This window comes from Jatropha curcas, chromosome 10 (assembly GCF_041381405.1).
Source record: "Jatropha curcas cultivar XTBG-Jc1 chromosome 10, XTBG_Jcur_1.0, whole genome shotgun sequence".
NCBI classification, from domain to species: Eukaryota; Viridiplantae; Streptophyta; class Magnoliopsida; order Malpighiales; family Euphorbiaceae; genus Jatropha; species Jatropha curcas.
Genome location: NC_143160.1, coordinates 11,350,984 through 11,475,976, shown reverse-complemented (window position 1 = coordinate 11,475,976; position 124,993 = coordinate 11,350,984). Strand labels below are relative to the sequence as shown.

Genomic DNA, 124,993 nt, shown 5'->3' with positions numbered 1-124,993 from the left:
ATACCTCTCTAGGGAATTCATTACTTATTTATCAGAACAAGGAATTACTTCACAGTTGTCTGCACTTGGTATGCCACAACAGAATGGTGTAGCAGAAAGAAGAAATAGGACGCTTATGGAAATGGTTAGATCAATGATGAGTTATTCAGATTTGCCCATTTCGTTTTGGGGGTATGCCATAGAAACGGCAGCATATATTCTGAATTTGGTTCCATCTAAGTCAGTACCTAAAACTCCTACAGAACTGTGGACTGGGCGAAAGCCAAGTCTAAGACATGTTCGGATGTGGGGTTGTCCAGCCCATGTGCTGAAAGGGAAAGCAGATAAGTTGGAATCAAAAACAGACTTATGCTTCTTTATTGGATATCCTAGAGGAACGAAAGGTGGTTTATTTTATAGTTCTCAAGATAAAACGGTCATTGTTAGCACCAATGCACATTATCTTGAGGAAGACTATATTAAAAACCATATTCCCAAAAGTCGATTAGCCTTGTATGAATTGAGAGGAGAAAATATACCAACTAGAACCTTTCCATTAGAACAACAACCTAAACCATCAATGGTTGGAGCTGACATTCCATTGCCTAGTTGTAGTGGAAGAAATGTTAGTCGACCAGTAAATCAACATCAGCCTGAATATTCAATACCTAACATTTCACTACCACCTGAAAGTAGTGGGAGTTATGTAGAAACTGAAGTGGCAGCTGTTGATCCAAATATACAGGAGCACAATGTTGGGGCTTCTAACATTTCATTGCCTCCTGGTGATGACAGACATGTTGAAGTTCCAGAACATGATCAAGATGTAGTCCCACCAGTCATGGACTTGCCGGCTTTACAGACACAGCAAAATGAAGGTGTGATTGCAGAAACTGTAGTACTTCGTCGTAGTGGGAGAATTAGACGACCACCGGTTCGATATACACTTTTGGGAGAAGCTTTTGATAGAATCCCTGAAGAAGTGACTATTGAACTTGTCTGTTACGATGAAGCACTACAAGATAAAGATGTTGATAAGTGGCTTGTAGCTATGAAATCTGAGATGGAGTCCATGTACTCTAATCAAGTTTGGGAACTTGTAGAACCACCTGAAGGGGTTAAACCCATCGGATGCAAGTGGATCTATAAGAAAAAGAGGGGTATAGACGGTAAAGTGCAAACTTATAAGGCAAGGCTTGTTGCGAAAGGGTTTACTCAGACAGAAGGGATCGATTATGAGGAAACTTTTTCGCCGGTAGCCATGCTAAAGTCTATTAGAACTCTTCTATTCATTGCAGCTCATTATGATTATGAGATTTGGCAAATGGATGTCAAGACAGCTTTCCTAAATGGAAGTCTTGATGAATGCATCTATATGAAGCAACCAGAAGGTTTCATAAACAATGGACAAGAAAATTTGCTTTGCAAATTGAATAGGTCCATTTATGGGCTTAAACAAGCATCTAGGTCATGGAATACTTGTTTTGACCAGGCGATTAAAAGTTTTGGCTTTGATCAGTGTCATGATGAGTCTTGTGTGTATAAGAAATGGAATGGTAGTAAGGTTGTTTTTCTGGTACTATATGTGGATGATATTCTGCTTATAGGGAATTGTGTAGGTATGTTGAATTCTGTCAAAGATTGGCTATCCCAACGTTTTGATATGAAGGATTTGGGAGAGGCTGCTCATATTCTTGGGATTAAGCTTATGCGAGATCGCAAGAAAAGGATGATTGGCTTATCTCAAGCACTTTATATTGATACCATTCTTGCTCGTTTCAGCATGCAGGATTCCAAGAAGGGTTTTCTTCCCTTCAGACATGGAATCACTCTATTTAAGGACCAATGTCCTAAGACACCTGAGGAGATAGAGAACATGAAGGCAGTTCCATATGCTTCTGCAGTTGGAAGCCTTATGTATGCAATGTTGTGTACCAGACCTGATATCTGTTTTGTTGTTGGCATGGTTAGCAGATTTCAATCTAATCCTGGGCGAGAACACTGGACTGCAGTCAAGCATATAATCAAGTACTTGAAAAGGACTAGGGATTATATGTTAGTTTATCAATCTGACGATCTTGTACCCATTGGGTATACAGATTCGGATTTTCAGACTGATAAGGACTCTCGGAAGTCAACCTCTGGTAATGTTTTTGTCTTAGGAGGTGGAGCCATAAGTTGGAGGAGTATTAAGCAAACTTGTGTTGCTGACTCCACCATGGAAGCTGAATATGTGGCAGCTTCTGAAGCTGCAAAGGAAGCTGTATGGCTTAGGAACTTCCTTATGGATCTAGGCGTAGTTTCTTCAGTGCAATTGCCTATTACACTTTATTGTGATAATAGTGGGGCAGTTGCAAACTCGAAGGAGCCACGGAGCCATAAAAGGGCAAAACACATTGAGAGGAAGTATCATTTGATACGAGACATAGTTCAAAGGGGAGATGTGGTAGTGACAAAGATTGCATCGGAAAACAACCTGGCAGATCCTTTTACAAAAAGCTTACCAGCAAAGACTTTTGACAGTCATGTAGAAGGAATGGGAGTTAAAATTATAGATGTATGGTTATAAGTCTAAGTGGGAGATTGATAGAGATATACTATTAACCATGCATATGTAATAGTATAGCTATGAATGATTTTCTATTGACAATTATTTCTTTGTATTTAATTGGAAATTTGCATTAAATAAATGTTATTAGCATATGAACAATAATTGTGATTAGTACATTTTGTATGTATTTAATTGGACCAAGTAGAGAATGGATGTTTAGTACTGACTGTTAAACATATTCTCTAGGACATTAGAAATAATGATTATTGTTCTTAATCTTGATTTATTTTAATATGAGCAAACATTGATTGTCTTGTGCTTTGATTCATTAAAGGGTGAGTTTCATTATTGGAATAATATTCTCGGTGAATTGGGCAAAGATATTTTGTGTTTGTGAAATATTAATTAATAATAGAATCCATGTCTCGGTTTAGAGATTGATGATGCACTTTAAGTAAGCTTATAAGGTTTCATAGTGTAAACCCTGCAGGTGGATATTGAATCCGACACATGAAATAAGTTGAGCGACAATCTTAAAGTTATATTGTGATTTAAATAAATTGTCAGTAAGTTATTTAAATGACAGCATCTGTAATCTTAACGTGGGGAACATTATTTTATTATGTTGTGGAATTGTAAAATAAATAAGGAGTTCAGTCATGAGTTTTTAGTGGAATAATTCATGATTAATTATAATAAGAATATGTTGGTCTACATAGGTTCTTATTATAATTAGTAGCCTGATTTATTTTATTCCTGCGGTCCCTGTAGTGCCCTAATTATTTGGAAAGTTAAGGGTGTATTAAATAATAGATAAATTATTTAGTTTTAAAATAATTGATATTATTTTAATTAAATAATTTTTTATTTAATTTATTTTATATTAAAAAATATCTTCCTATCGAAGAGAGTTTTTTTTTTTTAATATAAAATTAGAAAACCCTAAGAATAAAGAGACGGACGTTATTCTATTCTCTACCACTCAGAGAGTTCCAAAAGAGAGATAGTTAGGGATTACTGCAGAAGATCGTGGGTGACTCCAAGATCTCTGGAAAGAAGACCGGTGAGCGATTCTGCGCTTCAAGAGGTCAGTTTATTGATTTGTTCGATAATGTTTTTAGTTTGCCTCATATGGTTTCGTTAAGGGTTGTTTCTGCTTTATACCCGCTCCCATCACTTAGAACTCTCTATCAATTTGAACTAGCAAAATTAACCACCAAGCAATCATGCTTTTGATTTATTCTTATACCTAAGAACTAACTCAAAAGAACTTAAAGAGAAAATCTCAGTATATCCCCCTTAAACCCAATTTGAATCAGATGTTCAAAAATATAAGAAATAGGAATTGAATTTGAATAGCAATTGAACAAATCAATTACAATCTAAACAACACCTTATGCATAAAGATAAAAGAAGACATAAACCTCACTTTCATTAATCTGAAATCATCCAAAATTCAATCTCCCAAAACAAAGAAAGCTAATCCCTTTATATAGAGTAGGGGTGTACAAAGTAAGTAAATAAAAATTAAAACAATAATTAAAGCCATAAAGTAGATAGCTCTTCAACTTCCATAACTCTCTTGACTCTTCATCTTCTACCTTCTTGTCTCTTCAAATTCTAGTGATCCAAAATAAGCTCAAATGGGTTGTCCAACCCAAACATATGGACCCAAAATGAGTTTTGAGCTAAAATCCCAAAAACTTCAAAATTGCCAAAACGCACCTAATGATGTCATTACTCCATAAAACTTCCCATGTATAAATATAGGCCCAAAATGAACTCTAAATCAGCTCAAATGCATTTTAAATAATTTAAGAAGTATTTTAGTCCACATTTTAATTAAAAGCCCGAACAGTCTATAAATTTCCATATTTGGACATTTTCTTGTTTTGACTCGTTTTGCCTCCATAACCTGTATTGTATCACATACATATTTATTTATTATAAATATAATCTATTTTGACACCCCTAATTGAAAATATATTTATAGACATTGAATTTTAAAAATCTCTGTTCAATGCACTACTTTCAGATCCTCTTACATCCTCTTTCTTCTTTTCTTTTCTGAGTTCACAATTTAATATACAGCCAATCACTATGGTGTAATAAATGCGCATATTATTTATGTGGTAATCTAGTTTTTGTGAATGATTTATTATGTACTTGAATTTACAAATTTTGGTGATCTTACATACTTTTCCATGTTAACAATAATGATTTTTTGAACAACAAAGAAAAATAAGATTTTATTAGTGAAATTTAAGAGAAAGATCGGAAAAAAATCCACAACGCCAGGAATTACACCCATACCATCAGGTTTTCCCCCTCACACCCATTGAACCTAAATCTAGAGTGCAGATAAAAAAATAAATAAATAAATAAATAAAATCTCCATCTTACAAGAACCATAAGAAAACATTACAAAAAGCAGAACAGCCAAAAGCATATGGCCTAGGTTAAAGATTCAACCTCAATCTACTTTTCATGAGAGAGGAAAAGAGATTGACAAAATGCAGCAGAAATTCTATATTAACAATAATAGTTTTTAGTGTTCTTATTTTTTATATGATTAAGTCAATTATAACTGAATAATTTGGATTGATATTCTATACTTCTCTTTATATAGAGAGTTGTAATTGGAATCCTTATTAGATATCTATTTGAATACTATTTTGGAGTGATTAGCAATCCATTGCAAATTAATGGAGAATTAAGAATGAAATCTTCTAATCATATCCAGACTCTATGCAAAAATAATCTTTGATCCATATTAATAATATAATAAAGGTGTTAAAAACAAATCACCAGATTATGTGTGGGCTTAAACTATAAAAATACATTAAATTATCGGATTTGTTTTCAGAATCACTTCAAATTGACTTTTGTATCATGGACACCCTAATTTTAAAATTTAAATATATTAGCACACAAGATCAATATTAGAGTTAAGGTTATGAATAAAAAATTAATATAATGGGACCCATGTCAGAACCTTGGGTTAACTAAATTTAAGGGCTAGAAAATAGTAATCCTTTCTTAAAAAAAAAAAAAAAATCCCTCATTAATTAGCTTTTAGATGGATGGTACCATACCTATGATGGTGTAAATAAGAGAGAGAAATGATATTCGTGTAGAAATTATTTGTAAAAAAACTATTAGCTCTGTTTGAGATCAATGGTTGAAAACATTGGATTATATAACGAAAAAGAAAAAAAAATAAAAATAAAATAAAACCTTCCTTTGAAAAGAGAATGAAAATAAAAACTATTAAAGGAAAAAAAATATTGATCAAACCAATCAAATTTTATTATAAAAATAAAAATTTAATATCCATTGATGGTAAGAGCAAACTATTATTGTACAAAATACATATTCTACATGCACCTATTTTATTGTACAAAATTGAAAGTTCAAAATTTATCATTTATCCTTAAATAGAATTTAATGGATCCAACGTATTAATTTATGAAGTAATGAATACAATAAACTTGTTATTATAAAATTATACTCTATTCCTTATGTAAATTTTATTTTAGAAAATTTTTAAAATATTAAGAAATTGAATTAACTAAATTTAACTGAACAATAAAACATAAAGTCATCACTAGATTAATATAATTGCTTTTGGAATAAATATAGCAGTAGAAGAAATATAAATGGTCAAACATCGATTTTCACGAAACAACCTCAACTTTCTACTTCCCCATTTAATTTCATTTCAAGAAACCTATTCTCTCCCCTATAAATAAGGTACAGACATTCTTAAACAAAATCACATCCAAATCACAAAAGCTATAACCTTTACCATAAAATATGATTTCTTCAAAATTGTTGCCATTTCTTTTTGCTGTGTTTCTCTTCTCATTTTCTTGGGTAACAAACTTCAGCTCATACCCATGAAGATTTTCTTGAATGCCTAGAGCTACAATCTGAAGACTCCAGCTCTATCTCCAAAGTAATTTATACTCCAATAAACTCTTCTTATTTATCAGTCTTACAGCTGAGCATAAACAACGAAAGATTCAACACAAGCACCACACCGAAACCTCAAGTGATCGTCACCCCCATTGAACCTTTCCCATATTCTGTTGGGATATCCTCCCAAGTCCCACATCGAATAAAGAGGAGAAGTGAAACCAAAATATAATGGTTCAAATCCAACCCATTAGTATGAGGCCTTTTGGGAGGTGCCCAAAAACAAATCCGTGAGGGTTTGACCCAAAGCGGACAATATCATACTAATTCAGGGGTTGGATGGTACGCGCAGTCCTATCAAGTGGTATCAGAGCCCAGGTTTGGAGCGGGCAGACTGCGCAGTATGAGAAAGTCTCGGTGTGACGGTGTAACAATAGGACCAAGACCGGAAAAAGATCTGCAAGTGGTGCCTTGTGTCGAAAGTCTTCTCGACAAGGGGAGGTCACGATTTGTGTGGTCCTTGGTTGGAGGGGAGGTTTGTTGGGATATCCTCCCAAGTCCCACATCGGATAAAGAGGAGAAGTGAAACCAAAATATAATGGTTCAAACCCAACCCATTAGTATGAGGCCTTTTGGGAGGTGCCCAAAAATAAATCCGTGAGGGCTTGACCCAAAGCGGACAATATCATACTAATTCAGGGGTTGGATGGTACGCGCAGTCCTATCATATTCAAGCTACCATTATGTGTTCTAAAAAACATGACATCCAAATTAGAATCAGAAGCGGTGGCCATGATTATGAAGGTCTTTCCTACGTTTCTCCAATCCCATTTGTCATTCTTGATCTAATTAACCTTCAATCTGTTAGAATACCAGACTGCACAAAAGAAAAACTAGCAGAAATTTTGAGAACTACGCACCAGAATAGAGGAAGAAGTTTGCTTCTCTTATTATTCTCATAATAAAACCTCTAAAATACACAGCAATATATATATAAGAATCAACAGTAATCTGTTACAACAGATTTGTTCCATATCTGCACTAACAGCAATTACTCCTATGAAATAGGCACTAACTATTGACCAAGCAATAATAAGAAAAAATAAATAAAACAAATTTAAAACAAGTTTAACTACTACAATCACCCCCTTAAACTTGTTTAACACCAATTCTATCTCTCAGCTCATTGAACCTCTGCCGTGCTAACGGCTTTGTCAACAAATCAGCAACCTGTACTTCAGTCTTTACATATTCAAGCTGTATATCTCCATGTTGAACACAATCACGAATAAAATGAAATCTTGTGTCAATGTGCTTGCTCCTATCGTGAAAAACCGGATTATTGGCTAGTGATATAGCTGATTTGTTGTCAACCTTCAACACTGGTTTGACTTTATCATCACCTCTCAATTCTGCAATTATCTTTGTGAGCCATATCCCTTGACAAGCTCCACCTGTTGCTGCTATGTACTCGGCTTCACAAGAAGACAACGCAACAATTCTCTGCTTGTGTGAGATCCATGTGATTGGACTTTCTCCAAAGAAAAAAATAATCCCTGAAGTACTCTTCCTGTCATCCGTATCTCCTGCAAGGTCACTATCACTAAAGCCTACAAGTTCTTCTTTTTCTTGATTCTTTTTGTAGACAATTCCCATTCCAATAATGCCTCTCACGTACCTCAGTATCTGTTTCACAACATTCATATGTGTCACCGTTGGTGTGTCCATGTATCGGCTGACAACACCAACGGAGTATGCAAGATCAGGACGTGTGTTTACCAAGTACCTCAAGCTGCCAATAATTCTTCTGTATTCAGTGGCATCAACAAATGGTTCACCATCTTGTTTTTTTAGCTTACATTTCGGCTCCATTGGAACACGGCTGCTGTTGCAATTTAGCATCCCTGTTTTTTCAAGAATCTTGCTCGCGTAACCTGCTTGACAAAGAGATATACAATCTGGAGTTTGTTTTACCTCAATCCCAAGATAATAACTCAGCAGCCCCAAGTCACTCATCTCGAACATCCTCATCATCTCTTGTTTAAAACTTTCAATATGTTTTCCATTTGAGCCGGTGAGAATTAAGTCGTCGACATAAACTCCCACAACAGTAACGTCATCTTCTTCCTTTTTCATATAAAGAGCATGCTCAAAAGGACACCTATGAAAACCAAATGACTTTAAGCTATGATCTAACTTGGTGTTCCAGGCCCTAGGTGCCTGTTTTAAGCCGTATACTGCCTTGTGTAACCGCAGCACTTTTTGTGGATTTGTTTTGTCGACAAAACCATCTGGCTGACTCACATACACCTCTTCTTCTAACTCTCCGTTTAAGAACGCAGTCTTCACATCCAGGTGGTGAACTTTCCACTGTTTTTGAGCTGCATAAGCAAGAATAGTTCTAACTGTTTCTATTCTTGCTACAGGAGCAAAAACTTCCTTATAATCAACACCATATTTCTGCACATAGCCCTTCGCCACCAAACGAGCTTTGTGTTTAATAATCTTGCCGTTTGGATCCTTCTTCAATTTGAAGACCCATTTGAGTCCCACTGCTCTTTGATTCTTCGGCAAATCAGAGAGTTCCCAGGTTCCATTCTTTTGAATTGAATCAATTTCAGACTCCATCGCACGTCTCCAGTTTTTGTCACCAACTGCTTCTTCGAATCGTGTTGGTTCCTCCATTGATAAGAAACACAACCCGACTTCTTCATCTACTTCTCTAGTCTCATTGTAAATTTCTTGCAATGATCGAAATTTTCGTGGTGGAGTTGAACTCGAATCTGAACCTGTACCTGTAGTGTTCGAAGAAGATGACTGAATTAGAGGGTAATTAATTTCTGAATTTGGTATACCTGAAGAAGAGGATGGCGTAGATGGAGTGCGAAACGCATCCACTGCTTCGGGTATACCAGCACCCCCAAATTCTTTTACTTGTACTATAAATGTTTCAGTACAATCAGATTCCTCTTTTTGTTTGTTGTTCTGCCATGGCCAGCTTGCTCCTTCTTCGAAAACTACATCTCTGCTGATAAGAACTTTCCCCTTTCTAGGATCAAACACCCTGTACGCCTTTGAACCTTCTTCGTAACCTAGCAATATTCCCTTTAAGCTCCTGTCTTCAAGCTTCGTTTGATGAGATGACATGACCTTGATATGAACAAGGCATCCAAATACACGCAGATGTTGTATATTTGGTATCTTATCATACCAAGCTTGGTAGGGTGTCATTCCTTCAACACTCTTGGTTGGGCACCTGTTTAATAAAAACACAGAGGTTCTTACCGCCTCACCCCACAAATTTGCTGGCACATTTTTGCTTTTCATAATGCTTCGTGTCATCTCCATAACAGTTTGATTTCTCCTTTCTACGACTCCGTTCTGCTGTGGGGAATATGGCGCTGTCAATTGCCTTTTGATCCCTTCTTCATCACAAAATTTTTTGAATTCAGTTGAGAGAAACTCTCCCCCTCGATCTGTTCTGAAACACTTTAGTTTCTTTTCTGTTTCAATTTCAGCTGTCTTCTTAAATTTCTTAAATGCTTCGAAAGCCTCATATTTGCCTTTCAACAAGAAAACCCACATGTATCGTGAATAATCGTCAACTAGAAGCAAAAAGAATTTGTTACCTCCTGGAGTTGTTGGCATAATTGGGCCGCAGAGATCTCCATACACCAATTCAAGTTTTTCTTTTGCTCTATACATCGTAGCATGTGAAAAGGCTTTCCGATGTTGTTTCCCCACAGTACAACCATCACAGATTTGATTTGGGAGCGAGATGTTTGGTAAACCTTTTACCATTTTTTCTTTGGACAGCTTCTTCAATGCCTGGAAATTTAAGTGACCATATCTCGCGTGCCATAGCCAACTCGACTCAGTTATGCTTGTCATCAAGCATACTTTTTCGGCAATCTGTAGATCTGCAATAAACAATCTGTTTTGTTGTCTTCTAACCTTGATTATGAGTCTATTTGAGTTATCATAGACCCTCAAGGCTCCACATTCAATGATTATTCGACCTCCACTTTCATCAATTTGGCCAAGGCTAATAATATTGCTCTTTAATTTTGGTATATAATATACATTGGTTAGGGTCAGATGTTCACCATTTTTGCATTGAAACATAACTGACCCAAACCCTTGTATATCAATTACAGAACCATCACCAAACTTAACCTTGCCATAAATAGAATCATCAATTTCAACAAAACAATGTTTATCACCTGTCATATGATTGGTAGCTCCTGTGTCAAGGTACCAACCTGCTCCTTTAATGAGATACCCATTCGTGGCAGCAATATATGCTTCTCCTTGAACCCCATTCAATTCGACAGCTTCAATCATCATCAAGGAGGGCTCTTCAAAATAAATCTGACCATAACTCTGACCATTCAGCTCACAAGTTTCAATCATCAACAGGGACTGTTCTTCCTCATCTTTTTCGGTCAGATTTGCTTGCTCTTCTCTCTCCTTTGACAAGCATTCAGAAGCGAAATGTCCCATTTTGCCGCAACTGTAACACCTAATTTTACTTTTATCTATCTTCTTTTGTGGTTTCGACTCATCATCACCACTTCTTCTTGAATCATTGTTACTCCTTCCTCTGCCACGGCCGCGTCCTCGACCTCGACCTCTGCCTCCTCTTCCACCATTATCATTTTGAGCTTTCTTGGAAGAACTTCCCTCCTCTCTGGCCTTCCATTCAGCTCTAGTAAGAAGAACTGTTTCAGCCGAATTGCCTCCACAACCAAGCAACCGTTCTTCATGAGCTTTTAGTGATCCAATTACCTCCTCTACCGATTTGGTTTTCAGATCACTAAATTCCTCTATAGCGGAGACTATCTGCAGAAATTTTGAGGAAGTAGAGCGTAACAGCTTCTTAATCACCTTCTCATCTTCAACTATGTTACCAAGACTCCTTAATTTGTTGACAATGATGGTGAGTTTTCCAGAGAATTCATCTATTGTCTCTGAATTACTCATCCCCAATGCCTCGAACTCTCTCCATAAGGTTTGAGTTCTGACCTCCTTCACCCTTTCTGCGCCTTGGTTCATAGTTTTGAGCATATTCCATGCCTCCTTAGCTGTCTTCTTGGCCCCTAGTTGAAGCAAGGTATCCTCACCTATACCTTGGTAGATGGCCGCCAATGCCATCTTGTCCTTTCGATTATCAACTGGACCTTCAGACTCGATCGGCTCCCAGACACCTTGAGCCATCATAAATACTTCCATTTTAATAGCCCATGCTGCATAGTTGCTCTTTGTCAACATGGGATATTTTAGCATAACCGATCCTTCTTTCTCATGAATTGGTACACCATCTCCTATGGAAGCGTTGCTGGAGACATCCTCTCTTTCTTTTAGCTCTCTCTCAATCTCAGGATGAGACATGTTTCAGGCCTTGATCTTTTGGCTCTGATACCAAGTGTTAGAATACCAGACTGCACAAAAGAAAAACTAGCAGAAATTTTGAGAACTACGCACCAGAATAGAGGAAGAAGTTTGCTTCTCTTATTATTCTCATAATAAAACCTCTAAAATACACAGCAATATATATATAAGAATCAACAGTAATCTGTTACAACAGATTTGTTCCATATCTGCACTAACAGCAATTACTCCTATGAAATAGGCACTAACTATTGACCAAGCAATAATAAGAAAAAATAAATAAAACAAATTTAAAACAAGTTTAACTACTACACAATCAATCACCATTGATGCAACCAACAAAATTGCATGGGTTCAAGTTGGCGCAACAATAGGCAAACTTTATTATAGTATTGCAGAGCAAAGTCAAAATCTTGCTTTTCCGGCCGGTGTTTGCCCTACTGTAGGGATTGGCGGCCACTTTAGTGGAGGAGGATACGGCACGTTACTGAGAAAATATGGGCTCGCGGCAGATAATATTATTGATGCCCAACTTATTGATGTTAATGGAAGAATTCTTGATAGAGCTTCAATGGGTGAAGATCTTTTTTGGGCTATTCGCGGTGGCGGTGGAAATACTTTTGGAGTGGTTGTTGCTTGGAAAATAAATTTAGTTGAAGTTCCTTCAATTGTAACTGTATTTACAGTAGAAAGAACTCTGGAACAAAACGCGACTGAGATTGTTCATCAATGGCAATATGTTGCTCATAAGTTTAATGAAGATTTATTCATTAGGGTTATCATTGAAAGAGTTAATTCAAGTGGAAATACTACAACAATAAGAGCTGCATTTATGTCTTTGTTTCTTGGAAGAGTTGACAGGCTGCTTCCATTAATGCAAGAAAGTTTTCCTGAACTAGGGTTAACTAAAGAAGACTGTACTGAAATGAGTTGGATCGAATCTGTTCTTTATTTTGCCCGATTCTCAAACTCATCTTTAGAGATTTTGCTTGAAAGAACTCAACAGAACGTAAGATATTTGAAAGCAAAATCTGATTATGTTCAACAACCAATGCCTGAAGTTGCTCTAGAATGAATATGGAAAAGGCTTTTCGAAGTGGAAGTGGGTTCAGGCCAATTGATGTTCAATCTTTATGGAGGTAGAGTGAGTGAAATATCAGAATCTAGCATTCCGTTTCCACATAGAGCAGGGAATTTATATAAAATTTATCATGCAGTGTATTGGAATGATGAAGGAATTGAAGAATCAATAAAGCATATAAGTTGGATAAGAAGGCTTTATAGTTTCTTGGCTCCGTATGTTTCTAAAAATCCAAGATCAGCTTATATTAATTATAGGGATCTTGATATTGGAATTAACAGTATTGGAAATACAAGTTATAAGCAAGCAAGTATCTGGGGAATTAAGTATTTCAAGATTAATTTTGATAGATTGGTTCATGTCAAGACTCAAGTTGATCCTGCTAATTTCTTCAGAAATGAACAAAGCATCCCTCCTCTACTCTTGGTGATGTTAGAGATTTATTAAGTTCTATGATAAGCTAAGGATGTTTGTCTTTGATTTGAAATCTCCATACATTTATGTTCATGTCATAATTTTTTAATTGTGTGGGATATGGTTAGGTTTCAGTTTCATGCATACTGTATAAAATTTGATGGTCAAAATAAAAATAAATATAAATAAGTGCTTCTACAATATGTAGTTCAATAGTTTTTACAATAAAAGTTTGCTTTGTGAGCATCAATTACAGTCAGTTCATTAAAAAAAAAAAATTACAGTCTGGAATAATGTTACCATAATCTGAATTATCATCATGATTTTCATGTAGAGCATTATAAAGCATCAGAGCATCAACTTCAACCTGAAAAGAACCTTGTACATAATTATGTAAGCTAAAAGCTTCAGCCATTTTTGGTGAATGCAAACCTGCAAATGTCCCAAACTAATAGGCATTATTTTATATATTAATCTCATTGTTTGGAACAAATGAATTCCACAAACTTTTGTGAAATTCATTTAGAAATCCATATTCATAGAAATCCATATCATTCTATGCACTATTTGAGTGTTTGAATGCAGCTGGTCCAGCGTACAAGTTAACTATGTTCTTGATTTCAAGTTAAATATATAACTACCAACTTGTTCTTCATTACAAGTTAACTACTACTATAAGATATTAGAAACTTCATACTATAGTTAATCCACTTTACTATAGTTAATTAATTCTAAAAAAATGTACAATCCAGGATTAACTTTTATTTTAGAATTAATTTTTTCAGAAAAAATATAACATATTCATTAGTGTAAGTATATTAACTGATACAGAACCCCAAGATCAACATGGAATTTAGAACTCTCCATCAATTTGAACAAGCAAAATTAATCACCAAGCAATCATGATTTTGATTTGTTCTTATACCTAAGAACTCAACTCAAAAGGACTTAAAAGAGAAAATCTCAGTATATCCCCTTTAAACACAATTTGAATTAGATGTTCAAAAACATAAAAAATAGGAATTGAATTTGAATAGCAATTGAACAAATCAATTACAATTCAAACAACACCTTATGCATAAAGATAAAAGAAGGCATAAACCTCACTTTTATTAATCCGAAATCATCCAAAATTCAATCTCCCAAAACAAAGAAAGCTAAGTCCTTTATATAGAGTAGGGGTGTACAAAGTAAGTAAATAAAAATTAAAATGATAATTAAAGCTATAAAGTGGATAGCTTTTCAACATCCATAACTCTTTATTTTCTATCTTCTTGTCTCTTCAAATTTTAGTGATCCAAAATAAATCCAAATGGGCTGTCCAATCCAAATATATGGGCCCAAAATGAGTTTTGAGCTAAAAACCCAAACACTTCAAAGTTGCCAGACGGGCCTAATATTGATGTCACTATGCTATAAAACTTCTCATCTATAAATAAAGGGCCAAAATAAACTCTAAACTAGCTCAAATGCATTTTAAATAATTTAGGAAGTATTTTAACCGATATTTTAATTAAAAGCCCAAACAGTCTATAAAATTTCATATCCGGACATTTTCTTATTTTGACTCGTTTTACTTCCATAACCTGTATTGTATCATATATATATTTATTTATTATAAATATAATTTATTTTGACACCTCTAACTGAATATCTATTCATAGGCATTGCATTTTAAAAATCTATGTTCAATGTACTACTTTCAGATCCTCTTCTATCCTTTTTCTTCTTTTCTTTTCTGGGTTCACAATTTAATATACAGTCAATCACTATAGAGTAATAAATGCGCATACTATTTATCTAGTACTTTAAATTTTGTAAATGATTTATTATGTACTTAAACTTACAAATTTTGGTAATATTATATACTTTTCCATATTAACAATAATGTTTTTTTGAACAGCAAAGAAAAATAAGATTTTATTAATGAAATTTAAGAGAAAAGATAGGTTTTCCCCCTTCCACCCATTAAACCTAAATTTGGAGTGTAGAAAAAAAAAAAAAAAAACTTCCATCTTACAAGAACCATAAGAAAACATGACAAAAAGCAGAAAAGCCAAAAGCATATGGCCTAGGTTAAAAATTCAACCTCAATCTACTTTTCATGAGAGAGGAAAAGAGATTGACAAAATGCAGCAGAAATTCTACATTAACAATAATAGTTTTTAGTGTTCTTATCTTTTATATGGTTAAGTCAATTATAACTGAATAATTTGGATTGATATTGTATACCTCTCTTTATATAGAGAGTTGTAATTGGAATCCTTATTAGATACCTATTTGAATACTATTTTGGAGTGATTGGCAATCCACTGCAAATTAATGGAGAGTTAGGAATGAAATCTTCTAATCGTATCCATACTCTATGCAAAATTAATCTTTGATCCATATTAATAATATAATAAAGGTGTTAAATACCAATCTCAGATTATGTGTGGGCTTAAACTATAAAAATATATTAAATTATCATGTTTGTTTCAGAATCACTTCAAATTGGCTTTTGTACTATAGACACCCTCATTTTGAAATTTAAATATTTTAGCAAACCAGATCAATATTAGAGTTAAGGTTATGAATAAAAAATTAATATAATGGGACCCATGTCAGAACCTTAGGTTAACTAAATTTAAGGTCCAGAAAATAGTAATCCTTTCTTAAAAAAAAAAAATCCCTCATTAATTAGCTTTTAGATGGATGGTACCATACCAATGATATTATTGTAGAAATTATTTGTACAAAAACTATTAGCTCTGGTTGAGATCAATGGTTGAAAATTTTGGATTATATAACGAAAAAGAAAAAAAGCAAATAACCTATGTTTGGATTAAAAAAAAAAAAAGAAAACAAATATGATATTAACATAATCAAGATTTTTTTTTTTTCATGTAAAGATGGCAAGGAATTGAAGATCTGTTTAAATTGGCGTTTCTTTGTTCTTTTTATTTTGAAGTTTCCAAGTTGGCAAAGATAAGAAAAAAAGTTTCCAAGTTGAAATTGTTTTGGGATAAGATTAATGACCTGTTCAATCAAATGAGTTAAAAATATGTTATTTTACTAAAAGAATTAGACAAAATAATAATACAGAGTAATAATTGTTTAAAATGAGAATCAACTATTGGCTATGAAATAATAAAAAGAATTGGTTTATTCTCTACAAGTAATTGAAAATGGAGTTCAACACTCAAACCTTCCTTTGAAAAGAGAATGAAAATAAAAAATATTAAAGGAAAAAAAAAATAACATTGATCAAACCAATCAAATTTTATTATAAAAATAAAAATTTAATATCCATTGATGGTCACAGCAAACTTTTATTGTACAAAATACATATTTTACATGCACTTATTTTATTTTTTTTCTTTTGACCATCAAATTTTATTACACTATACATGAAACTGAAATCTAAAACCACACAATTAAAGAATTACAAAATAAATACAAAAGATAAATGAATGGATATTTCCAATACATAGAAGACAAACATCATTATTATATTGTTCAATCAATCTCTATGATCACCAAGAGGAGAGAGATGGGATGCTTTGTTCATTTCTGAAGAAATTAGCAGGATCAACTTGAGTCTTGACATGAACCAATCTATCAAAATTAATCTTGAAATACTTAATTCCCCAGATACTTGCTTGCTTATAACTTGTATTTCCAATACTGTTAATTCCAATATCAAGATCCCTATAATTAATATAAGCTGATCTTGGATTTTTAGAAACATATGGAGCCAAGAAACTATAAAGCCTTCTTATCCAACTTATATGCCTTTTTGATTCTTCAATTCCTTCATCATCCCAATACACTAAATGTTGAATTTTATATAAATTTCCTGCTCTGTGTGGAAATGGAATGCTAGATTCTGATATTTCACTCATTCTACCTCCATAAGGACTGAAAATCAATTGGCCTGAACCCACTTCCACTTCAAAAAGCCTTTCCCATATTCCCTTTAAAGCAACTTCCGGCATTGGTTGTTGAACATAATCAGATTTTGCTTTGAAATATCTTACGTTCGGTTGAGTCCTTTCAAGCAAAATCTCTAATGATGAGTTTGAAAATCCAGCGAAATAAAGAACAGATTCGATCCAACTCATTTCAATACAGTCTTCTTTAACTAGCCCTAGTTCAGGAAAACTTTCTTGCATTAATGGAAGTAGCCTGTCAACTCCGCCAAGAAACAAAGAATTAAATGCGGCTCTTATCGTTGTGGTATTTCTACTGGAATTAACTCTTTCGATGATAACCCTAATGAATAAATCTTCACTGAACTTATCAGCAACATATTGCCATTGATGAACAATCTCAGTCGCGTTTTGTTCTAGAGTTTTTTCTACTGTAAATACAGTGACAGTAGAAGGAACTTCAACTAAGTTTATTTTCCAAGCAACAACCACTCCGAAAGTATTTCCACCGCCACCGCGAATAGCCCAAAAAAGATCTTCACCCATTGAAGCTCTATCAAGAATCCTTCCATTAACATCAACAAGTTGAGCATCAATAATATTATCTGCGGCGAGCCCATATTTTCTTAGTAACAAGCCATATCCTCCTCCACTAAAGTGGCCGCCAATCCCTACAGTAGGGCAAACACCGGCCGGAAAAGCAAGATTTTGACTTTGCTGTGCAATACTATAATAAAGTTTGCCTATTGTTGCACCAGCTTGAACCCATGCAGTTTTGTTGGTTGCATCAACGGTGATTGATTGAAGGTTAATTAGATCAAGAATGACAAATGGGATTGGAGAAACGTAGGAAAGACCTTCATAATCATGGCCACCGCTTCTGATTCTAATTTGCATGTCATGTTTTTTAGAACACGTAATGGTAGCTTGAATATGGGAAAGGTTCAATGGGGTGACGATCACTTGAGGTTTCGGGGTGGTGCTTGTGTTGAATCTTTCGTTGTTTATGGTTAACTGTAGAACTGATAAATAAGAAGAGTTTATTGGAGTGTAAATTACTTTAGAAATAGAGTTAGAGTCTTGAGATTGTAGCTCTAGGCATTCAAGAAAATCTTCATGGGTATGAGCTGAAGTGGTAATTACCCAAGAAGATGAGAAGAGAAAAAAAGAAAAAAGAAGCGGCAACAATTTTGAAGAAATCATATTTTGTGGCATAGGCTATTGCTTTTTTGTTTTGGATGTGGTTCTGTTTTAGAGGGTTTCCACCATATTTATAGGGGAGAGAATATAACTTTTCTTGTTTTGCAAAATTGAAAATTTGAATTAGGATTGCAAAAATTTCTTGCTTCTTGAAGAGAGGACAATGTCAAGCCCATCTAGATTGAGTTTCTCGAGATGAAATTAGATGGGTACGTAGAAAGTTCAATTTCAAGAAATAAAAAACAAACTTGCATGCAAACAACTTGATGAAAATTGATGTTTGACTATTCATATTTATTCTTCTTCTACGTACTGCATTAATTAATTTGCAATTATAATATGCCAATAGTTATTATTATCTCACGGGAAAAGATTTATCTACACCCTATGTATATATCTACCTATATATCAAACCAATTATAAACAATGTTTTGGTTCAAATGAGAATATTTATAACGACTAAGAAAGAAAAAAAAAAACGACAAAATAGTGTTATAAAAAAAACCATCATTTTTTTGTTTATACTATAGGTGTCTCCAGCCTATTGGCCTAAGCGATGTATTAGTCCTATAAGAAAGAAACACTTTTAGCAGAAATTTTCTTTATTTACAATGATCGATGACTCGGCCTCTTGCTTAAGGAACTTCAGTCATTTCCACTTTTATCAATTTTCATTGATCCAAAAATAATTACGTGAATATAATGATAACTGTTATATTTTAATTTTGGAATAAATGGAAATTAATTTAATTTATCAATATTTAAAAAAATAAAAAAAAAATTACATCCGCCATTGCATGTAGATTTATGATAAGAAAAGTCGTTGTATTAGTTAGTGCATGCATATAATTTTAAAACAAGTTCCATCATCAAGGAAATATGACCATGTCTTAGCATGTCAATTTCATTACCTCACCTTACTTACACGGCAAAATTACGGCACTTTAAACATTATGGAAAATCTATTATGTCCTTAAAATTAGAAATTCGATTAAGAGAAAAATTTGCCTAAATTCAGTCCATGTCTGCACCCATGGACCAAACCAATGAAATTCAGTATTTTTTTTTTGAAACAATGATATTTTTTACCATACACTTGAAAAAAAATGATAAAATCGAAATATTTTTTAGAAAATCCTGAAATTCATTTATTTAATTCATGAGTGGGGCTATGAACCGGGTCTAAACAAGTTTTTTCCATTTGGTAACATTATATACATCTGCATACTCACAATGACATTTTTTTTTTTTTTGAATTTTGTTATTTTTATATGTAAAATATTAATTTTCATGTGTGATTACACAACTTTTAAAACAATCTTTTTCAATTTTTTTAATTATTTAATAAGTGTTTAATTTATGTAATTTTACAAATAGAGTGTTAAATAGACTAATTTTACAAGCTGAAATATTTAATAGATGGCAGTTTTATAAATTGAAATATTCGATTGGTCAAAATCAAAATTTAATAGATAGCAGTTTTACAATATGATCCATCTAAAGTTTTTAATTATCCACCAATTCTGGTAAGATAATCATTATTCTTTGGCTTTTAGTCAATAATAATAATAATAAAAAAACATAAAAACATAAATAAAAACTTTTCTCATGACATAATCTATTTGATTTTCGAAGAAATTTAAAAAAAAAAAAAAGAATCATATTTATTGACTTTTTATTTTGAAAATAAATCTGATTTTATCAATTTAAGTTTAAATTTTTTTTATGAAAATGACTTTTTTCCATTTTGAATCATGTGTATTGACTTTTTATTTTGAAAATAAATCTTGTTTTATCAATTTAAGTTTAAATTTTTTTATGAAAATGACTTTTTCCATTTGAATCATATTTATTGACTTTTTATTTTTAAAATAAATCTGATTTTATCAATTTAAGTTTAAATTTTTTTTATGAAAATGACTTGACATTTGATAATGGAAAAAGTCATTTTCAAAAAAAAAAAAAAGAAAGATAATGGAAAAAGTCACATTGAATTGCTTATTAATTGCAATTGATTTCCAATTCAACATATCCTAGTGGTTTGGCAATCTGCGATATTATCATATGATGTCATAATAAATATTATTCAATTGTTAAAGTCAATTTCAACTCAATTCCTGTGTTTTAAATTTAAATTTGATGAAATGAATTGTTTTTTTAAATAAAAACAAGAAAAAATTATTTTCAGAGTCCCTAGTTTTTACAAAGTACATTGGTTCATCTTCGTTGTTTGAACAAATTATTTCACAGTTCATAACATTTGCATCTGTCTAGCTTTTTAGTCCTTCCGTAGAAAAAGTGACTTTTTCCATTAATTTTACCTGAAATACCAAAATACCCTTATTACGTGGGACGCATCTTCATCTATCTCCATCCTCAATACATCTTTCTCCTCTTGCAAACCTTCCGTAGAAAAAGTGACTTTTTCCATTAATTTTACCTGAAATACCAAAATACCCTTATTACGTGGGACCCATCTTCATCTATCTCCATCCTCAATGCATCCATCAAATCTAAGCAAAAAATTTGAATCCCTTTCAACCCACCATAGTTTTATTTTTTTATAAATTCAAATATTTCTTAGTCCAGCATTGAAAAAGTAAACTTATTTTTTTAATAAATTTAATATAATCCAAAATTATCCATTATTTGAATTTAATTATTATATATATATATACTAGCTGCGGCATGCATATACTATGCACAATAAATATCTTTATCTGTAATCTTAGAGATATTGTGATAATATTTTAAAATATATAATTTAATTAAGAAAAAAGTTTATAATTTAAATTATTTTTAATTTCATATTTATCAATTTTGTTGAAAATTATTAAATTAAAGAACATCTATTTCAAATACAAAACATTACACTAATTATATAAAAATTAATGTCTATAGTAAAATTGAAAGAAAAATAAATATATATTAAAAATAATTGATATTAATTTATTTTTGAATTAATAAGTTTTCTTAGGTGATATTAAAAATAATAAAATAAATAAAATAAAATGGACTATAGAAATTTAATCATAGACGTGTATATATATTATTCTTAATGATAATTTCATATAAACTGCTTTTTGTTATGATTTATTAAACTTTTCCTAATTTGATATAGTAATAGAAATTAAAAGAGAAAAAATATATCAATGTTGAAAAGAAATTGTATAAGAATTATTGAAATACGAAAAGAAAAATTGATCTCACTAAACCTCAAAGAGCTCTATCTATTTATAGTCTAGGAATAAGAAATTAATGGCAATTAAATATATTATTATTAAAACTAATAAAGACAACTATATGTTACAATTTTAAACAAATAAATATGAAAACCTTTGAATATTCATCATTAATAAAACTATTAATAAATATTTTCACTATTAACCTTCTCTATCATTCTTTTAAATATAAAATTTTCATTCATTATAAAAAAATGATAATTATGATCGATTATAATGATATTCAATATCAATATTATAATAACATTAATTTAAAAGATAAGTTATAATACATATTAATATGATCATCAACGTCAAAATTATGATAATTTTTAATTAAAAAATGGATAATAATATAATAATAATTTTAATTATTTAATACATATTAATATGATAATTGAATGAATTAAAACAAATATTATGTAATTTTAATTGAAAAAGATAGGTTACAATATTCTAATAATTATAATTATTTACTAATATGTATTAATTATGATAATTAATATCAATATTTATATAACATTATAACTAATAATTAAAATATGTGTAGTATCAAAATTTAAGAGTTCTATATGGCATTATAGTCCTATGTGTTATCGCAAAAAATCTTATGTAGAAAAAGTAAGAAAAGAGTATTCATTTAAGAAATGTCACGAGTCAACTTCTTAGGGAAAATGCATGCTATATATATATATATATATATATATATATGTGCGTGTGTGTGAAACTAATGTACGAAGTATAGGTATTGTACATGTTATTTTGTGTATGTTCATCCATACTCACTTATTTTTTTTAGAATTGAAATAGTAGTATAGCTTGCAAAAACTCATATTATAGTTATTCCATAAAAATATCAGCTAATAATCTTAAAATGATTATTATGTTTTAATAATTTAATAAGTGCATCTCCAATGCAACTATGGATTGTGGCTGATTTGTCTTAATAAATAGAAGTTGTGGATAATGATGTGGCTGCATATGTATTTGTATACGTTAGATTTTAAAAATGACTCTACAATGCATCCTCATTATATTAAAATTTTCTGATGATGTGTATTTTATTTTTCAAAATTATATGTAATTAAAATTAGACTTATAACTAAATACAGTAAACTAAAAATATTATTCTCTGCCTTCTTGGTTTATTACTAGATTGCCAGGCCATGGTTGCGTATACCAATTGCTAGGACTTTTCTTTTACACTCTATTTGGTATTTTGCACTTCCAGTGATGGTATTTGTTAGATAGACTTGAGCATGAAGAAGAAATCAACTTCAGCGTGAAAAGAAATTTGAATGCAAATAAAAGAAGAGTAAGAGAAAAATAAAAAACATAAAAAGAAGAATAAAAAGTTAACTCACGCTATCCCAAACTAAATAGACAAGAGCATTAGAAAATATTTTTATTTTTAACTTTTCAGACGTGACAAATAAATTAAAACAATCCATGATTGCATTGGAAATGCTTTTAACATGCACCCGCGGCAGTACGTGCACGTCCTGAGTCCCACTAGTCAAATTTTTAGTCCTTTTCCCCTATTTTTGCAATCTTTTTCACCATTTACACTTAAATAAGGGCTCTCTACCTTATTATTTCACACACATATTTCTTGCTTGAGTTGTTATAATTGTCTCTCTCTTTTCTCTTTTTGCAATATTTGTGTTCTAAATAAGCAAGGTTGAAGTTCCCTCGAAGTTATCTTCCCACTAAATCACTTGCTACTTTTTCTTCCTGATTCTTTCTCCTTGAATTAGACATTATAACTTGTGATATTTTCAATTTAAGCTATATATAGGTAATTCATATTAGACTATGCCACATTAATCATAAGATTATATATGGTACATTGACATCTCTAGCTCAATTTTCATAAATATGATAATGCAAATTTAATTTCCAGAAATTTCACTTGACGTAGTTGTCAAAATCTTTACACTTTACTATTCAGGAAGTAAATAATAATTAACCCATTTATAACTGAGTTTGAATCAATTGATATAAATTAAACTTTTCTACCTAAAGAGAAAAAAAACTGATAACCAATGGACCAAGTAGGGAAAATTGATAAAAGTAATGAATATGAATTATAAAAAGTTGATGACCATTTAATTTAACTTAGAAAGAAAAATTAAAAAATTGCTTATCTTGAAAAGTTTAATCACCATCCTGATCACACATGCTAATCATTGATTTTTAAGAACAATGTGAAGAACTAGTAAGCTATAAAAGTTAAGCCAAATCAATCTTTAATTTATTACTTGTACATATATGTAAACCAATCTGTAACATTGAAACTCTCCATATTAAGCAAAAGATTCATAAAAAGAAAAACAAAGCAGAGGATCATTATATATCCCCTGCATAAAAAAAGAATGAATTTTTCCACTTTCCACCCTAAAAAGAATGTCATAACCAAAGGGTTAACAATAAAATTTATATATAAAGATTAATATTTCAGAAGGAAGCACTTTTCTTGGTCTTGTAGCGATATAGAACTCTCTTCTTCTTGCCTGAATTATTTTCAACAGTGAGAACAATCTTTCCAAGTTCAGTGTTCTTGAAAGTGTTTCTAACCGGTTCTTCAGTTGAACTCATTTTCTTGTTCTTTTGAATTATAATGGTGTATGACCCTTCATCATTTGGTACAAATTCTTCCTTGTAATTCACTTCCCACCCCAAAACAGTCAAGTCCCATAGTAATGTAGCTCCAACCTGTCATCAAATAGCAATTAAGTCTGTCATTAAACAGAAATAAAGTTTCTTAATTAATTAGAAAATGTGCTCTAAACAGGAAAGGAAATCAAAACAAATTTGTTTTTTCTTTTGTCTTTATTTTAGTACCTCTCCTGCAGTGATCTCAATAGTTGCAGTTGATCCTGATTTGATGATGAGCTCAGAAACTTCACCATCTTCCTTGGAGAATTCAAAATCACTTTCTCTCTTGAAACCACCATATTGAACAGGGATTTCCTCTGCTGGAATGTACCTTTTAAAATTACCAGGTTTTTATCAGCAATCTTGCCACATATCTTCAACAATATTCAAAATAAAATAACAAAAGATAACAACTTACTTGAGTAAGGTCTCAGTGACCTTAGCAGGACGAGCAACAACGAACTTGCTCTTGCTTCTTTGGGTTAAGAAACGTGATAACAGAGAATTTAAAGCATAATACCAAAATGGAACATTTATAAATATCTGCAATTTATATCACAAATAAACAAGTCAGACTATTGTGGAAACAGAATGAATAAATAGAATTCGAAGCAAGAACAAGCAACATATTTACGGAACTTACATTTCTTGCAACAAATTCAGGATAATTGTCTTGCAAAAGCCCAACAGCTTGGTTCATGGCAACTCTAAGCTCTTTCTTTGAAGGAGAAGGAGAATTCTTCAGATCACTAATTTGAAGCAAAGAAGTAACACCACCAGGCTTCAAATCAAGTTTTCCAATTCCCTTTTCCATCAGCTGAAATCTCCATCTCAAGAACTGCTTTCTGTTCTCATCAGTTCCAAGTGCTTTTTTGTAAAGCTCTTCATTTCCAAATACTCCATATATGTTGTAACAAACAGGGTGACCTTCTCTATCAATGCCATTCATGTAAAAGGCCGAGCTTAGATCTACCTGTAAATCTTCTTCCAAGATTGAATCAATCTTGGATTCTTTCCTCCATTGAAGGGTTTTCTTTAGCATTTCAAAGGCATCATTGACTTTGAACTCTCTAGCTCTCAAGAACTTCAAGAGAATAACATCTATGCCTTCTGCTCCTTTGCTAGGCAAAAGAGGAATTCCCCAAAGAGCAATATCTTGGTCAATTTCATTTCCTTCTACTTTCTTCTCTTCTTCGCAATCTTTCTCTTGTTTTTCCTTCTCTTCATCTCCTTCTTTCTTCACTTCTTCATTCTTTTCCCCTTCTTCTCCTTCTTTCGCTTCGCTTTCTTTCTCTTTCTTCTTTATCTCCTCTTTCTTGAAAATATTATTTCCAAGAATAGCTTCTTCGAGCTTTGATTTGAGCTCATTCAAGGCTTTTTTCTCACAATCTTTAAGATCGGATAAGAAATTGCTCTCTTCTTTATAAGAAGAACTCTTTTGAACTGTTTTAGGCTTAGGCCCATCATCACTAACAACTTGTTTCACTTCATTATCCACTTGAACATCTTTCTTGCTTTCTTCTACAATCTTTTTAGGCTCTTCTTCAGGAATAACAACCTGAGCCATTTGGGTTTCCTCTACTTTAGCCTCAACAGTCATGGTTACACCAAACTGAAACAACAAACAATTAACAAAAAAAATGTCAGGGGACAATATAAGAAGATTGTGTCAAAGAATATTAATAACAAAATTTAAATAAAAAAGTTTTAGAATAAGCAAGAAGAAGCAACAATGAAAGGAAATGAAACAGACCTCAAATCTTGGATTTCTCGGTTAGTCTTTTCTGGCTCCAAGCCTCCAAGATCTTCTTTCTGGTTTGGTTTTAGCTGTGTAGTTGGCACTGGTTCTTGGAGAGTTATGGCTAAGAGGGGAAGTTTTGTAACGGTTATATATTTTTTAGGAATTCAAAAAACAAGGGGCCCACAAACGGTCACCTACCTGGTGCCAGCCACCGCATGCTGTAGCCGTTGGGGGATTCCTTTTTCCCAAGGGTCTTGCTAGCCTGGAGGCCAGCAATACTTTGGGTGGGAGAATCCTTTGGGACCCACAGTTTTTGTCTGGCAACAAAACGTTGATCTGGTATCATCAACGGCATCGACTTAGACAAATGTCATATGCTAAGGGATTGCTTTGACTAGAACATATGAGTGGCATCCCTTCTAAACGAAATTAACGAAAATATAATTTTTTTTATTAAAATAAATGATTTATTACCACACTAAAAAAAAATAAAAATATTAATAATTTTTAAAAATTTATAATTTTATTAGTTTGGTGTATGGGTCGACTGTAGACCCATCTCAAACTAATTTTATTTATGAAAATATATTTGTTTGTATTTTTTGAGAATTATTTCTCCAGTTTTTGTGACGTCTTTTTTAAAATATATATATAATTCATTAATTATAATATCAAACATTAGAAATAACAAATACTTTTATGGATCATTTATGGAATTTCACTGTCAGAAACTAATAAAGTACATTGATACTTTAACAAATCAAAAGATTATATATATTTTTTTTGAATAATAAAATTAAAAATAAAAGAAAGACAATATTATATGTTTCTACTTGAAGATGATCTTAACAAAAGATGTAAATTTTCATAGTAACAACTAATTCTTTAATTGATTTAGACGATAAAATAATAACTCCTCTAAATCTTGTATTCCTAAATTGATTTTTTAAAAACTTACAACATATGACCTATACAGATAAATTTCATCATTATGCATCGGAACAAATTGCACTATCAGATTTCATAGATGGAGGTCCACATTTACAAATCAAGATATAAAGGCTCAAATCAAATAGAATCAAATATTAAACTTTTATTTAGTAATAAACCCCCCACAAAAAAATGAACCAAACTCTCTATGGAAGTAAAACAATAAAAACCAAAAACAAATCTATAATAGAAAAACAGATCTGAGTTTAATAAAAGTGAAGAGATTAAAAAAAAAAAAAGAGTGGTGTTGTTTTTTTTTTTTTTGAATTTTCTTATGTTATTTTTTTAATTTATTGGAGAGTTTTATAGGCCGAAATAACAATGCAATCTACATAATAAGGATAATCCTCTCCTTGGCTCACCAAATTGATAAAAACACATGTGATCGAAGGGACTCGACCTCGAGACTTCTCACTTCTAACATAAGTGAAAATATCAATCAAACCGCCACCTGTTAGCAATTTTTTGGTGTTATTAATTAGTCTTTTTTTTTTTTTTTAAGGATATATTACATAGTCTTTCAACTGCTATATAATTGTTAAAATCTAGTGTGATATATAAAGACTAACTCATACTATCACAAACCCAAGAACTCATAATATGAATTGAATTGTACTAAAAAAAAAAAATTTGAATTGAATTTGAAATTTTATTTATGATAATATAATTAATCCAGCCATTAAATTATTAGCATAATGATCTTTTGCAATCTCTGTTCATTATTCAGTTAGAAAATGTCAGTTAAAAACCGATGCTCTGACATATTCTTCTGTTTAATATGCTAATAATAATAGTTGTGCATGAAAATTTCGTTGGAAGCATATATTTCCTCAATTTTCCAAGTGTCTTAAAATAATAATTTTTTGATAACAAGAAAAACGCATCTATTTATATAAAATTTAGTATGTCTAATGCTTTGGACTAACTGATGGCATATATTCATTAACATCACAACAAGAATTGGAAATTTTTCCACTGGTATCTAAAAGCCCACTCTATTCTGACTATATCCGGTTCCGATTCGAATACTTCAGAGCTTATATAGAGGGCGACTCTGTCAACATGGCATTTTTCATACAAGGCTCGAACTAGAGATTTTTAATTAAAAGAGAAGAAGTCTCATCCACTCTATGCCAACCACCGTTAGTTTCAAACTACACACACATATATATATATATATATATATAAGTGATTATCAAAGACTACCTGTTTTGATTGGCATTTGACAGCAAATACTACCCACCAACTACAAAAACATGGAAATCTCACATGATAGATTTTGATTCATCAAGCATTTACAAAGACATGCTGTCCAAGCCAAGGCAATATATATAATATATATAAAGAAATATTATTTATTTTTCTTCTTTTTATTTTGGGTGAATTATTATTTAGTTATTGTGTTATGGCATATTACACCAACTAGAACCTCTAATTTTTTAAAAATTAATTAATGATCCTTGCAATTATAACCATCTAATTATATAGTTCTTTTGTTATAATTTATTAAGACTTTGTTTGAAAAAAGAGGGGAAGAAAAATAGTGGAGGAGAGAAATGCAGAAAATATTGAAGTATTAAATATTTTCCTTCTTTAGTTATTTTTTTACAAATGTGTTTGGATGAAAGAGAAAAAAAAATGAAAGAAAGAAAATAGATTATATTTGGTATTAAATAATGCAATTTTCAACTCATTCATTATTTTCTCTCTAATTTAGAGAGATTCCAATTTTATTGCCCAGAAAAAAAAATTGTGCAAATTTTTATTTATGATATTTTTCTCATTCTTTTTTTTTTTTTTTTTGAGGGGATATTTTTCTCACTTTTTCCAAACAAAAGAAAGTCATTTCACTTTATAATTCCTTAACAAATTTCTTTTCTAAAAAAAAAAAAAAAAGAAAAATCTAATAATGTCTAAATGAAGAAGTCTTATTTTTTTTTTTTTTTTATAACCAAATTCAAAAATTGTAGAAAAAATTTGCCTAGACGGGTCCATCCTTCACTTTATAATTTTACTGGTTGGTACATAAGTGGAGCTATAGACCCGGTCTAAGTAAGTTTTTCTCAAAAATTATATCCATTTACATTCTCTTTACATATTTTCTTTTCTTAAAAAAAAAATCCAAAAAAGCCTTAATTTTTTTAACCAAATCAAAACCTCATTTCCCTTTATATTTTCCAAACAAATTAAAAAAATCATTTTCCTTTATATTTTCCTCGCATATTTTTCTTCCTTCAAATAAGGCCTTAGTTTTCTCATAATCAACTCAAAAATAAAAAAAATAAAGCCTTAATTTTCTTCAAATAAAGCCTTGGTTTTCTCATAATCAACTCAAGCAGGAAAGGTTGCTGTGATGTGCTTGCTAGGGGTGTACATGAGCCAAAAGCACGTTCGCTGTCTGTTTGAGTTCGGCTCAAAAAAATTTAAAAGAACTCTGCTCGAATCAAGTTCAAACTCAAATTTAATGATGTTCAATTCGAAAGTTCGTCAAACCTTATTGAGTTTTTATATATACATATATATCATATTTATTTTAAACTTCTTTAAATATCGAACTTCAAGTCGAGTTTAAATTTAAAATTTTTTTAATTAAAACTCCAAATTGAGCTTGAATTGAACTCGAACTTTCATCGAGCCAAATTCAAATCTAAAATATCTAATTTCATCGAATTTCGAGACGAGCTAAATTTTTTTTACAGCGCAGAAATAAGTTCCAACTCAGCTCGGCCGGATTAGGGCGCTAGAGCTTGCCCTTAACTGTTCTGTTCTATGTGTAGGAATAATTAAGGACCTTTTAGACTGTTTCTGCGCATGTCTGTGTCTTTTGACCTTTTCCGGCCAGCAAATTATTCCTGAATTTGCGGGGGGGTCTGCCACACTGCCACATGGCAGTTATTTATTGGTCCACACCACATGGCTCTGTCTATCTAGGGGCACACCACACCTATAGGTTGTCACAATTGCGTATGGCTGGACAGCTTTGTGAGGTGGGATTTGATTCGGTTCAACTTTAAACTTTTTAGTTTGGTTTTGATTTATAGAAAAAAAATTTTCAATTTAATATGATTCTTAAAATCCTAAAAAATAATAAAATTTAAAAATTAGACCGAACTAAATTAATTTAATTTAATTTAATTATAATTATAATTTTGATTTGGTTACTTTTTTAAAAAAATTTAATTCATTCAATTTGAATGTACAGATCGAATTTAATTTAAACCGAACCGATATAATGCATACCTTGACAGCTGTATCTCTGAAACTATAAAAATGTTTCCCATTATTGATTAATTGTGGTCAACTCCACAGCTAAGAAGACCTATATTCTTTTCCATTTTTTAGCGACAATTTGTATCGTTGTACCATTTTATTAATTTTTTTTATACCTTAAATTTAAATTTTCATTTTAGTATAAGATATTCTCAAATTAATTTAATTTATAACATGGTTATTTGTTTTCTAAAAAGCTAAATTTACAAGGCAACTTATTTCAATAAATAAAAAAATACAATAATAAAATAATAACCACATATCATCTCTATTCCATAATACTTATCACGTTTTAAATTTCACATTTGAAATTTTATATCCCTTAAAAAAATTATTAAATTTGTCTAAAATATAATAAATTATTGAATAAATTAACCATGTTACCTTCAATTTAATATTAATTCTCTAAGAAAACCATTAAATTGAAATAATAATTATAGCATGTATAAAAGGTAAACATGAAAAAAAATATTTATTAGATTTTAAAATTACAAATACAATAAATATTTTGAAACAAATTATTTTCTGAAATGTAACTAAATATTATGAAACGAAGCTCGTAACTAATGTTAATCGAAAAAGCAAAAATACATATCTTTAAATGTAAAATTTGCAATTTTCCGTGATATAATTATAAATTAAATGTCCAAACTTTGAATTTTCTATCTAAATAGAAAAATGCCCCCAATCAAATATTTCAACCCCAAAATAATTTGCTATGCTCTTTTTTTTTTTTTTTTTTTTTTTTTTCGGGCTTATGTAGCCCGCCGCAATTGCCACTAGGATGAATGGAACAACGTTATACAAAAAGATTTGCTGACTAGGCACGACATAGGCTGCTTGTCACGTGATAAACAAGTGATCTCCAAGCATGAAATAACTGAATTGCCCACTTACGATTTTTGGTGCCCCAATTTCTTTTCTTTTCTTTTTTTTTTTTTTTTGCTCTAATTCATGAAAACCAGAAATCCCTCTTGCTTCATCTCAGCCTTCTATTGCCACACCAACCCCTATCTCTTGTGGCAGGGTGGCAGCAGGAGACTGAAATGGAGATTTTTAGCAAAGGAAAATGATTTGGGACAACAAAAATAATAAGTGGACGACTTAGTCATTTCATGTCTCGAGATCATGAGTGAAGCCTAAGTGGCGCCTAGTCAGAAGATATTTAAAGATGAATCAAAATCTTGTCTTCAAAGATTTGATTTACAGAAATAAAGCACTAGCTTGCAAAAATTAGATTACTGGGTTACCTACCATAATTAAACAACAATTTTGATGGTATAGTGATCACCTTAATATAGGACAGTTCTAGGAAAAAAATTTACAGAAAAAAAAAAATGAAAAAGAAAAGAGAGATTTCAGCAATATATCATCTTAATCTATACCTCCTACTGGAATATACAAGTGCTTTTCAACAAGATGATACAGTTGGCCATCTTCTTCCCAGATCATTAATCGATATCCATGAATTCGCCGGTCACCCTGTCAAAGGCCATGTTGCCGGATTGATCAAAATTTTGATCCATAACCTTGATATGATGCAATTGAATCTCAATTCTCAAGAAACTCAAATAAGTTGTCTTGTATTTGACACAAAGCATCCCAATAATTTCGAACCCAAGAAATTTTCTTGCAGATGTTCAAATTCAGATATTGAAAACATAACATAGTGTTTTCATACCTATTATATGACAAGACAGCTTCGCCTATGGTTCCAACAACCTTGTTTCGCACCTTCCGCACACATACCTGCATATTACAAAAATTAGAAATTCACTTATATCTAGTAATTACAAAATTAAATTTTAATGATGAAGAGAAAAATGAGTCAGAAACACATCCTTGCACAAACAGACAAATACTCTCTCTCTCTCTCTCTCTCTCTCTCTCTCTCTCTCTCTGCATAAAACACTGCACATGTGTGCTGATAAATAATGAATAATTTCATAGCACAAATGGACATGCACATGTAACCGACCTGAACTTGATCTAGAGGTCCAGCATGTGGATCCCTGTTACGATGAATAACAATCCCATTGTCACATTTGTTTATGAAGTGGGCACTGCCACTTATATCATACAGATTTGGAGGAGCCCCGACCCAATGGTGTAACTGTTAGAAAATTACACAGGTCAGAAAAGTGGCTGCAGTTCAGAAATAATTAAATAAAAGCAAGCCTCATGGTAACTAACCTGTCTGGGATGTGCAACAAACCAAATATGGCAAGAGTGATGTTGAGCAAATCGTTTGACCAGTGTAAGCATCTGACTTACATACTCTGTTTCAGTCCTGTCACAACAAAATTGCATGTTTCAAGGACAAACTGTAAAATCTATAACCTCCAACACGAGGACTAATTATCACAAGAAAAAAACTCATATAATTATTTTAGTTTTCTTTTGACATTTCGGATGAGCTTATTCCTTCAGTTTATTTTCACCAAGATCTATTTTCTATAATGAGTAACTATCATTTACAGAAACTCCTAGTCATAGGCATTTACACATTTTGGAAACGTTCCGTCGTATCCTTTTCCATGTATAAAAGACAGTTTCACCGTGTAAAATTATATTTATTATCGTTCCCCCGTACTGTTTCCGCATTTCCACATTTCTTCGTTTCCATTTCCGTGCAACATAGATGAGTAGAAAATACAAGAATGAATGAATTGTGGTGATTGAGATTAGCCTTGTATTATCATACAATTAGAGGGTTGTGCAGTGCAGAACAGAAAATTTTCATATCCATGTACCCATAGGAGAGGGGTGCATTAGTTTCTAAGAGTTGAAAGATTGGGGAAAAAAAAAAATATAGGTAGCCTATGTGGTGAAATGCCCAAATATGGATTAAAGTTGCCAACAAATACACTGTGACATACAACTATTTCTTCAAGAAAAAGAGCCTAACCTAAGCCAGGAACACTTGCAAGAAATAAGTAAAGATAAATAATACATGAAGAAACACTTCCAAAATTTCTTCAGAGATACGAGGGACATTCATAGTCACCAGAATTCAGTACATACCTGGACCTGAGCCAACTGAATAAATCAAATCCTTAATTGTAATTACTTTGAAATTTATATTAATGGGAACTGAAAGACTCTAACATGCAAGAAGCTTACAACTTGACCAGATTGTCTAATGCAAGAATGTTAAATAAATGCATCAACAATAACCAGAACTTTAAAGCTCTATAGATCAGATAAGGAGCAGTAACATTTTCAGCTTAAAAGTTGGACAAATCCAGCATTCTAAAGCTATGAAAAAATAATACTACCAACCATTCTACCATTAGCAGTAAGTTTAATTACTTAAAAATTATATTAATGGGAACTTAAAGCCTCTAAAATGAAAGAAGCTTACAAATTGATCAGGATGTTAAGTAAATGCATCAACAATAACCAGAACTTAAAAGATCCGTGGACCAAAAAAATGGTGGTGACATTTTCAGCTTAGTCTTTGCACCAATCTGACATTCTAAAGCTATGACCAATAATAATACTAGCTATTCTACAATTAGCAGCAATTGTCAAAAAGATAAAGGATATCATAACCACTTAGAAATTCAAATAATGCAGTAGTTTCAATGCAACAATGGTAAACATACGTATATAAAGTGGAAAGGTGGAAAATTGTGAAGAACTTAGGAACGAAGATGAAACAAGCGTCAAAACCTCACATGCTAATAGGACGCTGATGGTCAAGCTCATTGTAGGGATCAATTACAAGTCCATGCACTCCATGCCTCAGAACTGCTGCTTTTGCAAGATCAAGAACCCAATTTATGCTTGGAAGTTTGTCATCTTCACATCTATTATATGGTCATACGAAAAGCATATAGATAATGACATCACCTTAAGGAACAATATCATGGAATAAATCAGAAAGACAACAGTTCGATCAAACCTGAGCATATCAAAATCGTCATATCATTTTTCAAGTATTAATCAAAAAATTTTAAAAAATAAATAGTTGAAAATAGCACATCAAACTGCTAACTCATCAAAAGACATTGTGATTTGAGAGCTCCAAGAATCATATATATTCCTTCTTCTTTCAACACTTTAACGATAAGCATTACATGACAAACTAGTAAGACCCTCAGATTTAGCATTATGGGGCCTCCCCTGTATCCTCCCCATGTCCAGCGCCCCCCCGCCCCCCCACCCCCCCTTCCGAACAGCTGCGGGGGTACAGTCCAACCTTCTCAACTTTTCAAAATTTTCTCATCACATCAAGGTTTGGAAAATATTATCCTCGGGCACAATGCAACATTTCGGTCTAAAATAAGTCACTTCAGTCATTTGTATTTTGTCATTTAGTGAGGTTATTTCCTATATAGAATTGGTTAATATATATTTTGGGATTCACAATCCTAATTAATAGGACACAGAATAGTCTTCACAAAATACCTATAAACCCTAGACATTAATATTTCCTCTCTTCTTTGTTCTTCAATTTTTTGATCTTTAAAGGTTGCCTGCCACATCAATCCAAGAATCAGTTTGAAGCTACCACCAAAAATTCTCTACTTTTCTCACTAGCCAGACCTTATTCAATGTCTTAACCTGAACTCCCTTCTTTGTCTAATCTGAATAAAAAACTCACAATTACTTAAGATTTTGCCCCCGAGAAAAGCTTCGGTAGTCTGATCCTCAATTAGTATTACATCAAATACTTAAATTTGCAGCTTTATGCCTATTTCGGTAACGTACAAAACAGAATAAATTACTAATAACATAGACCATTCATCTGTATTCTCACCATGCGTGAAGTTTCATCTCCATTGACCATCTACTTCGGTACAGAGGAGAAGACCTTGCAATATATCGATACTAGATATCGGAGAACACAAAGTACAATAAAAAGCTGCACCACCTCTCTCAGCAAATAAATCCATAAACAAAGCACTAATTATCATATAAAGGTAACCGTATGAAATACTATTCCGAGTTTTATGGTCAATTATTCCATTTTGTTGAGAATCTAGGCCCTAGGAGCAATTAATCAAATCAAATTCAATTATTTATTTAATATTGGGCTTATAATGAGTTGGGCTTACCTTTAACACAAAATGGCCTTAAGCCATTTTGGTTGGTTCACCCTTCACATTATATACCCTTTTAGTTAGTTGTATTTATCCGATGTGGGATTACTCACATACTCCAACGCATTCCATTAAAGTAATAATAGGCAAAAAAGTTTTTCTTCTCTATAAACCAATGACCAAAACTCTTGATTATACCATCCAAATAGATGTGTAAATCTATAAGCTAAGACCACCAGAATCACATCAGTTTACTGTCCTAATCAGCATTCGCAAAATAAAGCTGAAGACCTTCAGTACATTGAATACTCAAGGATAGGCTCGATATGCTAATCTATGAACATTAACAATCATACCAAGATCCAAGCAGTAAAAACGAGGTACTAGCATTGACCAAAATAAACCACAATGCAGGTTATAACTGCGTGCAAAACTAAAATAACCAAGCAGACAGGATTAACAATGATAGACAGAAAACTCTAAAATATAACTCACCTTATGAGGTAAAATGTATCATTCAACCACTGCTTCCCTTCCTCGAAATCCTCAACAGTCATTCGTTCAGCAGTCCCTCCATATCTATGTTGAAGATAAACAAATAAATAAATAAATAAAGCATGGAAAAAAGGAGTAGAAATATAAAACTCACAGTTTCCAGTCTAGCCTTATGTTTCACCACCTAAATTTCTTTAGGAATGAATGAGAGCAGGATGAATGGACTTCAAATAAAAGGCCCTACTCTTCCTTCTCCTTCATTTTCCTCATGTTCACATTGTTAAATTAAAGTGCCAAGAATTCTACAGAATGAACTGATTAGCTCATGTTTACAGCCATTTCATGGCTTAACACTTGACTTGGACACTTAGTAATCCAAGCCAAATGTAAGCAGTGGGCCACCTCATGCTTAATGGCTGAGGGATTTTTTTTTTTTTTTTTTTTTTTTTTCAATAACCAAACTGGGACAGGTCGAGTTGGTGATCATGGGTGCCCACCAAGGTTACCAACAGACACAAAAAACAAAATAGTAGTAGAGTTTAAAAAAAAAAAAAAAAAGCTGTAATAGTAGTAGAAATAACAACTGAAAAAACAGAAGCTAAGGAAAAATAGAAAACATTTTCAACCACTGATTTGATCCATTATGAAGGGATTATATTTCTCCACTTGATGATAGATTTCGTTGTCCATCTACAATAAAGAAATATACCCATTACCAAAACAACCAAACAGAAATATTATGAGAAAACCAACTCATAATTTCCAATGTTATGGACATGCATTATGGTCAAGGTTGGCATGATACTGAGGACTTTCCATCCAGATGGTGTGGTGTGTTTTAGAACAATCAAAAAAAAAAAAACAAAAAAAAAACACTTAACAAAATAAGTCTGTAAGATTATTTGAGTTAGTCATAAAGGAACTGCATTTTTGAGTGAGCAACGAAATACATCTTACCCTAAGTACAAAAAGGTCACTAAGAAACAAGGTTAATATAACAAAGAGTAAACTGAAGGAATTCACCCAACTCACTGTGCATCAAAAAAGGGTTTCTTTATGTGCTTCTCCAAAAGTTTTCTAGCGTGCTCCCGAACCTATATAGAAAAGAGAAATGACAAGAGTAAGATGAATTTCAGTCACAAAACATCATGCATAAACATAGTGTACTGAGGCTTGAAAAGGTCCATTAACTAATATCTACAAAAAACAAACAAGGACACACAACAAAAACTGACATGATCATAATTAGTAATTTAAAACTGCAACTTAACTAGAAATCTACAGAAACATGTTGCTTGAAATTGATCAATCATATAATTGAGTATTTACAATTATTTCTCATGCTACTGTTTTGTTGGAAAGCAAATAAATTGTAAATATGGACAACTTGGAAATGCTACTTTAGTTTCATCAAAAGTTAATATGATTAATCCAGTTTAATAACATTTAATTTAGCAAGATCACCAGGGATTACACTTCAAAGAATTTTCAAATAATAACAGCAGATGCAGCATATTGTACATGCATATATGAAGACAGCAAGTGAAAACTTTTATCAAATGCCACACAATTGAAAACACAAATTGACGAGGAACTAGCTTACTTTGTTCTCCATGGAGCAAAGTGCAAATTTCCAGCCTTCACTTCTGTTAAGATTGCATAAGAGTGCATCAATCCACTCACTCTTACCAGAATTGGGAACCCCAGATACTATGGTCAACTCTCCTGGCACAACCTGGTAAGAATATGAAACTTAAATTCTAATCACTTTATGCTTCTAAGGTGATTTCAGATGAGTGGTCGATACATCTTAACCTGATTTGCTAATATTAATTCAGAACGGAACTTAAGGACAAACACTACTCACAAAGAAAATAACAAACAATGCTACAAATACAAATTCGATTTTTTCCCCAAGTACTGATTGCATGGAATATGACCTTCATAATTCCACATTTATAAACTTTTGAAGAAGACATGAAGGCGTCATCTTTTAATTATTTTCTCCGTTTTTAACATTTAATTTAAAGGGCAGCCTAGTGTATGAAGCTTCCACCATGCACGGTTTCAGGGAAGGGTCAGACCACTTTAAGTCTAACATACATAGCCTTACCTTACATTTTCCACAAGAGGCTATTTCCACGACTCAAACCCATGACCTCCAGGTGACAGGGCAAAAAATCTACCATTGCATCAAGGTTCCCCTTCTCTTTTAGCATTGAATTTGAGATAGGTAATTATTGTTCCCAGGTTTCAACATGAAATTATGTGGTAGAAACTATGCCTTCAGATATCATAATTCAGAATACAATGATATTTCAATCCCTAGAACATGGATTAAAATTTTTTTGGTGTTTCAAACCACTGTCCAGTCATTTTATAACGGTTCTAGCGACCACAGAATGACAATAACCAAAGTAGCAAAAATGAATTCACAGCACAAAGTTCATATAAATTTCGGTCACAGACAGAACCAAACGAATTCACAGAAGTTCACATTAAGTTTGGTCGCAAACTGCTTTTCTTTGTCATCAATCTGTTTTTTTTTTTTTTTTTTTTTTTTTTTTTTTTTTTTTTTCCATTAATGGCTTTTCTTCACATATTTCAGCCAAAAAAATCTATCACATCCATTGGCAATTTAGTTTCTAAAACTAATTGGTTTAAATAGAATAAATTTTAAGAGTCATATTATAACCATTGTCCTAAAATGAAGAACAAAAAGAAAAGCAAAAAATAAAAAAGAGAAATAATTGCAATAATATTTAATTTATAAGTGACTGTAAATACAAAATATATGCAATAAAATTGAAAATTATGTGTTGTTTATTCCAACAATCAAAAGCATCGGATAAAAATGAAAAAATGATGTTAAGTTCACGACTTCTTTTGTTTCCTAATCAACAATAATTAATGCAACACCACAATCTGCAAGAAAAAACATAAAATTTATTTTATATATTAGTCTATTGCAAATGCATTAGCAAGGAAATAGAAAAAGCCACCTTTTTAGCAATGAATCAAGCCCTTAAATCATTGGATAAAAGTGATACATTTCAAAAGTTTATGTATTTTTAACCCAACAATTTTATTTATCAGCACCATGACAAAAATCCATTAACCAATTACTTGGGGACGGTGTTCCATTATATGAACTCCCAGATATCCATTGACAATAATATTGTAACTCACAAAAACTATATCTTGAAGCAATGGATGAGAAGGGGAGAGACAATGAGTGGAAATCGTTATACAACATTAATATGAAAAGGCTAAACATTACACATTAATATATTTGATAATGACATATCTAATTGGTATTTTTACTATGGTTTAGGGATAATATTCTCAATCAAATGCTCAAATAAAATTTAAAATTTATGAATTTAGTAAGGGTATCTAGGCTCTATGTTCCGGAAGGAGGGTTTCATAAATAATGATATTTCTCACAGAATTCAAGTAGGATGGATGAAATGGAGGAGTGCTACAAGTGTACTATGCAATGGGAAGATATCTAACAAGGTGAGAAGAAAGTTTTATAGGAAAGTGGTGAGACCGGCAATTTTATATGGGAGTAAATGTTGGGCACCGAATGTCAGACATATTCACAAGATGAATGTTGTGGAAATGCAAATGCTGAGACAGATGTATGGTCACACAAGGTTGGACAAGATTAAGAATGATCATATTAGATAAAAGGTGCAAGTAGCAGAAGTTGAGATAAAATGAGAGAAAGACGTTTGAGATGGTACGGTCATGTATTACGTAGATCCCACATTCCCTGTTCGTAAATGGGATACTTTAGTAGCGGAGGGTGCTAAAAAGGGAAAAGGCCAACCTAAAACCACTCAACGGAAATTGTCGCGAAAGATCTACAATCTTTGAATGTTAATGAGGACATAGCTATAAATCAAACAAAATGGAGACAAGATTCATATAGCAGACCTTATTTAGTTGTTATTGCTTGTTTTATGCATTGTTCTATTTATTAATGTATCAAATGATTTTCAAATTCCTCTTCAAAATTTGTTTTTATACAAAAAGTATTTCAAAACTTTCTCTGACTTATACTTTGATTTGCATTGTAATTTGATCAAGACAGATATTGAAAACGAAGGATTCATATAGCCGATCCCAACTAGTTTGGGACTAAGGCTTAGTTGTTGTTGTTGAATTTAGTAAGGATATCAATCATATAAAAATTGTTTGTTTAACATTTTTGGCCACTTAATACTGCATCCAGTCAAACAATTTGAATACTTTCGTCCGACAACATTACATACAAAATAACTGTCAATAATTATGCTTCATTACAAAAGAAGAAAACAGGTTCAAAAAGAAAAGAAATGAAAGCTCAATTAAAAGCAATTATGCTTACTTTATATAACCCATTTAGAGCCTTCCACCCAGTTGAGGCACCCATTTCATACCCAAGAGTCCGATGATAATATGCATCAATTTCACCAAAGAAATCCTTGAAGCTGAACAATCCACGAATAGGGTATAACTCTGCATTCTCAATAACATCTCTGAGTGCAGTAGGACCCAGAAACATGAGAACCTGAGCAAATTTGATAAATCATATAACTTAACTTCAAGAAAAAGGACTAAAAAAGCAACTTCAGTATTCTTTTGACTATTATTCTTTGGGAATCCCATCAAACAAAGGACTACAACATGCAAAAATAACAGAAAAAATGGATGCAACTTATCACACTGTATGATGCATAATAAATAATGTTTATGAAAAAAACGTCCAGAGTGGAGGAGAAAAGAAGCATATAGCATATAGATATCCTTTCCAATTTGTTGAAGATGTCTCATATGAATGAATGGCTGTCACTGTTCAAATTCATTTGAATCGTATGTACAGAAATGAGCCATTTGTATCAAACCTCATTTGCATCTTTGAAATATTCGTCTTTATTTTTCCTGGGCCAACTAACTCTCCAGCATCTGCAACCCCAGAGAAAACAAATGAATACTCTTAAGTTTGTTTGGCATTAAAGTTGAAACTACTTTTGGGGAGAAATACTATTTTAGATATTTTTGGGCAAGGCAATTTAAAGTGCTATTTAGCTTTTTAGAAACTTTTATGAGAAAAATATGTGAAATTAAAAAACTTCAATGACATGTAATCAACATTTTTAATAAAGTGTTTTTCCCAATAGCAACGCCAACACATCCTATGGATTGTTGTCTCATATGACAAAGCTTAACAGCAATATCACACAGCCCTATAGATTGTTGTCCTATATGACAAAGCTTAACAACAACATCACACAGAGAATGACAAACCTTTCTCTTCCAACACGACGAGCAATCTCCTCAGCTAAAGCTTTACCAGGTTGATCTCCATCAGTGGCAAGTATTATGCGAGAAGCCTATTAAACGTTAACGTCATATTTTAAATCTAATGCCTCTCATAATGATAAGTTACATGCAAAGCACTTTAGTTATACTAACCCTCTTCAAGTACTCTTTGCAATTCCACAGATATTGATATTTTGTGTCCTAGCTTCACAAAATATGAATAAGATACATTAATTCCAAATTTCCAATATAAGAAGCATTGGACACTATCATCACTGAAACAACGAGGGCATATTGCATTATAAAATTGAAAGCATGCTAGCAAGTTTGACAATGCAACACCCTAAGGATGCCACAATCTAAGCCCAAAGCAACAAAATATTATACACATTTACAAGTTGACCTCTGAAGATGAAATCTCTATTTCCGGTCTTTCGATCCACTATTCCAGAAATAAACTTAACACTGCTCTAGAAATAACTTCATCTCCATAGTTAAGCAAGTAACACAACTCAATTTCTATTTCTGTAGACTTTGAGCAGTCATAGAAAAATACCAACCTACAAACAGTACTCCCCCATTGGCTAGACCAGCTAGAATTGATCCCAACACTTTACAATGAGTTCCAAAAAACATGTCAAGATTACATACCTCCACAAAAAAAATTCTATATATTGACTTTTTAAATATCAGATAAATGCAGGATTATTGTGTGTCATGCATAAGCATAGTTGTTTTAAAATGCAAGAGGACACAAAGTTAATCATTTTTTCTTTTGGGTCTTGTAGACATATTTCTTTTTCTTACACAGGTTGGGAATCCCTTCTTATCCTTTAAATAGCGATTTATTTTTGTTGTTTGTCAAAATACAAGTTGTAGAAATGAAGTTGTTAAGATGAACATGTGGTCATACAAATCTAGACAAAATTAAAATGATCACATCTAACAAAAAGAGCAAGTCGCGCACACTTGGGAAGATAAAATGAGAGAAGGATCTCTGAGATGGTTTGATCATGTCTTAAGTAGACCTCCAAGTGCTCCTGTTTGTAGGTACAATACTAGAAAAAGATAAATCTAAAACCACATGGAGGAAAGAAGTGACAAGATACCTATTTCTTGGTATTAGTGCAGATTTAGAAATAAATAGAGCAAAATGGAGGTAAATTCATAAAATCGACTCAACTAGTTTGGGATTAAGGCTTAGTTGTTGTTGTCAAATAAATCCTAAATTAGGAAAATTGAAAATTGAGTCAATAATTTATATTGATAAATATTGTAAAAAATTTATATTAACGAGAGAACTAAACTATAAATAAGGAGATAGAAAGGATCAAGATTCAGTTATAACGACAAAAACAACAATTATTAGGTGGCAGACCTTGTCTTTAGGTGGCAAGTCCTTGGAGGAAATTGATGGAGGCGCACCATCAGGAACACTCACACAATTAAGAAATCCAGCTTCTTCCATTGCAAGCTTGTCCATTTCGCCTTCAACCTATTTCCAGAAAGTAAATATAAAGTCTCACTTCTCAAGTTAAGTTGTCAAGCTAATAGGTGGGAAGACTTTCCATCAATGGAAAAGAAGACATACAATGATGATTTCATCAGCTCCCTTGATATCATCCAGCCCATAAAATATTTTTTCTGTATCCTTTTCCTGAAAAAGATGCAGAAAGATTAAAACATAAAATTCAATTTTCTTGAATTCATCAAATTAAGCATAAAATTCTTCCTATCTAGAATGAAGGGAATGCCAATTGCTAAACTTTTTTTTATCACTCTGAAGAAATTTGTTCTCATTTTGAAAAAAGTATAATACAGAGCAGTAGAACTATCAAGCATTAATCTAGAAGCTTAAGTAATTTTAAGAAAGAACATGAAGAGAAATTCTGATTTGATATTTTTTTCCATTTTATATGTGCTTCATTTATGTATATATTAATACAATTTATATGCCTCCTCAAAGGCAAGCTCTTTTCCAAATCATGATGTGACTGATAGTTTCTCTTAGGGATCTATAAGTAGTTTAATTATTCTACATTTTTATATTTGGCTAATGAGGAAAATGGCCATAACTTCAGAACTTTTTCCAGTGTGGTAATTTCTTTTGAAATGACAAATATGGCCATAATTTTGACCATTTGAAAAATATGGCCTTTTTCAAGGGCATTTCTCAAATGCTAGGCATATGTCAAACAACCACAGCATGTTCCAAGAGAGAGAATTTCCTAGAAGAAATCCACCTGTGGATGCGAGGTTCAATCTGAGGGGTTAAAGACAATTATTATGGTTGCTTAAAACTATAAATAAAAGAGTGAGAATAAAATCCTTGGCATTTTTTTTCACACAATCATACCACATAACAAGTACCTGCCAAAATCTCTTGGTAGAATCTCGATACTTGCAGCTGGTGAGCACTCCATTTCGCCAATAAGTAAATGCTATACAAATCTGCATTAAACCATCAAAAATTACTAGACAATACAGAACTATTGCAAATTGGATTGAAATGGCTGAAATATGATATTTGCTAGCTGCCACAATTATAGATCATCAAAAAGTCACCACTCCATATAGGCAAAAGAAATCAACCACCAGTTCCACCACCAACCTTTTTGTTACAGCACCAAGGGGCAGAACCCCTTCAAACAGAAGTATAAATAGACAACAAGCAAAGCATTTCATTCTTCATCTTTCTCCCTTCATCACAATGTTCTTGACTTTTCAAACCACTCCATTACATTATGCACACACACACACACACACACACATATATATACAATCCAACTATTTAGTGTACACTTCTTCTTTCACTGTAATTCTAGTTCCTATATGATTCCACACACCTGATTACCATAGCTCCTTTGCATAACACGGTTTCTCTGCAGTGTCTTTTTTGTTATTAATCGCTCAGCAAAGTAACAAAGAAGCTGAAACAAGCCCAAACAGAATGATATTAGCAAATGAATGTGCAGAAATAGATATATGCACGTCAGTATAACAAAGTCGAGAGACACTCATCATCCTAAAAAAAAAAAAAGAAGCCCTCCCCACAAACATTGCTAAAGTGGTGGCTTTCAGCCTTTCCCAATCATCATGTGGAGATCACTTTGCAGGCCCCTCATTATATATATTTCCCCCTTTGTGGCCTATTATTTACTAGGTCTGTCACATCAAAGTTTTCAAAGATTTCAGGGGCTTGTAAGTGAGCTCAAGTTTGTTAGCGAGCTCAAGCTTGTCAAATCCAAGCTTGAATGATAAAGCTTACAGCTAGTCCCAGCTCAAGCCAACTTGAAGCCTTCTTTTGGAATAACTGAACTAAGCATAAACAGGTAAGAAAATGGCTCAGCTCAGTTTGTTTGCATCCCTAAGTACTGATTTGAATGCGAAGCCGAAAGGATCAAAAAAAGTATTCAAGACAGCTGGGTGCTCATGTGCAAATATTTAGGCATACTCTAAACACTAATTTGGATGAGAAACAGTGTTGTTTTAGTAATTTATGTCAATTTAATACAGAAAAATTCGAAGTCTCTAGTGAGAAACAAACAATAAGAAAAGGGGGACTTAAAAGCAATTAACTTTTACATAGTACATCTTTCCCCAACTGTAACAAGAATAAGAAAATAGTTTTAAAATAACCCTCAAATGTCTAGAAAGGGAAAATACTTCTCCAGTCAGAAATCATTTTTAAAGAAGATTGAATCTGATCTTTGCTTCTTACTAATTAAATCACATTACATATTCTGTCCCACTGAAAGAGACATAAAATCACTATATTACAGAAAAAAAATCATAATTCTTCATCTTTAGAAGTAAAATGATTCAAATCACATGCTTAAATAACAATTCTACATGTTCAGACTTCAGACCAGGAAACATTTTTGGAAAATGGACAATTCACTATAGGAATATGAGACTGCTTTATGATTTGGAAAATGGACAGTTTGTCCCAGCACCCAGTCTGCACAACCATTTCTAGGTATATGATTCAGAAAACTATTAAACAGTCATTTGACTTCCAATACATCCCTCTTGTGAAGATCTAACCCCAAAAAATTTAGAGATGCTATGGAATAGAAACCCTCCTCCCAAATTCTCACATCAACTGGTCAATGATGCAAACAAGCCTTAACAAATAACAAATAGCAACTGACTTCCAAACACACCTAACACACCTAAGCCAACCTGCCTTGGAGTCTACAAAATAAATGCAGTCAGGGGGTTCACAAGTCACAAAAACTCTAGAAGAGGCCTTAGAAAGAATTGCAGCATCAATATCTGTAAAAATATTCACAATATGGATGTGATTGGCCCTTCAATAACCTCCACAACACAAAGCACCATGGCAGATGGCACATTAAGAACAGACCTAAATATACCAATATGGCTATAGATAACCTCAAGACATAGAGGCTGGAAACACTATAGTTAATATGAAGTGTATACACATGTTAGGTATCATCTAACTTTGCAACAATTTCAATAGAAATGGGGCAAGGAGAAGGAAAAAAGAAATTAATAACCTCATCACATGGTGGTTCCAGTTCCAGACTCTTCTCAGTGATTTCTCTATTCTTCTTAACTTTTTTTTCTTGGATTGGACTTACAAATGTGAAGTTGCTGCCTGGAATTGCATAAGGCTGAAACCAGACGAGTAGTGTTAAGGGAATAACACCTGAAACTTTTAAATAAAAACTTCGTTTCACATATCAGGTAAGCAACTCATCTTACCCTTGTTCCACCGTTCCACCCACATTTACCTCGAAAGCAATTCCAGGACGCACCACTCCTTTATATCAAAGAAGATCAAAGTTGTCACTCTGTTAAGAAATAAAAAGATAAATTGATAGGAACAAACTAAAAGAGCATACCCATCTGGATTGATAAAAAGAGCCAAAGTTTTCTCCCTTGAATCACCACCATAGCACTAACAAAGAAAAATACCATATATAAATAAAAAATTAACATTAAGAACCAAAGTCAAGAAAATGAATGCCTGACAGCATTTATGAACTGAGATTTTTGCAAATTTTAGTCAATGGAATCTGCTTTGTTGCTTACATTAGCACAGAAAACGTTATCCCAATTTTCCCAACATTTTCTCAGGCTTCATTTCTCAAAAAAAAAAGGAAAAGAAAAAAAAAAGAAAAAAACAGAAAGAAAATTTTATAATGTTAAAGACTAACCTTATCTTCTTATATAATACCATAAAAAATTGTGAACGTTAAATCCTTTCAATTATATATAAGCTTACCCTTGGACATAGTAAATGATTATGTTGTCCTGGAACAAAATTATCCATTTCAATACCCAACTCTTCCAATTTTCCCTTTAGAAGCTTCAAATTCAATGTCTGTAGATCCTCCTCCTCTCCATATACTGAAAATTGAATAAAAGAAAATTCCAAAGTTTAACGTAGTCTTTGGTATAAATCACATTGAATTCATGTCATTTGCAAATGAATTTTCATGTTGGGATTAGCTAAAGAATTCATTTTGAATATGAAACTTCTTTTTTTCGTACTTAGAATTCATTAACTTTAGTAGCTTCTACTCTTTAAAAAAATTTAGAGTTCATTTGCAAATTCTATTAATTCTGGTACAATTTAGTTGAAGCATGACCAATTCACAGAATTAAGAAGATGGCATTCAAGAAGAATTCTCATTAAACCACACGAGCTCCAAGTCTTCAAATAGGCATTTATCAGTTCAGTCAAGCAAATAATTATATCCCTAGATTAAGAAAAACCCACATACCCTTTTTTCCCTTCTGGCCTTTAAAGAAAAACCCCAAACCAAAAAAAGACCGAGATATATAAAAACATTCATAAACATAAGAATGAAAGGAAAAAAAAACCTGGCGTTGGAACAGTTGCCTGGGAAGTAAAGCCATTAGCTTTATAAGGAGGGATTTTAGATATGGGTTTTGAACAAGCTACTGGTAAGAGACGCTTGAAAGTGTGATACGGGTTTCTAGTTGAAGAGAAAGGAGGAGGTGGAGAAAGTGAAGGGAGCGTTGCAGGTTTGAAGAAGAATTTGGAGCCCATATGTAAAAGATTGATGCTAGATGGCAAAAATATGAGCTTCCGAAGATGGGTTTGAGGATTGCAATGAGCAAAACGAAGCATCATTTCATTCCTCAACAGTTATTTTGTTGGCGGATTATCTCAACAGAACGCCATTGCTGTTACAGTGAAGGAGGCGTCCAGCGGGCTACGAGGGTTTTAATTTAAGGGCTTTAAAGGGCTCTTTTGTCTTTTGGACTAATTTTTTCGTTTTCTATTATTGTATATTTTCTTTTGAATTGATAGAGTCGTTATCCGCAAACTGAAACAACCAAAAAGGAAAGAATGCCAATTTCTATCATGAATCGCTACAATCTGTTTCTGGAACGCTTTCTCGCTAGCAACAGTTGGCAGGCACCAATAGTGCACAGAGGAAGATTTCGTCTTCTCTCTAACTACGCCACCCCCAAGCTCCAAATTCTTCAATCAGGCACTTAACCTTTCTCTTTCGCTTTCCCTTTATTTGTTCAGCACTAGCATCTTTTTTCTTGACTTTGATAGAGTTTTCTTATTCTTGTTGAATGAAGCTAATAGAAAGGAATTAGAAGAGGAAAAAGTTAGGACCTTGATGCAGAAAATGGAGCTTCTTGGGATTAAATGTGATGATTCTTTCGTACCTGGAAATTTTAGTCTTTTATTCTGTCCAAAGGTAACTCATTTTCTTCATATCGCTAGGAGCCTATTACCCGAAGCTCTCAAGGTGATGCGTTTTGCTTTTACTGCAAAATTTTGGCATATGGGTATTGGGTATTATTGAAAAATGAAAATTCATTAGATAATTGATCCCATATTGAAGTGTTTTTGAGTGTTTGTTTGATTCACTCTAGGTTTTTGGTGATGTAGTGCAAAGGTTGGCAATCAATGGAGAGGAGTTTGTCTCTGCATATCATCCAAGATGCGTAAGCTGTTCGAGCTAGTGTTTCTCCTGCAGCCTGTAGTTTCATTTAGTTGTTTTTTCTATTTATTGATTATTGGACCATTTTTGAAGTTTGTGATGTGATGTCTGTAGGGATTTTGCAATGTGGCGGTGTTATCATACTTCCTGTGGATGGGCTGGACAGGTGATGCAATGCATGTGTTTATTATGATCCGTTTAGGCTTTAGAAAAATCAGAAAATGAATAAACCTCAGGCGATCTGTAACTTTTTGGTTATAGGCCTTTGCTGATAGCAGGATGACAAATGAAGGAATGAACAAAATTTTCAAAGTCAGGCCCTCTTGGCAAACAACAATTGAGGGTATAGTACTAGAACCACTGGGTGAGAAGGTATTGAGCTTGCCTTTGTTTTCTTCCTTTCACTTGTATTATTATAGGTAGTAGATTAATTGAACTAGTTGCATCTCCTTTTTTTTTTCTTTTAAATATTTTCATGCTTACAGTTAGGTCAAAAGGTCCTCAGGATGCATTTATTAGCGATCTGCTTAAAAGGTTGCAAGTGCAACAATCTGATTGGCCTTGCCTGGACTTGTTGGTAGATGGCTGGAATGCATTTAAGTCAAAACTTGACATTTATTACATTGCCACATATCCTGCTCAGCAAAATGAAGTTTGGGAATAGCCATAGTTTAAAAAAATGAATATTGCCAAAATTAAGATACAGATAATCACAACTACTCACCGTATTCCTTTTCAATTTTTTTTTAATGAATTCTTAAGAAAACTGCTGCTATATTATTGATATTGACAATAATTTGTTTTCTTTTTCAGCTAATTGCATACTTTGCTGATAGAATGATATCTGAAGAAACCCTCCGGAGAAATTCTGTTATGCAGATAGCTGGTGATCAGGTCCATGAAATTCATTAACTGCACCATTTTATTGCGTAAAGTGTACTTTAGCATGCAACTATTAGGTAAATCTCTGTCATAAATCATGATGGATGCTTGACTTATCTGGAAGTTGCAAGGCGAAGCGAAAAGTGAATATAGATAGCTCTTTGGAGTTAATGCGATATGCAGATGTGAAATTACCCTAAATTATGGTCTGATGCTGGGGCGATTATATTCTTAAATGTTGCTCATTAAATTCTGTTAGGACTACAAAAATTTTACATCATTCATTTTAAGGGAATGGATAGGAGAACTATGACATGACTCTCAATCAAATTCTGGTAGTCAGGTTGGCCATCTAGTGTTGTTTAAGTTATCAGCAGTTTGCATTTGCTGGATTGAATTTCCTTTTGATTTGAACTTAGTGATTCTTTCTATTCTCTCTGTAGTGCTGGGGCCAATGGTCTTTCTCGCTGCCCCAACTCTATACATGTACACTATTTCTTCATTGAACACTCAAATCTCAAATTGAAAAGTACTTTGACGTGTGGATCTAAATCAAAAATAGTTAACTTGGTTTTTAATTTAAAGCAGTCATATTTTGACCTCCCCGTGTTCTTTCTAATCTTTCATATATTTTTGGCAAACCTCATTATCATTCCAAACTCCTAAAATGTATTTTGGGTTGAGCAAGATTTAGATTGAAGGCAGTTTCTGGCCTCATTGTTCTTTTACCACCTGAGGCTGAAAATATATGATTGAGTTGAAAAACAACGAGATGATACATCTATCATCCTACTTCTTTGTCTAATTGCTGTCTGAAAGAGAAATGTATTTCTCTGAAATATTTAGATGATTATGATAAGGGAAGACAAAGCAAGTTTCTATTTAGCCAAGAACAACAAGAAGTACACATACTATGGTGTAATGTTGGAGTAATCCTTCATTGTTTCAATCAAGTTATCAATTCTAGAATCCTTTAATTTGTGGAAAATTGGAAAGAATAATTATCTATTTCCTTATGGAACCACATTTCTGTTAGGTCAAAAAAACTCTACTGATAGCTTAGTTATTTGGGCATGTGATAAGCTTGAAGATATAACTCAAACCTCTGAATGATACTGCTGATAATTTCAGAAAATTTAGGAATGAAGACATTCCTGCTTTGCGAATTGTGGGACTAATTGGGTTGCATCTCTCTCAGTAGTATGTAAAAGAGATTTCCCAACTTAATGCCATAGAAAATCAAAGTAGCATTTTTATAAGCAATTATGGCAAGGAACAAGAAACCTGGGAACTTTGGGCTAAGCCAGTTGCTTACATTTTTCCGTATATTTTTTTGTTTAATCTTAGCATCTGTTTGCCCCCACTCGGACCGTTCTCTTTTTTATTTTATGCTTCTGGTTTTAGGTGGAAGCTTAAGTAATTGCTTGAATTTTCTGGATTGAATCATTTCTCAATATAGCATATTCTACTTTCTTCTCCTGATGGAAAAGTGCTTGTTCATAGATTACATATTGTTTGAGCTGGTTCCAATTATTTGGGCTTATATTATTTTAATTGTGCATTTACATTTGCTTTCTCAATCAAATTCTTGTACACAAATATATCTACTCCTTGCAGCAGAGCTCTTTTACAAATATGTTTCACTTTCATCTTAATGATTTGTCTGAATCACTTAAACACCAGGATTCTGATTCTAGCTACTACTGGTTTCAGGGGGCCATTGCTTTTACATATAGAAAAAATGGAGTGCTTGTCGGTTGCAAGTACCGGACCATTGAGAAAAAATTTTGGCAGGTAATTGTTTTATCCCTACACTGTAGCATTTTAATCTGACATGTGATGATGGTGCTGTGACAAGACCCAAGTTTTTTTTTTTTTTTTTTTTTTTTTGAAATTTACAAAAAAAGGAAAGGAATGAATGAGTAAATTACATGAAATTGTTTACATAATTCATTCACTGATTCACAGGAAAATGCTACAGAGAAACATGTTGAAGGGTTGACCTGCACAGCTCTGAAATTGATCTTTACACAAGATGGGACTGTTCCTAACAATCCCACTGCTCATACTAACACTGCTGTGCTATACTTGATTCAAAATATAGTATCAGGATAAAAAAATAACCTAAAACAATCAAGTCACACCCTATTCCTAACACCTGGTGGGCATAGTTCCTTAAAAACTTCTATCTGGGGCAAGTCAACTGAGTACATATGTCAAAAAAAATTTCAAACTCTTTGAAAACGAGATTCAAACAGGAAATAGTTTAAGTTGATGGGTTTCATGTCCACAAGCTTCAATTCAGTTCTGTATTCCTGTTTCTGGTGGACTAATTTAAGATTTGACTGAATTAGACAGTCAAATATCATTGTCATGCCTTAATGTTTTAGAAATCAGAATGAACTTATTCTAACTGGAATCATATTTTCTTCTATTCAATTTCAGGATAAGGGCACAGAGAAATGGTTGTATGGGCTGGATGACATAATTGAAGTCACTGAAATTATTATTGTAAGTGCTGCCATCTTATTTGCAATTTTAACCTAATCTGTCACCCCCCCCCCCCCCCAAAACCCTGGTTAGTATTTATTGCTTTTATGCTGTCAAAGGTTGAAGGGGAATTGGATAAACTTTCATTGGAGGAAGCTGGCTTATTTAATTGTGTAAGCGTTCCTAGCGGTGCACCACAAATCGTGTCTGAAAAAGAGTTACCATCATTGGAAAAGGTATGAACTGAGACTTCTTTCTTGAGCATTATTTGTTATAGATTTTTATTAAATTATATATATACAATGCACATGCAGATACGAATCTGTTTGTGTATAAGACAAAGTCTTTCTTACTGTTTGAGGTGCATCAGAGTTGCCTTGCTTTTAATATCAAGTATATACACTGAGAAAAGTATCTTACAAGTTTCTATTTAATACAGCATGAAAATTTACTCTTACACACCTTTGGGTCCTAAAAAAGGATAAATGTAGTATCCAATTTTCTTACTAATTTCCAGTTTCTGTTTTCATTGATGTGTGGATATGTGAAGTTAGGATAAAGCATATCAGTATCTGTGGAACTGCAAACAGTACTTGGATAAGGTGACCACTTTCTGGGCTGTACTTGAATTGGCAATGCAGGGCTCCTTTGAGCTTTTTTCATTTATTAACTCTTTGCTTTGTTATCACCTTTCAGGTTTCTCACGTTATTCTGGCAACTGATGGTGATGCTTCTGGGCAAGCCCTGGCTGAAGAATTGGCACGCCGGCTGGGAAAAGAAAGGTACAAGCACCTCACGGTTAAGAGTTAGATGTCTGTGAATTATTCCATGCCAACACGAAATTCAGTATATATATAGTATCTTTAGTACGGGGCTAGCACTCTCTTTCTTAGTGCTTTAGTTTCAGAGGCCAAAATGCATATTTCATTTTCTATTCCACCAATGTATATGATCTCAAAGTACTTTTATTTCCTGTTATGTCCTTTTTATCAATTGTTTGCTTCAGATGTCGGCTTGTACAGTGGCCAAAAAAAGATCACTCCAGTTGCTTCAAAGATGCAAATGAGGTTAGTTTCTTGTCTTTTTACATTTAGCTAATGAGTTGCAACCGCTTGAAAATCAGCCAAGGATGTTACCTAATATCACACATAAATGGCAGTAAGCAATATGAAGTCCTAATATATTTTATTTTCTGAACTTCAATTTCCAATTGAAAAAAAAAAAATCATTCTGTTGGTACTGAAGGGGCTCGAACCCGCAGCTTCCCTAGGAGAGCCGCTGACTCCAACTATCATCCATGTATGATCCATACTAGATCTGACCAACTGCCAATCTCCTTTTTGTTCTTGTCAGCCCATCTTTGTCTCAGTAGAGTCTTTCAATGGCATGTTTCGGTCCTCTTACCCATTATTTAGGAAAAGTGAGCCACCGGATTGCAAATTTTTTAGATAAACCATGATTTTTTTCCGTGTTTCACAATACGGTCAAGCAATATAAAGTCCTAATACATTTTATTTTCTAATCTTTGGCATATAAATTTATTCAAGTGAAATGAATTTTAGTCTGTATGCTTATTCTTGATTTGGTTTATGGTCACAGGTCCTTAAGTGTTTAGGCCCAACTGCTCTGAGGAAAGTGATTGAAACAGCAAAACTATATCATGTACACACTGTGGATAAGGTGATGTAAAGCCATGTGGACTTAGCTATGAACAGATCATGGAATAGAAATTAAGAATTCATATAGCTGATCCTAATTAAGTTTTCTTCCAAACATTGAGTTTATTATTTAATTTTTGAAACTTGATCTAACAATTTGCGCTTCTAAGCTAATAATATTTTAATTCACCATAAACATAAATCAAATTCTTGCATTTAAAATATTCAAATTTATGGTTCCTAAAAATAAAATTATAACAATGTATAAAATAAATTTATGACATCAAGTGTACGCATAAATTTAAATTAATTTGCACAATTTACTCATTAAATTCGTCTTGTGAAATTAAGTATATTTTTTCCTAACTTACTAAAAGGACAATTAAATAAAACAAAAATTATTTAAATGAGAAATTTTATTTGCCTAAACTTCCAACAGAACAAAAATGTGAGCGCTAATACTCAATATGTCCACTAATTCTTAATTTTTAATTAATACATTATTAAATATATGTGCATTGTCATGAAAAAATATTCACATGTTTTTACTCTAAGTGTGGACTAATTATTTTATGTGTTTGCAATACTTTAAGTTGTCTATAAAGTGAAGTTGTTTATGAAAATCAAAATTATAAGTGTACACGCTATAAGTAAATATAAATGAACACAACAATTTTGATTTAAACATTGTTGTTTTGGGAAAAATTTCCCTTTCGATTTGGATTTATTAGAGTTGTGAATAAATTTCTTTATATGTGCACCAAGCATTATTAAACTTAAAGTTCACATTTTCTTAATGCACAATTCAGTCAATTTCGAAACATTAAATGCCCAACTAGAGTAACGTCTGTCCCTTTTTGGAAATATTCCCAAAGTTGGTATTTAATCTACAAACCAAAATAAGGGCATATTGTATTTTTTTGCTTTGACATTAGTCTTAGAGATTTTAGGAAATTTTCTCTATATAAATATAATGGATAAATATAATGGAGGGAGTAATTTGCAAATAAATTAAGAATTAAATATTAATATAAGCATACAAAATGAATTAATTTAATAAGTTATTTTATAAATTAAACTTTAAAAACACAGTATGTAATAAGTCTTAGGATTATTACTAGTTGAATGAATATCTAGTTGATATTAATGGTAAGAACATTGATATGATAAACATGTCATTTTCCCCAATTTCAACATATTTGATGATCTTTTTCAAATATTTTTACTACTTTAAACTAGGAAAAATAATTATTTCATCCCTAAGATTTTACAAAATTACTTAACTCGTCTGCATATTTTTATATATTAGAAGTTTAGTTCAATCTTGTTAAATCATCTTTCCGTCAAAAATCAAATCTTTTTTTCGAGGACAAAAAGCAAAAGTAAGGAGAGAGAGTTATTTTAAATGACTAATGATAACCTTGAACTTTATTTTTCCTCATTTTTCTTACTCATCTTCCTCTCCTTCATAGTCTTCCTCAAGCAAACATCAAGTGTTTTTATTTTGTGAAATTTTGATCCTTTTTTCAATGGAGAAAAACAAATCAGAACATAAATATTAAATTTCTGAAGGTGAATAATTTACCTTATATTTCTTTCTATTTTTACTCTATTTTCTCACCAGCCAAACAGAAAATAACAAAAAAAAAAAAGAAAAATAAATAACCTCATGGATCTAAGATTTTTAAATATAATGATTGTTAGACGTTCGTCGACTATTACAACAGAAATATAAAGAGGATGATAAAAAAGATGAGAGATGGCATCAAAAAAATGGACTCATTGTTTAAAAACAGAAATATACGATATAGCTCCATCGATCTCTGTTACGAGGTTTGGAGGCCAATCGAATCGCATTGTAGGTGTAAGTGCGATTGGGATGGGGAGAAATCGACTGTGGCTACAGCACCACCTCAAAAACTGGCTTAGTCGTGGTGGTCAGGTTGCATATCAAGTCTCTATAGAAGGAGGAGAAACAGAGAAGCAGTGGTCTGGAGATCCAACAAAGAATGTGATATTGAGATGGTGAACAGTGCCGTAAAAGCTTGACAATATTTTCACTTTTTTGTCTTTACTAGAAATAGATTTGTTTATACTTTTTTCTTATTTTTTTTATTTTATCATTCATTTTTCAGATTACATTTTTTTATTTCTTATCATGTTTTTTTGCTTTTTCTTATTTCTTTTAAATGAAATTGATAGAGAAAGATTATAAAGAGTGTATGAGAGGAGAGAAATGAACAGACAATTGCCTTTAAGAGTACCATTTGCCATGGATGGATGGAGAGATGCCTTGAACGGCAAAATGAGATACAACTTTATTAATTTTTTAATGTATTTATTTATTAAGTTTATACAGTTGCAGGAATGGAGATTTGGAGAGACGGAGACGAAGAGCGACAGTGATTCTAATTTTTGTTTTTATCAAAAGGGCATTTTAGTCTTTTACTAGACATGTAACGGCAAAAAACAGTAAAATTCGACGGAAGGACCGTCTGACCTCAAGGATTAAATATCTAATATACAAAAATACGAGGACTACTTAATTAATTTTGTAAAATTTTAGGGACGAAATAATTATTTTCCCTTTAAACTATGAAATATGTTAATTTACAATTTTTTATGAGGAATTACTATGTTCTATCAATTGTTGTCGTTGCTCTTCAATTTTCTGTTACAGTCTATCCTTACTTAAATTGAATAATTAAGGCCGGTTTATTACAATTGTTTGTTTTTAATTTTTTATTTATTAGAAACATGAAACAGTTTTTAGTGTTTGATTATTTATTTTTGGAAAATTATTACTTTTTTTTGTTCATGATGTGAAAAATTCTTCTAATTATCGAATCTCTCCCTTATTAAGCCATTAAAGATCTTTAGTTAATAATAAAAATTTTAAAAATTCAAAGTTTCAGACAAAATAATTAAATATATTTTACGATTTAGTTTTAAAATTTCAAAGTTATAGTAATTATTGATTATTATGTTGAATAAAAATATAATATCCAAATATTATAATAAATAAATAATACTAAATGACATTAGATTTATATAGAGAGAGAAAATAATAGTAAATATAAAAATAACACTAAATAGAGAAAGGATAAAAAAAAAAAAAAGCTGAGAATTTGAATAAGGATGAAAAATATAGCTTGTGTATTTTGAATAAATAAATGACATTACATTTATATAAATAGAAAATATAATAATAATAATAATAATAATAATAACAACAATAACAGTAGCAGCAATTTTATGACGATAGATCTTATAAAAAATGTTTGGAAAAATGATGGTTGAATTCGATCTTATCCATGTAGAATTAGGATTAAGGTGTAGGTTAAGTAAATCAATGGATATTTTTAATCCTCTTGAAAATGACGATAGATCTTATAAAAAATGTTTGGAAAAATGATGGTTGAATTCGATCTTATCCATGTAGAATTAGGATTAAGGTGTAGGTTAAGTAAATCAATGGATATTTTTAATCCTCTTGAAAATACCGGTATAAGCAAAGACCTAATTCTAAATAATACAGATAAAAACACCCATTGTTGGAGTAATAGTGACAGCTCTAATTATAGCAATATTGATCATTTAGTTGGCATTTGAAATTTCAGCGATGATGAAACTTTTTTAGTTACGGATAGTAATAGGGACATTTATTCCATATATTTTGATATTGAAAATCAAGTTTTTGAGATCGAAACTCATCTTTTTTTTTTTTTTGAATGAATTAGAAAGTTCTTTTTATAGTTATTGGAATTCGAGTTATCTGATAATGGGTCTAGCAGTGGTTACTCTCACTATGATCATTATATGTCTGATACTAAATATAGTTGGAATAATTACATCAATATTTGCAATGACAATTATCTTCACTCTCAAATCTATATTGATTTAAGTGGTAGTAACAATTACAGTGAGAGTTACATTTATAATCATTTCAATTACATAAGTCAATTCAATTTTTACACTCCCAAACATGGACGTATCAAAATACTAAGAAAATACTCTATTTGTTCCATTTTGTTTGCATTGTTAACAAAACATGAATATTAAAAATTTAATTAACAAAAATTATTTTGCCATTTTTACTCTTAATTCATTAAGATATTAATAAAAATTCTTCATTTAATAAATAATCATAAATGTTATTATAGGAAAAATAATTGTTTAAATATCTAAATTTAGAAATCTTGCAAATATTTTGAAACATCCAAAAAAGGAATAACAAGTAAACAAAATGAGACAGAGAATATTCTTTTATTTTATTAATTTCAGATACTGCTAAATAATTTAGAAATATTATATATGTACATTCCATATCATAATTAAATGGTTGAGTGACCATAGTTACAGAAAAATTGACTTCATGGGATCAATTGAATGTCAATGTATCAATGGCTTATCCGGTTGTATTAAATACTTGACCGAATTTAGTATTTGAGTCATTATTCACGATTCTATTTTCCAGTCAAGCTGAGTTTGATAACTGTGTGCACATAATTTGTTGTAAATAAAATAAGAGGTTGTTTGTCTGTAGAAAAGTGGAGTAGTCTTCTAAAAAACTTTTCCAAAAAAAAAAAAAAATAGAATTTAGTGTGTAAAATATATTTAAATATATTTTATATTTTATTGAAAAATCATAAAATATATTTAAATAATTCAATTAATTTTTTTTACTTTTAAAATTTTATAGTATGCTTTAATATGTAACCAGCTTTATTATTACATTGTGATAACATTTAGTTTTAAAAAACTGTACAAAGTGATAAAACATGATATTATTATTATTATAAATAAACCAATAATATATGTTTAAAAATTATAAAATAAAATTTTCTAAATTTGTTTTAAAATATTTTTATTTTTTTAATTGTTTGAATTGAAATATTATTAATATGTGAACGCATTTTCCTTTGTTTTATTTTATTTTACATTGTCTAAGAATATACCCTAAATTTCTTTGTATTCTAACATTATTAATTTTGTCCATTTATCCGCTAGAATAATTAAAACATGAGTTTTTTTTTTAAAAAAATCAAATCTTGTTACCATGAATTCAATATATAATATATGCTTTTGGCGTATTGTTAACATGGTATTTTTCAAAAAATTAATTTATTTTTTGGAATATTGGGGAAAAGGGATTTGAATATGTTGTCAGGCTGTATGTACACTTATTACTAGGCTATAGCAAAATCAATTTAATTGTTATGCATGTGTGTGGCAAATTTTACTTTCAATTAAAAAAATCTTATTAATTTTATCAACAAATTGATTATTAACGTTTTAAAACTTTTATGGGAATTTATTACTATATTGACGTATGATATATATGTAGTTAGGAGAAACGAGTAACCGCAAGAAGAACGTTATGAGCACGAAAAATGGCGGCAGCCGCCACGCCATGCATGCAGTAATTAACTCCAAAAAGAAACCGTTTTTAGAATAAATAGGAAACCCTAGCTCAAAAACATATTTCTTTTAGTGCCCAATTAATTCGGAGAGTTTGTTACTCTTTCACCTGCTGCCCAATCAATCATCACCCTCAAATCTCTCCCTGAAAATCCTAACTACCCACTTCTCCACCCCTCCCTCTCTCTCTCTCTCTCTCTTATATTAACATTTAGCAGTCATTTGTTAGTACATGTGTACGGTAGTTTTGATAAGGTTGTTATTTAGTGACCTTAAGTCTACTGTTCTTCAACAAACAAATTGGACAGTGAATCTTTCTTCTCTTTACAGGTATCTTTTCTTTTATGTCTTATGATTCTGTTCCGTTCTTGATTTTGTCTTAGACTTTTTTTAAAGATTTTATTTGTTAATTGTCTTATATTTTTTTATTTTAAAGCTTTATTTCTTAGCTACTTTAGCTTTATTAGAGTATATTTTTTTTATCATTTGAGCTTACAATTTCTGAATTCTAGTTTAATTTTCATTTCTTTTTCCAGTTTTTCATTTCAGATTCCATACATGACTTTGAGTTTTTATTCAGAGTTCGGGTCCTTTTACCCACAAACCCAACAAGAAATTGCAACGGAACATCAGCTTTTTGCTTGCTACGACAGTAATTTCACCTTTTCAGATAATTCCTCGATCAGCAGTTTATATGAATTTGATGATCATAACAATGAGCTCCTTTACTCATCAGATAGCTACACCAATCTTCTTCCTTACTTTTCTTCTCCTTCAGATTCTGTAATTTCCCTCTCACCTGATATTGTTCCTCTTCAAGATTTTCAAGATTCCTATCACCTATCGCACTACCAAAAACGACAATTTGAAGAATCCTACCACCAGTTGTACTACCCAAAACGACAGAAGAGCTTAGACCAGTGCCATTCAACTGTCTCACCTAGTTTCTTTGACGGGTATGTCTCAAATCCCGATTTGGCAGTAGTACTACCGGAGTTCTCGCCCGAAATTCCAGTAGCATCGTTAGAACTGCCAAAATTTGAGGCTCCAGCTTCAGCGACTTTTAATGTAGGTAGAAGCGATACTGATGAGAGTAATGTGAAGAAACCGAGCGTGTCTGCACAGAGCATTGCGGCGCGCGAGAGGAGAAGGAAGATAACACAGAAGACTCAAGAGCTTGGAAAGTTGATTCCAGCAGGGAATAAAATGAATACTGCTGAAATGCTTCAATCTGCTTTTAAGTATGTCAAGTTCTTGCAAGCTCAAGTCAAAGTCCTTCAACATATGGAATCAATACAAAAGGTTAGTTAATTAATTAATTAATTTCTTTTTCAATTTTCAGAGAGAGTAATGTTCTAAATACGTTATGAAATAATAAGATACGACCCGAATTTCTTGCACGGTTTATTGTGGATTTATAATATGATATGAATCATCTCACATCATAGGATCTTATTTGCGAGATCTATATATTAATTTACGTCTAATCTTTTACCCACATATCGTCAATTGTTAATGCAGGAAAGGAAGGAGGATTTGCAAACACATGATCAACTACAAATTCTTCTTACATCTTCAACAATTCAAGAGAAGTTGTGCTCACAAGAGAAATGTTTGGTGCCAAGAGAGGTTCTTGAAACCATAGCAAATGATCAAGAATTAATTCAATCAACACCGTCCATTATCGATGAGATCGACCAGTTGCTGATGGGAACCAATGGCTGACATGAATTTGTATATAAAGAAATTTTTGTTCAGTCAAGAGGGCTCATTTTTGTTGTTCTGATAAGTAGAGGCTTTGTTGTGTTTTAATTAGCCACGTGTTAATTAGGTGCTAATTGTCAATTGTTGTTATTTTTCCCTAATTTTAGCTAGTTGCTAATCTAATCTATTTCTTGTAAATTTCTTATTTAGCAAGGAAAGGATAGATTTCCATTTTTAAATTGTAATTTGTTGTTATTACATGAATAATTGTCTATATATGATAAGTCTTTCCCTTAATTTCTTTATTGATGAAATGCAAATCCTTCACATATATTAAGTACATGTTTTGTATTAAATTGTTTGGTTTTAGATTGTTAAGTTTGGTGTTTTGATGTGTTTTGATTTCACTAATTTAATTTCTTATTTCAGTTTAAAATATATTAAGTTTTTCGTAGATATATATTAATAAAATAATCATAATTTACCGATAAAAAAAATCGCGTGTAAACTAATTTCCAAATAGTCAAACCCTAACCATTTTTTTTTTGTGGAAAACATTTTCACATAAATGATGAACTCTAAATTATTTTTTATTTTTAAACCGTGACCACAAATAAGTGTCATATATATATTTTAAAAATAATAATTTTTCTATTTTTACTTTTACAACAATTAATATCTATCTAAAAATTAGTAAAGCAGCTAATATTGTGTCCAGCAATTCAAGAATATTTATACTCACAAGTTTTTGCTTCCAATACAACAATATATTCCCAAGATTAATTTCAATTGGAAATTCTAAATGGTAATTATAATTTTTTTTTTTTTAGAAAATTTATTACAAACTTGAATATGCACGATGATAATGACAAATAAATTAATGGATTGTGGATATATATAATGAATTAAATCATTACTCTTGATAACATAATGAACTTCAAGAATCAAATCTTGATTAATAAAGTGAGAATTAACAAATAAGCTAATCCTTAGAATTATTTCAATTACTTTAATTAATACATATTTCATATTTGATGCTAATTGTGATAATATTTTAAATTATTTTAATTGCAAATTAATTTCATAAAATTATCAAATTTCACCCTCAATAAATAACTGCCAAAAACCATCTAATTTGAACGTGTAAACATGGATTAATTAATACCCTTAAAAAGAAAAAGGAAAAGATGAATTAATTATAATTTGTAACTACCACATAAAATTTTCAAATTCCAACTGCTTTCATTTGAACACCTTTACTCAAAGTACTCATCCATGGCTTCCATTTCTGTTATTAGTCTCCTTTTGATCACAGTTTCTGCATCTCTCGCTGCAACTGTTGTTGAAGATCTTGCAAACTTAAAACCCCCACCAGATTTCAACACCACAATATCCAACAATTGTCTCCACAACCCACTTCTTAGATACTGCAATTCTTCTTCTCCTTTTGACTTGGATGGAATTTTCAGGTCCACCATTGTTGCTAGTCATCTCTGCAACGAATCGAAAAACCCTAATTGCATTGAATCATTCCCTAAAATAGACTTAAGAAACCGCCCAAAGATTGTACCTTTATACTTATCTTACAATTTCTTTTGGAAATACTGCCCTTTAACCATTTTATCAATTGATTTATCAAATAATTCCTTAAAGGGTAATTTTCCAACAGATGTTTTGTTATGTACCCAGATTCAGTCTCTTGATCTGAGTCTTAATGCACTAACAGGAGATGTTCCTGTAAAGAGTTTCTCTTCTCTTTCTAATCTCACATTTCTGAATCTTTCTTACAATTATTTCTCAGAAACTAAAATATCAGATTCTCAGTTCTTCAGGAAGTTTAATGCTTCAAGTTTCTATCATTCCGGTCTTCTTCCAAGTCAAAGAAACTATAAACTCAAGGCTATATTTTTATTATTAGGGTTTCCAATATTTGTGATCATAATAGTAATCTGTTTTGGTTGGTTATGTTTTATAAGACCAGATTATTTACCAACCCCGCTACAAAAAAACCACAAATTTACACCAGCAATGTTAAATGCTGCAACTAATCGATTTTCCAGGAAAAACTTGGTGGTGAAGAGTGAAGGAATTGATATATATAAAGGAAAACCGCGAAATGGAACTGAAGTGAGGGTAGAAATTTACAAGGGAAATAGTTCCAGGGAAGATCGCCAGAGATTTGTTAAAGAATGCAAGGTTCTTGCCCAATTATATCATAAGAACTTGGTTCAAGTATTTGGATGGTGTAATGACAGGAAAATGAGGGCAATTGTTGCAGAATGGACAGAAGGAGAGAATGTTGAGATGTGGCTATTAGGGTCAGTTCCTCCATGGAAGGAAAGGTTAAAAGTGTTAATGGGAGTTGTGGAGGGAATGTCTTATTTGCAGGAACAATGGCCTCAAGTCGGGTATGATTTAAGAACTAGTAGTGTGCTTCTGTCTAATAATTTAGAGCCACTCATTTCAAGATTTAAAGTCGGAGTTCAAAACAGTAGCATCAAACGTATGTTTGCTTACTTCTTGCCAATTTATTTATTCTTTGTTAATTTATAAACTCTTAAGATAATTAGCACTTTCTTTTTTTTTTTTTTTTTTTGCCAATTTCATATGGTGGGTACACTTGAAAATTAATTTATCAAAATTTAGGGTGCACTTGAAAATTCACAGTTTTGGGACGCTTTTTGTTATTAAGGCAAATAAGCTAATTTGCTCGATATTTACAGACATTTACAAGTTTGGAGTTTTTCTACTGGAAATGATAACAAACAGGAGGCCTGAACAAGATTTTGAGAGGGGTCACGCTGGTTTTATAGAGTATATCAGAATGAATTATCCTGGAAATTGGCGCAATTTGATCGATGCAAGAATGAAATTATCAGAAAATATGGTTGATCAAGCTAAACATGGAATCGGTCTGGGATTGATCTGCACTGATCAATCAAACAGTAAATATCCGAGCTTGAATCAGATATTCAATATGTTAACCACAGTCTACAACTCTTGCCCGGTTAAGGCATCCGAGAATCGGAGCAGAACTCATGGAGATGGAGACAGGACATAAACGTTCCATGTCTAGATAAGCTCACATTATACCACTTAAAATTTCAATTCTTGCACATGCTGTAAGTAGAACTTAATTCTTTCTTTTTAACATTAGAGACTCTTGTAAGGAAATGTATCCTTTGAATGTCGAGTCTCATATTCAGTTAGCTGCTATACGGTTGTTCTCTCATGCGTTAACTGAATTAGGCATTGCATTCTTTAGTTTTTACTGAATCAACTTACACAAAAACCAGCTCAAGGAAAACTCAGTAGCAAAATAAGAGACATCATCAAAACCCAGCCATACATTCCATAGGAAAATCAACAGACCTATTTCTCACATAACCACAATATACTTCTGCAGAATCTTGCATTGTTAGTATTTCAGGAAAAAAACTTAGAAATGGAGTTGAGCTTTGGACGAAAAACAAGATTACAGCATAAAAAAGACAAGTCATTTGCTTGTACAACATTGCTTTTCACATGTAAGTTATTTTACGCAAATCAAATTACCACACAATTCAGCCACATGCAATGCATTCCCATTCCTTTTTATCAAACCATAAATTTAGCAAAATACAGGTTTCTATGTACCTCTATATGGCCGCCACATCATGTATATTTGCTTTTCAACTGGGAAATTAAAGCAGCTTTTACATCAAAATCTTGGAATCTTCGGATGCTATTTTTCATTTGATTACACCAGGCTTATTTGCCTGTGTTTTCGATCTTGTCTTACTGATTTTCTTTGGCACATCTGTTGTTAAAGCATACATCTTTACAACAAATAGCTCCTTGGGAAATCCCCTTTGTTCCTGTTATCAAAATATGGTAAAAGCAAATAAACATGATAATTCAGAAATTGCTTCTCGATGCGTTCCCTGCAGTACAACCAGCAGGTGACACTTAACATTCTTCTGTTGCACTGCTGGTTTTTCCTTTTTGTCTTTTACCTATGAGGGTCCCAGCTAAAGATAACTTCCCCACTATAGCACTTCTACTCCAACCCCCCATCAACTAATCGTTTTTCTATATAATAAACAATCCCATAATTGGTAGATATTGCCTCTTTGAAAGTAGAGTGATCAAACTGACACGTACCCTTACCCTACAATTCAAGGACTTCCATAAAAATCCATAAATCAAATTACTTCTACAATGCACTTATAAGTAATTATTTCATCCAGTACTGTAATAATGCACTCATAAAAAAATTACTCAATCCATAATTGCCTTTGATGTGTTAACCATTTCAATGATGAAAAACACTATGGCCAGCAGCAGATTTTTTTCAAAAAGGAAAAGTACTATGGTAAGAAGCATATTCCTTTTTTTACATTTGGGTAAAATGCCAACTCCAGTTGTTGCTGAAGTTCATTTTAAGTCGTCCTAGTGGCATAATAAAAATTGCTCAGAGTACCTACTAAAAGCAATGTATAATCCAAGGTTCAAGATAATACATCCTAAAGCTTGTATTTCTGACTATCATATTGCATTATACCAGTCAAACTGTTCTAGTTCCAAATGAACAGCATAACATGCCATAGATAGCTTGTTCATCTATGTCATACTATTTATTCACACACACAAACTCTTATATATGATGATGATGATGATGATAGTGGTGGTGGTGGTGATGATGATGATAATGATGATGCCCAATTTGTAATTAATAAGAATCTAGAAGAATGGAGGATAATCCTGAACAAGGTGGAACAGAAAAGCACCGACAAATTATCGAGTTAATTTTTTTTTTTGTGTGCGCTCACATATATTATGCAAGTAAAAGAAAATTGTCATCTATTTGAGGTAAAAGTGTGGGAGGAGTTAACCTTTGATTTATAAAGATGCAATCCACATTGACTAAAAAGCTTCTGGAAGTATACATCTGACCTGGTGATGCTTCGATCTTCTTTGTCCAATAAAAATCCTGCAAACATGCAGTATTAGTTCAGAAATAATTGTTTCACCCCCACAACACTGAAAGTTGATCTGTTCCACTACCAGATTCCAAACTATCTTGACCGAAAACAAAACAACAAGTGAAGAGCAAGTGAATTGAGCACAAACACAACACCAAGTTTATCGAATATTTCCCAGAATTCCAAGTGTTAGATTATCACTATGAAACCAAGTAACCACAGCGTAAAGTTGGTCTGTCTCTCAAGAGAAGAATGGGCCAATGTTCAATCATTTCAAAATAAATGGTATCTATAGGCAATTCTCATTTAACCCTAGCAAGAGCCGCACCACAAGACATGAATTCGCTATCTTTATAATCAAAAAGTCATTCCAATTTGAATCAAAGATATCTATATAAAACTGTTGGCAGCAATTATCAACAATTTAAACAATTCACACATTGTATCTGCAATAGCTTTTGTATTGATGAGTACTAGTCATATAATGTTGTATTTTTACATGTACCAAGTTTGTCATCTCCATAATTTAAGGATCTCATTCAAGCTACTGATTTCAGGATCTGCAATATTGAGGATTCCATGATTTCCTATTTAAATAATTCCAAGAGAAGACCAAGCAAGTTTCTTCCATCTTTCCATTAGTTTCTATACCTTTCTAATCTTTTTGGCATGTGTATATCATTCCAACTTGGAAAAGTCTACTTTTCAATATAGTTACATGAAAAGAAGACATGAATAACTTTCCTGGTGAATTTAAATGAGGTGTGTTTAATTACAATCATTACCATCCAAGTGATAGGTCAAAATCCTCACTCTTCTCTTGACCAACTTATTTCTAAGGTACTTCATTTAATCTAGTCATAGAATATAGCAATTACTCTTCTAATTTTCCTTGCAAACCTTCCTTCTCCTTTCATTACAATTATCATCTGACTATTGCAATGTCCTACATGAGCACATTAAACACTTCGTTTAGGCCTTCTCCCACCCCAATTCGCCATTCTATTTCTTCACTGGACAGTCCACATATAAAACAATGGATCATAATAGTATGTGTACATGTGCATATGTGTGTGTATTATGAAATAGCATTTTCTTTGAGTTTGAAAAGTGAAAATTTCTACAACAAAAAAGAAATTCTGCTTGAGAAAGTAACCATGAAAGATAAGTTCCACCAATTGAGGCTCAAACTGAAGGTAGCCAAGTAAAGCACTTCATGGATGAAAACTTAAGCATAACAAATGGTAGTTTGCAAGAAGAAAAGCATAGTACCACTTCGTGCAGTGTTCTCCTTCAGGACAAAAAAACCACCAGGTTTGAGGCCAACCTGCAAAATCATTGAAATTAAAGAAATGGCAGTACATTTTCCAGAAACACTCATTAGGGACCTCTTACAATCTAAAAATGCAAGAATAAGGACATAATTAGACTGTTTAGCCTCTGATAAATCACTCCAACCTGATGATCACTTAGAAGTGACACGAGAATAATAGCCAGCTTCTCGAGGGCACATAATATTTCACCAAGAATGGCTTTCTTAGAAGAAGTGCTAATTCTCAGAGTTCAACCTTCTTGCTCATGGCATTTGCATATAGAATTTTCTAGCCAAAGCTCATCCACCATTGAAGAGAGGTAAAGGAAAAGAAAAAAAAGGCTGAATGGATTCACTAAGAAAATGCAATTACTAATGTATTAAACATTGCAAGAGTTGAATAGAATTAGAAGAACTGGAACTATAAGAAGCTGCAGGAGCATTGGGCACTAGTAAACAAACTTTCACTTGATATTTCATTTTTCTCAAGAAGAAGACAATGAAGCATAAATGTTCTAGGTTATAGGACTTTCTTGAAATAATTCCCACGAAATATTTTATGCTATAAAAAAAATTTATGCATTAAAATATTAGGGAAATGCTGATTTTTACCTTTGCTCTCTTGAAAAATGAAACAAAATCATCATCCGTAAGGTGCCCAATACACCACTGAACCCAGATAACATCATATCTTCCAGCTTCTGGGGTGAATTCCTGAAAGCAAATGCAAGTGAACTTCCAAGAAAGCCAAAAACTAGCTTGCTATAAGTACATGATCAAGAAATGGATAATTGAAGCCATAATTCTACTCAGTTGGTTACTAAAATATATTTGAATTGCAGAGGAACCATAAAGGCCGGACATCTAAAAAAAATGTATTCCACTTGCATTGAAAAAACAAATAAGAAAAAAAAATTAATTGAAAACTTGATATAAGATTACATAAGGATCACCCTTAGCCACAATCTACGGTTGGCCTACAATATTAAACTCTTATCGGTGGTTGGAATGGAATTTAAGCCTTCAACTCAAATTCTACATTTTAAGGTGAACCAGTAGAATCAAAACTAATAACTTAAACCAATTACATAACTAGAAGACCTGTACAACAATTGACATGAGAAGATAAAAGCGCTCCACTTCAGCAAATATCCAAATGTTAAAGGCCCTCGATCTATGAGTGGACTATATCATTGGAGTTCAACCCTTTCAAATATTCTTCTTGCTTATCCTCCGCAAACACAACATATTTAACATGATGATAAAGGGTTCAAGTCTTCATATTACTAAAGTACTCTTTATATAACAGCACAGGAGACTTTTGAAATCGTTTAAAGACTCCAAGGAATAAGAAATCATCAATAGTTCCTCGCTATAAGATGACCCAGTTCTTAAATGTATCCTCTGTAGTTACCTTGTCCTTTACTACTAGTATTAGATGAGCAGCAGCAAAGCCAGAGTATAAATTTAAGGGGGGCAAACTCTTAACTAACAAAAGTCAAGGGGGGCAATGGCTAAAGCAATCAAACAAAATCTGTAGCTGCATTTGTAATTTCCTTTTCCTTTTTGAAGATAGAGAGAGAGAGAGAGAGAGAGAGAGAGAGAAGGAGGGCAATAGCTCCCCTTCTCTTCTATGTAGCTTTGCCAGTGTAGAGCCAGCTTGGAAATGCAATGTGACAGTAACACTTCTAATCAATGTACAAATCTAGAAAAGGGAAAAATTGGGGAAAATTGAATCTGACTAGAGTAGAGACAGCAGCCCTTGTTCTCCTTATTCTTCTTCCTTCCCCCTTTTGGGTTCGAAAGTTTGTTCTACTCTTGTTTGCTATCATCGTACTGTTCAGATCTGATGGGTGATTTTGAATGAGAAGAAGTCAAATTTTCTATATCCAAAAGTTAGATTTGGATTTATTAATTAATTCCAGTTCTTCTACAAAAAGAATAAAGACTCCCCAGGCGTCAATTGTTCTTCATTCCCATCATTTTATGTACTGTTGTCATGTGGATTTTACTATTAATTAAGCGCATAACTGTGTGTTCCCAAATTCATGAATGCATGAACAAGTTTATTTTATGCATATAAATTACTCTCAAAGAAAATTGCCTGAAGTGGGGTGCAAAAGAAATTAGTGGCCTTGTGTGTATCTGATGCCATATGATTGTCATGGACCAAACTTTCGCGGGCAGCATCCAGAAAATGTGAGACTGGCTCAAGAAGATCAACCTGGAAAATTTGAGAAAGAAAGACAGACTGAGAGAGAGAAGGTAAATATAAAAAGGATGACATGTGTGCAACAGTTAGTAATTTATGGTAAAAGCCACTGTTATTAGAATCTCACGATCCGCGATTCAAATTGTACAATTCCATTCAATTCTCATGCTGAACAAATCGAATCTTATGGGTGAATCGGAATTGAGCACAAATCGTGTTTGAGTCGATTCTCATGCCCGTTGATTCTCATACCAAACAAAAAAAGTAAAAAAGTCAATATAGAGGAAGAAGAGCAAGAGGATATAGTTATATTAGAAAGATGAAGATGATGAAGAGCTTGAATTTGGAAACAATAATGAATGAATATGGATTTGGATAGGAAATTTAATGGCTTGATAGTTTTACTTTGGTTTTTTTTTTTAAATTTTAACTAAATAGTTTGATATGTTGAACTTGGAAACTAAACAAGTCATTAGGTTCACTTTCATTTTGTGTTTAGTACATGATTTGGAATTGAAATTTATATAAATACATTATCTACAAGTAATTTTTTAGTACCTTTTGATAAAATTAATGGGAAATATCTCTATAAATGTATATGTATTATTTTTAATTAATTTTGAAAATTTATTCTTACAATTCGGTTTAATCTCAATTCTCAATTCTAAAAGTAAAAATTCCAACTCTCGATCCTAATCTTGATTTGACAACTATGGTAAAAGCTTATAACAAAATATGCAGCATTAATAACACATAGAAGAACTGTAAACTCTTAAAATTTGAAGTCAAATTCAATTTTTTATGAGATAGAAGCACCATACTTGGGCTATATTCTTGAATATAAAGGTAAGTTAAAGTTAAAAGAGACCTTACCTCATTAAAGTACCTTATGAGAAGATTCTTAGTCACTCTTCCAATGCCTGAACCACAATCTGCATCAATTTTGATTTTAGTTTACCAATAAAATTGCAAACTGCCATCAAACCAAAATTTAGCATGTCAAACTCTGTATATCCATTTATTGAGCCTGAAATCAGGCTTAAAAGTTCTTTGTTTTTTCAAACAAACCAGCTCAATTTTAGTTATTTACTGAGGTGGGCTTTAGTAGAGTGCTCATACCTAGTTCAGCTTTCAATTACATGTGCTATAAAGTATCAACATGAAAGTACATAAAAGATTTAATATCCTCAATCAGTGATTGAATTTTTAAGAATCAAATGATCAGGAGGAGCATATTAGCGTTCTAACAGTTAGATGTAACTTTGAGAGTTATTCTGTTTGCCACAACAAGAACACTGACACAAAAGGATAAAACTACAGCATGAAACTCTAATGCTTTGAGTCACTCTACTTACATTAACTAATAAAACTCAATCATGCCTACAGATTTCAACCATCCAAAGAAAAATTAACTAAACTCGATAATAAGAATTATTATTAAGAAAAAACTGAATTTACATATGTATATATTTTATACACAGAGAAAAATAGAGTACCAAGAGCAACAAGATGCCGGCCAATTCCACCATCTACAAATAGTTCAGAGAAAAGCGTCTGCAAAAAAGCTTCACTACTCTTCACATCAACATCATTCACACACCCATAACCACCCAACACTCCGTCCACCGATGCCTCCACTCCCTTTTCTCCCACCAAAAAAACAAGCAAACAAATAAAAAACTCAAATTCGTTTTCTATCTCATACACTAATAATTCAACAAAAAAGTTTCAAACTTTTACGTACTTCCCAGTAGCCAACACCGTCACGATACCACTGGTTCTTCTTGTTATCGTCGCCCGTGTGTTCTCTCCACATTTCGTCTGCATTCTTGAATTCTCGGCCATCGGAATCGAACCCAGCGACCTCCATGTCAAACGCTCTTGAGGGAAAATAAGGGCTGAGTCTTGTGGAACTAGGAAGACAGGAGACAGGGAAGGGTAAGGGAAAGACTCCAACTTTGGAGGAAACGACAAGCCGCGGCAGCATATATTTGCATATCTATCGAGCTCCATGAGAATTCAGAACCTAAAAGCTACCGATCGGTATTGCAACGTCGAAAAACTCCTGAAACTAAACGACAGCGTTTTGAACTGAAAATTTAAATAATTTAGACGAACACGATTTGTTAATTTTTGAAGGAAAAAAAAACCAAAAACTAAAACCAAAACAAATGCCTTCCAAGTTGTTCTACTTATTTAATTTAAAATAAATTCCATTATTAACTTTAAAATTTTAATTTAGAGAAAAATATAATTGCACCCTATCTTTTGTAAAAACACTATTTCACTCTTGTATTTTTTAAAATTAACTGTTACACCTCGTATTTTAAATATATTAAATTATATTAATCTTTCGGCCAATTTTTATAATTTTACAGTACAAATCAAAGAAAAACCTAATAGTCGAAGGAGAGAGAAAAAAATTCCAACGAAATATTTTCTTCATCTTCTCTTTTGATTATTTGATTATTGAGAAAATGTTACATTCCTGGAAACCCATATTGATTTTTGAGAACTCAATATGGGTTTAACACTACCATTACCACTAGCATTACTACAACCACCGCATCGAGTTTCAGCTCTAGTTACTTTGAATCCATATCTGGTAGCCGAAATGTTCATAACTACGGTCACAATCCAGTTCACCAAGCCTGCTACCGACGAGCTTTCTAACTCTAGCGTTCATAACCCAATTCACAAATTCAACCCAATTACTATTCGGTGGTTGGATTACGTAATTAACCATTGTATTGAGATTTGTGATGCTTATAGAAAGCTCATTCTGGTAATTTGAATCGATCTTGTTTTACTATTTTCTATTTTAAGCTTTTTTTTATGATGGCAAATTTTAAATACAATGTTTTTGTTATGGACATATGGTAATTTTTAAATGCAATGTTTTTGTTATGTACATATGGCAGATATGGAGTTCATGAAAATTAATTAGTTAGATTATTTAGTTTAAATATGATTCAATAAAATATAGATTCCTAATTAGTATAGGATCCTTAAAGTTAGTTAGTTAGATTATAAGCTTAGATAGGATGCACTAAAACATGAATTTTTAAATAGGATCCTCTAATCCATCCATGTCTATAAATCATTCTTTTACAATTAAACTCAACCCCAAAAATTACTTGGCCTGGAGAAATCAATTTGTTTCATTGGTAAACTATCAATGCCTTTCCCATATTATTGATTCAATCACAACTATTCCTCCTAAAACAATTTGCTCCACCATAAATCCTTCTTAACAAGTTGATAATCCATAATATGCTTCTTGGTTTAAAAAGGATCAAATAGTTTTGGCTTGGATTCTTTTCTTCGTTGACCGAAGAAATTTATCCATATATTACTAGGCTCACTTCTGCATCTTCTAGCCGGCACGCCTTGGCTTAAGCCTTTGGCTCTGTTTCTCAAAACCACCAGCTTCAAATTTACATTGAACTTCAAGAATTAAAGCGCCATGGTATGTCTATTGCTCAGTATTTATAAAAAGCGAAGGCCCTTGCCAATGAACTTGAAGCAGTAGGCCATCCTTTATCTTCGCTGAATTCAATGTAATTATTTATCGCCAATATTGATAATGAATTTCATAGTATCATTACTGCCTTGAATTTAAAAGTTGAACCTGTTTCGTTTTATGAATTATTTGGCCAGTTAATTGCTCATGAAATTTTGATTAAAAGCTCTCAAGAGCCTCCTATGGCAAACATGGCCACGGCTGTTGTTCCACCATCTACTTCTACATCTTTCACTCCTAATAATGCAGGTTCTCGGTGCAACAATAATTCTTATTGTTCTAATCAAACACAAAGGCCCATGTCAAATTTGCGGCTGGAAAAATCATATTGCTACAGACTTGTAGACGCATGTATCAGATGAACTAGAATTTTGGAGCCCCTCTGCTACAATATGCACCACCACGGTCAACTTATCCATAAATAAATTTTTCCTATGTATCGTAAAAAATTCATCTCCTCCTCCCATGCCATGGTATTCCGACACAGCAGCTAATTATCATCTCATGCCCAATTTCAATCAATTGTAGGCTCCCACATTGTATCAAGGTAATGATCAACTCTTTGTTAGCAAATGGACGATGTTTGCCCATCACTCACACTAGTAATATTACTCTTCCTTCTACAAAGGGCTCTCTTAAATTAAATAACACTCTTTGCGTTCCATTCATCACTAAAAATTTACTACGTGTTAAAAAATGTGTCGCTGATAATTCTGTTTATTTTAAATTTTGGCCTCATTAGGATTAAGTGACCAAGGAGGTTCTGCTTAAAGGTCCCAATGAGAATGGTGTGTATACGATTCCAACAATACATGTTATGATGGTAACCATTCCCTCATTTGATGATTGGCATATTCGTTTAGGTCATCCCAATTCACGTGTTCTTGTCAGTGTTCTTCAGTCAAATTTGCGTAGTTCATCTTTTAAATTAAGTCCTTGGTCTACGTGTTGTTTAGGAAAATTGTCTAGAATTCCTTTAGCGTCTGTTGAACATACAAACACTACTCCTTTTGATATTATTTATTCAAATGTTTGGAGACCTACTCCCATTTTGTCTACCTTGGTTTTCGTTATATGCTTTTATTTGTTGATGATTACACTCGCTGTTCTTGGATTTATTTTTTGAAGTAAAAGAGTGATGTCTATTCCATATTCTTGCAATTTCAATAATATGCTCAGCAACAATTTAACATATCCATTAAAGTGTTTCGTTCAGATCGGGGTGGTGAATATCAGAAATTACATAATTATTTTAAAAGTTGTGGCATTATTCATCGCATTGCTTGTCCATACACTTATGAACAAAAAATGGGGTAGCTAAACGAAAAATTCGATATGTTGTGGATACTAGCCTAATATTATTATCACTTGCTTCTTTGCCACTAAAATTTTGGAGTTATGCTTTTGAATCTAGTGTCTCGTTAATTAATAATTTGTCATATATCCATAACTACCAATCACCTTTCTCTATGCTTTTTCGTAAAACATCCTCCTTGTAAGATTTTAAACTTTTTAATTGTGTTGTATATCCCTTTCTTCGTCCATACAACAAACATAAATTTGCCTTTAGGTCCACTCCTTGTATCTTTTTGGGTTATAGTTCGTCCCACTCTGCTGATAGTCGTTTTAAAGTCACTACAAATCGGGTTTTTCTTGCTAGACATGTTACTTCTCATGAAAAATCTTTTCCATTTTCATCTTTGGTACAAGTGCAAAATTCATCTTATTCATCCGAGTTGTCACTATGGCTTGTTGTTTCGCATACAACTCGTTCTCCTGAGGCTCCTGTGCAACCTTCAAGCACATCACCTTCTTTTTTTTTTCAAATATTTTAGCTTCTAATTTTGCTGGTACATCGTCCGCTTTATCCTTGCCATATTTGCATAATGATTCTTCTCTTGCCATTAGCTCACCTATAACCCCCATCTCTCCTCCTCCCGTTAATTTAGTCATTATCTTTCCCAAATATGATCAGCCTCAACCTTCCACTGACCCACCTCGCACTACAACCTCTCCATCCCGCACTCACCCTATGTAATTACGCCCCACTACCATGGCCAGAAGTGAAGCATATTCTGCTTTATGTCAAAAAAAATTATCTTCACATTGAGCCTCAAATATTTCAGTAAGCTGTCCCCTATATAGAATGGAAGAGAGCTATACAATCTGAAAATGCTGCACTCCTTGCCATCAGAACTTGAAGCTTGGTCCCAAGGCCTGCAGGTAAAAATATTATTTGCAATAAATGGTGTTTCGTATTAAACGAAAATCTAATGGATCTAATGTAAGCTACAAATCACAGTTAGTAGCCAAGGGTTATATAAAAAATTTGGTATTGATTATTCTGAAACTTTCAGTTCTGTTGTCAAGATGACTGCAATCCGTACTGTTATCACTCTTGCTACTATGCATAATTGGCGACTTCGTCAATTTGACATCTCTAATGCCTTTCTTCATGGATTTTTAGACCATGAGATTTTTATGGATCAACCTCAAGGTTTTGTTGATTCTATTCATCCTGATTATATTTGCTGACTAAATAAATCTTTATATGGTCTTAAACAGGCTCTGCAGGCTTGGTTTCATCATCTTGATTCTTTTCTTTACGTCTGGGGTTTCAATCATCCAAAGCTGATCATTCATTATTTATTTTGAACAAGAATGACCTCAAATTTTACATCTCAATTTATGTGGATGAAATTCTTATGAATTGTTCAGATGCTTCCAAATTGGATTGGTTTTTGTGTCGACTGCAGGGTGTCTTTTCTGTGCGTGATCTTGGTCTGTTGCACTTTTTGTTGGGCATTGAGATTCAGTCGAGCTAGGGGGGCTGTTATTGAGCCAACAACATTAAATTGGGGATTTTATTTTGCATCATGGCCTTGAGGCTTCTAAGTCGAGTATCACGCCTGTGGCTATCAATTTTGTCTAAATCCACAGGTGTTACTGATGACAATCCTTAGCTGTATCGGCAAGTTTTAAGTGCTTTGTAGTATATTACTCTAACTCAACCTGATATTGCATTCAGTGTGAATAAGCTATCTCAATTTATGCATTTTCCTACTGATGAACATTGGAGGACTGTCAAATGCTTGCTGCATTATCTCAATGGCACTCGTGATTTTGGGCTAGTTTTTGCTAGAAATGATGATTTTCGCATGCAAATTTTTTCTAATATTGATTGGGGAAGCTGCTAGGATGATCGTCAATCCACCAGTGGCTATGCCATTTATTTGGGTTGTAATCTTATTTCTCGGCAGTCGAAGAAGTAGCCCCACCATTGGTCAGTCTTCAACTGAAATTGAATACAAAGCAGTTGCTAATGCCATTACTGAATGTGGCTTCGTTCTCTGCTATTGAATTTGGCTTTCCTCTTTCTCTACCTTCTATGCTTTGGTGTGATAATATTGGTGTTGTCTATCTATGCTAATCCTATTTTTCATGCTCGTACTAAGCATATTGAGCTTGACTACCACTTTGTTCGGGAGCAAGTTGTCACGACCCATTTCCATGGACCGGACCGGCACTAGGACCTGGGTGGGCTTAAGGCCCCCGAAGCCCGTAGTAAGCCTATATTATGCAATTCTCATTTATTAATACTCTCACTATACATTGTTTCACTGACAGATTAATCGTTTATTCAAAATTCGACTAATGAGTTGACGACTATACTCTAGGTCGACCATCCTATGGGTAACTGACCATTACAAACAATTTCAAAATAATTTTCCTTTCTCTATTATTAGTCTGTCAAATAGACTGGTCCACACCTTAAATTTTTCCAAAATTTATTTTCATTAATGATTTATTATTTATATTTATATTATTATTATTATCTTATCTTTATTTATTTAGTTATTTTTTTTTGTTTATCGATTAAATTTATGATCATGCAGTGTCACACAAATGACAATACAACAGCAACCACAATTATTATCACCTTCATATAATCACATCACGTGGAAATTAGTCAGTGGAGTCACCGAACCCCCGATGAGCCGTCCTCCCACATGGCCCATCCTCTCACGTGTGCACCAGGGAGCCGATCCCCCATACTGGCCGACCGGTCTAATCCTCACTCGACCAGCCCTCTCATTGTTTTTCCATTCTCTCTTTTCTTTTTCATACCAACAGGAGGTAACCCGGGCGTCTCCATCAAATCTAGATCATCAGGCGCTCACAACAGGAGGCCACCCTGCGGGCTGCGATCAGATCTAGATTATCAGGTGCGCCCAATAAAGAAACCAACCTGTGGTTTTCCATATCACACAGATCATAGCAGCAGGTGCACACGGGGGCGCCGATCTCCCATTTACCCGGCCAAATTTCATATCATATTCAGGATCCATATCACATATACCATTCTCACAAACCCATGGTGACCCACTTCATCCCAATTCCACATAAACAAAGCACAGCAATATCACATCACAGCGAATCAAGCAATACAAATAGTGCAGCACGATATGGCAATTCAACAAAATAATGCATGATAACATTTAGCCGTGAATGCATGAATGCAGGTGGATGATACTAGTTATCTAACACTACTCACAGTTCTTTATTGTCCTTTAAAGGACTGTCTTTATAGCCACATGCTTCCAGCTTTTGTTCTCGCATTTTGGTATTCCATAAACCTTTAAAATAAACAATAAAATTCCAAATAAATTTATTTTAGCATTTGTATGATTGTGTGGGGTGAGAGGGTTATCTAACCCTACTCATTGAGTTTGGCGCTCACTCCTGCCTGCCTATTTTTTTTTCCAGGTAATAGAAGAAAGAAAAATCCTATGGAGTTGAGACATAAGTATAGAAGACTGTAAACAATAAATAAATGATGATGTAAATATACAGGTAGAGTTCCGCAATTGTACTCTAGTGGGTTGTAGATGAACTGTACTAGTGATACATAATTGAAATAGATTATTGGGCCTGTATCCGCAGTTAAGAATAGTAAATGAGAATTGCATAATATAGGCTTACTACGGGCTTCGGGGGCCTTAAGCCCACCCAGGTCCTAGTGCCGGTCCGGTCCATGGAAATGGGTCGTGACACAAGTATAGATGAAATAACTTCAGATTCAACATGCATGTTTCGGGAGATGATCAACTCGCTGACATCCTTACAAAGCCTCTTGCTCATCATTCGTTCTTGTTGCTTCAGGACAAGCTTCGTTTGATTCAGCTTCGTACTTCAGCTTGAGGGAGGGGAGGGTGTTAAAGAATATATCCCTTTCCTTATTCTGTAATTCCTATTGTTAAAGAATATATCTGTTTCCCTATTTTGTAAACCCGTATATATCTTTTCATATCTCTATTAAGTAGGCCAATTTTATTTCCTTCTTAGATTAGGACCTATACTCTATATATAAGGTTATATCCATTAATATATACAGGTCAATAATATTAGAATTATTCTCTTAGAGTATTAGCTTTAACACTTGAAACTAGATTTTCTAATAAATCGCCATGTGGCCATGTGACAAGATCCTGGTATAAGGAATATAACAATTTGGTATCAAAGCCAAACACCATGGGTGATCAAAGATTGTGAGAGAAATTGAGAAATCTGGAGGCAAAATCAAAAACAAGAACTGCTAAAACAGTTAATATTGCCAAACAAGTAAAATGTAAACCAAACTTAGAGGGGTGCATTGGATTAAAAATTTGTTAGATTTTAAAATATTTTAAAATTCCGATAATATTCAATCTAGATTTTTTTGGAGTTTATTAAAATTTTATTGTTTAGACTCTTACAAATCCATAAAAATCCGATAGTATTCAATTATGACTTTTTAAAAGTCATACAAATTTGATGCTATTCAAAAAATTGCTTATTTAGAAGAATTTTATAAAATTATTGATTTTATCGGCTGTTAGAGTGCTCGATATGAATAAAAGAGTCATTCACAAATCAATCCTCTAACCCAATGATTTCAAAAATCTTTTAAAATCTAATAGAGTATTGATCCAATACACCCCTTAATAAGGATTTAAGTAGGGCAGGTTCCCGCAATTTTAAACTACATGTATAGATATCCGTTTAAAATTTTACTACTCGTATCTATTCTAAACTCATTTAAATATTCATTTAAGTACCCAATTCCGTTTAAATGTTACTACCCGTCTCTATCCAAAACCCGTTTAAAGTACCTCTTAAATAGGTGGGTACGTGTTAATCTTAAATTATTCAAATCCGAACTTATTTAAAATACATTTTTCACTAATAATGAATAGGGTACCTACTACCGAACTCTTTTAATATAGTGGTTAACGGGTAGTGGGTATCCAAAAATCTATATCCATGCCCTACTTGTATCCATTACGGATAATAATTTCACTACTCATATTCGTTACGGATAGTAATCTCACTATCTATATCCGTTTTAAACCCATTTATAACTACCCATATCTTCTTTAAATGGATCGTAGTAAAACGGGTACCCTAAAATATCCGTATCACTTTCTTTCCTACCCTAATATGTAAAACAATGTATTAATTATTGGATTAGTTTCGAATTAATTCGTGTGCTGAGAATTCGATATTTTGACAAAAATTATTATTAATGCTGCTACAGAGTTTTCAAAATTAATTTGATTATTTTTTGAAATTTTTATGGGTTGATTTCAATTAGATAATAATTTAATCAAATAAAAAAAAAAAGCTTTGAAATAGTCGAAGAACTAAAGAATACTATTTGCCTCTGTTGTGGCTGGACTGCCAGGCTCCTTGAGCCATAGGCAACGGGTCGTGCATCGAGCCTATCTCAATGTGCGCCTCCTCCTTGCGCGAGCTCTGACAGCCCACACAGGTCTGGGGTAGCGGTGGTTGCTCGTTTTCGATTTTAAATTAATACATACATACATATTTATTTATTTATTTAAATATATGATTTTCCGATGAGACACTGGCCATTGCAGGCCTTTCACTGTCAGTAGCGGCAAGGTTTTAATGAAGGAACAAAACGATTTTGGAGAAGATGACGCATTTTGCTTTTTGGTACCTCATTGTTTTTCAATTTTTCAATTGGACTCGAAAATCTTTTAATTTGTTCAATTAGGTCTTGAAATTAATTTTGATTGGATATATAAAAATCATTGTAATTTCATCAAAGTCAATCAAAATCTATAAAAAAAAATTTCACCAATTCTATAAAACTCTATATAGAATTCTAACGGAATCTGTAGATATCTTAAGAAATCTTTCAATTCCATCAAACTTAATAATTCTTTTAAAATATAATACAATCCTAATCCAATACATCACCTTTAGAGTTGGATATATAATTGAGAAAATTATAATCGTGCCCCCATATTTTGTACAAAAAACTACTTTGCCCTTGTTTTTTTAAAAATAGACTACTCTAACCTCGTATTTTAAGTCCCTTATACTGCAATGTCCTTCCGTCCGTTAAATATGTGTAAAATGACACAATTGCCCTGATTCCACCTTTTCCAAGATCTAATCCTCCCCTCCTCCAAAACTTCCTCAAAACCCTAAATTTTAATTCGCACTAAACAAAAATATCAAACAATATTGAACAAGAATCATCAACTCACTGCAGTTTGCTCCCAAACTTCAGTTCTATTCTCTATCAAATAAGCGTTTGCCCGCAAAAGACATTAATAATATAAGTAACTATCCATACTGTTTGTTTAACCTAAACAAGGCCAGATGACGGGTATAATACTAACACTAAACGAACATTAAATCATTAAACAACATTTTAACAAGAACAAACATTTAACAATAATTCAAGGAATTAACCTAATAAATTAAAAGTACCCAAAAGGGTAAGTTAGCTCAAATCTGTCACACAATTGCAGATTTCTCAATTAGCTTTTTGATTGCATTTTTCAGACACTTTAATGTATTACTTTCTTGATTTCATAGAATTATTGGTCATGAAAATCAGTTTCTTCCCAAAAATAAAAATAAAATTTACAAATCAAACAAGAGAGAAAAAAAAAAAAAACCTACGAGATGCCTAAGAGTGAAGTAGTTCAAGCATTTGAGAAACGACATCAAAGAGATTTGAGAAACGACATCAAAGAGCCTTGATATTATGAGATAAGAGGAGCTGGGTGACTTTCTGGTGGTGTTCATTGTAGAAAAAAAATTTTGAAGAGAACGATTTGCAATATGAAGAGAGGAATGAGAAGAGGGTATTTTAGTGAAAAAAAAGTTCTCTCTCTTTAGAGTGTCAGGTTTTCTTTGATTTGTATTTTAAAATCATAAATATTTAATGAAAGGGCAACACAGTGGAATGCAATCAAAATACAATACAATTGTATAACAATCTATTTTTTAAAAAATAACCGTAAAGTAGTTATTTTTACAAAATATAGAGTACAATTATAATTTTCCCTATTTAATATTATTAAAATCGAACCAAACGATCGCTTGAAACCGTGATTCTTGTTCGGTTTGATTTGGTTGAGATTCTTTTGCAAACGCCTATATATTCATTGGGCGCGCGCTAAAATGTCACTAGAAGAGGCAAGGTTTTAAACTGCAGTTTGGATTTCTTTTGTCATGACACTTGGTCTCTGTCTCTCACCTAATTCAAACAGATTTCACTTCCAGCAAAAATGCAAGGAAAAACCAGTCTTTACATAGCAAACCTCTTGCAATCTTGCATAGACAAGAAAGCCCATTTCTGTGGAAAGCTTCTCCATGCCTATATTTACCGTATTGGCTTATCTTCAGACGTTTTCCTCTCGAACCGTCTCATTGAGCTTTATTTCAAGTGCAACGATGCAAGTTATGCTCACAACTTGTTTGATAACATGACTCAAAGGAATATTTATTCTTGGAATACGGTCTTAACTGATTATTGTAAAGTGGGAAATTTAGAAAATGCACGCAGATTGTTTTATAATATGCCTGAAAGAAATACTGTGTCATGGAATAATTTGATTAGTGCATCTGTGCGTGGTAAGTTAGAGCTAAAGGCTTTGAATTTTTATGATGAAATGATTTTGGAAGGTTTAATGCCTACCCATTTCACGTTAGCAAGTGTTTTGAGTGCGTGTCGTACTTTGTTAGATTTGGAGTATGGAAGGAAATGTCATAATGTTGCGATTAAAATTGGGCTTGAAAAGAATGTGTATGTGAGTAATGCTTTGTTATGTGTGTATGCTAAATGTGGAGTTGTTAGAGATGCGGTTCAGGTTTTTGAAGAAATGCAAGAACCTAATGAAGTTAGTTTTACGGCTATGATGGGTGGTTTTGCACAAATGGATAGGGTTTTGGAGGCGTTGGAAATGTTTAGGCTGATGTTTAGGCGAGGGATTCGTTTTGATAGTGTCTCATTATCTAGTGTTTTGGGTGTTTGCACCAGAGAAGAGTCTGGTCTTTATGATCTGAGTGATGGATCTTTGAGTAATGCGCTTGGGAAACTAGTGCATGGACTTACAGTTAAACTTGGGTTTGAGAGTGATCTTCATTTATGCAATTCATTACTAGATATGTATGCAAAGAATGGCGATATGGATATTGCTGAGGATGTCTTTTCTAATTTGCCTGAAGTTAGTGTTGTCTCTTGGAATGTAATGATAGCTGGCTACGGCCAGAAATGCAGAAGTGAGAAAGCTGTAGAGTATTTTCAAAGGATGCAGTCTTGTGGATTTGAACCAGATGAGGTCACTTATATTAATATGCTTGCAGCAAGTGTCAAGTCTGGTGATATGGAGATTGGTCGTCAAATGTTTGATTACATGGCTTGCCCAAGTGTGAGTTCATGGAATGCTATGTTATCTGGCTATTTTCAATTAGGAAATCATGAGGAAACAATGAAGTTATTTAGAGAAATGCAGTTCCGAAATGTAAAACCTGACCGAACTACATTAGCTATTATACTTAGTTTGCTTGCACAGTTCGAACTTTTGGATGCTGGGAAACAGGTCCATGCTGCCTCACAAAAAGCTGCCCTTTATAATGATTTATATGTTGCTAGTGGACTTATTGGTATGTATTCGAAGTGCGGGAAGATGGAAATGGCAAAATGCATATTTGAGAAAATACCCAAATTGGATATCGTCTGTTGGAATTCCATGATTGCAGGTTTTGCCCTTAATTCTCTAGACAAGGAAGCTTTGACTTTCTTTCAGCAGATGCAGCAAAATGGCATGTCTTCTACTGAATTCACTTATGCTACTATTTTGAGCTCTTGTGCAAAATTATCTTCATTGTTTCATGGGAAGCTGATTCATGCTCAGATAACAAAAGATGGGTTTATGAATGATGTCTATGTGGGTAGTGCTCTTGTTGATATGTATTGTAAATCTGGTGAGGTGAATGAGGCCCAACAATTTTTTGATATGATGCCTGATAAAAACACTGTTACATGGAATGAAATGATTCATGGGTATGCTCAAAATGGACGCGGACATGATGCTGTTAATCTGTACAGAAACATGATTAATTCAGGTGAGAAACCTGATAGGATTACTTTTGTTGCTGTTTTGACTGCCTGTAGCCATTCAGGATTAGTTGATGCAGGAGTTGAAATATTCGACTCAATGCATCGAGACCATGGAGTGGAACCAGTTTTGGATCATTATACTTGCATTATTGATGCTTTGGCACGAGCTGGTCGACTTCATGAAGCAGAAGTGATGGTGGATAAGATGCCATATAAAGATGATCCAATTGTATGGGAAGTTTTGCTTAGTTCTTGTAGACTTCATTCCAATGTGAATTTAGCAAAAAAGGCAGCAGTTGAACTCATCCGGCTGGACCCCCAAAAATCTTCTCCTTATGTGCTTCTAGCAAATATCTACACTTCCTTAGGAAGATGGGATGATGTAAGGGCTGTAAGAGAGCTGATGAGTGATAATGAGGTTGTTAAGGATCCTGGTTATAGCTGGATTGAATATAAGAGGGGGATGGAATCATTTATGGTGGAGAATAATATGAAAATGGTTAATGATTCATTTGTATAACAAGTCCAGTGGAATATCTTGCCTCAGCATATTATATTTGATTGAAATATACAAGGATCTTGTCCAACACTGAATTTCAATTTAAGAATCAAGATGTATATATGCCTCTATTATAAAAGGCATAGCTTCCAAGTGCCTACCAAATCCTTTCTCAACTATCTTGAAAGATAATTGATTCTCATTGAAGCTTGGGGATCCTTCTGCAGCTTATGCTTAACAATTTCAAGTTTTTGCCTTATCCAATGGAGTCAGCGCAGGATTCTAAAATTTTTTAGCAACTCCAAGGAGTTGCTTCTCTTCCAGATATGGACAATTATGGTTTGACATTCTGTCTTGGGGTTTGAATGTTGAATTTGAGGTGGATGGGAATTAGAAATCCAATTACGTGAGTTTATACAGGCTCCTTTAACCACAAGGGATAAGGTACATTACCTAACCATTCCACATGTTTTAATCTTTTCATTTTGCTTCTGTGAAGCTATTCATCATAGACAAAAAAATCTTGGAACAAGACTTCTTGCTATGTCTTTATACCAATAATATAGCAATTGCATACACTGTCATCTATAATCTATGCTATTGAGCATTAAATCTCATTATTCATTAGATTTTTATGTTGCTAATTTCTTATGCAGGCATGTTATGCACTAGCTTTGCAAGACTAAGGTGGAATAGCACTTTTAAAGGATAAAGCAGGTAGTTACTGAAGAAATTTGGTTTCTTTTGAGATGTTGGCTCATTTTTTATTTCAAGAATCTCTGAGATTTTTCCTTATAGAGAGAATTACCGTCTTGACCATACTTTTGACAACTCGTATATATGTAAGGTTTTCTATGAGATGCTTCAATCTTTTGGGGGCATTTGGTTGCAGGAATCTCACGGGAAAAAAGATTTGGAAAGTTAGGATCCACTATTTAGTTGGTAATTTCTTAGGAAAATTAAATTTCTGAGTATGTAGACCTCGTCCTTACTTTCTCTCTCGAATGGTGGAAAAATTAGATTCTTATAGAAAATAAGACATTTTAAATTACGTAATAACATTTTTTGTCACAAATTTACTACTTTCCTAGAAAACTTTTATTATCATTCAAATGCGCTAATTCGACTTTCCTATAATATTTTCCGGGAAATCTACTTTCCTAAGAAAGTAATTGTCCATAGAAAAGTTGAATTCCGGTAACCAAACACTGACTTTATTATTAATATTTATCAAGTTGATGGATGGAAATAGTTGTAGTGTTTACATACTCGCAACAATTATCGGCTTGGTTTAAATTGACGGCCTTGTTAAGTTTAAGCAGAAAAACTGATTGAACAGAGAACTCAAACAATTGGATTTCCAGTATTCATGCATTGAAATCAGACCTGGTAATATATAGCCTTACAGGAATAGCACAACGATAAAAGAAAAAATACAGTAGAAAAATCCTAACAATCCCAAAAGAATAGGACTTCCTTAAGAATAGGACTTTTATTTAATAGAACCAAACAAACAGCTCCTAACAGTCCCTCCCTTAAACTTATTCTTCTCTAGACAAGAATCAGTTTAAGTCTGAAACATCACACACACCAAGTTTCTTGCGCAATTTCTGAAATGCTTCCAACTTGAGAGGCTTTGTAAATAAATCAGCAAGTTGATCATGAGTGCCACAAAACAATAAGTTAATTGTTCCTTCTTTGGTAAGATCTCTAAGAAAATGAAACCTTACTCTGATATGCTTAGAACGTCCGTGTAAAACTGGGTTTTTTGACAGTTTGATAGTGAAGCATTATCGCACATAAGTTTTGTTCCTTCCACTTGTAAATGTCCAATCTCTCTGAGTATTCTTCTCATCCAGACAGCTTGACATGCACACGCAGCGGCGGCAACAAATTTCGCTTCTGTGGTTGATAAGGTGACTATAGGTTGTTTTCTGGATGACCAAGCTACTGCTCCTTTACTCATCATAAACACATAGCCCGAAGTACTTTTGCTGTCTTCCATATCGCCGGCATAATCACTATCAGTTACACCAATCAATTCACTAACTCTGCCCCTTTTATAGAACACACCAAAATTAACTGTGCCTTTCAAGTACCTCAAAACTCTTTTCGCTGCTGCAAAGTGCAGTTGCGTTGGGCAAGCCATAAAATGGCTTATTAAGCTTACCATAAACATTAGGTCAGGACAAGTGGCAGTAAGGTACATCAGACTTCCCACAATCTGCTTGTAAAGAGTTGCATCCACCTTGACACCATTTTCATCTTTGCTGATTTTTTGTCCAGGAACAATAGGATTACAAACAGAGTTGAAATTCTCTACCTCAAATTGCTTCAAAACCTCAGCAGCATATTTCCTTTGACATATAAAAATGCCATCTGAATGTTGTATGACTTCAATTCCGAGAAAAACCTCATTTGACCCAGATCAGTCATATCAAATTCCCTTTTCATAGAACATTTGAACTCTCCCAACATTAGTTCATCATTACTGGTAAACAATAAATCATCAACGTACACACTTACAATAAGAATTTTACCTCCCTTCCTTTTAACAAAGAGTGTGTGCTCACTAGAACTGCTTTCGAATCCTTCCTTGATGAAGTAGGCTTCAATTCGGCTAAACCAGGCTCTAGGTGCCTGTTTCAACCCGTAGAGAGCCTTGTTAAGTTTGTATACCAGCTGATCATTCCCTCTCTTGACATAGCCTTTTGGTTGGTCCACAAAAACATCTTTCAGTTCTCCATGTAAAAAGGCTGATTTGACATCTAACTAATAAAGTGTCCAGCCATTCTGTGCCGCAAATGCTATGATCATCCTTACAGTGTCCATTCTAGCCACGGGCGCAAAAACCTCAATATAATCAACTCCATGCTCTTGTGTGTAGCCTTTCACCACCAACCTCGTTTTGTATTTATCAACCTCAGCAAGCTCATTTAGCTTAGTTTTATAAATCCATTTAACTCCTATTTTCTTCGCATTAGCAAGTAGAATGACTAGATGTCAAGTCTGATTCTTCTCGATGGAATTAATCTCCTCATCCATGGCCAATTTCCACTTTGAGCTATTGACTGCTTCTTCATAGTTTACAGGATCTAAAACCATTAAAAAAGCCATATTAATATCATCTTCCATGTTAACATCTTCTTCTTCAGACAATCCTTCACTGGACACATAATCAGTTGACCATATAGGTGTGAATACTCAAATTTTTAGGCTCAAAAAGCCCATTTTCCCGGACTGTAAACAGTCCGACCGGACCGGAGGCCAGTCGAAAAGTTCATCGAAAGTATGCCAATATGGTACTTTAAACGTCCGGAAAATCACGAGGATCGCAGAATTGGTCCCGAAATATTTTTTGGAGGTACGGAACTCCCGAAAAAGCCTTTGGAACGAAAAATTAGCGAGTGGACAGGATAGGGTGACAGCACCCGCCGTCCACGGCGGCAGTACCCGCCCTCCAGCCTGGTTTTTCCCTATAAATACAGCCCCAAATCGACAGTTTTAGGGGCTCGGGTCTGTGTTGACGGACGCTCTCTTCTCTCCTACGCTCCTTGCGGTTCTTCTACTACTTTTCTGCATTTAGTTTAGGCTCTTATTACTCTGCTGTTGTGATATTTGGTCACTTAATTGAATTAATTTTAATTAATATTCCCCAAAGAAAGAGCTTAATCTAGAATTTTCAAACTTAAGCTAAGAAGCGGCCGCCGATTAACTCAGTTAATAACGAAACTCTGCCCATTTAATTTCAGCATTTTGTGCATATTCTCTTCTACTCTAAACTCTAATTAAATAACTGCATTCACACCATCGTCATCTTGACAGCAAATTGCCTTAAGTAAATAAGTTTAGGCTAAAATGCCCGGTTATTCAATAATCGTGATATTAATGCTAAACTCCGAACATATTGGCTAAAGGGCCTAGTTAATTAATAACTACGGTGTAATTGCCTTTATTTCGAACAGTTCGGCTAAAGGTCCAATTAATCAATAATTGTGACTAAAAGAATCAATCGCGTTTTTGGCAACAAATTGCCTACAGTTTAATCAATCACGTTTTGGCAACAAATTGCCTACGGTTTAATCAATCGCTTTTGGCAACCAATTGCCTATAATTCAAATAACCACTTTTTTGGCGACAAATCACCCAAATATCACTTTTTCTTTGGCAATAAATTGCCTAAATTACATATCATCTTTTGGCACGAATGCCTTAATCATTTTGGCGACAAATCGCCCAACGAAACCCCTTTGGCACAAATGCCCTTAATCAATCACTCTGGCGACAAATCGCCTAACCAATCTTTGGCAACAAATTGCCTAATCAAATATCAACTTTTGGCACAAATACCTTAATCAACCATTTTAGCGACAAATAGCCCAAACATCAATTTTTGGCAATAAATTGCCCAATCAAACACCTTTTGGCAAGAAATGCCTAAAACAACAAATCAATCAATCTTTGGCAAAAATGCCTAAAAAAATGCACGAAGCATGCATACACTCATGCATGAAGCATACCCCTTCAAGATGCCTTTGAATAGGCTTTTTTCGAACTACGTCGGCTTTGATCTCTCATTCAAACTAGAGTACGTAGGCACGTTCGGGATTCAACCCCGAGCGGCAAGTCGAAATCACCAAAACACTTTACTAGTCCAATTGCATCAATTTACCTTGCAAAGCATTTACACTTAGGTTAGTTAATCAGCATGACATAGTCTCGGGATCCACCTCGGGTTCGTAGATCGTGCCTTAAACTTTGGGGTAATTAATCTAGGCTTAGGTTGATTAAAATTGGAGTCATTTAGGGTTCTTTCTTAGTTTTCCCTTATAAAAATAAACTAGGTGGCGACTTCATAAAACACACACGTGAGCATACCTCGTTCTAGCATAATTTTGCCTTCGGGGGAGGGTTCACAATAGGTGGACGTCGACTACTGCCCTCCCTTAAAGCTAATTCTGATTCGTTATTTGGTGCAGCACATTCATCAGCAAATGAGGCAGTAACAACAGGTTCGGCGGTAATTTCAGTAGCATCATGTGAAGCAAAGCCTGTTTGTTTTGTGTTTTCTCCTTTTGCTGGAATTTCGATGCTTTCTTACCAATCTAAATCAGCTTCATCCTCAAAACTCTCCCAATCCCATTTACAATTTTCATCAAAAATTACATCACGGCTCACTATGATTTTCTTTTCAACTGGATTGAACAACCTGTACCCTTTTGATTCGCCGCTGATTCCGAATAAAACACAAACCACGCTTTTGTCTTCAAGTTTTTTTCTCTTAGCATCTGGGACATGAACATATCCCACACATCCGAAAACTTGAAAATGGTCTACTGCTGGTTTCACTCCACTCCAAGCCTCTTCTGGTGTCATATCTTTTACTGCAAGTGTTGGAGATCGATTCAAGACATGATTTGCCCACATGACAGCTTCAGGCCAGAACTTCTTGGGTACCCCCTTTTTCTGTCAACAGAGCTCTTACCAAATTCATCATCGTGCGATTTTTGCGCTCAGCTACTCGGTTTTGCTGTGGAGTATAAGCTGTGGTCAGTTGTCTCTTTACTCCATGTTGTTTGCAAAAGTCTTTGAATTCTGCAGAATTGAATTCTCCTCTTCTATCTGTTCTTAAGCATTTTATGGGCATTCTAATCTCTTTCTCCACCAGATTTTTGAAACATTTAAAAAGATAGAATGTTTCTGATTTTTCTAGAAGAAAATACATCCATGATTTTCTGGAAAAATCGTCTATAAAACACAGCAAATACCTTTTTTCGCTGCTTGAAGATGGTGTAATTGGACCACATAAATCCGCATGAACAAGACTCAATTTTTCAGAAGCTCTCCACTGACTTCTTTTTGGAATGGGAGTCCGATGCTGTTTTCCCTTCATACATGCTTCGCAAGTGATGCTTGGATCAACAATTTATGGCAGACCTTTTACCATGTTTTTGTGTTTGAAAATACGGAGGCCTTTGTAACTGAGATGGCCATAATGATAGTGCCAAAGTGTTGATTGATCCGTATTTAAAACTTGTAGGCATCTTCCTTCACCTGTTGTGTTTGATGATTCTGCCAGCAAAATAAACATTCGGTTTGCACTCATGATCGATTCTGCGATTTTTCCCTTTTGTGGATGATAAATGCTACATGCTCCACCTTTGAACAGCACTGCTACCCCCTTTTCTTGAAGCTATCCAACACTTAAAAGGTTTTTCTTGAGTTCCGATGCCCAATACACTTCTCCAACAGTGTAACAGTTTCCCTACAAAAACAGTTTCACAGTACCCTTCCCAGTAACTTTCATTCTGGTATTATTTCCAAGTTTGACACTGTGAGTAAAAGTTGTGTCTAAACTTGAAAACATACTTTCATCACCACACATGCTATTTGAGCAACTGGAGTCTAGGAACCATGCGTCTCTTCTCTTTGGTTCATAAAGTTCAACATAGGCCATTAATAGCAACTCATCTTCTTCATTGAGCTCAGCATAATTTGCTTCGTTATTCTTAGGACATTCATACTGAAAATGTCCCAAGTCATGACATCTCTAACATTCAACAGTTGCCTTGTTGAAACTTGTTCTGCCTCTTCCACGCCCCCTTCCTCTATAAGCTCCTCTTCCTCTGTTGCTTGTGTTCGATCTACCTTCAACTTTTAGAGCTTGATCCTCATTATTGTTGCTGGGTCGACGAAATTTTTGTTCATGCACCACTAATGAACTCTGTAACTCATCAATGGACATAGTATCCGTGTCCTTTGATTCTTCGATGGATACTACAACATATGTAAACTTGTCAATTAGGGTGCGTAGAATTTTCTCCACAATTTTCTTGTCTGGCATTTCTTCTCCGTTGCTTCTCATTTTATTAGCAACCAACATTACTCTAGCAAAATACTCTGTGATTGTTTCATCATTTCTCATATCCAGGACTTCAAACTCTCTTCTTAATGCATTAAGAAGTGATTTCTTCACCTTTTGATTTCCACCAAACTTTTCGCTTCAATGAGTCCCAAACAATCTTGAATGTGCGACGGTCCAAGATTTGTTCAAAGACGGTTCGATCAATTGCCTGGAACAGGTAATGTTTTACCTAATAATCTTTGGTTCTATCATCATCAAGCTGCGTCTGTTGAGCCTTGGTCAATCTCGTCTCTTCTAGTGGCTCCGTAAAACCTTTCTCCACCAAACTCCATAAACCTTTTGCTCTGAGCAGATTTTCCATCAATTCACTCCAATGATCATAGTGACCATCAAAGTGAGGAATTTTTGTTAAGGTTTTGTCGTCTAACATTTTCTTTGTGTTTGATTACTTGAAGATTGCAATCTTCCTTCCTTTTCAAAAACCCAGTGGGGGCTCTGATACCAATTGTTAAGTTTAAACAGAAAAACTTATTGAACAGAGAACTCAAACAATTGGATTTCCAGTATTCATGCATTGAAATCAGACATGGCAATATATAGCCTTACAGGAATAGCACAACGATAAAAGAAAAAATACAGCAGAAAAATCCTAACAATCCCAAAAGAATAGGACTTCCTAAAGAATAGGACTTTTATTTAACAGAACCAAACAAACAGCTCCTAACAGGCTTGGCCTTTATAGTTCATTCAATAGAATTAAAACCAAAACCAGAAGATTTCTATTTCAATGAAACCAAAAGCTTGACATCCCAAATTTCAATAGTTCAATTAGAATCGATTTCAAATTAATTTCGATTTTCAATTTTATTCCTATATATAACTAAACCTTAGCAAAGTCTATCTAGCAGGAGTTGTGGAATTTAAAGAGCATTACTAGAGAGATTTATAAATCAATTTCTTATTAAAATTTTATATAATTCATTTTTCTACTAATATGCTTTAACTTTTCTAAGTCATAATAGCATTACAAGATCAAATTAGAATAAACCCATTCTTATTTAACTTCTCCAAATATGAGTCACAAATTTTCCTGGAAAATAAAAATTACCAAAAGCTTCATTAGTATCATTTTTTTTTTCTTTTTTGTTGATTCATGAATTATGAAAAGCAAAGATAACCTAATAATATCTAATAGAATAAAATTATTTATCAGGATTAAACTGTGATTTGTATCTAAGACTTAATTATATTTTATAGGCCAAATATTATATTTTGCATAGAACATGGACATGATTAGGAGATCTCATGCATAAGTACTGTGTATGTCAATGCTTCGGATCTTCATAAATAAAAAGGTTATTCCAACTTCTAATTCTACTAGGCTAAACAGGCAAGGGTGTGAAAGAAGAGAGCCAGAGCCACCAAGCTAATGTAATATTTGATGCACCAAAAATTTAACTTCTTGGTTATCAAAAAATTCTTTTCTTTTTTCTCATTAATTATTCTCCACTTCATGATTAATTTTCATCTTTATATTTGAAAATTGCAGACTAATTTTCTCCAGCATAATCTAATCGCAGTTATATATAGATGCATGTAAATGTAAATGCAGAGTCAAATATTTGCAGAATATGACAGTTGAAAGTTACATGTACTAAGATTTAAGAGCCACAATATCAAGATAACTGCAACGACAATGATTACCCATGTATAATAAATATCAAGCACTGGACATTTCATCAATCTCAATGCAACCCAATCATCAGATTTCATTGGGAAACTCAAATCTCAATCCATTTTCAAATTCCAACTACCCAATCTTTCCCTATAAAAACCCAGCAACCAAACATAGATTTCCCATCACCAACAATATCTAGCACTGTCTCTAAAAGCAACACAAGCCTCCAACAGCTAGCTTTATTGAATATAGTTACTGTGATTCCTAACCATGAAGAACATCTTCGTTTCTGTGCTCTTTCTCCTCTCCTTTCTCTTCTGCCTTGCCAATGTTAACGATGCAGCAGTTCCATGCAGCACCGTCGACATGAAAGCAGCAGCTTGTGTTGGATTCGCCACTGGCAAAGACCCAGAGCCCTCAAAAGCATGCTGCAGTGGCCTGCAACAGCTTGCATCAACTGTTAAAACAGTTGATGACAAGAAGGCTATTTGCAGGTGCTTGAAGGCTAGTTCCAAGTCTTTGGGAATAAAAGATCAGTTCTTGAGCAAAATTCCTGATGCTTGCCACATCAAAGTTGGCTTCCCCGTCTCCACCGCCACCAACTGTGAAACGTGAGTGAACAATCGTTTTCCGTTTCTTTTGCTTTTTAGGTGATACTTAGCAGTGTACTCGAGTTAATACGGTACACTGCTCGAGCTTGAATTATTTAGATGAAACTCAACTCAACTTCAACATATCAAGCTTTATCATGAAGCTCCAACTCAACTCAGTAGAATACTCGAATGCTCGAGCTCAACACCTATAGTGATATCATAAGCTAAAATTTCACATGCTCATTAGATCTAGTCGTCGAGCATCACATTGATTTTTAATTTATACACTATACTAAATCAGAATCCAAGGATATTAAAGAATCCTACAAAAAAAAGCTAACCTAAAAACTAAACCTATACGAAACAAATTTAAGTCCCAATTGAGGTACTCTTTAGTGTTTGTTTCATGTAACTTCATAAAGTTTTAAGCACCCTTAAAAGAGAATCACAAAAAATAAAAAACCTTCATCAACTCACTGATTAATTATAATTATGTTAGAAGGACAGGGACTGATTTTGCTTCTGATTTTTGATTTTACAGGATTCACTAGATTGCAATGGAGCTAAGTTGAGGCAGTTATCATTGTTGTAGTGTCATGGAGAGAAAAGTAGAAACAGGAAGAAGTTGAATAAAATAGTCTAGGGCAATGTATCTGGTCCCTTTGAGACCCTACTTTGGCCTTAATAACAAATGTTGGCTTTTCTAAGATCATTCAGTTTTCCTTTTCATATCATTTTCATTATCTGTTCTCATATGCCAGTAGATTTCAGTGGACTTCAGATTTTAACAGGTTCAGAGACCATGTAGGTATAGATGCCAAATTTTAGTCTGAAACTTCTAAAGTTCAAACCAAATAACCCAAATTTCAAGAAATTAAGTTAATGAAGTTGGAAAAGTTCAACAAATTGCAATTTGTTATCATATGCTCCTAATCATATACTCCTTAAAGTTAACAAATTGCAAGAGTTTGTTCAATTTTAACCCTGAACATTTGAACACTGCAATTAAAAGATAAGAAAATCTATTACCATCTCATATGTCCTCATATACTCAAGAGTTTGATTGATGACAACTTACCTACTTTCTTTCCATATAATTCGCAGCTTTAGTCCACCTCAGTAGCAGAAAATTTGAGGAGAAAAAAAGATATATATTTTTTAAATATCTAAATTAAAGAATAAAATACATAATGTTTCAAAGCTGCAGAAATATAAAATATAATGCAGAATGTTCCCAAAGCAATCAATGAGGGCCCATATGTTTGTTTTCACATCAACTACGACTGATGAAATGCACTGACATGTGATTTTGGGTGACAAAAAGCCATAATTTCAACTTAGTACAATCAATTACCATGGAATTTCCTGACCATCCCATGCGAAGAACTTGCCATTATCATGGTTCTTGGCATTGTTGATGATGTTTAAGAGCTTCTGTACTGAAAACTCTTTCGTGAAAAGCTTGCCTTCAGGACCATTTCTCTGAAATGGCTTAGAGAGGTCAGTGTCCACCGTACCTGGGTGCAAAAGAATGCATATTATAGGATCTCTCTTTCTTGCAAACTCCACACTCACGGTCTTTGTCACTGCTTGCATTAGATGAGAGAAGAATTATAACAAGCAAAATCAAGTAAATGAAATTTCTAAGAGAATCTACTTGTGTTCTTGACATCAAAAATTTCCATTACATACTGCAAGCTGATACAATAAATGGGAAGTGTGCAACTGAACAAGGCATTCATATAGAAAATGCAGGTGAGACCATGTTAAGGTAGCCACGTCACCATTACCAACCAAAGTTATGGACCCTAGATACTTCTCTACAACATAATCATACCATACTCTTGACGTAAATTTTCCCTCTTCACAAAGGTTCTCGATTGTTAATGGTATTTCAAGCTATAGGTAATATCAGTGAGCCAGAAGATTGGGTTTTCTTACGAAACAATGTACCAAAATTAATGACTGAGGGCATGCACTGAAGCCAGCAATTAGTAATGGAGAACTTTATTAGTTGTTATTTTTAATACTATTTCTAGTCTCAAATGGGCTTGACAGAAAGATTTCTGGAACATGCTTCAGGCGCTAGATGCATATTATTTTCATAGGTTTTCCCTAGCCTATAAATTGAACTGTCAAAACAAAGCAAACCAGTATGTTCCACTAGCAAGAACAATCTCACATTTAACCTACGTAGTCATGATAGAGTTTATTGATTTATGTTGAGAAGTTCATTACAAGTTGATATAAAATCATTACTTTACCAAGATGAAAAATAAACCTATGCCAATCCTAGATTCAAGGGTCAGAAAATATCCTGGATCAGAAACAAGTCAAATACATTGTAATTTTCTACTGCTGCTTGGAAGTAGTCAAGAAGCACCAGATGCTTACAAATTGAAACCATAGATCATGAAAATTAATGCTATTGAAAGCCTAGAGAAAAGTCATACGCTGATTCAAGGCAGCCTTTGAAGACCTATAAGAATGCCAACCTCCTAGACGATTATCTCCAATGGATCCCACCCTTGCACTTAAATTGGCAACCACTGAAACCTCCCTTTGCGTTCCTAAGCCTCCTCCAGCTTTTAGAAGAGGCCACATATGCTGCGAATGGTATGAAACAATACTTAGATACATGTGAATGGTGAACCACTGAGCTTGAAAACAGAAACGTGGCATGTAAGAAAACCCTATTGCATACATAAACATGTAATATATTATTTCTCATAACTCCATTCACTGTGTGATTGCCAACATTTTATTTGAAGATGTCTCTGCTAAGAAGTTGCTTGTGTACAATTTTCCATCATCTTTACTGTCTAATGGCTACAGAATAACCAAAAAAAAAAAAAAAAAAAGAAACAAAAAGAAAAAGAAAACAGATGTAGGTGCTCTTAATGCAAGACTATGCATAAAAATCAAAAGGCATGATTCCCATATTTTGCTTAAATGAAACTAGAACTGAGTTTTCTAAAAGAGTCGAGTTATCAACTAAAAGTTGTATCCACATACCTTGATTACTAGAATTGGACCCACAGCATTGATCTCATAAGCAAGCATTAATGATGATTTCTCCACTTTGTTCAATGTTGTTTCTGCACTGGAAGCCAAAGAAATTAACTTTATCCCCTAGACTTGGTCAGAAGCTTATAAACTAGATGATTTAATTTATTATTAAATAAAAATATTGCAACTATTAAAGTGTACTACTGATCCTAAATCTTTGTGAACACAATGATGCAATAGTTCTACCTGGTTGCATCACATTTGGTACCGAAAGGACGCCTGAGGCATTAATGAGAAGGTTCAAAGCGCCATACTTTTCTTTTATGGACATTGCAGAGGCCTGAAATATGACATTGATGTCAGGTGATTAGAAAGAAAAAACAAGGCTAAACCTAAATAGCTGTCAGTTTATGGCCAGTTAATTAACAAATTAAAATAAACAAAAGGAAACCAAAGGCAGAAATCAAAATAATTAGTATATAATATTTTCACCTAAAAGAAGTTAAAGAGGATAAGCTAAAATTCATTAATTCACAACATTTCTGACCCTAAAGTGACAGTAGGATCCAAGTTCTTCCTCTATTTGATTACTAAAGGAGCTAATGCTTTTGGAAAAAAATCATCTAGCCAAAAAACCACAACTTATTTGATTATCAAAAACAAAAGCAAAAGGTGAATTTTCTTCTGTGCTAGATAAGCAAGGGGTATGAGCCAAGAAGACGCATTAACCTCTACGGAACTTTCAACGGTCAAGTCCAACTGCAAAATGTTGAGACGATCAGAAAACTTGTTTTTCAAATCAAGGAGTCCTGTTGCTCCATTAGGATTTCGACAAGTAGCAACAACATGTCCTTTCTCATTCTTTTCCAAGAGTTGTTTAACCTGTATCAGGAAGGTAAAAATACAAATATCAAAGTTTGTTCAACTAGTTGACTGATTCCCAGCACCATTAATTAGAATTCTATAACAAAGTAATTAAGTCCAGGAAATGAATTATATATATATATATATATATAACCATAATAGTTGCACCCTCTTCACTTTAACCAAGTCAATACTACATCCTTGAAGTACCAGCATCAAACACGGATATCTCAGACATGGATATGATACTCTGACACTCCAGATTAGTAAGAACTCTATGACATTTTGAAAATAAGTAAAGCCTTGTGTGTGGAAACATACTGTTATCCTAGTTGCAAGACAAAGTATCGGACTTGACTTAGATCCCACATTGAAATCCCATTCAAATCATGGAATTTCAATGTGGGTTTATATGAACTTGGACTCTGCAACCTTAAATTGGTATTAGACCAACCACCGTTTCTCCCAGTTACAATTGATTGGCGCAAGTAGCGATGCTGACATTGCACTGTTCGCCTGGGACTAGTAGGTGACATCAGTATTACAATGTTTGCCTAGGGCTAGGAAAAAAAAAAATTGGAGCACAGCCATCCTAGTGCAAAGTCAATCCTTCGTGGGCGCTAAGAATATGGAACATAATCCTAGTTGCAAAACAAGGTATGAGATTTGAATTTGATCCCACATATGAAAATATAGAACTTCAATATGGAGTTCATATGAATCTGGGTCCCCAACCTCAATAGCTAGTTTTTGAGATATGGTTCTCCCAAAGTCATATCACATACCCAAACTGGATCTTTAAAACCAAGTCCAAGTAATATAGTTAATTAATTTGCATCAAAAGTTTTGCTACTTTCATGAATTAGAAAACTACGTGCTTATTGAAAAGTAATTCTCTGATATAGGTGAAAATAAGATGAATAATTTGAAATGGAATCAAAAATTCATTTCCAGTTGGACTGCAGCAAGCATGAAAAATAGTACTGCAGACATTGTTAAGACATAAGTTCTAATACAACAATAGAACTTAATATCATTAAGAAAGCTATGAAAAAATTATGCAACCAGTTATTCGGCATCTGAACAACTCCAAGAGCTCTGCATTCAACAGAGCGATATGAAATACCTCGAAACTTTTGCTCCTCTCACTTGACCAATAAACATGACATACACATTGGGCTTAGCTCGTCAAATATTAGTAAGCTCAACAATATGATTACAGATAATAGAGCTCAAGATTAGCTTGTCCAAATTTTATTAAGCTTGGGCTTAGCCCATGCTAAACTTGTCCTTAGATCATTAGCATTGCAAATGAGTTGAACCTCTGCTTGTTTATGGAAATTGAGCACTTAAGTATTCAGCTTTATTTACAAAAAGGTAGAAAAGAAAAATGAATAAGAAATTCAGTCTCATAAAAAATAAGTTTCTCAGTATTATAATAAAGAAGAAAGTAAAGTACAACACAAAAAACACAAACTTATTACCTCAAATTATAGCTTGTCTCTCACATAGATAATCATTATATTATTCCAATAAATCAAAGGATAACAGGTTTGTTAATGACCTTAGTAATTCATACTATTTCCCACAAAAAAGTTGCATCTACAGAGTACATTTCCCAGATTCATAACATCACATCTCATTCTAAATAACAACCCCACACACAGGCATTATAAAACTAGCGTTACAAAGAACTAATGTTTCTAGGCCCGAGTTGCATCATCGTACATGGGACTATTGATAAGTAGTTTATAGATTTACTAGTGTCGACCTAATTTTTCCTCTTATTAGTTAACTTGCATTTAATTATATTATGTAAAACATAGCAATGACGCATTGAGTTTAAGCTAGAACATAACAATAATCCTCTAACCAGAGTACTTGGAATTAAATGTTGATAATACTTCTGGCTAAGTCAGAACACTTCTTCTGAAAGCAAAAATGAAATATAGATGACAATCCCATAACATTTATCAATTGAGAAGAGGTTATCTTAACTTGAGATGGGATTTACCATTATTAGTTTGGTTAAAGTAATAATAGATTCATGAAAACCTGAAAGGTAAAAGCATTAAAGAAATGCATCAACAAAAGGAGGATCAGAAGTGCAATCCATCACGTGACATAACAGAGAAAGAGAAAGAAAAAGACAGAGGGGGACTCAAAATGTACCAAAAAAAGGAAAGGATAATCGATCATGTGACAACACAAGCCACTGAGACAGAAAAAAAAAAAAAAAGGAAGCCAAGGACAAAATAAAAGTAAAGTGGAACAGTACAAGAATCAAATATAATAAGCAGAACTGGAAAACACAAAGTAATAACATTAGGGAGACTAACAAAAAGAAACTGAACAAAAAGCAGAAGAGAATATCTCATCCAAATTAGAAGATAACAAAAAGGACCATCACAATCTCTGAAAGTGGAATCGAGTAAAGAAATTTTGCAGAAGAAATTATATACTTCCTTTATAACCTTGGTGGCCAATTATTACTGTTGGTAGCAAAATGAATTGATTTAAATTATAGTTCAAATTAATACAAGGAAAAAAAATAATTATATTGATAAATCTCATTCAATATATTAATTATATATATATCCAACGATTATAAGTTCAATTACCGGGATTGAATCACCAAACTTGCAAATTCTCTTCAAAATTATCTCCAGAGCGAAATAAATAAATAATAAATACTATATAAACATATTTATTTATATATAAGGAAATTATCAAATTATCGAAAATTAACAAAATAATAAGACAAAAACTACCGACCCATTTTAGAGGAAGCTAAGAAATGCGAGAACATAAAAGGCCAGACAGAATTCAAGTACTTCAAAAGAAAAAAAGAGGTATAATCAAAACTCAAAATTAGAAATAGGAAAAGAAGAGAAACTCACAAATTCAAGGCCAATGCCTCTAGACGCTCCTTGCACCATGGAGACCCCACCTTCCCATCTAGGGACAGAAATAGAAGCAGAAGATAATACAGAAAATGCCCTTTTACATGAATTGGGAGCCATTGGAGTAGCCACAAATGCAGAGCAGTAATTCAGAACAAAAAGCTTCATTTTTTAGCTTCAGATCTTCTGTTAATGCCATGGAAGCTCTTTAAAGTTGTTGTAGCTCTTAAATGAATCTGTTTTAACTGCCATTAAACTGAGAAACTGACTGTTGAATCGGTGGATGATGAAAGAGGGAAAGCATTAGCCTACTAATTTCAGGCCCTGAATTTAAAACCCAATTAAAAAAGTTTTTGATGTCTTTAGCCCAACTCACATAAGATCTTTTATGGTGTATAAGTTTGTTAAAGCCCATTTCTAATATTAACATTTCTTTATATCATTGAAATTTCAAATAACTTTTAATTAATAAATAATAAATTTACTAATTCAAGAAATTCTTCAAAAATAACAACAAAAAGTTTTTATGGGTCACCATTAGGTTAGGCTAGCCAGTAGCCCTCTATTTCAATGCTTTTCTTGTTATAGCAATATCATATATTTTAATATATATATATATATATATATATATATATATATATATATATATATATATATATATATATATAATTTGTCAGGTTAAAAAAAAAAATTGGTATCTATTAAATTTTAATGTATATAAATAAAATTTCAGTACATTGTGTGGATTTAACACATACAAGTCATTTACTATGAAACCCTCCGGTCTTTCTCTTTTTTGGTATTCTTTTATATTAGATTTTATTTTCCAGACCACTGTGGACCATCTTCTTTGGTCGATGATGGTTTCTTTTCGTACACTCCTATCGTTTTTTCTATTTTATTTGATTTTCTTTCAATAATTTTCAAACTTGTAATCATTTAGAACAAAATTTAAATTTAGTCTCTCAAATCTGTAATAGTTGTAATATCTAGAGTACTTAAAAGGGAATATTAGATTTATTGATCAGTGCAGTAACGAGCATTGCTTGTTATTCGGTGTGTTGTGCTACTTTATCTGGTTTGACAGAAATCGGTGGGTTTGACAACAGACTAATATTGCTCCTTACAACATTGTCATGGCAGCCACCAGCTTCCTTAGAGAATGGAAGAATGCACAGATTGATCGAAGCAATTCCTCTGTATCGTTGGCTTCAGTTCTGACATGGGCTCCTCCTCCGACTGGGGTTGTAAAGTGTAATTTTGATGCAGCTGTCCATACGACTGAGGGTCGTTCATCGTATGCTGGCCTTGTGCGGAATGAGGCTGGGCAGTTCTTGGTAACTTGCACGAGTCATTTTGCAGGGGTGCTAAAACCTCACATCGCAGAGGTCATCGACCTTAGGGAAGTATTATCTTGATTGCTCACGAGATCTATTGGTAGGGTTCTGGTGGAAATAGATTGCCTGCGACTGGTTCAAACTGTAACTACTGGTCTTGATTCTTATTCAGATTGGGCACCAGTGATAGAAGAGATTAAACATCTGCTCTCTCAAATACCATGTTGTGAATTGGTTTTGGTTAGGAGGCAAGGCAACAAGCCTGCATATGCACTTGCTCGTGTGGCATGTTTACATTCTTGTTTCCATCTATGGAACTCGACTCCCCAATGTATTAAAGGACTTATTACCCATGATTTATTATAACTATATGATCTTATTTACTATAAAAAATTAAAAAAAAAAACGTAGTACTAATTATGTGACCTAAAATTTTAAATAATTAGTACTTATAAAATTTTTTAATTTTGAAATTAAAAGTTTTAAAACTTTTTGAATTTTTTTTATATCTATCTACATACACTTATACCTATCTATATGTGCCTTAGTTCCAATGATTTTCTTTCAGAGTGATTGTCGTCTTTTTTTTTCTTTTATTGCTTTTCAATTCTTTGAGTTTTGATTATTGTTTTTTTTATTTATTTTTTACATGTATGTATGTCCAATTCAGATATATCATTGTTTTCTTTTTTACATTTTTAACTTTTTTGTGCAATCTTTTATGGTCTTTTTTTGTTTTTTTTTTGCATTCCGTGACCTTTCTCCTCTTTAATATTATTTATTTAATAATATTTTCTTTACTATTTACCAATCGTATGTGTGAAAGTACAGATATAAGAAATATCATGTGGAGATGAAATGAAAGAAAAACTAACTATAAATCTATTTATGTATTTTTAAAATTTATTATTTTTTTACAAATTGTATAAAATTGTAAATTGTAAATTTTTTCATTGATTGCTTTCATATTCATAAATGTAAATTCATAATTATTTATAATTATTTTGATTCATATATTAATATATATATATATATATTGTTCTCCAATTGTTGAGTTAGTATATTGCATACAATTCAAGTATTTCATATAATTTGATTTGAGTTTTGAAACTAAAACTAGCTAATAAATTAGAAAGAGAAATATAAGTACAATTTATATTATTTTATTTATTATTATTATTATTTTTCCATTTACATCAAAGAGTAAATCTCTCTACTAAGTGTTATATATATAGCAATGTGAATATTTACATCACTGATTTAAAAGGAAAAAAAAAAGAAAGAAATATTAAATTCAATAAATATATTTAAATAACATGGGGATCTTATAATTAAAAAATAAATATATTTAATAAATTAAAAAGGAATTGAGATACCTTATTATTTATAGTTTAAAAAAGATTCTTATTATTTTAATTTTAATTTTATTATCTAAATGTTAAAAAATTATATCTAATTTATATTTAAAAATTAATAATCATTTCCAATAAATATCTATATTTATATTTCAATTTTGAATTTGTATTTTTTTTCCTTTCTTTTATTATATCATCTAAGATATTTTTTTAAAGTCTAAAAACTATTAGCTTTTTAAAATAATTAACATATTTATATTTATATTTGAATAGTTTGAATTTCTTTTAGTTTTAAATTGGGTGGTTTAATCTTTGTTGTTCATTTATTTATAATGAGTATCTATGCTTACATCTATATATCTTTATTATTGCTTTATAGATGGAATTTTTTTATGTTTTTCAAATTTATAATTTTGCAAAAAAAATTTAACTAATACTTATTGTCTGGGACTTTTGTATTGCATGCATTTTTTTATTTGCTTTTTTTCATTTCTCTGAAGTTGTAGGATTTTTTTTATAAATATTTATTTTTATACATACAATAAAAAAAAACCTCTATGCAATATATAATAATAAATTAATAAGGCAACCCGCGCAATGTGCTAGCTTCCTCCTGTTAGAAGATAAAACAATATTCCTTTCATCTCAAAATATATATCGTTTTAGAGTGATTATTTTATTCCAAAATATAATTCATTTTGATTATTTTAAAGAGTAATAAATAATATTTTTTCAATGTTACTCTTATTTATATTAGATACAACTAATTTCACAAGTTACTCTTGGTTTTGAGATAAAAAACAATTGGATCAAATTACCATTTGTTTTGATATAGAGAATTGATTATTTCCTTAATCCCGTATAAAAACATTAACGACTTGTATCTTGCCACAAAGGAAGTAACATCTAAACTAATGGTATTATGCCCCTAATATTAGGAAATATATACTCCCTCCATTTCTAAATACCAATCACATTTCACGTCTCTTAAAAAAATCATTCAATTTGTTTAAATTATAATAAATTATTAAATGAATTTACTATATATAATATATTTAATTTGTCTAAATTATAATAAATTATTAAGGAATTGAACAACCACTGTTGAGGAAAGTCACCATATGTGGCAGTAACAAGAGAAGTATATTTTCTTGAATTGCGAAACTAATAAATTCAATAAAGGCACTCTATGACCTTTTTTTAACTAGCTGGATCTTTGCATGTTATGCATACGGGTTTAATCTTTAATTAAATTTTTATTTATTAAAATTAAATCATTATAAAAGTTGTATTGATAAATAATTTATTAGAAATATTTGTATTAAAAAATAATTAACAACTAATAAAATCCTAATTTATCCTCAAATATAACAACTAATAAATTCCTTCAGTATATATATTAATAGAGATTTTAAGCATCTAAAAAACGGGATGTTCTCATGGGTAAAAAAGCAAAAAGTTTCGAAAAAAGCAAATTAATTATAGTAGTTTCACTCTTTTTTTTTAAAAAAAATTAATTAATTCTATTAAAATTTTCACAACAATATATATATTAATTAATTATTTAAAAAAAAGTTTAGGGGTATTTGAGTCAATGACATTTATTTTGATGTATATATTAATTAATGGAAATCAAAATTATGGCCAACCATCACTAATGAACCATAATCATAGAGGTGGACCCTACCTGCCATATATTAAATGGCCCCACTAGTCACTACCCAATAATAGAGTGCACGAAAGGGTAAGCACTACAAAAATTTAGTTACTATCCACGTATAAATCCGTCCATAAAATATAAAAATTGGTCGGTAATTCAGTTTGTCCATAAAATAATGACGGAAAGCATTCCATCAGTAAAATTATTTTTTAACTTTAGTAATTAATAAATTATGATATTAAATTATTAATCAATTGAATTTTTTTAATAACTTTATTAATTGATTTAAAAGTTTATATTTTATTAAATTTCGGCACAATGAATTAATTACTAAATCAATTAATAATTATATTTATTTTTAATGATATTCAGGAGTATTTATTTAAATTTTAATTTCTATTTATTTTATTGCAATACCAAAGTATGTCTTTAACTTTTTCTTTTAACTTTTGTATAAACTAAATTATTATATAAAACAATGTAAATATTTTAAATGTAAAAGGAAAAACATGAAAAAATAATTTAAAAATTTAATATAACACATGATATTTTATTTTATAAGAAAAATAGTACAAACATATTATTTTTTTTAATAAATATATATGATAACGAGACATTTGAAAATTTTATATTTTATTTTTTAAATATTTGATTCTATTTTTATTATAATTTAAAATATTCTATTTAGGAGAGAGATAAAAAAAAGAAAAAAGATTTTAATATTCTTTTTTTCTTTATATTTGTATAATTTGATTGGATATATTTTGTAAAAAATAAATTTTCGAATAGCGCAAACCTAATTTTTTTATTTAGGAGAGAGATAAAAAAAGAAAAAAGTATATTCTCTTTATTAATTATTTTTTTATGTTTATATGTTTTGATTGGATATATTTTTTTAAAAATAAATTCAAATAAAATATACATAATTAAGTCTTTCAAAATTTAATTTTAAATAAAATGAATATATATGTATATGGGATGACGAATAATTAAAATTTTTAATTTTTAAAAATATATATAATATTTTATTATTATATCCATATATATATTTACATTGAAATGATTTTTGTTAGGTGATATTATAAAATTGTACATATATAGCTATAATAAATTTCAAATGACGATATGAATTAAATAGAAGTGTGTGTAAATACACACTAACCATTATATTCACATAAATCTCATATAAAATTTTGTTTTAACATTGTAAAATATAAATAATATAAGACAAAAATTGTAATCAATATTTAATATAAAAATAGAAATGAGTATAATTAACAAGTAAAAAACTAGGAAATGATTGTAGAAAAATTTTTATGTATAGTTGTATGAAAAATTGAGAGTGTATTTGAACAAAATAAAATATTTCTTTTATGTAATCATTTTTATTAATTAGTTAAATTATTTATTTATTTTAAATTTGCAATTTAAAACAATAAAGAAATAAAATACTTGGAAAAACTCATTAACTGGTAATATTGAATCCTATCATGATTTGCTTTGTAATTTTCATTTACTGACTTGACCTTAGTCTTCTTTTTTTTGTCAATCAATATTAAATTTTGTTAAATTATGGTCTTGTCAGTCGAAGAATGAGTTGATTTTTGAAATTCAAATTGGTAACTTTTTTAATATAATTTGTTTCTTGTTATATATTGAGTTCTGAAAAGATTTTTATTTTTAATAATAATTTTTTTTATTTTTATTTTTTTTCATTGCTGAATTAATTTGTTTCTACTATCACTTTAATTTAGTAAGAGATTTATATCTCTCTTGCAATAAATAGATGGTCTCACGATGATTAAGCATTTTTAATTTCTCGATATTTTTGCTCTTACATCTTAAGACTGTTTGACTTAAAAGAAAATAGAGTTTAGAAAATTGAAAAGAAACTAGAACTATATATTTCTATTTTGAGTCATTTTTTTGCAGTTTCAAGAATTTGTATATGGGCGCATATATTCATTTCTCTAATACACTGGGTAAGTAATATTGTTACTATAGCCAAAGTAATTATCATTATCAATTCAGATCATCTTCTCATTTTTTTTCTTTTACCTAGCAATAAAAAATAAATTTATCATTATTTTTTATTCTAGTTCTATATATAGATATTGATTTTGGGGTTGAGGGAAAGAGCTCGAGATTGAGTGGTGACTCAATTTTCTTTTTGGCACCTATTAATTAAGGTTTTAAGAATATGCATTATAAATTAGGGATTGAAATATTAGGTTTAGAGATTATGTTGAACTTTATTTTGAGATCACTTCATTATATAAATAGAATTAAGTACATAAGAAGCATCATCACAAGTAACTTGTATGGAAAAGTGCAATACAAATTAACCAATTGTATTTATTTTAATCTAAACAAAAATTCATGCTTTAATATCATATAGATAAAAAATTAAAAAAGTACAAAAAATGAGTATACAATAAACATAGTCAACGTTCAATGCACATTATAAAAAAGATTAGTAACATAAATAATTTGTTTAAAGGGATTGAGAAGATTATATTTAACAACTGAATTTATTTAGAATGATTAAAAAGTCAAATTTCACCTTTTCGGCCAATATAACCCTTGATTTTTCACCGTGCTTACAACGAATAAATTTTTATATAAATATTTATTAAAACTATAGTTGCTATGGAACTATATCATCTATTAAAAAATACATTAAATATCAAAATAGAGGAAAGGGACATGTAAAAATTCTATTGCATGTAATTATATTCATTAGGCCAACAAAATTATTCATAAATTTTTATACAAAATCAGTTATTTGATGCTTAACAAAACCAAATAATTTGCTTTTTTTTATTACTATATATGATCAAATTTGAATACTTTCTTTCCTAAATCAAATATAAGGTTAATTTGTTATTGATTAGAATTATTCTTATTCAGAAAAGAAAAAATAAATTCTTTGTTCGGTTTGCAAGACAAAAAGGTTATAAAGAATGTAAATTTCCCATTCTCATTCTTGATCTTTTAAGAATATAAATGAGGCAACACGTTGACACAATTAGAAAGAGAGTTAGTTTGTTTTATATCATTACAAATTTAGATATATTTTATATTAGGTATGGTCATGGTTGATCTTCTCGTTTATATGATAGGTGAGATGAGAAATTTTGAATTTGAATTTTTTTTACCATAAAAATTTTCAATAATTGGTGAGCTAAGGGAAGGGTTATCTCATATTATATAATTCAAAATGTTATTTCAGCTCATTGAAACTTTCAAGAAATAAAAATTAAGGTGTTTGTAATATCATTTTATTATTAGCCTAAGTGATTTATTTTTTTACTAAACTGAATAAATAAACTTTACTAATATATAGATGGGATTACTCCTTTGTAGGGATTGGATTCTTTTAAAAACAATAAAGGAGAAGGAAAAGAGAATTTGTGGAGGTTTGGCCTTTAACCAAGCATACGTTCTTTCCTCAAAATCTTCCTTGAGAATTTCCTATACTAAATCAATCTTTTTTAAGGTAAAAATCAAATCCTTTACGAGTTTCAGTTTCCTTTTCTGATTGCAAACCCTAATAATCTTACAAAACCCAATTACAAATAATGGAACAGTCTCGTACAAAGCTTATTAAAAAATAATTAACTTTATAGTATTACTCTGTCTACAAATATAATTCGTTTAAAATTTTTATATCATGACTAGTATTTTTTATGACGTGCATTGCACATTGACAATGCTCGTTATATTTTCATTTTTTATACTCTTTTAATTTTTTACCTATATAATATTAAAGCATAGGTTTTTCTTTAGATTAAAATAAAACAATTGGTTAATTTGTATTAGACTTTGTTGTATAAACTACTTGCAATTTTATTTTTTATGTACTTGATTCTATTTTTATATAATGAAGTGGTCTTAAAATAAAGTTCAATCCAATCCATTTACTGAATCATTCAGTTCCTAATTCATAAATGCAGATTTTTAAAACCTTGATAGGTGCTCAAAATGAAAATCAAGTCATCACTCAATTCTCAACCCATTACCATCAATCCTCAATCAATATCTATATATAGCTATAATGAAAAATAATAATAAATTATTTTTTACTTGTAGGTAAAAGAAAAAAAAATGAGAAAATCATCTGAATTGATAATGGTAATAATTTTGGTTATAATGATAGTATTACTTACCCAGTGTATTAGAGAAAGGAATATATGAATATATATACAAATTCTTAAAATCCAAAAAATGATCCAAAACATATATATATATAGTTTTAGGTTTTTTCAATTTCTTAAACAATATTTTCTTTCAAGTCAAATAGATTTAGGATATAAAAGAAAAAATATCAAGAAAATTAAAAATATTTAATCAGGAGGTCATCTTTTTATTGCAAGGGAGATATATATCTTTTACTAAATTAAAGTGACAGTGATTACAAATTAATTCAATAACGAAAAAAGAAAATAAAAAATTATTATTAAAATTAAAACTCTTTTAAGAACTCAACATATTACAAAAAAAAAATTATATTAAAAAAAATTACCAATTTGAATTTCAAAAATCAACTTTGGAAGGACTATAATTTAATAAAATTTGATATTTATGGAAAAAAATAAATAAATAAAGTCAGGTCAATAAATAAAAATCACAAAGCAAATCCTGCTAAGATCTAATATTAGTCAGTTAATGAGTTTATTCAAGTATTTTATTTCTCTATTGTTCTAAGTTGGAATTTAAAATAAATAAATAAATAATTTAATTAAATAATAAAAAAGATTACATAAAAGAAACATTATATCATCTCCAAATAAACCCCCAATCTTTTCTACAACCATACAGAACAAAAAAGAATATATATTTTTTATTTTTTACTCTCTCTTCTAAATAAAATATTATGTATATTTATTTTTTAAAAAATATATCCAATCAAATCATATAAACATAAAAGATATACTTTTTTTCTTTTTTTATCTCCCTATTAAATAAATTATTTTAAATTATAATCAAATATTTAAAAATTTTTAAATCTCTTATTACCACACACACACATATATATATATATATATTAAAAATAAATTAAAAAAAGAAAAATTTTAAAATTTTTAGTTATCTATATGTATTATTTAAAAAATGATATTTATAATTATCAACTAATAAAATATAATTTTCTAATTATGAGTAAGATTATGTTTGGATATATATTCCAAATTTTACAGATAGATAAACTATCTATAGATATAGATATATATTTTTATTAGCTTTTATTTTCGATTTTATATCAAATATATGTGTCCTCAATAAATACTAATATATTATATTTATTTTTTAAAAATTAGTATAACTAATTAAATTAATTATTTAATAAAAGTAAAAAAAAAATTTTATTCTTATCATATTTAATATGTGCCTTATACAGTATAGTATTACCAATCAAAATCAAATTACCTTTAACTTTTCAACCAATAGTATTAAAATCTTAAAGATATTATATTCTTTTACCACATTTAATAGATACCTTATTTAGTATATAATATAGTTTCTCAGTTTATTCAACAAAATTTAAATTTGAATAGGAATTTTTCGGATAGAAAATCTTAATTTGAATTTTTTGATGGTAGCCCCTAATAATTGATATGTAATATATTTTTGTTCTTTTTCTAAAAAAACATTAAAATAAGAGAAAATTATTATTTTATCTTTCTATTTTGTTAAAATTATTCAAACAAAAAATTTATTAGGATCATATAAACTTTTTTTGTACTTTATTAATAACATTTAATAACATAATATGAAGACTTTTTTTTTCAATGTCATTAAAGGACTTATATTTAATAGCAAAATTTTTTTATAAATTTTAATATTTATTTATAGTTAAACAAATAAAATATTATAAATAAACATAATAGCATAAACAGTAAAAAAAAAGATGAAAATAATAGCATACAAAATTTCTTGATTAAGATTTTTAATAATATATAATATTACTGTTATACTTTTAAGGTAACATACTAAATTATATATTTTAAAATTTTTTCGCGTTGCACAACTGAAATTTTTTTTAACAAAATTATTTATATATAATATATAGTTTTTAATCTCTCTGCTAAATAAAATAATTTAAATTATAATCAAAATATAATCAAATATTTAATAAATGAAATATAAAAATTTTTAAACATCTCATTATCATAGCTATTTCTTAAAAAATAAATTTAAAAAAGAAAAAACTTAAAATTTTAAAATGCTTAAATATCTATATGTATTTATTTAAAATAATTTAAAAAACTGTATCCAATCAACTAATAAAAATGTAATTTTTTTTATTGGCTATAATTAAGACTATTGTAGGATATTCTAAATTTCATTAAGGGTGATATCAAATATCTCATTATTCTCTTCTTACTACATTTATATATAGTATAGATTAAGAAAGCGAGAAATTAATCTAAATTATAATAAAAACATTCATTACCTTGACTAAAATACCATTTACTTTAGAAAATTAAGGTATTATATTATTATTAAGGTTTTTAGAAAATGGTACCAAAATGTCATTTAGAAAATTAATTTCTAAATACCTTGACTAACAATTTCTTTACTTGCAAGAAGAATTCCAAGGATTGGCTCAACTCTCAATCCTTATATATGTGATTGTATTATAAGAGAAGAAGAAACTCCAACTTTAATATTTGTTATACATGTAAATAATGTTTTATTGGGATATGAATTTGCAAAGATTAATGATCATCCATACACATTATAAATAATTAATTGAGGTAAGTTAATTGTATATTAATATAAATTAGTTTGATTGACCTATTATTGGTGATTCATGAGAATTTTTGAAAGTTTAGATTGTTCCAAATCTATTTGTGTTTAATTATTCCCTTGTAGAATAATATAAACATAAACCAAGGCTTTTTGGTTAGTGTAAACTTTATGGTAGCATCATAAATTAATAGGACAACATGGGTAAATAGATTCTAGTGTTGAAAACCCTAAAAGGATAATTTCAACTAATGATGTGATGACAACATTATAATTTAAGATTAATGAATTTGACCAAATATCCAAAAACAAAAGCATCAAATGATCTATTATGTGCATGTTCTTTTAGGATTTGTGTGTGATAAGAAAACTCATTAAAGAAAGCTAAGGATTTAGAACCAAAGGTTTCAAAAGAGTCATTAAGCTTTCCATTTTCTTTCTTTTCAAAATCATTACTACAGTCACTCCCATAAACCCAATTGCATCAAAATTTTCCTTGAAGTGCATTATGACAATCACCTCCATCAAATCGAGAAAATTATAATTATAAAAATAAAATTACAAAAAACACTTTAGACTGTTGTTTTCTACATTGAAGTGACTTCATTTGAAAGGGGTATGAAATAATTTTTTTTCATTAAAGTTGATGGATATGACAGAACTTAGTGTCACTGTTTGGTAATAAATAGAGCACAAAAGTTGCTTCCATAACTATTAGAGGCATAAAGTTTCCAATGTGATCTAACCAGGTTGTGACACATACAAAAAGATATATATATATATATATATATATACTTCTACTTTCCTTTGATGAAAAAAAAAATATTGCTTTTTTGTTAATGAATTTTTTATTTTTAAATTTTTAATTGAATTTTTAACTTAATTATAAAAAACATAAAATATAACACTATTAAAATTTAAAATTAATAAGGGTACTAGTTAGAAAATTATAATTCAAAATGAATTATATATTTAATTCTTACCATTCCGAATATAATATTAAAAGTTCCTTTGCAAATGAAATTTTTAAGAAACTTATTTATAAATTAAATAAAAAAATAAACGAACTCCCTGATTTGATGGCTCAGTTCAAAATTTCCTCAATGATTATTATAAATCTTATTACAACCTCCTTAAGTAAAGTTAGGTTTTGACCTTTTAATAATTGTAACAATAGTAAAAGTGTTATTGAGGAGTTCTTTCGTTGATCTTTTACTTTTTCGACAGTTTGAAATATAATATGGACTGTGGATTCTCTGTGATTGGAGACTTTAAATCTTTAAATTCACTTAAATATTTATTATTAATAAAGTTTGGTAGCGTGATATATTCATCCATTAAAGTTTGATATATTAAACTCTTCTACTAACGTTAGTTATAACGAGTTTTTTAAAAAATAAAATTCTAGATGATATTGTGAAAAATTTATGTTGTTGTACTATTTGAAAACGTAACAATTTTTTTCCCGAAAATTTCTTGAAAGTGCGAATTGCTGGGTGCTTACAACATATAAGTACATAGTAAATATTAACAAACGGGAAAGAAAAAATCATAAAGAAGAGTAATTAATTAATAACAAAATATGTACGTACTAAAATATAGTAAACATGCATAAATGGATAACCACTGACAGGCTGATGATCAAAAGCCAAGCTATATTTATATATAAATAGCTACTGGATGAAGACAAATCTATATATATATGATCTGGTAGATGATAACAGAACTCTGATGTGAAATTTTGTTTTTCATAAATAATAATAAAAAGAAACATCCTTAATAACTAACACTAGAAGTAAATAACTGAAAAACAAATTAAAAGAAAAAAAAAAAAAGAACACAGGGTTGAGGATTTGAGTCTGAGATGGATAACAAAAGAAACAGAAAGCTGAGGAACCCAAAGCCTTTATGTTGAAATACACATCCCTAGAAGAAGAAGACTGATAAGAAAAGTCAAGCTTTTTCTTCTTTTTTTTTTTTCTTGCTGTTGTCCTCTAATGAACCACATGTATATACATATGGTTTTTGTCATCTTCTCTTATTTATTTCCCATCAAAGCAATAAAAAATAAAGAAAAAAGAATTAATACCCACATGATCAAAGGGGGAAAAGAAAATAAAAAGTGGGCAATTGAATAATTTTTCCCACTTGAAAAGATGAAAGAAAGAGGGGAAGGGCAAGTCCCATCTCTGTGTGTATCAATCTCTTCTCTTATGAGCTTTCCAGTCATGTCTGATGGATGTACTTGTTTTAACTGTTGAAACCTTCTGTTCCTCAGCTTTCTGTCCCATCCACCAATATTCCAAAAGGAATGTGGGACTCCTTGGGTCTGCTCCCAATCAACCAGCACTCTCTGCCTCTTTTTAGTATTTTTCTTTTAAGAAAAACCCTATGTCAATTCCTTCCTAATTTTCCGTACTCTTTTGCTAATGAAAAATTCTTGTTTAGAACATGGTTAAGCACAGACCAATTAGTAGTACATGAAATCAAAATATATTTATCAGATAAATATCATTTTATGAAAAAGGGTCTATGATGAACCACCATTCTTTTAAGAATTTAACATTAGATAAGAAAAAAAGTAAAAACGAAAAGGAAAATCTCCAGCCTCCAAGCCAACCCTAGGACATCATCAAATTGAAAAGCCTAAAGACAAGGGTTTATACCAGGACCTTGATGTGTAATAGAAATTTCACAAAAATAACTACAATTTCTATAAGAGAGGAACTAGTGTTTTAAGTGAGTGGAATATGTTATTCTCTTGTTCTTCATCATCGATCAAGGTCTTGTTATAAACCCTTCTTGGCTTCACCAAATGAAATATTATTGTTTATGTTTCCTGACCAATCGAAGAACCCATATGGATCCAAGGATTTGCCGTCTTTCTGGTCTTGATCTCCACTAGTAGCATTAAATCCTTGGCTAAATAAAAGATCAAGTGAGTCTGCTTCAATCTCACCCAAATCAGCAAAGAAATCTTCAGATTGTTGCAGACTCGACTCTGCTGCCATTGCAGGTCTATAAGGAAAACCTCCTTCACTTAATTCAGTGTCATTATCCATCTCCAATTGCTTTTCAATTTCTTCATTGATCTCCTCCTTTATTGCTGTTGAGCTACTACCACAAGCAGTTGAAACCATTGTAGGAGAAAATGTATCATTGCTACTGCTTTCTTTATATTCTTCCTTTGCATTTCCTGTCTTTTCAGCCTGCAGAGAGCTTGTTGAGCTCTTTGAAGAAGTAGCACCAATGTTCTTTGGTGGCTGTGACCTTGTTGATCCTGCAAGAGCATTTCTTTGAGTTGGCCATGGATGGTTATGCTCAGAAGTGTAGGTTATAACTAGCATGTTAGGATCGGTCCGGCTTCGCTCCACTTGTTTCCTTGCTGAACATCCCTTTGAGCTGCTGCATCTATAATATCCCCTGGAATAAAATTGAATGACTAATTAGGTTTAACAATCAATTCAATTTGCAATGTTCAACAAAGAAAATGAAAAAAAAAAAAAATAAATAGGAACTCTTCAAGCATTAATAAAAAATTAAATCAACATTCTACATTGTAATCCTAGTTCATAAGTTCAAATCAACAATCAAAAATTTACCCTACCATTACATGCAAAAGCTATGAGTTTTAGCAGAAAAAATTAATGAAAGTCTATTTTGCAGCGCAAGATATCAGGAATTGAAATTCTGATAGCTCATTCCATTTCAGGATTGTCCATGCATACAAAAAATGAAAATAAAAAACACAATAGCTTTGATTGGTTAGTTCACTCAAAATTGCTTGAATTTAGTTTTTCTGAAAGGAAAATTTAGTCGGTGTAGAATCACTTTAAAGAAGATTGTTTTGTAGCACATAAATTGATGCAGGAAAAAGGAAGAAATTATAAAGCAAGAAACATATTTGTTTTAGGTAATCATATTTATGTCGGAGGAAAGGAAAGGAAAATTGGGAGTTCAGCTTTTGTTTTTTCTTTTGTCTTAGGAACTTTATCTTTGTTATGAATCTAGAATGACAATACAAATTTTTACATACCTTGGATAAGGAGAACCTTTGATGGGTTTCTGACCATACTTTCTCCATGCCCATAAATCAGATGGAACTACTTCTCCACTAGGCCTGCTATTTGCAGCTGCTGGTGCTGGAATACAAACCACCTTCTTTGCCTGGCTCTTCCTAAACAAAATTAACAAAAAACAAAAATTGGGTTTTTCCATTTCCACAATCCAAGAGCGTACAAGAAACAAAAATTTGAAGAAAATGAAGATCAAAGTCTTTTTGATGTAGAATCAAACTTGTCAAGATTTAGTGATTCAAGAATTAACGCAATTAATTAGAATGTTCAATTCTATGTATAAAGCAACAAATTAATTAATGTTTCTTTGAGAGAAGATAAAGAATGGAAAATTTTCATATTCTAAAAACAAATATATCTCAGCAAAAATACAGTTAGTTGTTTCCTTTTGAAAAGGTTTTAAATGAAAGCTAAGTATTTGAACATTATTATGACAGTCAACAGTTACGGGCTGTACTTTTTTTATCAGATTGATTAAAGCCTAGCTATCAATAGATTTCATGCTTTGATTTATTTATAATTAAAAAAAAAAAAAAAAAAAAAAAAAAAAAAAAAAAAAAAAACAGTAAACAATCTCACCTGAAGTGATAGATGCATAGTATCCCTATAAGAAACTATATATGTAAAAATCAATCTTAATGTAGAGTCTTTTGCAAACCCTAATTTCCCCAGATCCTCAAAACTTTGTTGTGTAATAATGGTATGATAATCTTCATTAATGATATAAATAATATAAAAGTACATAAACAAATAAAATAAAGTAAAGTTACATTAAAATCATAAATTTAGTTGTTTTAAATTCATAGAAACAAGTGTAACAAAATTAAATTAAACAAATAATCTTTAATTACCTTCTCTTGATACCCAGATTCCGCGGAGATGAGATCTGCACTGGCCCAGGATTCTCAATCAAACAACCTTTTGAAGAGCTATTAGTATTAATCATATCAATTGAAACCATAGGAGCAGGCTTAAAGCCCCGCGAAGAAGCAGCTATAACACCAGAATCACAAGATGAGACAGGCAACCTAGTAGGATTGTCACTATTGTTATCATTCTGTGAGATCTGAATCCGCGAAAATAAGCTTTTACTCATTTCTTGATCTTCAAAGACTTTACGAGCAAGATTAATATTCTGGTTATTGATATCATTTCTAGTGTCATCAAGAACAACAATAGGAGTAGCAGCAGTAGAAGTAGGAGTAAGCAAATGATGATCTGTAGGATTTGGAGAGCTAAAATAGGTAGAACCTGAAACAGCGACGTTTAGCTCATGAAGAAGTGGATCTCTCATATTACAAAAAGGATCACCAAAAATATTGCTGTTATTACTATTATTATTTCTGGAATCTTCCATTACTGCAGCTGCCGATGAAGAAGAAGAAGAAAGATTGAGTGGATCACATGGAAATTCCCAGTTGGATACATCTGATTGGCCTAAAGCTCCACCACTGGCTCTAAGTATATCTGTTAAATCACCTTGATAGTTGTCCATATCCAAACCAAAGAAACTGCACATACTATATTAATTCAAGAACATGAAGAAAGTAAGTTTATGTACATAGTCTGGTATAACTTCTTGCACCCAACAAAACGTAGAAGGCATGCAAAATTGTGGGATATAATTGGTTTTTGGAAGATGGGTTTATTTTAGTGATTAAGAAGAAGCAAGAAAATTAAGAAAAGAAATTAAAAACAAGAAAAAAAAGGGAATTTTCCAAGGTAGGAGCTAGATATGCAGTTTCTTGATTCTTGAATTCTTGAATTCTTGATTCTTGACTCTTGAATTCTTGAATTCTTGATTCTTGATTCTTGCTCTTCTCTTTCAGTAACAAAAAAAAGATAGAGAATGGTTTCTACAAGTGAGAGAAAGAGAGACAGATACATAGAGAGAGAGAGAGAGAGATAGTCGCTGACTTTTCATACAAAACAGCTATCTTCTTAAGCAACAACAACACAGAAAGAGAGATAGAGAGAGATAGAGAGAGAGAGTTGTTTATAAACTAAAATAAACTAAACTAAAAGTAAAAGTAAAATGAGTTATAAAGAAGAGGGTATTGAATAGAAACAAAAGAGGTCAAAATTATGTAACTGTTTAATGTTATTTTAGTGTTAGGTTTGTTCTTTTTTTTGCTTCTCTCAAAACTAATAAAGAAGATTTCTTTCTTTATTATTATTTTTTTAAAAAGACTTCAGCCAAAAAAAAAAAAAAAAGACCACCTATGTATCTATCTATCTTTCAAAAACAAACAAGTGATGGCAAAGTAAAGAGGCGGCAAGTAGCCGCATTCTTCGGAAAACGTTTCGAAACTTTAAGTTTAGGCCCGTTTCTTTTCTTTATTTTCTCCATAATACATACAGCAATTGCCAACCTAATCATGAGTAGCTTCCCTTTGTGATATTATGCTTATTATTTGTGCATAGTAGCTTCCCCCACCCACATTCCCCCACCTAAGCTACAAAAACAACAACAAAAAAAAAAAAAAAGAAATTATTTATATCAAATCTTTATGCCAAACTTATTGTTTCAAAGAAAGGTTTTGAAAGTGAAGGAAAATAAATTTTTGAGAGTCTTGAACATGTTATGAGAAACAGGAGCAAAGATATGTCCACCTAACCAATTGCTACAAATAGTTTGCCAACCAATTCAATCAATAATTAAACATGTTTTTTTATATACTTCCACGAGATGTTCTGGCTCGTGTCCATTTTAACGGACTAATCTCGCTCGTTTTAGAAGCAATTTGGTGGAGGATTGAACTCATGATCTAAAGCTATAGTGATCAATCTCGCAAGTGCATATGTCGAATAAATAGAAGAATATAAACTATAAAGGTCACCATAATTAAGTAAAATTCAAAGAAAGAAACTAATAAGAAAGCAAACCCTTCATTCTTTTGTGAAATCGAGGTCATATAACAATTTCTGGTGGAATTACTGGTACTTCTATATTTATTTAATTTTGGAAATTTTAAAAAATAAAATAAAAATTATTGAGCTCAATCAAAGATTAATTATTTAAGCAATAAATTAATTTTCCACTTCGTTTAATTATCTAATTCCCATAACATTTTTTAGTATTAAGCAAAGAGATTTTACACTAATTAGATTTTGAAAATTGACTCTTTACAAAACTCTCATAAACTTAATATATATATATATATATATATATATATATATATATATATATATATATATATATATAATTAATTAATTTTCTCATTTTACACTTTCATTTGCGAGTTTTACTAACTTTTATTAAGGTCACCAAATTGTTGAAGAAAGAACAAGACGTTTCTTTTGTCCCTTCAAAGCGATCGAAAATAAATTATTAAGAATAAGATTTGCAAATGTCATAAAAGTATATGAAAGAAACATGTTCTACAGATACAAAAACAGATAATATAATCAAATGGGATTTTTTAAAAAATACTGATAAGAAAATACCTTTTTGCTTTTAGTTTCATGGAAGTATTTACTGTTCCAAACAGAATTTAAAAAAAAAACAGAGGATGTAAAAGTAGTACCTTTCTCTATGGACGCCATGAATGTCTGAGCAAACTTCTGTCCAGAAAATGGATGCCATATCGTTTCAGAATTTTTCTTTATGAAAATGGTTAAATAGAAAGAAGAAACTCAGTACAAGATTGGACAAAAGAATATCTTTTGTTAGGAATTTTTAAAGTTTAATTTGAGTTTCCATAATCAAAAGTTACAAATTATGGTAATTGATTATGAGGGAAAGAAAGATTGTTTTAGGAGGGAAAGGTGATGAGAAAAAATAATTAATTTGGAAATATTAAAGATTTGAGGAGAGATTTTAGGTATTTATTTATCAATATGGTTTATTATTTTTGTTTCCTGGAAAGAAACATTCTTGGCTTTCTTTGTTGAGCATTTACATCTTTGCTTGTTTAGAAGTATAGTTTGTGTCAAAAGCATAAGATGAAATACCAAATTTCAATTACTCAACTTCTCTCACAAGCTGAGTTAACAGTAGAGAGAGAAATTCCATTTATTCATTTTATTATAATTTGAAATTTCTACCTTTTTTTTTTTTAAAATATCTTGCCTTTTTTTCTTTCTTTTTATGCCACCTAAAAATCTTGAAAAATAATAATCAAAAAAAGAATATTTCATTATATTATTGTTTATTTTTAGAGGTTGTTAGCGTAAAGGTTTTTGACTCCCGGAGATCAAACTCAGGTTATCCCAACAAAGTGTGCTTTCGGGAGATTGAATTCATATTCTCATCCTTACAGAAATTAAATTGAGATCGCTTATCATACCAACCAGTAACTTATTGGTAGCATATTTTTCTCTTGGCATTATGCCAGGATAAAAGGTTAGCATATTATTGTAAGAAGATGAAGACAAAAAAAAAAAAAAAAAAAAAAAAAAAAGAATGAGAAAAGGTAAAAAGAAAAAAAATTATATCGTCAAATTTATTCCTTTTTCTCTTGTTCAGTAGATGTCAAAATATTCTTGGAAATTCTTTTGTCTTATTATTAATTTTAGAAAAACATCTTATTTTTTTATTCTCATACAAAAGATATTCCTTTTTTTTTTTGTTTAGTAAATGTCAACAATATTCTTGAAAATTCTCGTTTGTAAAAAAAAAAATCATTTTTAATAAAACAATTATCTCATGACTAAAAAAATATTATGAAGTATTAGTTTGGTGTACGTAATTTATGAGATTAAATTACCATTTGGTCCCTATTGTTTATTGAAATTGACTGCTTAGTTCTTGTCTTTTCAAAGACATGAATGCATATCTGTAGTTTACACGTTAAACTAATGTTGGACTTATTAGTCTAATGGGTGCAAACCATATCACGGATAGAAGCAAGATGGATATTTTAGGCACGTTACGTCCTCCTATTCGTTTGGTAAAGATACGAGTAATTATACATGAATTTTTTTTAGAAAAATGTAATTATACATGAATTTAAGATGGGTACGGACAATAAAATTATTATCTTTAATTGATACAATTATAGTTTTCTAAATATCTACTACCGGTTACTCGCTATATTAAATGGGTTTAGTTATAGATACTCTCCGTATCTTATCAATTACTAAAAAAAATGTACTTTAAATAAGTTTCGATTTATATAGTTTAAAATTTCGAGACAACTCTATTTGTTTAAGGAATATTTTAAACAAGTTTGGGACGAGAATGGTAGTAAAATTTAAAAAAAATATATATGATTAGCATTTTAAAAGCATTTTCTTTTTTTTTTTTTTTTGTTTTAGAATAAGGTGGTCTCTTTCTTGAAATTAAACAAAAATAAATTTATAATTTAAATTATCTTCTGTGCAATGCTGTCATAAGAACAAATATATGCATTATCCTAATGGCTCATAGTAATAAATTAATTTATTTAATTATAATTTTGTGACTTGCTTACATAGTATGAAACTAATTAGTGATGGGATTAATTAGAATGATCAAACATCAGCAGCCACTCATATCCAAACATGGGTAATGCTTTTTACTTGTTTTCTCAACTTGGAGGCTTCAAATCTTTTCTGATGCAAGTGCATGCATCACTAACTTCAAAAAAATTAATAATAATAATAATAATAATAAACAAATAAATAAATAAAGTCTATGTATCTACAATTTAATCCCATATTATAATTGCAATTTGGTGATAATCATGAGTTAATTTTTAGATTTTATACTAAAATTTTATCATATAGTTTGGATTAAAAATAAATTCAGAATATTTTTTAATATATCAAGACGATGCAGGTTAGTATACTCTCGAAATTACTCGAAGAACAAGTGAATTTTGATGCATAGTAAAAAAAAACATACTTATCTAATTTATCCCCCATTTATTACATTTAATTCCCATTCATTACATAAATGGATTAAATGGGTAATTTCATTATTTTTACCACGTTGAACAGTCTAAATGGATTAAATGTCAGACCACGTAAGTAAACACATACATATATGGGTCTCATTTAGTCTCATTAGACAATATGATTGTCCATATCATTAGGAGACACCAAATTGAAAAAAAAATATAAGTCTAGACATTCAGGTCCCGTTTGTTACAGTTGTTTGTTTTTAGTTTTTTATTTATTAGAAACATGAAGCAATTTTCACTTTTTGATTATTTATTTTTTGAAAATTATTTTTGTTTTAAAATTTATTTTTTTTTATTCATGATGTGAAAAATTCTTCTAATTATTAATTCTCTCCTTTATTAAATAAAGATTTTAAGTTAATAATAAAAATTTTAAAAATTCAAAGTTTCAGACAAAATAATTAAGAATATTTTATAATTTGATTTTAAAATTTCAAAATTACAATAACTATTGATTATTATGTTGAATAAAAAAAATTTAAATATTATAATAAATAAATAATACTAAATGACATTAAATTTATATAGATAGAGAAAATAATAGAACACATAAAAATAATACTAAATAGAGAAGAGATAGAAAAAAAAAGCTGAAAATTTGAATAGAGATAAAAATATATGTTTGTATATTTTGGATAAATAAATGATATTAAATTTATATAGATAGGGAAAATAATAATAATAATAATATATAATAATAACAACAGTAACAGAAAGTTTACGAGGATAGATCTTATAAAAAATGAAAAAAATGAGCAACGTAGAATTAAAAATAGAAAACACAATTCCATAAACCACTATTTGTGATTTCATAAAATTTATTTTTGTTTTAGAAAAAGTTTTCTCAATCGCAAAGAAAAAAAATTAAACAAGTTTAAACAAATATTTTTTTTATTTTATAAAGAAAAAAACGAAAAATAAGAAACATAATCGAAAACAAACTATACCTCAAATATTACAATTTTCCATTCAGACACCAAAATAAAAAAAAAATTCACATAAAGATATCAAAAATACCATTATCCCTAATTTAAGAGAGTTAATTGCTTCTTTAATCATCGTAAAAAAACTTTAAATGATTTAATTACATTTATATTTTGGGACAGCAGAAGTAGCGTTAAACAGTTATCTCTCCATTTCAAAAAGATAGTTCACTTTCTATTTTCACACAGTAAGAAATAACAATTATTATGATTAAAGGCTAATTTTATTCTTATAACTTTTCAATTATGCGCATCTTAAATAACACATGAGCACTTATCATATTGAAATAATAAGAATTAATAAGGGTTATTGAAAATAAGATAAAATTTAATAAGAATATAATAAATAATTTAAAGTTTAACTATAATGTAAAAATTAAAAATGAATTATATTTTAGAACAAATCAAAAAGGAAAGATGGACTATCATTTTGTAAGGGATGGATGGAGTAACTAAATGCAAAAGTATAAAACGCAAAGGAGCCTCTGATACACCCATGAACAGGGAACATGTGTCAACTTGTGAAGCTAAGTAGATAGATTGTGGGTGTGATTTATCTTTGCCTTTTTCTCCATCTGAGAATCTACTTTATATCCCACTCATCATATTAGCCTGAGCACGACCAACTCTATCTCTATGCATGATCCATACAATTAAAAGACAAATTTAATTAAAGTAATTAGTGCCCTAAGAGCTTTTAATCATATAATTAAGCTTGGAAAAGGTGATTCTGATCATAAAAACTAGAGTCTAATCTAATGTATCATGTCGGAATGATAAAGGACAAAGATTAATTTTTAAAATTTTAGTTAGTCTAAAATGAATTTAGGGTTTCTAGATTCATTTACATTGAATTGGGTATTGACTTGTTCAAAGGAGGGATTCAAGTGTTAGCTAAAAGTCATGTTTGATGAGACATATTGAATTAATATAATTAATTAATTAATTAATTAATTAATTAATAATCATCCATCTAGGTCTGATTTGGCATGGAATTAAGAATAAGTCATATTATATGAACGAAGTACACTATTAGTTAATTATTTATTACTTTTACTTTTATTTATAATTTTAGTGGAAAGCAATACATAAATTAAAATGAATTAATAATAACTCAATTAATTAAAAACATAAAAATATGGATACTTTAAAAAAAAAAAAAAAGAAAAAGACATGTATAGGGAGAGATATGGCACATTTCTTGTTAGAATCATGATTTTTTTTTTTTCTTACTAGAAGAAAGGTGTCTCCAATTTATAGGTTAGCCAAACCTAATTCTACTCACACCACGCTATGTTCTTAAAAAGAAAGAGTTTGTAATTGAGATTTTCTCTATCGATAAAGATTACAAACTCAATCTTGTATTTTAAGAAATCTGAATCATTTCCATTTAAACCAACATCTGTTTGTAATCATAACTATTTTGATAAGCAAGTTAATTTATATCTTACACACTCAATAAACGATGTGAAATTTTAAAATCAATTTCGTGCATCTGATCACTGAAATAAACACACCACATGTATAAGGATAAATAACTTTTTTTGTAAGAGAACACACATAGAACAAAAAGAAAAATACCTTTTCTTTATCAAAACCGTGATAATTTCAACAAAATATGTTAATATATATACTCGAGAAGCAACTTGGCATGCAAACAACCTAACATGAACACTTATTATGAGACAAAGGAATACAAAACTTTAAGGTTTCTTTGTAAAAGAAACGTTTTTTTTTTTTTAATTTTCTCTCTCATTCAATAAATGTAGATATCTAATCTAATCTAATCTATATACATATATGTTTCAATCTGTCCATCAATGTATAAAATAATTTAGATGGGATGTTAGAGAGAGAGATGGGTTTTGTTTGTTTTGTTTAGTATTTGAAAGATTGAAGGGTTTGGATGGGCCAATGATGATGAAGGGAATCACCGACCTCTTATGTTTGATGAGACATTTTGAGAATCTTGCGTGGCTAAGAACTAGCTCTCCCTCTCCCTCTCACATATTGCTCCCTCTATTTCAGTTTTTGGCTTTGGACTACTTGAAAAGACCATTGTTGCCTACTAAATACTATTTCCTTCAATTCCTCTTCTTTTACTTTCTCTCCCTTTCCATACATCACTATACTATATGTCCACATCTAGGAGTATAAATCAACCCAGCCCGCTCGTCAATCATTCAAGCTCAATTCGAAAAAAATTTGAAAAAGTTCGACTCGAATCAAACTCGAGTCAGCTCGTTAGTAAACAATCTGAGTTCGAGTTTAATGATGTTTAACTCAAAAGTTTGTTGAATCTTATCGAATTTATATATATATATATATAATATTTATTTTAAACTCATTTGAGCATTGATTTTAAAATTTTTTGAATTAAACTTGAATTTCAAGTCGAGCTCAAACTTTCATTGAGTCGAGCTTGAATCTAAAATTTTTCAAGTCCATATAATTTTGAGCTGAACTTCAAGCCTGACAGGTTAGAGCTCTGCTCGACTCATTTACACCCTTATACACATTTATATCCCACTCATTCTCCTCATCCTCCTCTTTATATTTTTTTTCTCTTAGTATATATATATATATATATATATATATATATATATATATATATATATATATATATATATATATATACACATTTAATATTTTAAAAATAAGTTTTTATATAATTTCAATTTGAATAAATAATATATGGTTTTTAGGAGGTTCTATAATTGAATACATTAATTCATGTAGTAATATTTATAGTATAGTTGATGGAAATTAATGAAGAATATAAGAAATATATAAATTTAATGCCACTCTAGCCTAATAAATTTCCCACATGAATTGGCAACATAAGAATATGGGGTCTAATTAAGGCCTCCTAACCTATACATATATTTATTTAAATTCTGCCATTTGAATCAGTAGCAACATGAGAATAAATATATCTTTCATATAAAAAAATTTCCAACCAGCTAGGGTCTTGGTGGGTGGTCCTCTGCTACTGACTTAGCTTGTGGATTATTTGAGCTCGACTAGAAGAAAGTTCGAAAAAGTTCAACTCTAATCGGGTTCAAAATTAAAAATATATTGCTCGAAAACTTCTTGAGATTATATATATACCTGGAGCCTCAAGTCGGACTTAAGTCTCAAGTTTTAAACATTTATCGAGTCTAGTTTGAGTTTAAAATTTTTTAATCAAGTCTCCAGTCAATTTGAACTTCCATCGAGCTAAGCTGGAGCCTAAATCTTCCAAACTCATCGAATTGTGAGCCAATCTAGAGTATATCAAGCTAAGCTTTGTAAATTTCATGCTCGACTTAGCTTGTTTACACCCGTATACATCAAAGCTACCCTCTTATGATTTAAGATATTTTAAAAATTAGTTTTAAAAAAATAATCACTGGGATTTTCTTTTGATTGTCCAATCCCAAAGAATATAAAAATAACTATAAATATAGTTATTTAGTTATAAATCATTGATTGGCATTGGGTCTATACACTAATATACAAACACTAACCCCACGTTCTTACATGACAGCCCCATCACAAGAGAACAAATTAAACTGGGATTCTCTGACCATTACTCTATAAGTTTTTGTCTTCCCATGTGAATCACTCCGATATTTTAATTTCACTTTCATTTAATTAATTAATTAATTAATGCTAATTAAAATCCTCTTTCTTAGCTGACGATTGCACTTTATTAAACTAATCCAAAATGGGGTGCCTCTAATCCTCATTCTTAACTTTGTCTGTGACAATACAATCAATCCATACGCATGCTAATTACTTGCCTAAGCATCCCACGTCAGCTGT

The 124,993-nt window shown here is 31.6% G+C and overlaps 11 protein-coding genes and 3 pseudogenes across 14 annotated transcripts; 7 read left to right on the top strand and 7 right to left on the bottom strand.

The window, feature by feature from the left end:
- The first annotated feature begins 12,410 nt into the window (after positions 1 to 12,410).
- LOC149493088 (monolignol oxidoreductase AtBBE-like 13 pseudogene) lies at positions 12,411 to 12,914 on the top strand (annotated as a pseudogene).
- A 30-nt stretch (positions 12,915 to 12,944) lies between these two features.
- LOC149493087 (cannabidiolic acid synthase pseudogene) lies at positions 12,945 to 13,736 on the top strand (annotated as a pseudogene).
- A 2,840-nt stretch (positions 13,737 to 16,576) lies between these two features.
- Positions 16,577 to 18,488, bottom strand: LOC149493086 (berberine bridge enzyme-like 18). The gene has a single exon (XM_089726558.1). It carries the CDS (start codon positions 18,458 to 18,460, stop codon positions 16,850 to 16,852), a length of 1,611 nt encoding a protein of 536 aa, XP_089582684.1. The 5' UTR covers positions 18,461 to 18,488; the 3' UTR covers positions 16,577 to 16,849.
- Positions 18,489 to 23,898: 5,410 nt separating this feature from the next.
- LOC105636781 (Sec14p-like phosphatidylinositol transfer family protein) lies at positions 23,899 to 26,223 on the bottom strand. Its single transcript, XM_012220123.4, has 5 exons — positions 26,078 to 26,223; positions 24,968 to 25,936; positions 24,743 to 24,867; positions 24,511 to 24,655; positions 23,899 to 24,381 (listed from the first exon to the last, which is right to left on the bottom strand). Exons 2-5 carry the CDS (start codon positions 25,922 to 25,924, stop codon positions 24,124 to 24,126), a joined length of 1,485 nt encoding a protein of 494 aa, XP_012075513.1. The 5' UTR covers positions 25,925 to 25,936; positions 26,078 to 26,223; the 3' UTR covers positions 23,899 to 24,123.
- Positions 26,224 to 31,522: 5,299 nt separating this feature from the next.
- Positions 31,523 to 47,308, bottom strand: LOC105636783 (toprim domain-containing protein). 3 transcript variants are annotated; one of them, XM_012220125.3, is made up of 21 exons: positions 47,035 to 47,308; positions 46,433 to 46,557; positions 46,050 to 46,105; positions 45,910 to 45,967; positions 45,702 to 45,818; positions 44,025 to 44,108; positions 43,549 to 43,629; positions 42,770 to 42,835; positions 42,557 to 42,673; positions 41,332 to 41,379; positions 41,164 to 41,249; positions 40,761 to 40,821; positions 40,244 to 40,426; positions 37,472 to 37,603; positions 36,901 to 36,962; positions 35,869 to 35,952; positions 34,006 to 34,137; positions 32,519 to 32,615; positions 32,304 to 32,438; positions 32,007 to 32,074; positions 31,523 to 31,807 (listed from the first exon to the last, which is right to left on the bottom strand). In XM_012220125.3, exons 1-21 carry the CDS (start codon positions 47,306 to 47,308, stop codon positions 31,777 to 31,779), a joined length of 2,097 nt encoding a protein of 698 aa, XP_012075515.1. In that variant the 3' UTR covers positions 31,523 to 31,776. The 3 variants fall into 3 exon arrangements, 2 of the variants coding, with proteins under 2 accessions (XP_012075515.1, XP_037491881.1); XM_037635953.2 differs by lacking the exon at positions 34,006 to 34,137; XR_005177100.2 differs by lacking the exons at positions 31,523 to 31,807; positions 32,007 to 32,074; positions 32,304 to 32,438 and having other exon boundaries at positions 34,006 to 34,232.
- A 219-nt stretch (positions 47,309 to 47,527) lies between these two features.
- On the top strand, positions 47,528 to 53,282 carry LOC105636782 (primase homolog protein). Its single transcript, XM_012220124.4, has 13 exons — positions 47,528 to 47,672; positions 47,770 to 47,891; positions 48,086 to 48,141; positions 48,252 to 48,303; positions 48,399 to 48,509; positions 48,951 to 49,031; positions 50,733 to 50,813; positions 51,465 to 51,530; positions 51,629 to 51,745; positions 52,064 to 52,111; positions 52,206 to 52,291; positions 52,516 to 52,576; positions 53,109 to 53,282. The coding sequence occupies exons 1-13, from the start codon at positions 47,528 to 47,530 to the stop codon at positions 53,196 to 53,198; spliced, it is 1,116 nt and encodes a 371-aa protein (XP_012075514.1). The 3' UTR covers positions 53,199 to 53,282.
- A 5,553-nt stretch (positions 53,283 to 58,835) lies between these two features.
- On the top strand, positions 58,836 to 60,546 carry LOC105636938 (transcription factor bHLH53). The gene is made up of 3 exons (XM_012220348.4): positions 58,836 to 58,918; positions 59,125 to 59,890; positions 60,110 to 60,546. The coding sequence occupies exons 2-3, from the start codon at positions 59,147 to 59,149 to the stop codon at positions 60,311 to 60,313; spliced, it is 948 nt and encodes a 315-aa protein (XP_012075738.1). The 5' UTR covers positions 58,836 to 58,918; positions 59,125 to 59,146; the 3' UTR covers positions 60,314 to 60,546.
- A 904-nt stretch (positions 60,547 to 61,450) lies between these two features.
- LOC105636939 (Leucine-rich repeat protein kinase family protein) lies at positions 61,451 to 63,508 on the top strand. The gene is given in 3 exon segments (XM_012220349.4): positions 61,451 to 62,795; positions 63,016 to 63,346; positions 63,348 to 63,508. Coding segments are annotated over 3 exon segments (1,584 nt in total). The 5' UTR covers positions 61,451 to 61,567; the 3' UTR covers positions 63,373 to 63,508.
- Positions 63,509 to 63,749: 241 nt separating this feature from the next.
- LOC105636784 (alpha amino-terminal protein methyltransferase) lies at positions 63,750 to 70,790 on the bottom strand. Of its 2 annotated transcripts, none has more exons than XM_012220127.4 (8): positions 70,525 to 70,788; positions 70,277 to 70,421; positions 69,654 to 69,712; positions 68,673 to 68,792; positions 67,181 to 67,282; positions 66,529 to 66,583; positions 65,167 to 65,264; positions 63,750 to 64,149 (listed from the first exon to the last, which is right to left on the bottom strand). In XM_012220127.4, the coding sequence occupies exons 1-8, from the start codon at positions 70,765 to 70,767 to the stop codon at positions 64,024 to 64,026; spliced, it is 948 nt and encodes a 315-aa protein (XP_012075517.1). In that variant the 5' UTR covers positions 70,768 to 70,788; the 3' UTR covers positions 63,750 to 64,023. The 2 variants fall into 2 exon arrangements, with proteins under 2 accessions (XP_012075517.1, XP_020536072.1); XM_020680413.3 differs by lacking the exon at positions 63,750 to 64,149 and adding an exon at positions 64,156 to 64,442 and having other exon boundaries at positions 70,525 to 70,790.
- Positions 70,791 to 80,738: 9,948 nt separating this feature from the next.
- LOC105636785 (Pentatricopeptide repeat (PPR) superfamily protein) lies at positions 80,739 to 84,287 on the top strand. The gene is made up of 2 exons (XM_012220128.4): positions 80,739 to 83,672; positions 83,885 to 84,287. The coding sequence occupies exon 1, from the start codon at positions 80,895 to 80,897 to the stop codon at positions 83,247 to 83,249; it is 2,355 nt and encodes a 784-aa protein (XP_012075518.1). The 5' UTR covers positions 80,739 to 80,894; the 3' UTR covers positions 83,250 to 83,672; positions 83,885 to 84,287.
- Positions 84,288 to 89,778: 5,491 nt separating this feature from the next.
- LOC149493085 (uncharacterized) lies at positions 89,779 to 90,523 on the bottom strand (annotated as a pseudogene).
- Positions 90,524 to 91,739: 1,216 nt separating this feature from the next.
- On the top strand, positions 91,740 to 93,076 carry LOC105636786 (non-specific lipid-transfer protein D, cotyledon-specific isoform). The gene is made up of 2 exons (XM_012220129.4): positions 91,740 to 92,382; positions 92,906 to 93,076. Exons 1-2 carry the CDS (start codon positions 92,042 to 92,044, stop codon positions 92,913 to 92,915), a joined length of 351 nt encoding a protein of 116 aa, XP_012075519.1. The 5' UTR covers positions 91,740 to 92,041; the 3' UTR covers positions 92,916 to 93,076.
- A 418-nt stretch (positions 93,077 to 93,494) lies between these two features.
- LOC105636787 (NAD(P)-binding Rossmann-fold superfamily protein) lies at positions 93,495 to 99,439 on the bottom strand. Its single transcript, XM_012220130.4, has 6 exons — positions 99,138 to 99,439; positions 96,103 to 96,255; positions 95,620 to 95,713; positions 95,380 to 95,462; positions 94,818 to 94,971; positions 93,495 to 93,950 (listed from the first exon to the last, which is right to left on the bottom strand). Exons 1-6 carry the CDS (start codon positions 99,306 to 99,308, stop codon positions 93,715 to 93,717), a joined length of 891 nt encoding a protein of 296 aa, XP_012075520.1. The 5' UTR covers positions 99,309 to 99,439; the 3' UTR covers positions 93,495 to 93,714.
- Positions 99,440 to 112,719: 13,280 nt separating this feature from the next.
- Positions 112,720 to 116,333, bottom strand: WRKY14 (WRKY DNA-binding protein 14). Its single transcript, XM_012220132.4, has 3 exons — positions 115,170 to 116,333; positions 114,279 to 114,419; positions 112,720 to 113,665 (listed from the first exon to the last, which is right to left on the bottom strand). The coding sequence occupies exons 1-3, from the start codon at positions 115,835 to 115,837 to the stop codon at positions 113,032 to 113,034; spliced, it is 1,443 nt and encodes a 480-aa protein (XP_012075522.1). The 5' UTR covers positions 115,838 to 116,333; the 3' UTR covers positions 112,720 to 113,031.
- Between the last annotated feature and the right edge of the window lie 8,660 nt (positions 116,334 to 124,993).

Bases quoted from the DNA above. Each gene is read 5' to 3' on its own strand.
- LOC105636938 (XM_012220348.4), top strand. From the start codon at position 59,147: ATGACTTTGAGTTTTTATTCAGAGTTCGGGTCCTTTTACCCACAAACC. The intron at 59,891-60,109 runs GTTAGTTAATTA...TTGTTAATGCAG, and splicing joins ATATGGAATCAATACAAAAG to GAAAGGAAGGAGGATTTGCA.
- LOC105636786 (XM_012220129.4), top strand. From the start codon at position 92,042: ATGAAGAACATCTTCGTTTCTGTGCTCTTTCTCCTCTCCTTTCTCTTC.
- LOC105636781 (XM_012220123.4), bottom strand. From the start codon at position 25,924: ATGACTGTTGAGGCTAAAGTAGAGGAAACCCAAATGGCTCAGGTTGTT. The intron at 24,868-24,967 runs GTAAGTTCCGTA...TATAAATTGCAG, and splicing joins CTGAATTTGTTGCAAGAAAT to ATATTTATAAATGTTCCATT. The intron at 24,656-24,742 runs GTAAGTTGTTAT...TAATTTTAAAAG, and splicing joins GTCACTGAGACCTTACTCAA to GTACATTCCAGCAGAGGAAA.
- LOC105636782 (XM_012220124.4), top strand. From the start codon at position 47,528: ATGCCAATTTCTATCATGAATCGCTACAATCTGTTTCTGGAACGCTTT. The intron at 48,142-48,251 runs GTAAGCTGTTCG...TGATGTCTGTAG, and splicing joins CTGCATATCATCCAAGATGC to GGATTTTGCAATGTGGCGGT. The intron at 51,531-51,628 runs GTAAGTGCTGCC...ATGCTGTCAAAG, and splicing joins AAGTCACTGAAATTATTATT to GTTGAAGGGGAATTGGATAA.
- LOC105636785 (XM_012220128.4), top strand. From the start codon at position 80,895: ATGCAAGGAAAAACCAGTCTTTACATAGCAAACCTCTTGCAATCTTGC.
- LOC105636787 (XM_012220130.4), bottom strand. From the start codon at position 99,308: ATGAAGCTTTTTGTTCTGAATTACTGCTCTGCATTTGTGGCTACTCCA. The intron at 96,256-99,137 runs GTGAGTTTCTCT...TTCCTGATACAG, and splicing joins GAGGCATTGGCCTTGAATTT to GTTAAACAACTCTTGGAAAA. The intron at 95,714-96,102 runs GTTAATGCGTCT...GTCATATTTCAG, and splicing joins CCGTTGAAAGTTCCGTAGAG to GCCTCTGCAATGTCCATAAA.
- LOC105636783 (XM_012220125.3), bottom strand. From the start codon at position 47,308: ATGATGCTTCGTTTTGCTCATTGCAATCCTCAAACCCATCTTCGGAAG. The intron at 45,968-46,049 runs GTATGCTCTTTT...TTTGATATAAAG, and splicing joins CTTTTTATCAATCCAGATGG to GAGTGGTGCGTCCTGGAATT. The intron at 41,250-41,331 runs GTTAGTATAACT...AACGTTTAATAG, and splicing joins GCAAAGAGTACTTGAAGAGG to GCTTCTCGCATAATACTTGC.
- WRKY14 (XM_012220132.4), bottom strand. From the start codon at position 115,837: ATGTGCAGTTTCTTTGGTTTGGATATGGACAACTATCAAGGTGATTTA. The intron at 114,420-115,169 runs GTAATTAAAGAT...AATTTTGTTTAG, and splicing joins AATCTGGGTATCAAGAGAAG to GAAGAGCCAGGCAAAGAAGG. The intron at 113,666-114,278 runs GTATGTAAAAAT...ATTTTATTCCAG, and splicing joins AAAGGTTCTCCTTATCCAAG to GGGATATTATAGATGCAGCA.
- LOC149493086 (XM_089726558.1), bottom strand. From the start codon at position 18,460: ATGCCACAAAATATGATTTCTTCAAAATTGTTGCCGCTTCTTTTTTCT.
- LOC105636784 (XM_012220127.4), bottom strand. From the start codon at position 70,767: ATGCTGCCGCGGCTTGTCGTTTCCTCCAAAGTTGGAGTCTTTCCCTTA. The intron at 70,422-70,524 runs GTACGTAAAAGT...GTGGGAGAAAAG, and splicing joins ACGGTGTTGGCTACTGGGAA to GGAGTGGAGGCATCGGTGGA. The intron at 66,584-67,180 runs GTAAAAATCAGC...ATGATTTTGCAG, and splicing joins CATTTTTCAAGAGAGCAAAG to GTTGGCCTCAAACCTGGTGG.